This window comes from Durio zibethinus, chromosome 8 (genome assembly GCF_047325235.1).
Source record: "Durio zibethinus cultivar Kanyao isolate XHJ-2024 chromosome 8, ASM4732523v1, whole genome shotgun sequence".
Lineage (NCBI taxonomy): Eukaryota > Viridiplantae > Streptophyta > Magnoliopsida > Malvales > Malvaceae > Durio > Durio zibethinus.
This window is the reverse complement of record NC_143169.1, coordinates 5,159,154-5,303,332: the sequence shown is the minus strand read 5'-3', so window position 1 is coordinate 5,303,332 and position 144,179 is coordinate 5,159,154. Positions and strand designations below refer to the sequence as shown.

The 144,179-nt window shown below is 29.7% G+C and overlaps 4 protein-coding genes, 2 long non-coding RNA genes and 3 pseudogenes across 10 annotated transcripts; 4 read left to right on the top strand and 5 right to left on the bottom strand.

Annotated features, from left to right (window-relative positions):
• Positions 1–40,397: 40,397 nt before the first annotated feature.
• LOC111278779 (heat shock cognate 70 kDa protein-like) lies at positions 40,398–42,815 on the bottom strand. The gene has a single exon (XM_022865401.2). The coding sequence runs from the start codon at positions 42,571–42,573 to the stop codon at positions 40,609–40,611; it is 1,965 nt and encodes a 654-aa protein (XP_022721136.2). The 5' UTR covers positions 42,574–42,815; the 3' UTR covers positions 40,398–40,608.
• Positions 42,816–47,389: 4,574 nt separating this feature from the next.
• On the bottom strand, positions 47,390–52,548 carry LOC111278780 (uncharacterized). Of its 4 annotated transcripts, none has more exons than XR_016343998.1 (7): positions 52,135–52,548; positions 51,831–51,895; positions 49,132–49,306; positions 48,815–48,988; positions 48,175–48,290; positions 47,932–48,054; positions 47,390–47,616 (listed from the first exon to the last, which is right to left on the bottom strand). It is a non-coding gene; the product is annotated as an uncharacterized LOC111278780 (long non-coding RNA). The 4 variants fall into 4 exon arrangements; XR_016343999.1 differs by having other exon boundaries at positions 49,132–49,270; XR_002688790.2 differs by having other exon boundaries at positions 49,132–49,246; positions 52,135–52,547.
• A 16,502-nt stretch (positions 52,549–69,050) lies between these two features.
• LOC149517337 (uncharacterized) lies at positions 69,051–71,083 on the bottom strand. Its single transcript, XM_089765167.1, has 4 exons — positions 71,038–71,083; positions 70,563–70,946; positions 70,267–70,464; positions 69,051–70,108 (listed from the first exon to the last, which is right to left on the bottom strand). Exons 1-4 carry the CDS (start codon positions 71,081–71,083, stop codon positions 69,051–69,053), a joined length of 1,686 nt encoding a protein of 561 aa, XP_089621293.1.
• A 3,337-nt stretch (positions 71,084–74,420) lies between these two features.
• LOC111278867 (uncharacterized) lies at positions 74,421–75,855 on the bottom strand. Its single transcript, XR_002688813.2, has 3 exons — positions 75,583–75,855; positions 75,380–75,433; positions 74,421–74,743 (listed from the first exon to the last, which is right to left on the bottom strand). It is a non-coding gene; the product is annotated as an uncharacterized LOC111278867 (long non-coding RNA).
• A 724-nt stretch (positions 75,856–76,579) lies between these two features.
• LOC111278356 (uncharacterized) lies at positions 76,580–78,496 on the bottom strand. The gene has a single exon (XM_022865015.2). It carries the CDS (start codon positions 78,494–78,496, stop codon positions 76,580–76,582), a length of 1,917 nt encoding a protein of 638 aa, XP_022720750.2.
• An 11,533-nt stretch (positions 78,497–90,029) lies between these two features.
• LOC149517336 (K(+) efflux antiporter 4 pseudogene) lies at positions 90,030–92,410 on the top strand (annotated as a pseudogene).
• Positions 92,411–94,320: 1,910 nt separating this feature from the next.
• Positions 94,321–96,165, top strand: LOC149517335 (aminoaldehyde dehydrogenase 1, peroxisomal pseudogene; annotated as a pseudogene).
• A 254-nt stretch (positions 96,166–96,419) lies between these two features.
• On the top strand, positions 96,420–100,972 carry LOC149517334 (K(+) efflux antiporter 4 pseudogene; annotated as a pseudogene).
• Positions 100,973–142,167: 41,195 nt separating this feature from the next.
• LOC111278718 (uncharacterized) lies at positions 142,168–143,191 on the top strand. Of its 2 annotated transcripts, none has more exons than XM_022865342.2 (2): positions 142,168–142,483; positions 142,556–143,191. In XM_022865342.2, the coding sequence occupies exons 1-2, from the start codon at positions 142,351–142,353 to the stop codon at positions 142,837–142,839; spliced, it is 417 nt and encodes a 138-aa protein (XP_022721077.2). In that variant the 5' UTR covers positions 142,168–142,350; the 3' UTR covers positions 142,840–143,191. The 2 variants fall into 2 exon arrangements, with proteins under 2 accessions (XP_022721077.2, XP_022721078.2); XM_022865343.2 differs by having other exon boundaries at positions 142,568–143,186.
• Positions 143,192–144,179: the final 988 nt, after the last annotated feature.

The following is a 144,179-nucleotide window of genomic DNA, read 5'->3' as shown; positions in this document are numbered from 1 at the left end:
TGCTTCATGTAAGACTTTAGTGTATATATTGAAAAACAAAAGTCAGGTACTGCAGTATTTTTAAAAATTTCATGTTATGGTGAAAAAGATGACAAGGCTACCCTTGTAGTGTATTTGAACTGATAATGGTGGGGATTACACATCAAAGACTTTAAAGAGTAATGTACAAAGTATGATATCAGACATGAGATGATAGAATCTGAAACACAACATTATAATGATGTAAATAAAAAGATGAACCACACCATTATGGAAAAAGTTAGATGTATGCAGAGGATGAAAAAATTACTAAAGCCATTCTGGGGTGAAGCAGTCAACGTAGCTTGTTATTTGCTTAATAAATCAATATCAATTCTTTTAAGCTTTGACATTCCAAAAAAAGTGTGACAAGAAAAGATGTTTCATACTCTTATTTGAAAGTTTTTGAGTAAATCATTCATGTATGTACCAAAAGAACAGAGGTTAAAGCTTGATAGTAAAGTCACACAATATGTGTTTTGTAAGATATGGTGATGAGGAATTTGGCTATAGGGTATGGGATTTAGTGAAAAAAAATAAAAAGTAAAGATATGGTCTTCCATAAAAAAGAAACTATAGCAAACCTTGAGAAAAATAAAAAGACTACATGGGTTACTATTAAGTGTGATGTTTCAATATTGATAAAGGTTCCACAAGAAAGAGCTACAAATGGTGAAAATAAGCAAGAAATAAAACTTAAGGATATGAATGAGCTAGCCATAGTTAGTAATAAGTTAGATGCAATCAGTTTTGAGTAGGATGAGTAATCTTCTCTATCTGAAAGTATTAAGTAGGGTGAGCAGTCTTCTCCATTAGAGAGTATTGAGTAGTGGGAGTTACTTTTAGCATTATGTGGTGTAAAGTCCTAACCTAAGAGATTTACTAGAGAGCATAAGCTATCCATCAAGTATCTAAGTTTAAATTTTATTTTAGTTATTAGTAAAGGGGAGCTAAAGAGCTTTCAAAATGTGCAAACTACTCTGGATAGAAAGCGCTGGTTAAAAGTAATGAAAGAAGAGATGGAGTCATTGCAAAAAAATGGTACATATGATCTTGTTAAACTTTTGAAAGGAAAGAGGATGTTGAAAAATAAATGGGTGTTCAAGCTAAGAAAAAAAAGGTGACAAACTAGTGAGGTACAAAGCTTGATTAATGATGAAGAGTTTTTCTCAGAAATCGGGCATCGATTTTGATGAAATCTTCTCTTCAGTTGTGAAGATAAGTTCCATTCGAGTGGTACTAGGATTAGCAACTAGTTTGAATCTTAAACTTGAGGAATTTAATGTTAAGACTGCATTCTTGCATGGTAACTTGCAAAAAGACATTTATATGAAACGGTTTGAGGGTTTTAAAGTGAAAAGGAAAGAGTACTTAGTTTGCAAACTGAAGAAAAACTTGTATAGCTTGAAATAAGCTCCACCATAATGGTACAAAAAGTTTGATTCTTTTATAGTGAGCCATAGCTATAAAAAAATGATAGGTAGATTCTTATGTGTATGTCAAAAAATTCTCTGATGGTAACTTCATTATTCTCTTATTGTATGTTGATAATATGTTAATTATGGGACAAGATACTAGTATGGTTCACAGGTTGAAAGAACAATTGTCTAAGTCCTTTGACATAAAAGATTTAGGTCCAGCAAAGTAGATTCTCGATATGGATATTAATCGAGATAGGAGAGCTGAAAAGCTATAGTTATCGTAGGAAAAATATGTTGAATGAGTGCTTGTAGATTCAACATGCAACATGTTAAATCAATTAGTAGTCTACTTGCTAACAATTTTTATCTAAGTAAAAAATCTTATCCGATGACTAAAGAATAGCAACTAGCTATGTCTAACATTCCTTATTCTTCTATAATCAATTCTTTGATGTATCTTATGATTTGCTCATAGCCTGACAATGTTCATACAGTTGGTGTAAGGAGCAAATTTATTTCTAATTCGGGAAAGTTCACTAGGAAATAATGATATTGATTTTTAGATATTTGAAGACACTTAAAAAATGTGCTTAAGTTATAGAGTTTCATAATCAGTTCTAGAAAGGTTTACTAATGTTGACATGACAAGTAATCTTGAGGGTAAGAAATGTACTTTAGGGTATCTGTTCACTTTTATAGGAAGAACGGTGTCTTGGCAATCTAAGTTGCAAAACTGTATTGCCTTATCAATTACAGAGGCTCAGTATATTACAGCAACCAAAGTAGGTAAAGAAATACTTTGGATGAAATGTTTTCTTCTTGAATTGGGGTTGAATTAGAAAAAGTATGTGATATTTTATAATAGCCAGAGTATTTTAGATTTGAGTAAGATTGCATGTACCATGCTAGAATAAAGAATAAAGCACATTGATATTAGATATCACTGGTTACGTTCGATAATTGAGGAACAACCAATACTATTAAAGAAAGTTCTTACTAATAAGAATGTAATAGATATGTTGACTAAGACACTTTCTAAGGAAATGCTTGAGCTTTGTAATAACTTGGTCGAAATGGATTCCTTGATCAAGGTAAGTTTCAAATGAAACTGCTATAGTGATGAATCTCTTCCTAGTAGGGCTAGAGGAAAAACATTGTTAGGAATGTGGGATCCAGCTTTATTCCTTTGGACCAATCAAAGGTTCTAGGCTTTTTTTACTTTGATTTTTTAATAAAAAAAAGGAGCCCTACATGTTATATAAATGTGGGTTGTTTTGGCATGAATGAGGCATTGAAGAAGAAAAAAAAATGCTAGAAAAAATAAAGAGAAAAGGGAAAAAGGGGAATTGGTTGATCAAAAGTCGATCAGTGGTCCAATTATAATAATATTTTGTCAATAGTTTTATGATTTAGAGTTCTACGTTCTGAACAATGAAGATCAAGTTTAAAGCTCTCTAGGAACAAATCTAGGGTATATTTATTAAGTCACATATTTAGTGAGATTTTTTCAATTGTTTCTCTAGTTGTTGATTACCTCTAGTTTTAACTAGAGAAGAACCTTGTATATTTATTATTTGATAGCGAAGATTTGTCTGGTGGTTCATGATTTTTTCCCTCCACACTAGAGGATTTTTCATGTAAATCATAGTATGCTTTATTTTTCCTGTATTATTGCATTTTTGTTATTGATTATTGTCTATTACTGTAGGCTTATTGCAATATATTGCTTTTACATTGTTGTGTTTGTTACTTCAACCCCAATAGCTTATACAACAACTCCTCTTAAGCAAGCCATATTATACAAGAAAAAAATGCTACACATGCCTTTGTAGGTGGCTCATAGCTTAGAGCTTTAGGGTCATGGCTTGGCATTTTTTTTTCTTCTTCATGGCTCCATTTTCTCGTGAAAATTAGCTTTCCTCATCTCCTAAGGGCTGTTGAATTGCTTTGGCCAATTTCATACTAGATTCGGCTATTGCTTGCATGATAACACTAGGTGGAGGCATGGCGTTTTGGTTTTTGGGTTTTTCCTATACATGAAATTTAGAGAATTTAGGTGGATAATCAAGCACAATTAAATCAAGTAATTAAAATTTAATCAATTAAGTACATGATAATTTTTAAAAAATAGAATTATCACACTCTCAAACTTTAGTTTTTGTTTGTCCTCAAGCAAAATCAACTTATGCTATGAGTAAATTTCACTTCCTATCATCAATTAGAAGTTGTTTCTTCAAAAATTGTATAATGATTATAGCTTAAAGTAAATCCTAAATAAGGGCTAGTTTCATTGTGCTCAAAATTCATAACATATCACCTTATGCCATCTAGCTATGAATGTGCAACCATGAAATTAACATAACATAATCGAAATGCACATATATTCTATAAGTTTGCCTTTCACTCTTTTCTCCACTAATGTTGGCCAAACTAAATTCAAGATCTTTAGGTCTTTGCTAGTTTATAATGTTAGGCTAGGGTAGAGGTAGGATGGAAAGGAATGTTTAAGTTCAAGTACCCTAATCATGCACTACAATCTTAAGTTAATTAGAGAGTTATTCAAGACTAGTAGTGCCATCAAACTTAATCTTTTCCCACTTTCTTTATTTTGAACACTTTTATTTCCTTATTTTTTTGTTTTTTTTATTTTTTTTAATTTTTTTTCCAAATCTCAAATGTGACATAACTATCTAATTATAACATGTGTGATCCTTATGCACATAGGGCAGGGACAACAAGGATGAAAATGCAAAATAAGGTATAAGTTTATTGATGTGGGTGCTTAACAAAGAAAGGGTAATATACGGCTTAAAAGGGTGACTATGGATATACACATTAAGGTTGGCTTGAAAGGCTCAATTGATCCAATGATGGTCTAGTCATGTCTCTAATTTAGTGTAGCCTAGAATTTTGCCTTGAGAAATGATCAAACAAATTCTAGAACATAAGCACAACTTCAAAAATGAAATGCAATTCCTACAATTAACATAAATAGTTGGTAAATGACATGAAATTCAATTATCAACAAATTCAAAAATTCATCTCATGCTTTACCCAAGTTTATTCTTTTCCTAAAGCTATAATCAAGGTTAATCATGATTTTTATTATAGGATCAATAACAATCAACCAAGGGAAACATATTAAAGATTCAAAGAAATAGTCAATTAAACTTAAGTCCAAATTTTTTTTGAAAATTTCACTCAAATTTTGTCACCTCCAAACTTAAAGTGCACATTGTCCTCAATTTGTAAACATATATGAATTTAAGCACAAGAGGTCGAGAATACTCTCCTAATTAGTCGATGCTTTCATTAAAGTTCCCACAATTGACTTTTATTTTTCTTACAAGCAAAACACAAACTAAGCATTAACACTACTAAAGGAAAACAAAAAAATATAAAAAGGACAGAAGACATCTAACACTTGGGATACTTCTCAAAAAACGCTAATTTATAGTCAATAGCTTGACTTTCACATGGGTTAGGCAATCACCCAACATTTGGGTACTAGCATCTATCCACTTTTTGATTTTTTTTCTTTTAACCACATTTTAATAATACACTCAAAATGATGGTGGTTAGTGACAATAGTGAAAGTGGATAGGTGGCCTACCTTTAGTGGTGTATTGATCGTCTTCGTAGTAGGGCTAAAATAGGTGGGTACTAGCCTTAGTACCAGTGAGAGAGGTACCAGAGTATAAGGTTGGGCTTTAAGGTGAAGGATTCTTCCATAGGTGGTGTAGCATGAATGAATGAAAAGGATGAAATGATTGAAGCTTTTAGCTTAAGATTAGAGTTTGGGGAAACTTCTAGATAAGTAAGGAATTCTATGATACTAAGTTTATCCATATCATCATTGTCTTCCATTTTTAAATTTTTATTAAAACATTCCTCAATCTTGTCATCATCCAACCCTTATTCATTATAATCTTTTAACATTTCATTCAAAATGCCTCTATTTCATCCTTTTCACTAAGCTTAACAAGGGGTGTTCTTAAAGGTGGAAAGAAATCATCAAATACACAACCTTATCAATAGGCTTTTCTATCTCAATCATCTCCAAATTATCTAGTATTTGATCTTCAAAAGGCTGAGGAAATGAAACAGGTGGACTAAATGCCTTAAATTTTCCTTTAATGGGATTAGTGCTAAATTCTTCAAGATTGACAGATCCTAAAGTTGATCCATTATCCTCTATTTTCATTTCACAAAAATGTTTTTCTACTTCCACAAACTCTTTGTTTGCCACCTTAACAAATGCAAGCATATCAACCATAATAAGCTTGTCATCATTATCATCAACAACATATACTATTCTTCATTTTCTTTGATCATCCTCAAATGTGCCCTCCATTCCATCCAACCAACTGTGATCTATTGGTCTGTTAAGGCTTTTCAAAGTAGCCATTTGGGTTTAGAGGAGGTTGGTTTGGTTTTGGATGAATTTTGTGAAAAATTTCTTATGAAAGGTTTTCATTTCTTGTGGAGGTAGTGGGTGATATTGAGTAAGTGATGAAAAGTATAGTGGTGGTTGATGGTTTAGAGGAGGTGGGTCATATGTTGGAATGTGCTATGATGGTGAAAAATCAAGGAGTGGGTATTATAATAAGTAATAAGGTGGAGGAAACTCACTAGGGTATGGAGGGGTGTATGTAAGTGATGAACTAAAAAACTACCCCTGATTGCTACCCCATGAGACTTTCTAACCTATTTTCCCACTCTTAAGTGTAGGTGTTTGGGTAAAAATTTGAATGTTGATCATATACACACTTGCCACTATAATAATCCCCATCACAAACATTACCATTGACAAATGGACTTTGAAAGGAAGAGATTGGACTATAATCATATTGGGTTCTAATGGCATCTATCTTATTGGCTAGATTGGCTATTTGTGAGGATAAGGCTTTAATAGGATCAAAATCACTCTCAGCAGAAGCACTCCTAGGCTATTAACTCTCTAATGACCATTAGGGTTGGGATCTATTAACAAAGGATACCGCATAGTCCCTAAGGGGTCTAGCCTCATTAGTGTAATATTCAAACATAAAAACTAAAAGAACAAGCAAATAAAAACATATAAGAAAAATATGCAAGAATAAAACAAAAGGGAGAATAAATATTTACAAATATGTCAGAAGAAAAATGAACATATTATACCTTTCATGTCTCTATCAATATTAACCCTAGCCTAAATGCGCCAATCCCCTTCAATGGTGCCAAAAATTTGTTTCTACCCATTAGAAGTACTGTAAGTGTACTGGTCACAAAAATAATAAAATTGAAAATATTTTGGACTATCGTCTCCTCAATGATTAAGAGTCTTAAACCTAGGTTATGTACAAATTTTGACACTTTAGATATATCTTATTTAAAGAAATATTTTTTGGTGAACTAATTAACATAAATTAATCTAAATAAAATTACCAAATATATTAAATCTAAATTACTATAAATTATGAAGAGAGTAAGTACCTAAAAATTAAACCTACTAAAAAATAGAACATGCTAAAAATATGAAATTTCTAAAGATAGAAAATTTAAACAACTTCATAAAAATTAACAAGCCATGATAAATAATTTAAACACACTTAAACAAGAATTTAAACATAAAAGCCTAATCATTTAAATATAGAAAATTAAAATAAAAAAAAAATTAAACTTGGAAGTAAACTAACCTAAATTCCTACATGACTTATGTTACTAATTAGCATCTAAACATGCTTTAAATATAAATAGAAATAAAAACTATTTTACATGGTTAATCTAGACCTAAAATAGAACTAATAACCTATAGGAACCTTATGCAAAAACTAAAAACAAATGGAAATATAAATTTATGCAAAGCAAAATACTAGAATGCATGGAAACTAAGACTTATTAACTAAGATGCTAGGAAAATGCAACTCTACCTAAGGAATTTTTTGAAAATTGTTTTACTAGCTTAAAATGGATATGAAAACAAGCTAAAAAGGTATAGGAAAGCTTTGCTAAAACTTACGAGAAATGCTTAACAAAAATACACAAGTTGAAACATAAAACATAACCTAAACTATGGATCTACTGAGCTAAATGCAATCAAAACTAATCCTAGCTACATGTAACGTGACAAACTATTTTATAACCTCAAAATAGACTAAAAAATGAACAAAAAATATACAGGACACTCGACAAAAAACCACATGCAAAGTGAAGAAAAACTACTTGAAATAATGCATGAAGAATGGGATGGAAAATGCATGAAACAACAAAACCTATATTTAAGGCATTTAATCAACCATGCAATAATTACTTAAACATGATTTAATATCATAATAGAAGCATAAAACCAATATGTAAACAAAAACAAAAATTAAAAGGCAGAATATAAAAATCGAGAAGAAAAATTAAAGAGCTAGAAATATAAAATGCGAGTAAAAGAACACACAAAGATCAAGCATGTGGAACTTTATAATATTTTCATCAAATTAGTATCCAAAGCCATCTTTTCTAAGCTCCAAAGAGACCAAATATCATACAAAACTTGCTTGAAAAAAATAAAAGAAATTAAATCTGGAAAATAGCAAACTAAAATTGAGAACTTGCTTTAACAAAATAAAATAGAGCTTGGAATGTGTTTGCAACGTGAAGGAAATTTAAACAAACTAAAAGATAACTAAAAACAACAATTAAAAGAGCTTGAAAATGAGCTAAAAAGAAAAGGAAATAAAGTCTTAAAGAAATGACTCATCAGCTAGCAATGTTACTGCCACCAGACCCCAAAGATGTCCTAAATTAAGCAAAAAAAAATGAAAAGGAAAAAGCTTCTAAGGCTAGCCCTCTCTCCCTTTCTTATAGCCAAAAGCTAGGACAATTTACAACATATCCACCATCCAAAATAACCCATCCTAACCCTTCATTCAATCATCACAGCTAAGGTAATTTTTAGGTTGTTCTAAAGGCTGCCAAGCGTGACTACATGAGCTGGAATTTCTAGCTTAGCTCCATCCCATGTGATGCTTACTTGGTTGGTCCAATGAGGGTTCTTCAGGCCTTTACCTAGGCCACATGTTGGCAACTTGGTCCTTTTTCAAAATATAAAAAAAAAAAAAGCTAAAATAAAACCATAAAAGTCAAAGTTAAGTTTAGCAAGTCTATTGCCTTACCAGTGATGTTAAAACTGAAAATGGAAAGAAAAAAAAATCCTACAAGAAATTCATTTTCCTTTTTTGCCCCTTTAAAATTTCCTATTTTCCAACCTTATCCTAGGTCTTTTGTCAACCTATAAATGGTTTCTTGAATCAATAAGTTTAGGTAATGGATAACTAATTGGTTACTTTATTCTTAACTAGTACAATTATATGTACACTTGTATTTATGCATACATAATAGGTTACTATTACCTTGTGGATGCTGGATATGCAAATAGTGAAATTTTCTTGCACCGTATCAAGGAACTCAATATCATTTGAATAAATGAGGTAATAGGAACCTTTTAAATGACCATGAAAAGTATTTTAATTGAAGCATTCTTCTGCCATAAATGTTATAGATAGAGTTTTTGGATTACTCAAAATGTGTTGAGCTATTCTTAGGAGTCCTTACATTTATCTTGTCAAGACACAAATTCGAATAATAACATGTTGTCTCTTTAACAATTTGATTAGAAGTGAGATGTTTGTAGATCCAATGGAGAATGACCTTCATAAGGATGAATTAGAATTCATTCTAAATGCATCTTTAGATGCAATTAGCACTATTGAAGCTTTTGATCACTGGGTTACATGGAGAGATAACTTGGCAATGACTATGTTTAGTAAGTGTAGACCTAATAGGAGACAATAATATATCTTTCTAAAGTGAATTGGAAAACAATGAACTATTTGTGTTATCCATTCATTAGTAGTACCAATTATAGACTTCCAGCTTTGAGAAAAGCTACTTTAGTTCATTTATTGTTCATCCTTACTAATTGCCTTAGTGATGAATTAACATATAGGTAGATTGTATTCTATTGAAGATGAAGTTCCATTTGCAGAGTTGATTAGCCATGCATTAGTTAGGGTTTATATTTTCTTCATGATCAAAGTGCCTACTCTTTTTTGTTATGTCTCGTTAGATTCATTTTGTGTAAATAAAAGATACTACCTTTTTCCCCATTAAACCTATTTTGGAATGCTTGATAATATGTTCAATTTATCTATTATTACCTATAGATAATTTGCAAAACTATATTGACTTTAGTTATTACCTATGCATTTACTAAAATTCCTAAGAATATTATTTTCTAAATTTACTCTACTAATGATTATAGTTGGCATATCTTCCAAATTCCATTTTAGGTGTTTCTACCATGAGTAACAAAGGATATATGTTATTACCTAGATGCTTATCTGAACCCTTAACATTGCTTCTATAAAGTTTGATGTTGATGTAGTGTTGTGCTGTAGAAGGTTACCTAGATGACATGAGCTATTAGTGTTATTCACCTTATATAGTGGCTTCAAAAGCCTAAAAGCACCAAAACTAATCCATACAAATTGAATGATATAACTATCAATAGAGAAAATGACAAATGAAAAGGGATTAATATGGCATAACACAATATTTTTAAATTATTAAGTTTATTACTTAAATTATTCTTATGGACTTAATTAAGTTTGGTGCTTATGTGGGTGCTGTTGTTTCTCATTGGTTTATTTAGATTGTGAGATTTTAAAACAAAGAGTCCTACCAAAATTTTTTTAAATAAGAAGGTTAGATTGTGCTTGAGCTTTATGTGCAGGTAATGATTTTTTGTACCTTATTTTCCAATAATATGGGGGTAAATGGGACAAAGATAATTGCTTGGTTATGCCTTATGACTTATAAAATTTTTTGGATAGCATAGTTCATTGGAGAAATGGATGTAAACCATTTGGATAGAATAACAAATATATCGGTTTTCATGTCTTCTACAAGTCTTTCTAAGAATTATTGTTCAATTTCACATTTGGTCTTCATCATAATGTTTCAAAAGGAAAAACTAGAATGATATGATTTTTGCAAGGGATAAAAACCTGTAATAGCTAGTTTTCAATCTAGGGAATCAAGGTATGTTGGACAAATTTGGAGATCTGAAGCATTAGTGCTAAGCCTTTTTCATCTTTTATTTTTAGAGTTGATAGGTTCAGTGTTTAGATATTGAAAATTTGATGCTATGAAAACAAACCATATAGTTTTTAGTTTTCTTCTTTGCTTCTCTTTGTTATTTTATAATTTTTCATCTCATTTCCCAGTAATTATTTATTAATATTTGTGTAATTAGTTTTTTTTCTTTCTTTTTCTAATTAGAATTTATATTAAATTACTTGTAACTTCTAAACCCCATACCAGATTGTGCTAGTAATTAAAAAAAAACATATATGTATTTAAGGTTTCTTTGCTGCGTATTCTTCTTTTGATTGGTTAGTAGGCATCATATAGAAAATCATGGCAAATGTTTTTTCTTTATTTTCATCCTCTTAAGAGGGTGGGCAAAAGGGTTCAAAAACATGAATGGGTAGCCTTAGGCAAAAATTGCATTTGCATTTTACAATTCTATTAATAGGAAATTAGAAATGGATATCCAATGTCACCTTACTTCCTGTGGTTGTACTTATTAAGTGTGTGCCTTTTTTGTGAATGCTTTGACACATAGAAGATGGATGTAAGGTCATCAACTTCATATTGAAAAAGACTAATAATCTCCAAATCTTAAATTAACTTTTTCAATTTAAAATTTTAGATATTACAATTCTTGGTGAAAAGTTGGGGTATAGTTTTAACTTTGATTTTTTGCCTTGTCTATAGATGGACTTTGAAAAAGATTTTGGAAAGCAAAAAAAAATATCAACGTTTATCAACTATGGAAGAAGAGAATGCTTTTGTTGAAATACTAGAGGAATGTGTTACAAAAGGAGCAAGGTTAGATTGTGGCACTTTCAAACCAAAAATCTTGCTTAGTATAAAGAAAGATTTGGCTAAAATTTATCTAGAAAGTGGCCTTAAAGTGAAACCACATATTGAATCAAAACTAAAACTTTGGAGGGAACAACATGGAATTATGTTTAACATTTTGAATCATAATGGTTTGGATGGAATGAAGATAAAAGGGCCATGGAAGTATGTGATGGTGCTAATAAAGCAATTTTGAGTGCTTACTTAAAGATAATCATTATTCTTTGTCCTTGGTGTTGTTTTTTGTGAAGTTATATATTCTATTTAAAAAAATAAAATATATGCTATTTCATTATCCTTCACTTCAGGACTAGAATTATAGAAAAGAAACTAACGCCTTAATTCAATAATTATGTTATGTTGATGGTTTAGTTTTAAGTTCTATTTCATTAGCTTTGGATTTTAATTGTCTCTATCTCTTGTAGAGTTATAAGTGAGTGAGAAAATAGGTGAATAAAGAGTTCACCTACTTTGAAAGGTTAGGTTTTTTATTTGGAAAGGATTGTGCTACTAGAAAAGGAGCAGCAGCACCAACAGATGCTGTAAAAAAGCTTGATCTGAAGGAAATGATGAAAGTAATGGTGGAGACCAAACAATAAATTCTATGAAATAAAATTCTTATGTTGAAAAGAATGTTGAAAGCTCTAGTAAAAAATGTTCTAAAGGTAATAAAGCATTAGCTGATGGCTTGGTAGAGGCGGTTCACATCTTTGGCTCCTACTTTGCTAAGTCTAGTGAGAGACTAGATTGTGTTTCTAAGAGAATTGAACATGGAAAGCAAATTTATAATGATTAAAGAAATATTCCTGAGGAGCTTGAGAAAATGGGTTTAAGTACTGAGGACATGATTGAAGCTAGCATGCTAATAATGGAAAAACCCCAAAATGATAATCTATTTTGGGGGTTTAAAAGAGATGCTGGAGTAGCATTTGTTCAATGTCTACTTGGAAAGTGAGGATTTATAATGGTATACGTTATAAATACGAGTTTTGTTGGTATTATTTTCATCCATGATTCTATTAGCAAACTTATTATTTCTAGGATTGTCACTATTCGTGTTGCATTTGTTTTGGAAAATTGATCATGAATCTATTAGAAAACTTATATTTTTATAATTGTTACTATTAATGCTGCACTTGTTTTAGCAAATTAATTTTGATTCTATTAGGAAGTTTATTATTTCTAGTTTTTTATATGTTATTTGTAAAAAAAACTATTATTGTTGGCAACAAGTAGCTATTATAACGTATTGGTCTAGAGACTCGATCATTAGATGTAATCATTAAAAATCGAGAAAAAAATGGAGTCACCACCAATCTTTTTTTAGATGTGATTGGCCAATCGAAAATTTTATCTTTTTAATAAAATAGTAAAATAAGTTTAAAATTATTAAAAATATAATTTTGATCTACGAAAACAAAATTAGATTCGGGAGTCGATTGTATACGGTGAAAGATTAGCACCCTCATAGTGCCTATAAAAATCAGTACCAATTAACCTATGCTATCTATAGTTTTGAATAAAGTGGTTTTCATTTAAGATTTACTAATAATTCCTTTTTCTAGAAAGAAAATCAATTTAAAATATTTATATAGGAATATTGTAAAAATTTGTAGATTAAAGAAATATCTTATAATTATCTAACATCTAGGTAGAATTCGAAGATAATCATTTTTGTTTGAGACTTACTACAAAATTCCTTTAAAAGTAAAAAATAACATTCTTTGCAAATGATAATTGTTGATAACTCTCAAACATTTAGGTAGAATATCAAAAATTATGTTTCTCAAAATATTATTTTTATTTTATTTTATTGGAAACCAAATTTTCAAAAATTTCTTTATGTAGTAAAAATGGAAAATGCTATAATTAACAAAAATATCAATAATTAGAATATAAATATATGTATGCATGATGAATGCAAACACTGATTTAAAAAAGGATAAATGCAAATAATGATAAGATGCAAATTTAAAAATAGGGCCTCTAAATATAAAAAGATCACCTAAATTCTCCAACCTATAAGCAAAGTTTGGGTGCAATTATTTATATTTAAGATCCCCTTTTTATTTTTTATTATTGATTTAATTTTATTATTTTTACATTAAAGAATTATACAAAAATATTGATGAAATAAAATTTCCTAAATATCCTATCGTCTAAGTAGTATTCAAGAATATATTACTTCACGAGAAGTTTTCATATAAATTCTTAAATTTTATGAGTTTTGGGGTTTTGGGTAAATTTAAAGTTTTGCTTTAGGATTTAACTTTAGCGTTTTGTTTTAGGATTTCAAAAATTTTTGAACTTCTTTAAAAATTTCTAACATCTTGATAAATTTTCGAAGTAAACTTATTTCTTATAATTTCTCTAATAAAAATGAATATTTATTTTTATATATATTTTCCTTTTCATTGAAAATTTATTATGATTTATTTACCTTTTATTATTTTTATTTTTATTATTTAATAATTTCTAAACATCTAGGCGAAATTATTATTTTTTTAAAACACAATTTTTAATTCCCTCCAACATTTAAGTAGTTATTTTAAAACCTTTTCTTTTTATTTTCAAAATCATTTTTTAACACTATTATTGTTATTATTATTATTATTTTAAAGCATTGTGCATTTATTGGATAATTGATAAATAGCAAGCCAAAAGAACCTTATAATGAATTAACATAAAATGTATGACATGATGACCTATAAACTAGAGGACAAGGAAAACAAATGACATGGAACAAATGCAATATGTCATGAGTAATATATTAATCAAAATAACAATCCAAAATTTTATAATAAGGGATTACAATGAGATGCCAAAAGAACTTAATTTTGTTTTATATAGCCCTTTCTAAATCTAAACCGAAAATCCCTCCTAAACTAATTTTTGCAACCTTTTAACCTCATTTTAATGTTTCCACTCTCATGATTTAAAAGCTTTTATTTATTATTATTTAAAAAGACCCAAAAAACATTCGGTCCTCCTATGAATCCTTTTGAAACCGATATGACAATTACCAACTTACTGTGGCCCTACTCTTCCCTTATAACATTTTGAGTAATAAACCACAAAATAGCTAATAGAGCTCACTATTTGTTTATGCCATTTCTTCCATTACCAACTTACCAAACAGTAGCTACAAGGTCTCACACATCAAGATTCCAAGACGCAAAAACATCAAGATATGCTCAAAGTATTGATAACCCAAGGCTATTGGGAAAACAACTTAAGCCTAAATAACAGATTTCTAACAAGACAAACAACCAAAGCACCACTTATGCACATAAGGAACAATTTTTCTTTTAAATGTTAAACCCCTTTTACTATTTCGTATATATGTTTTTAAGAAACCTTTGGACCCTTGAAGGCAAGCGAGTAAATCCTTCACCAAGGTAAAAGCCAACATCAGTAAAAAAAAAAATGATCGGCCAAAGGAGAAATAAGAACCAATGTAAGCTCAGGCTTTGTAACCCTTTTTGCTATTTTCTACAACTGTAAACTATAACCAAAAGACATACTTCAAGCTTCCTAACACAGGCTCATGCAAATAAAAGCATGTAGAAAAGAGGAAAAGTTACCAAAGTTGAGAGCTTCAAGCCTCCATGACAGCAGCGCATAGAACCCTTTTTCTGTTTTTTTTTTTCAAAAAGCCGTCCCTCCTTTTGGTTTTTACGAGCTTCCCTTTTTCTTTTTTTTTTTTTCCTTATTTGCTGTCGCTGTTTCTTTTTTTCTACTGCGTACTCTTCCCTGGTGCATTTCTGCTCCTGTTTTTTGCTACTGCTATTCCCTTTTTCTGGTTGTTTTTTTTGCTTGTTTCTATTCAACTTCGTTTCTGCTCCATTTTTTTTTTCTGCCAGTTCTTTTGGTGCTGCCGAATGCTTCTCCTTTTCTCTTCAATGCCTTTTCTTTGAATTTTTTGCCACAGTTTTTTTCTTTCTTCTTCTACTTTTTTCCCTATTTTTCTGCTTGCTACCTGTTTTTTTTTCATGTTTTTCTTCTCCTTTGCTACCTTTTTCTGGTTCTTTTTTATAGAATTGTTTCCCTTCTGCCCATGAATGCCTCTTTTTGCCTTGTTTTTGCTTCTTCTTTTTTTTCAGTTTTTTTAATGCCGTTTTTTCATGCCGCCACTATCCCCGTAACTCATGCGGCTAGCAGTAGTTTTTTTTTTTCTTTTTTGTTGGTTTTTACACGTGGAGTTTCCAGCAGTTTCTTTTCGCTTTCTCGTCCCATGCATGCCAGTGCTCACATGTTCACGCCTCATGCCAAGCTTAACAAGGCCAATTGAGCCTTTTTTTTTTTTAATATTTTAGGCTTTATTTGGGTTGTAAGCTTTAGCTTTGGGCCAATTCTCATTTTTCTTTTCGTTTTCCTTTTTTGTTTTTGGACCAAGCTCTTTCTTTTTTATTTTTTAAAATAAATTTTTTTATTTTATATTTTATTTAATGACTTTTTATTTTTATGTGGCTTTTTTTTTTTTTTGTTTAATGGCCAACAATGAGTCATTAATGAGTTTTTAAAAAGGAATATTTTATCGAGCTTTTTATTGGACCATTTTAGATATTCATTCAGGTCAATGCAACAGACCTCACTATTGGGCCTATATTGGGTTTCATCTTTAAGCATTAAAAAATAAATCGTTAATGGACCTGAAAAATTAGCAAACAAGGCATAACTACAGAAATAATTCTACCTTAAATAAAATTAAATGTCTATAACAACCAAGCAAGTATTTTATAATTCAAACTTATTCAAACTTTGATATTTTTTAGACTATAAGCTAAAAGCTTTTTAAAAGTTTTTAATATAAAATAACATTTTATTTTATTTGAATTTATATTTATTTATTATTTATTTGATGTATCTATTTATTTATTATGAGTATTTTTTTTAAGTCCAAATTAGTGAAGGAATCTATCGATTAGAAAGGTATTTTGGAAACTTTTAATTAATTGATAGGTGATTTCTAAAAAAAAAAATTGAGAAATTATATCACTTATGACTACATAAAAATCAAATTAGTATATAGAGGGTGATTTTGACCAGTGAAAAATATCATCATATCCTAATCTTAATCTTGTATATAACAAACATGATAGATGGTAAAATAATATTCTATTTTGTTCTTAATCTTTGCACACCAAACATAAAATAAGATAATATAATTTAATCTAATCATATTTATAATCTTATATTATCCTATCCTATCATAATCTTGTACACCAAACATGGCTTAAAGATATAAAATAGAGATCAATAGGACAATTGAAGAATAATAGTTAGAACATTTTCTATTTCTTTCCTTTCATTCTCAAATGAAAAACTAATCTATTAAATATTTTTTGTTGCAAAAAAAAAAAAAAAAACCATGATTAGAAAAGATATTTTCACTTCCCGTCAAAAGTGTTTGGTGATTTAATTTATTTGTATAAAATATTATGAAACAAAGCTTTGTTATATTCTAAGGTTACTTGATCTAATGTCTATTATACACTATAATTGGTGGGGACTATATGTATCCAATTAAATTGGAAGGTATCAATTGACATGTTAGATTTTGATTATGAATCTAACTCAAAAGGATAAGATTGATGATTCATTTGCTGTATTCTTGCAATGTGTGGGTTTGGAAACCCAACCGGTTAGATGTATTTTAAAATCAAAATAAGGAATCACCACCAATATTTTTTGTTAAGTGTGAGTTGCCACCTAAAAAGTTTATCTTTTGAACAAAACCGTAAACTAGTTAAAATTTATTAAAAAAATAATTTTCGTCTTTGAAAATAAGGTTGAGTTTGGTAATACGATCATACATTGGGAATGATTGGCACCTACATAAGGCCCATTTTAAAAATGGTACCAATTAATCTAATGTTATCCTTTCGCCTTGATAAAAACGGTCTTAATTTTAATATTTAAAAATAATTTCTTAAATTTTACTTATCATCACAAAATTAGTTTTTTTTTCATTTTTTTCTTTAAAAAACAAATCATTTTATTTTAGATTAAAATGAAAACCTTTGCTTTCAAAACATTTTTCTAATTTCTACAATATCTAGGCAACATTTTGAAAATATTTCTCCACTTTAGCCTTTAAGATTTCCATAATAAATCTTTAAACCAAAGATAATGTTCCTTCCTAAAAGATAATTATTGAGAGTCTTTCCAATATCTAGGTAAAGTCTCACTAATTACTTTTAATTAGGACATTATCTTATTTTGTTTTTAAAAAATTTCTTTTTTTAAACCATTAATTGACATGTGAATGCAATCAAAACAAATAATGTAAATGCCAATAAAAAATATATGTAAATGTGATACAAAACAAATTGAGTGTGTAAATGCAAGTCAAAATGTATAGGAATTCAATATGGTTTAGGGTTAGGTTTAAGGTTTAGATAAAGATTTAGATTTCGGTTTAGATAAGGATTTGATTTTGAGATTTGGGGTTTGACCTTTTTAAGTTTGAGGTTTTACTTTTAGGCTTTGGGGTTAACTCTCGGTATAAGGTTTGACCTATAGTTTAAGGTTTGACTTTTAAGGTTAGGGTTTGACATAGAGTTTTGGTGTTGACTCATAGCTTAAGGGTTTGAATTTTTAGGGTTAAAGTTTTAGGGTTTTGGATTGATTTAGAGTTTTGGGTAGGTTCAAGGTTAGGCTAAGGTTTAGGGTTTGACTATTGGTTTAGGTTTTAGTCTAGGGTTTAGTTAGGATTTAGGGTTTAGCGTTTAACCTTAGTTTGGGGTTTGATTAGGGTTTATAGTTTAGCTACGATTTAGCTAAGGTTTTGGCTTTGCTAGGGTTTAGCGTGTAGACTTAGGGTTTAGGATTTGGTAGGGTTTAGGGTTTGCTAGGGTTTTATGTTTGACTTTTGGTTTAGGCTTTAAGATTTAAGGTTTGCTAGTTTTTTAGGTTTGCTAGGGATTTTGGTGTAGACTTAGGGTTTTAGATTTGGTAAAGTTTTAGGTGTAGACCTAAGGTTTTGAATTTGGTGATCTTTGATCACTTAAGTCTCTTTATAAATCCTCTATATCTAGTGGACTTTAGAAGCAAGCTTTAATAATCATGATCTTATATCCTTTTTAGAGATTATTGCTTAATTAAAAATTAATGCATATGCAAAATGTACTAAACATGCAAGCTAATGATCATGTCATTTATTAACGCCAAAAATGTGCTATGATGCATTAGAATATAATTAAACCTAATGTGCCATGATGATCAAATAACATATGCAAATTACAACTTTAATTATCTAACCTACCATTAATTAGAATTTAGAAATCAATTATCATTTAAACATCCTCACAAATGTCCTATATCTAAAAGACTTTAGTAGCAAACTTAATGACCATGATCCCATTTCTTTCTTTAGAGATTATTGCTTAATTAGTGTTAAACATGTAATACTAAACTAAATGCAAATGGTGCGTGGGAATGATATTAAACCTAATTATAAAATGATTAAATCACTAGTAATACATACTTAACATAACATAGAGTAGGGATCATTAAACAAGTAAAAGAGTGGCCTATAAGAGCAGAAAAGGTCTTGGCCTAGTCGTGGGAGAGGCTTAAGCTAAGAGCCTCCAAGACCATTCTAATGGCATTGTGTTAGCCTTTCACTAGGAGAAGCAATTCACACATCAAGCACATATCAAACACATGGAAAACTTAGAAAACTACCTTTTATTTTGAAAAACATTTATCAAACACTTGGAGAACATAAACTAAAAGAAGAAAAACAACAACAAAGTTTTATGAGCAATGAACTTCAATGTTGAAAAAACTTGAAATAACACAAAAGAGAGAAGGAAAATGAAGCGACCATAGAAGAGGGTTACCATTCTCCTTATTGTTTCCCTTAAACAAGTTTTAGCCAACCACTGATGGTGGCCATTAGCACTACAAAATATTTTGTATATACTGACGCTTGGTTATAGTGACAATCAAATTCAATCAATAAAAGAGACTTTTACTAATGGATTTTTAATATCGTTAGAATATACCATACTTATACCAACACTTTATTTAACTGTCAATATAAATAAACTTTTTTTATGGTATATGACTATCCGTCAGTATAAATATGTTATATACTGATGGTTATTAACGTAACCATCAGTATAAGCTCAAAACAAAAAAACTATTGCCTTACAAAAAATTTGAAAGGGATTATTGCAGGCATTTTTTGTCAAAAATGCCTTCAATAAACCATACAAAGAATTTTTTGTATGGATTCTTTATTGACGATTAAATTTAGTCAATAAAATAGACTTTTATTGATGGATTTTTAATACCATCAGAATATACCATACTTATACTAATACTTTATTTGACTTTCAATATAAATAAACTTTTTCTGATGGTATATGATTATCTGTCAGTATAAATAGATTATATAATGATGGTTATTAATGTAATGGTTAGTATACGATGAAAACAAAAAAACTATTGGCTTACAAAAAATTGAATGTGATTATTGAAGGTGTTTTTGGCCAAAAACATCTTCAATAATCCATTTAAAAAATTTTAGAGAGAGAATATTAAAGGCATTTTCAACCAATAATGACTTCAATAATCAATACAAAAAATTTTAAGAGGATTATTGAAAGTGTTTTTGGATAAAAACGCCTTCAATAATCCCCTCAACAAAATTTGGAAGATTATTGAAGGTGTTTTTGGCAAAAAATGCTTTCAATAATCCTCTAAAAAAATTTGTAAGTGATTAGCGAAGGCATTTTTGACGAAAAACGCCTTCAATAATCACTCATAAAAATTTATTGAAGGCGTTTTCAACAAAAAATGCCAATGCCTTCAATAATCCATACAAAAAATTTTTTAGGGGATTATTGAAGGCATTTTTGTCCATAAATGCCTTCAATAATCCATACAAAAAATTTTGTTGAGGGGATTATAGAAGGCATTTTTGGCCAAAAACACCTTGAATAATCCATGAATTATTCAAGGCGTTTTTAACTAAAAACACCTTCAATAACCCATTCAATATTTTGTAAGGAATTATTCAAGGCATTTTTTTGGCTAAAAATGCCTTCAATCATCCCATTAAAAAAATGGAAAGGGATTATTCAAGGCGTTTTTTTTGTTTTTGCCATAAACGCCTTCAATTAATATTTCAGTTTTAATATAATTTCATAAAATTTTAAAATCATTCTAGATCAAAAGTCAAATTATAACTAATTTATATATTTAGTAGTATTTATATTCATATAAATGTTCAATTTTTTCTCAGAGATTATTCAAGGTGTTTTCATCAGAAAACGCCTTAAATAATCCAAAAAAAAAAATGAAGGTGATTATTGAAGACGTTTATGGAAGTTGTAAGTTTATGCCCAAAAACATTTGTTTTATATATGTGATACTACGAAATACATTTTGAAATTTACATTACAAACATTGTAGTATTTCAATAAGTTGACCACAAATCTGAATTTATAACTAATAACGTTGCCATATAAATATACTTTTTTTCAAATAATCGTACTCAATATATGTGCATTCATATAAGTTGCCAATTGATATAAAACAAATATATACCAATAATATTAAACCAATACCCCAATCTAGAAACTTAAATTATCCATGCAACATGGCATGTTAAAAACATTATAAAAAAATGAAATGCATATATTTACACCCAACCAACAATTTCCAACCTTAAGGTTTAGCAAATGATAATATATACTCACAACACTCTTTATGGCCTTAATTAAGTTCGTTTATTGTGAAGTTTTCTTTACTCTCCCACTAAAAAAAAAATCAAGTGTAAATGTTAATAAATGAGAACATAATTTAGCTTTTTTTTTTTAGAAGATATAATGATTTGATGAAATTAATACTAACCTTGAATGGTGTGGTCATAAAATCATATAAAACTATCTCCCTCATAAAATGAAGGACATAATATCCACATTCAGTATATCTCGATTAACGAGGTACCTAAAAAACAATTTAGTGGGTTTAAGAAACATTTACCTCAACAAACTCAGCATTAAAGAATAAATTTTACATTTACCGGTAATGACATCAATTTATCTTTACTTTCTTATCAACTGCAGACATTCCCCTAAATTGAAAAGAAAAAAATTACTTAATACAAAAATAAAAATAATTATAAAAAAAATAGAATATAATATAATAACATGTAATACCTCTTTATAAAATTTTGAATATCGGGGTTAGGTATTGCTGTTGGTTGAGCAGAATTAAATAAGTATGTTGTAAAAGAATTAGTATCAATCACAATAAGCTACCAATGACAACTGTAAAATAATAAGAATGATATACTCAGATTAGACATCATCTCATATTAGGTAAGGTTGGAATAATTATTTGTATAAATATAACTTACGCAGTATTATACAGGAGCAAATAATAATCAGCCCATTTTTTCATGCATTAAGTCACGAGACGACCACAAAAAATAATAGTACCACTCTACTCACTAATGATATTCAGGTCAACGAATCTAAATCTATAGGTCATTTGTCTCGCCTTAATCTCTTTATATAGAAAGATGTACAATAACAATCAATAATACTAGTTAGTAATACACTGTAATATAGATTAATACATATTAACTTTGCATATTTAAATTTATAAGGTAACATCATATAAGCAATAATATCAGTAATTGATATTTCATCTAGGTTACAAAATTTCTTAACCTCATCCCCATCAATGTAAGAAACTGATGGATGATCAAATAACCCATTATCGGGTTTAATAATAATGAATCTTCCTTTGAATAAATGATCAAGCGAATAATTAGATAACACATCAATGGCAGCCTGAGCAAAAGTTATACTCTAAGTCCCAACATCTTACTACAATATATAATGAAGTATAAGTATTAAAACCAAATCAATAAATATAATAAACAAATAAATATTAAGTGAATAAACAAAATCATACTTCATGGCTAGTATCAGAGGTTGGGTTTCCTACTTGACTTGTAATGAAACCTTGTCCTAGTTAGATAATGCTATCTAACTTGCCTACAGGCATGCTAGGTTGCATTGCTGCCAACATCGCCTCCAAAGCTGCGAGTTATTTCTATTGCTCATTCAGGCATTGCGCTTGGTCATCAAGTCTTTGTTGTTGTTGCTTAATGATTGTTTCATATTATGCATTCATCATTCGAGGGGTTTTGGGTTGATTACTGAATAACTTTGATGACAACACAAATTCATCAACCTCACGAACTCGACCATGTCTTTCTTTCGCTCTTAATGCTAAAGACAAGGGATTTTTTCCATAATGGGTTGCTAGTTCACCGGATTTAAATTTAATAACACAATCATCCTAAAAGACAATAATAAGATGGGCCATAACAATAAATCTATGCAAGTATAGAGTCATGCATACAACCACAAATCCAATCATATGTGATATAATGAGTAGTTATACATACAATCTTTTTTAGCCATTTTTTTGGTTACTTCATCTATATATAATCCATCATTCCGCAGATATCCTTGTTTCCACACATCCTATCTAGAAACTTTGGTGCCAAAACTAGCTGATTCCTAATAAATTACCGCAATATAAGACTCAGAATCTATTAAATAAATGTTTATAAATATTTATTTATGAGTATAAAACAAGTGTGTTAATACTTACAAGCTTATACTTGACATTTGCATAATCTTTTTTTGATGTCTGATGGTGATATACTTGTTTGGCCCGAATATTATTGTGTTGTTCTTTGATTTTCTAGAAAAGAAAGAAATTACATAAAACACATATTAAGATATCGAATATATAACATAAAATCTTATAAATAATTTTTGTTATGGGTATGTGTACTGAGAAATCTTTTGATAGCTAATCTCGAACAAAAATCATCCAATCATGTTAACTTATAACATCTGCATATGACGAAGGTGGAATAGCTAACACATCACCATTATCAGTGAATGGTAAGATATATTGGGTTGTCAATCTACTTTTAAAGTCTTCGAATGCTTTCTCAGTTGATTGCAACACAAGCTTTTTACACTCAATTGAGACATCGAACCGTTTTTAAAAAATTTAACACAATTAGTATAAGCACATTGAATTTCAAGTAAATGATCATTTAATAAATTTTATGAAATAATTGAATAAACATACCACAATCGACTACTATATATGATCATTTAGATCATCAAAAACTTGTCAACAATTATGGTACGTAATAAAAATGCTACTACAAACGACCGCTCCAATATGACTAGCCAACTTGGCATTTCATCAGACACAGGCTACCCACTTTGATTGAATTCGACGTGAATTTTCATGTCAATCACATTAATTTGTTTATTTCATCCCCTTGCTTTTCTTTTTTTCACTACAGGTGTGTCATCTTCATGTTTAATAGTAGGAGAAGTATATTCTTCAGATTCTATAATACCTATGATTTTGATCATAATTATATGAAATACACCAAACTGTTTCCCTAAATTTCACATGGTATGTAATAAAATACAACAAATATCATACTATAGTTACTACACTAGTACACTTAAAACATCATCAAACCAATAACATTTTACGAGTACAAGCCATACTGTGATTCCCACTTTAAATAAGAGTTCCATGCAAAACAAAGGATGATTAAAAAAATACACAAAATTTCCACAATACCATTCAGCAAACCATAATATTTAAATCAAACTACAGAGAAATACCATACATACAATGAAAAGTGATTGGACAACTAAGGTGACGGTGGAATGAATAAAAATATATATATAGTAAGGAATGATAAAAAAAAATACCTATATCGAATAATATAAATAATACAAAAAATAAATAAAATAAGGACATATAAGTAAAAAGAGAGGCGCGTGGCATTGAGTGTTGAAGGTTGACGACGACGAAAGAGATGAAGAAACCAAAAGGCAAACTAAATGGTTTTAGGGGTTTTGGTTTGGTTACAATGCAGCTTTTAATCATTCTCTGTAATAGCAATTTAGGATTCTAAAGTTCAAAACAGGGGAATAAATTTTAAAAATGATTAGTGAAGCTGTTTTACAAAGAAAAAAAATGCCTTCAATTTTTTTAATGGAATACTCAAGGCGTTTCCTAGGCAAAAATGCCTTGAATAATAAAAAAAAAATGGATTATTGAAGGCATTTTTTTATAGAAAATGCTTTCAATAATCCCCTTCAAAAATGCCTTCAATAATCCATGAATTATTGAAGGTATTTTTTGCCAAAAACACTTTCAATAACCCTATTCAATATTTTGTTACAGATTATTCAAGGTATTTTCTAATCTCTTGATAAAAATTGAAGGGGATTATTCAAGACATTTTTTGCTAAATGAATAATTCATGGGTTATTAAAGGTATTTTTTATGATAAATGCCTTGAATACTTCACGAATTATTTAAGATATTTTTAGCTAGAAACGCCTTCAATAACCCCACTCAATATTTTGTAAGGGATTATTCAAAGCATTTTTTGGCTAAAAATGCCTTCAATAATCCCATCGTAAAAATTAAAGATAATTATTGAAGGCATTTTCTAGGCAAAAATGCTTTGAATATTCACAAAAAAATGTTGGGATTCTTGATGGCATTTTTGATAGAAAACACCTTCAATAATCCCCAATGAATCAATAATTCAAGGGTTATATAAGGATTTTTGGCCAAAAATGCCTTGAATAATCTACGAATTATCCAAGGCATTTTTACCAAGAAACGCCTTCAATAACCCAATTTAATATTTTGTAAAAGATTATTCAAGACTTTTTTGACAAAAAATGCCTTCAATAATCCCATATAAAAAAAATATAGGGGATTATTAAGGCGTTTTTTGCCAAAAACCTTCAATAATCCACTCATAAAAAATCTAAAGGGATTATTCAAGGCATTTACCTTATTTAATTTTTTATAAGGGACTATTAAAGGTATTTTTCAAGTTAAAACGCCTTGATTAATCCCTACTTTAAAATATAGGGGATTTTTGAAGGCATTTTTGACAAAAAATACCTCAAATAATTCTTCATAAAAAATTGAAGGGAATAATCCCCTATCTAGAGATTATTCAAGCATTTTCTGAGAAAAAATACCTTCAATAATCCATCGTCCTTACCATATACTCCTACGTCTTGGGAATGAAAACATTTTTTAAAAAATCTAGAGATGAAAAATGAGCATGTGGAAGAAGATCCCATAGATGAACATAATGGGGATGAAATTTTTTTTAATTGTATGTAATAGTTTAAATTGTTGTTAAGGTTTTGCAATGTAAAACATAGTTCACTAGTATTTTATTTTTGTGTTACTAGCTTCAATTACTTAATTTTGTGTGATCATGTAATATATTAAATTGTATTTTATGATTTATATAGTTTGCCACTATCAAGTTCTCTGTTATATTGTATTTAGTATATTTTGTGTATTATTAGACTTGAGATGGCAAAGCGTAGATGATTAAATATCACTAGAAGAAATCGTGCCTCTAGCTTTCAACTACAAATACAATCTAAATGTTAGCCTTGAATTGATCCTTATTTTGAAATGATAAAACATTAAGCTAAATAAGCTTGATCAAGATTTTGAAAAAGATTTATTTAGTACATGTTCTTAAGTTTTATATTTTCGTACTAAATAAATAATATGATTTTCAAAGTTTGAACAAACCTTTCTTGGTTTCATATTTCTCAAACCAAATCTATCTTTAATGATTATTTATTTGAGCTTAAATGAAAGTTCAATTATTGTTTTTAAAGTGAATTTATTCATTTTGGACTTAATACAATTTTAATAAAATTGGTTTTGAGAAATAAATTAACTTAAGAAAGCTATTTTACAAGAACAAAGTTTTTCAACATTGAAATTGTTTTATTTTTCTGTATTAATTCACAAAGTTTTAATATTTGAATTTTATATAGTTGGAAAGCTCTTTGAGTCTACTTTCTAATGGATCAAACAAAATCAAAATCCAAATTTTATAAGAAAAGATTTTGAATTTTTACTAGAAACTCTGCAATTGTCTAAAAAATTGCACAAAAGGTAGATTTAGAAATTCACTATAATTCGTACACAATTGATATGAAACTTTATACGGATAGAAAACCCTTTAAGTCTAGTCTCTAATTCTTCAAATGGTTTGTGATTTGGATTTTTATAACTCAAGATATGATCAAATTAGTGAGTAGAGTACTAAACAAGATACAACAAAGCAGCTTGATAGGATTGATCACCTAGGGTACAGGATCGATCCCCTTGCTGACCCAATTGATTGGGTACCAAAACCAATCGATCCTCTCTATTGTAACAGTAAAAAATTGAGTGAAATTCCAGAACCAATCAATCCCCTAACAATACCAATCGATCCCTTCGTCCCAAACAAGCTCTAACAGCTAGTTTCAAAGGAAGAAAACATGGTTTTTCATTTCCCAAGCATTCCTAATGGCTATTTCCTTAATTTCTCTATAATAGGGGTATTCCAACACACTAAGAAGATTGACGAAGCAAGAGAACAAGTGCTAACAAGTTATATTTTCATTTTCTTTTAGAATCAAGAGTTTTTAAACTTAAATTCAATATCCTTTGTATTTTTTATATCAAAAATATTGTTGTGTTTCATTCATCATTTTCTTTGTACTTCATTAGACAAACACTTAACCTTGAGAGGTATTTTAGTTTACAAAAATTATTTGGGTTATCTTGTAAGCAAGAGGTGAGGTATCCTCTTGATATTGTAAGAGTAGAGGTTGATATCTAAGCCTTGAGAAAAAGATAAAGATTTAGTACAAGATAGGTTTGTATCTTGTAAGAATTTTTCTTCAATTAGTGGATTGAAGCCATGGTGTGAACAACTAAGAGAGAAGACGTAGGTGCCTTGTGGAGAATTACCTAACCTCTATAAATCATTGTATTTGATTTCTCTATCCCTATCTTCTTATAATTTATTGTTTTTATATTTGATTTTAGGTTCATTAATTGTTATTATTTGCATTATATTTTCATCAAAAGTGTTTATTGTTTTAATTTCCATTCAATTATATTAAAATCATTTCTTTAGGAAGAATTTGGAGAAATCTAATCACCCCCCTCTTGGATCACCATCTCACTTAAAAATCTAACAATTGATATCAGAGCTTTGGTCTCTTTTTGTAGGTTTAACCACCTTGATTAAAGATCCTATAGCTCAATTTTGGTTCCAAGATGGTCAGAAAGTCCTTAAAGTTTCTATGGTTGATAAATTTGAATTTTATGAATGGAAAATGATGATAAATGTGTTCATTATGGCTCAAGATTTTGGAGTATGGAATGTGATGGAAAAAGATTTTGGAGTATGGAATGTAATGGAATGAAGCAAATAATAAATGATGCAAAGGCCAAGTGCATTCTTTTTGGAGCTTTAGATGATTACAATTTCAACTTGGTCTCAAAATGCTCAACCTCAAATGAGATATGGAGAAAGTTGGATGAACTATATGAAAGATAAATTTTCAACCAACATCCATCATGTCTCATGGCTATTGAGGAACTAAAGGTAACCTCTAACTCTTATGATTTAAACTCTTACACTTTTGATGAGTTACAAAATGCTTACAATGATTTAGTAATTGAGTTTGAAAATATGCATTTGAAACATAAGAAAATGATTTCAAAATTGAATGTTGAAAATGATCTTTTGATGAATGCAAAAAATGTTTTAGAAAAAGAAAATGAAAAGTTGAAAATAGATTTAAAAACCTTTCAAAGTAGAAATGAATTTTTAGAAAAAAAATTTTGTTTAAAAAAAAAATTGATGAATTGATAAATGAAAAACAAAAGCTTTTAAAGAGTTCATTAAGTTCTAAAATGATTAAATGCAATTTTTATAATTTTCATGGTCACACTGTATATACTTGTCCAATTAGAAGAAAAGTTTCATTTAGAATTAGGTAAGTATGGGTTCCTAAAGGAACAAGAAACTTGGTCACTAACTCTCAAGGATCCAAAAGCAATTTGGGCACTAAAAATCAAATGAGAATGTCTCTTATAAGTGTGCTAGAGTAAGGAGCTACAATGTGAGATTAAAGATTGAATACTCTAGACACACAATGGAGATGGGTAACCTCTAAACTTTTATTTGAAGAGAATTTGAATTTGGTTACCTATTTTTGATGAAATTTGAATGCTTGATTGATTATAAAAATTTTAGTTGACATTGATTACAAGACATATGTTGCATAATCTTGAGAAAATGTTAGCTTGAATTGAATATGCATTTTTTTTTTGCTCTTAAATATGTTTGAGATGCTTGTTGAAATCATTTGTGGTGTTAAATAGAACTTTCTAAATGGTTTGAAGAGCTTAAATGTGTGTTTAAACATATTTACACTTCTTAATAGCTTTTTTTCAAGGAAATATGAGATTAAGAGTTAACTTTTTGATTTCCTTGTTTTTAATGCCAAATGACCACTTGAACAGCTTTGTATTGTCATTTAAAACTAGTTGGAATAGTTCAAGTTGGTTAAAAATGAGCTTGACTAGTTTTGAGATTTATTAAGGTATATTTCAAGCAAAAATGAGTTTTAAACTACAAAAATCAAAATCCTAGACATATTAAGCTTTGAATGATTTATCCTATGGTATTTTGCATAAATATACTTGTTTAAATTATTTTAGCATGATGGAAATGATTTTTGTGATTTTTATGCATATTAATTTGTAATTGTTGAACATACTTATATGATCATGTTGTTTAAAATTGCTCAATTTGTTTAAAATGCTTGGATCTTGTGAATTCTTTAAACTTGATTGTGTTAGACATAATTGTTTTAACTCTTGATTTGTGATTTTAAAAATTGATGATCATCTTGTGCTTAAATAATAAATATTGATGTTTGATTGATCATCTTTTAATTTTTTTAAAATAATCTTGAAATATGCTTTAATTCTTTATCCTTATGAATTCAAGATTTATTTCTTCTCTTGTGTTGACGAATTGATGAACTTTATGTACTTAAAAGAAATATATTGATTTTTTGTTCATTTATGTTTATGGTCATGATATGTGCTTATATGATGATTGATTCAATTTGACCTTAATGCTTATAAATTGAAAATACTAAAAAAAAATTTCTTGATTTTTAAAATATTTTTAAATATACTTGCTCTTGTGCTAACTTGTTTTATTAATTTTGTGAAGCATTTTTTATCTTTGTGCTCAATTGATATCTATCTTGATTTGTGATTTTAAATATGAACTGCTTGCTTGTAAATGGTATGTATTATTGGTTCATCTATTGTTCTTGTCAAGTATATGCATATATGATAAATACGATTTTTCTTAACTTGACATGGTTGCAATATAACTTAAGTAAATGATTTTCTTATGATGCTTCTTTTTAGCCTAAGTCATTGTTGTTTATGACTTATAATTTGTGTAGACATATTTATGCTTTTGTGCTAAAATTTTTTAAATATGTTTTTGATGATAAATATGTCTTCTTTGAGTTTTTGGTTTTTAAATGGCCTAAAATTTATTTTAGCATATTCTTTAGTGATTTATTGAATATATATGAATATTGAATGTCTTTTTTGTGTTAAATATTTCTAAATGATCTACAAAGGATTCATGTTTTGCACATTACATGAGAACTTTAGCTTTAGTGCCATTCTTGTGCTATTTGATGTTTAAATTGATATATGGCCTCTAGCTTGAGTATATGTCTCCCTCGCAATTGGCAAATTATGCTTGGTGAATAAATTTTCTTTTGCCTATAATGACTTAGAATATGGAATTGTTTTCTAACAATTGGTATAATATTTATCAACTGACTCTCTTGATGGTTCTAATGAAAATCCTTTGTTAAGAAATTTTTTCTAAGTCTATGCTAAGAGAATTTGAAATGAGCGTGAATGAGCCTACATTTTTTGAATTTCAAGTATAACAAGCAAAGCATATCATCTTCATCAATCAAGCCCATGTGCATCAAGGACTTAGCTCAAATGATGTGGAATGGAGGATTCAAAGCCTCACTCAACTACAATGAGCACAACAATATAGCTTGATAAGGATGGAGGTAATTGTATTGAATATATGCTATGTGCCTATGATTTATAGTGTTTAATGCATGATTTGATAAACGCTTACTTTTATAGGTGTAAAAATGAGATATTATGTTTGAATTTGTGAACACTTTGCACAAATTAAGCACCAAGCTACTCGATAAAAAAACTTGTGTTAATATTTTTTAAAGCTTGGATTGATTAATTCACCTTTATTAATATTCATGTCTAGTTTTTGATTACTTTGATTAATAGTTCTTATTGCATGAATATTTGTTTGAATCTTTGGACATGGATATGAGTTGAATATATTGATTTTTTTATCTTTCAATTGCCTTGACTCATGGATTATGAACTTACAATTTTAAATTTTATATACATGTTCATTGATAGAGTCCATTGAGATAGCATGTAACATATTGTATCAAAAGGTTTGCATTTTTTTTTTGTATATTGCTATATGTGATTTGAAATGTTTTTGCATATACTTGTATGATTTTGATTGAAATATATGATTGAATACTTGCATATGTTTGAGTTCATTGCTATGCATTGAAATAATTTGAAATATATTTGAATAATTATACTTTTGTTATTTTTTTGCTATAGCATATGTGCTCATCATGTTTGGAAAATGCTTGAATAATCTTTGTTATGACATGATGATAATTGAACCTTATTGCTCATTAGTATTCATGCTTTATTAAATACATATGAGCTTTTAGTTTTTGTTTGGATAGGATAGCTTATGAACGATTACTATTATCATTTATGCATGTATTGAACGAATCTTTCGTATGCTTGAAGTATGTTTGTTTTATGAAAGTTGTTGAATAAAATTGCTAACAATTGGTAACAATTGGTATCAATATTGCTAAAGATTTTTGAACTTTCATAAATGCTTATTTATATACCTATCTTTGATATAGCTTATACCTTTCATGTAAAATTATGTGTACCTTAAATTGATTATTCCTTAATTTGGAAAGGAGGAGAAATCTTAGAATACAATTTTGCTTGATTTGTTTTTGGGATAACAATTAGTATGTTTTATGATAACATATCTTTGACAATTGGTATCCATAACAATTGGTATGAGCTTGTATGCAAGTGCTTGATTTATGCTTAATTACTATTGATCTTTTAGGTTCTAAGTACATCTTATGATAACATGATTTATGAGTAGATTGCATATCATTCATTATCCTTTGCTCATAAATTTCATGTAGTAAATTTGATGACTTGTGCTAAAATGCTAAAATTGGATACACTTATACTTTGGTGCTTGAATACATGTATGTGAACTTCATTGTGCATATTACACTTGATTACATGCATTCAAAATACTCTTGATATTATTAGTATCAAGCATTTTGTCCCATGCCTTGAATTGATCTCTCTTTCTTTTAAAATGCAAAAAAAGGGAGACGGTTTAGAGATATTTCTTTTTGTATGCTTATAACAATTGATATAAGAGCTTAAATATTTGGTATAAAGAGCATAAACAAAAAAGGAGGAGAAATGCTTCATGAATATATTTGTTAATGATGTCTCTTTGTGTTTATTTGCTCATTAATATACTCATGCCTTTTTGCTATGACAAAAAGGGGGAGAAATATCGTATGGATAAATTTGCTTGTGTTTGACATGCATATGTTTGATTGTACTTATTTCATATATTTAACTAACATATGTTTGTTGAGTTGTATTGGATTTGGATACATTAATTAAGGGGGAGTTTTGCCATACATTGTTTAAGTGAGAGTTTTTCAAAATGGTTTTCAAAATCTTAAATGTTTCAAAGAAAGTTTTTCGTCAAGCAAATTTATCTTTAAGTTTTGTCATATCAAAAATGGAGAGATTGTTAGCCTTGAATTGATCCTTATTTTGAAAGGACAAAACATTGAACTAAATAAGCTTGATCAAGATTTTGAAAAAGATTTATTTAGTACATGTTCTTAAGTTTTATATTTTAGTACTAAATAAATAATATGATTTTCAAAGTTTAAACAAACCTTTCTTGGTTTCATATTTCTCAAACCAAATCTATCTTTAAAGATTATTTATTTGAGCTTAAATGAAAGTTCAGTTGTTGTTTTTAAAGTGAATTTATTCATTTTGGACTTAATACAATTTTAATAATATTGGTTTTGAGAAATAAATTAACTTAAGAAAGTTGTTTTACAAGAATAAAGTTTTCCAACATTGAGCTTGTTTTATTTTTCTGTATTAATTCACAAAGTTTTAATATTTGAATTTTATATGATTGGAAAGCTCTTTGAGTCTACTTTCTAATGGATAAACAAAATCAAAATCCAAATTTTCTAAGAAAAGATTTTGAATTTTTACTAGAAACTCTGCAGTTGTCTAAAAAATTGCACAATGGGTAGATTTGAAAATTCACTATAATTTGTACACAATGAATTAAGTGATGAACTTTATATGGATAGAAAGCCCTTTAAGTCTAGTTTCTAAATCTTCAAACGGTTTGTGATTTGGATTTGTATAACTCATGATGATTAAATTAGTGAGTAGAGTACAAAATAGGATACAACAGAGCAACTTGACTGGATTGATCCCCTGAGGTACATGATCGATCCGCTTGCTGACCCAATCGATCCCTTCTACTGTATCAATCAAAAATTGAGTGAAATTCAAGAACCTATCAATCCCCTATCAATACCAATCGATCCCTTCATCCCAAACAAGCTCTAACGACTAGTTTTAAAGGAAGAAAACATGGTTTTTTATTCCCAAGCATTCTCAACGGCTATTTCCTCAATTTCTCTATAAATTGGGCATTCCAACACACTAAAAAGATTGATGAAGCAAGAGAGCAAGTGCTAACAAGTTATATTTTTGTTTTCTCTTAGAATCAAGAGTTTTTAGAGCTTAAATTTAATATCCTTTGTATTTTTTATATCAAAAATATTGTTGTGTTTCATTCATCATTTTCTTTGTACTTCATTAGGCAAACACTCAACCTTGAAAGGTATTTTAGTTTGTAAAAATTATTTGGGTTATCTTGTAAGCAAGAGGTGAGGTATCTTTTTGATATTGTAAGGGTAGAGGTTGCTATTTAAACCTTGAGAAAAAGATAGAGATTTAGTACAAGATAGGTTTGTATCTTGTAAGAATTTTTCTTAAATTAGTAGATTAAAGCCTTGGGGTGAACAATCAAGAGAAAGGATGTAGGTGCCTTGTGGAGAAAGACTGAACCTCTATAAATCATTGTGTTTGATTTCTCTATCCCTATCTTCTTACAATTTATTGTTGTTTATATTTGATTTTAGGTTCATTAATTGTTATTATTTGCATTATATTTTCATCAAAAGTACTTATTGTTTTAATTTTCATTCAATTGTATTAAAATCATTTATTTGGGAAGAATTTGGAGAAATTCAATTCACTCTCCTTTTTGGATCACCATCTCACCTAAAAAGCTAACACTGAAGAACAACATGTACCTGTAAATCTAGAAGCTTCACAACACGAGCCTTTACAAGAATCTCAAGAACCAATTTCTCAACCTACAAATAATGAAGATCAAGATGAATAAGTTGAACACAATTTAGGTATAAAAACACTATATTATGTTAGTACATTTCTTTATGTGTTATAATGTTGTACTTATTTAAATTTTTAATGAATTTAATTGTTTTCTTTATATGTAATTTTTCTATGTAGGAAATGTTCAACATAGAAAAGCTCGAGGTCCTACATGTATAATGATATTTAAGATTTGGAAGAAATGGAGCATGTTGTTATTAAGGTCAATGACGATGCTATACCTATCATTAATGAATCTTGCTCTTTAACTCGATTCATTGGTAGCATGGTGAGAATGCCTTGCTTTGCACCAATTAATTATACAAATTGGCATGAAATATTGGATGCTAAAAAGGAAGAAATGTGAAAAACATTAGAGGTATCAATACGATAATGTTTTAGTTGCTAGCTAATGCCATGACAATAATATTTTAGTTTCTAGTTAATGGTAGCAATTCATATAATATATATTGATATTTTATTTCCAATTAGCTCTTTCAAATTATAGTCAAAGTTAATATGATTATAATGAGCTTGTTGATGAAGAAATATTTCAAAAATTAAGTCTTGGGCACTAAGAAACATGGGTACGAGGTAATAGAAGAATGAATTGAAGTCTAAATTTTATGATGAACACAAGACACCGGAGGAAATGGCTACAAAGGTTGATGATTCTTGAGTAGATAAAAGTCAATTTCCATTTCTTGTTGCACATTGGTTGACGAATAAAGTGAAAGTAAATATTTACAAAATATACTATTTAGTTTGTTTGAACACTATGATAATAATTACAAAGTTATTATAATATATCTTTTCTTATTCATTTTTTTAAAAGAACAAAGTGAGACAAACAAAACAAACTGCTCAAAATTAGATAAGCCTCATTACACAAAAATAAAATCATTTCTAAGGATCATTCAGACCTTGGTACATATATCAATTTTCCTTTTCATACTCAATTAAATGAATATGAAGTTTACTTTTTATATGTTCGATTATATCATTACAATAATTAATGTTGTACCTTTATAGAAACAAGAAGCTAATGGAATTCCACCATCACATTATAAGGTGTATATTCTTTCTTATACACGTAAAGATAAAAGTGTTGTGAATGATAAGGCAACTAAAATTGTGTTATTTAATTTATTTATTACTTGCTTTAACTTATGTATAGTTTCTTTATACTAAAATATTTGTTTACAATTTTAGGAATTCATGAAACAAGGTTTGAACGAAACTAGTGCTCAGAATTCTGAAGCAAATTCATGGAAAGATGATGTTTATTCAAAAGTTAAAGGACTAAAGAGAAAAGGGCATATTCGTTGCATGGGTACAATATCTACTTCATCTAAAGAATATGGTCCTACATTTTTTGAATTGATTCAACCTAAGGAAGAGGTACAAAAGTTGAAGGTTGAAATTAAAGACTTGAAATAAACTTTAAGTACTATCTTATCGATATTTAAAAGACAATTTCCTAATGAGAATATGGATATCTTGAATACTGTTACTCACATGGTGAACAAAGAGGTATATATAACATCTATTTTAGTTTATATATCTGTAAATTATCATCTTGCTCATGAATCTTGAACCTTATTGAAATTTTTTTTGAATTATTTTTAGGTTCCTGATGCTAGCAGTGCTTCAGAAATCCCACGTGAAAACCATCGTTCTTCAAATTCAAATCATCAACCTAATGAAAATGAAAACAGTAAACTCGTCGTCACATGATATATATGTGCAAATGCTTTGCTTGATACTTGTATCTTAGATAGAATGCCAAAATCAATTTTGAATCTAAGTTTTGAATCATGTAATTGTGATCTTGAAACATTACCCATCGTCTTTGCCATAATCAAAAATATTACATTATGATTTAAAGCTTTTCTTTTTTTCTTGAAAAAGCTTTCTTGCCTTTTTTTTTTCTTTGCAAAATGCTTTTTTATGATGTAAGCATGCTTTGTAGTTGTAGACTTGAATGTTATAGTGAAAATATTTGTTTAATGAAAGTTCTGTTGACTAAAATAATCTTAGGCTGGTTTTATTAAGTTATTATTTGGAATTAAATTAAAAGAATAAGGAGATTACACATGTAAATTAGGTTATTTCTTGTTCATTCATGCATTACACTAATGAATAGGATGTTTATAAATTTATTTTTGCTAGTATATAAATGGATAATTACCTTCTGTATATATTAAATTAAAAGAATAAGGAGATTACACATGCAAATTAGGTTATTTCTTGTTCATTCATGCATTACACTAATGAATAGGATGTTTATAAATTTATTTTTGCTGGTATATAAATGGATAATTACCTTCTGTATATATGAATGAATAAAAATGTTTATAAAATTATTTTTAATGCTATATGAATGAATGATTACCTTCTTACCTTCTGTATATATATAAGATAATTTACAAGAATTCTAATTGGATTTTTTTATGTTATGCAAATGGTTCTTTATAGAAATCTATGATGTGATCATTTATTTTAGGAAGTTGTTTATTTACTCGAAGCATTATGTTTGTAGGGGGATTTGGTTTTGTTTTGGATGATATGCACTTTGTTGAAATAAGGCTTTTGTGTTTTGTAATGCTTGATTGGTATATTGAATACTGTTAATGAGTTAGGTTCATTGAACTTGTTAGTTATATGATGTAGCTACACTTGTTGATTTTTTCAAGAATTGTGATATTTTGTATGAATTAAAATATTTTGATTTTAGAAAAGGCTTGTAATACGTGCATGTATGTTTTTTTCTTATTGAGGTGGTTTTACAATTGTTTGTTCATTTACAGATTTTTTAAGATTATCTTGTTCAGAGTTTTGTTAAAGTTTTATGGTGATCAAAAGGTCTTTAGGTGTCTATGGTGCAAATTTATGATTGTGTTTTTTAGGGTGAAGTGGTGTAACTGTTTATCTATATTTATTTTATTGATGTTTGTTTTATTAGACTTGGTACAATGACTTTAGTTTTTCACTTATACTAAGTTTGTGGATTATAAATAATTTAATTATAGTTTTAATGTTATTAAATATATTTTACTTTATTATTATTTTTTGTTTATATGAAAACATATTATATTATGATCATAAATAAATTAATATTAATAAATGAAAATATAATTTTTTAAAAAATTTACTAATTTTTTAATATTTATACTAATGCACTTGATCATTAGAATATTTTAGGTGATATTAACAATCATCAAAATATAATAAAAAAATTAAAACATATAAGTTTATATTGACAATCTCTTATCGTCAGTCAAAGTAAAAAAATTAAAGCATACAATTCTATACTAACAGTCTCTAACTGTCGATATAAGTAAGAAAATTAAAAAATATAAGTCTATATTGACGAATGCAAAGCGTTGGTATAGGTAAAAAAAACTTACAAGTTTATATTGACAAGCGTTAACCATCAGTATAAGTCATAAAAATTAAAACATATAAGTCTATATTGATGGGCGCTAGCCATCGGTATAGGTGAGAAAATTAAAACATACAAATCTATACTGATGGCTTTTAACCATTAGTAAAGGCGTTAGTATAGGTAAAGTCTATACTGACGAGCATTAACTATCGGTATAGGTAAAAAAATTAAAACATACAAGTCTATACTAACGGGTGTTAATCATCGCTAAAAGATATAAAGGTGAAATACACACAAATGTTATACCAACAAATATGCATTTACTAACGATCTTGAATCGTTGGTATATCTCTATAAGCTATTTCGACGCCTTTAAAAACCATTAGTATAGGTCTATACCAATAAGGGATATACTGACAACTAAAAATTGGTCGAAATACATATTTTGACCGTTGGTATAGGGTTATGGTGCTAAACTAAAAGATTTTGAGATTTTACCGACGCTTTTTTAAGCATCACTATATGTTAGATTTCTTATAGTGTAGCTTAGGTTTATGTAGAAGAAATCAAAAGAAAAAGAAACTATCAAAGGCGTATTCAAGCACCTTTTTCTCTACAAGATTTAGAGAAGGTTCTTCAACCATTCATGAAGGCCTCTTTATCTTGTAATATTATTGTAAAATAAACAAAAGAAATACAAAAACTTAAATGAAATGTAAAGCTACATGCACGGTAATGAAGATTTCATGGAAGGAAAAATGGAAGAAAGGTTAGAAAAGCTACCTTTCAAGCTTTTTGCTATTATTTTTTTCTCTTTTTCCTAGGCATGCCACCACGCTCTTCACTACCAAAAAAACCCCCTCTTGGCCTTACATATCTTATTAAAAGATAAAGAACTCCCATGGTAGCTATTAGATCATATTTTATCCAAATATGGAGAGAAGTTTGTCTTTTTCTTATTAAATTTGTTAACCAATTACGCAATTTGGACCATTGGATGAATTTACTCCAAGATCTAAGAATTTACTCTAAGGTCTACGAATTTACTCCAAGATCTAAGGATTTATATCATTTACAGCACATTCTCTTAGCTATTTGTGGAGTTGTCCCATCATGCCTAAGAAAATTATGACTTTACCCTTTCTTGAGTTAATTAGGCCTTTTATGTTTTTCTTTCGATTTTTTCGTTCCAATGCCGATGCATTAACTTTATTATGTTAAAAAATGATAACGGGGTATTTAAACCTGAATTTGCACCCACACCGAAAATTTAATCTTGTTTTGATCAAATTTATGGAAATGCCTCTAAAAGGTGATTTTGGACTTTTGTGGGTTGTTTAAAGTCAAATTTGATTTTTGAGATTGTAAATCATTATTGTACTGATTCTAAACATTAATTAGTCCAAATCAACTAGATTCCTTAGAGTTGACTTAGGTTTGACCAAAATTTACCAAAAATTTATTGAAGGGTATTTTTGTCAAAATAACAAATTTTGCTCAGATTTTGGTTTTCTCATGAATTTTCATTTAGAGGCCTATGGTTTTGGCATGGTTTAACTTCATTGCCCAATTTTGACCAATATTGACTAATTTCAATTAAATTTTGACATGGACCTATGTTAAGGGTATTTCGATCAAGATATAAAATTTTTAAATTAGAAGTTTTTATTTAAATTTGTTAAAAATTCTATAATTTGACTCGACTTAATCAAAATGGTTCAAGATTGGCCCAATTTAATTTGTGTTTTGATAGAGAGGTATTTTGTTCAAAATTCAAATTTTAATAAAATCCAAAGGTTTTCCAATTAAATTCCTTTAAAATCCTTTATTTTGATCAATTTTGACTTATTACACATAAAATTGACTAATTTGATCAATTTTCAATAAAACTTTGACCGAAGATATTTCAATGCCTTCTGCTAAATAGTGACTTATTTGGGTTGGCAGGCCTATTTCCTCGTAAAAAAATTCTTATCTTTAAATTAAAATATATTTAATCTAATTGTTTTTAATTAATACATTATGCCAATGAAACCTTAGATTTGTGACAAATAAGAGGTTTTAAAATTTTTTAGATCAAGTTTTACTATACGTAAATTTAATTCAATTTTATATTATATTTATCCAGTTATATTTAGATTTGTTAGTTGATTTGATTATTTGATTAATAAGTAATTTTTTACATACAAATATAATACTTAATTACGATTATAATTTTTTTATATTTGTAATTTCATTCAAAAGGTAACACATTAACAAACTCTTGGACAAAACATATATATATATATATATATATATATATATATATTACTTAACTTGAGCCAATAATCTTGACGGGGAGTTAAGACTCTCTAGTTATAGTAGCTTCAACCAGAATGATGTACTTTGCTTTATTCTTAGGCTGAATAAATTTTTGCGAGGAAAATTCCATATAAATCTAATGAAATGGGAATCATTTTTTACAAATAAAAATTGAATGCTTGGTACCAATAAACAATCGGTTAAGATTGTTATTCTTGATAAAGAGATATTGGATTTAAATTTTATCGGTGATCATTTGTTGAAATCATCTCGAATCACGATCTACAATTACTTATCTTAAGTTAAGTTATCAAATACGATATATCTTATCTTGATCTAAGAAATCGAATAATTTATCTATCCTAAATTTTTCTTATAGAAAAAAAATTGAATGCCTAGTTACATAATTACTTCGATGCCCAAGTTAAGTACTAGTAAATTACTCCTTTCAAAAATCTTAAAATTATATAAAATAAAATATAAATATATAAATTATTATTAATTTATATTTTATATATAATATAATATAAATTTTAGAAATTATCCATAATACAAACAGTAAAATTACCGGATCTACTAAGAGCAAAAGCTTCAACCTGTACGCCTGGATCATTCCTCTCTCGGCTTTTGACTTTATTTGAGAAATTATGTGCTTTGCTCTCACCCAATGTGAATTCATTAGAAAATACGCAGGGGAAGCCGAGACAATAAGGTCAGAAATAATAGAACTCGAAAAAAAATTTAGGACACCTTCAACTTTTTATTACATTGTTATTTTAATAACAGTTAGCATCTACAAAGTTTTCATTTATGCATCTCTCTCAAATGCCATAAGTACATTACACAAATACCACTCAGCCAAAAAAAAAAAAAAACAGAGCAAAAAAGGCAACACCAGCAAATTTCATATGCAGAATTGCAGAACATTCTTGAAAATCCCATTGATGAGACTTAATCGACTTCCTCAATCTTGGGTCCGGCACCAGTTCCACCAGATCCAGCTTTTCCGTATCCGCCCTTGGGCATCTCAGCACCACCCACTGGCACATCTCCTCCACCACCTTGATACATCTTTGCAATGATTGGGTTGCATAGGCCCTCCAGTTCCTTCAACTTGTCCTCAAATTCATCAACTTCTGCCAACTGGTTTCTGTCAAGCCATTCAATAGTCTCATCAATTGCCTTCTCGATCTTCTGCTTGTCTGCCGGATCAAGTTTTCCAGCAAACTTTTCATCTTTCACTGTGTTCCTCATATTGTATGCGTAATTCTCGAGGGCATTCTTGGCCTCTACCTTCTTCTTCACCTCCTCATCCTCTGACTTGTATCTCTCTGCCTCTTGCACCATTCTTTCAATTTCTTCCTTACTCAATCTTCCCTTGTCATTGGTAATTGTGATCTTGTTCTTCACTCCTGCAGTCTTATCCTCGGCAGACACATTCAAGATACCATTTGCATCAATGTCGAAGCAGACATTGATCTGAGGTACACCTCTTGGAGCCGGTGGGATGCCTGTAAGCTCGAATTTGCCAAGTAAGTTGTTGTCCTTGGTTCTAGCCCTTTCACCTTCATAGACCTGAATCAAAACTCCAGGCTGATTATCTGAATAAATCGAGAAAATCTGCTCTTTCTTGGTGGGAATAGTTGTGTTCCTTGGAATCAATACTGTCATTACCCCACCCGCAGTCTCAATACCAAGGCTGAGAGGCGTGACATCAAGAAGAAGCAAATCTTGGACCTTCTCATTCCCTTCACCATTCAAAATAGCCGCCTGAACCGCAGCTCCATAAGCAACCGCCTCATCAGGATTTATACTCTTGCAAAGTTCCTTGCCGTTGAAGAAATCTTGCAAAAGTTGCTGAACTTTAGGAATCCTTGTCGACCCACCAACAAGAACAACCTCATCAACCTGACTCTTATCAATCTTGGAGTCTCGGAGGCATTTTTCAACAGGCTCCATGCACTTCCTAAATAAATCCATGTTCAACTCCTCAAACCTTGCTCTCGTAATAGTAGAATAGAAATCAATACCTTCATAGAGTGAGTCAATCTCAATGGTAGTTTGAGTGGTGGAAGAAAGAGTTCTTTTCGCCCTCTCACAAGCTGTCCTCAGCCTCCTTAAAGCCCTTGCATTGCTACTAATATCCTTCTTATGCTTCCTCTTAAATTCCTGAACAAAATGATTGACCAACCTGTTGTCAAAGTCCTCGCCTCCGAGATGAGTATCTCCAGCAGTAGCCTTAACCTCAAAAATCCCTTCCTCGATCGTCAGCAATGACACATCAAAAGTACCTCCTCCGAGATCAAAAATCAAAACGTTTTTCTCGCCGGACCTCGATCCCTTCTTGTCCAAACCATAAGCAATTGCTGCAGCCGTTGGCTCATTGATGATCCTCATAACATTAAGCCCTGAAATGGCTCCAGCGTCCTTTGTAGCCTGCCTTTGTGAGTCATTGAAATAAGCAGGCACGGTGATAACCGCATCTTTCACAGTTTGGCCCAAATAAGCCTCGGCAACCTCCTTCATCTTGATCAATACCATAGAAGAAATTTCTTCTGCCGCGAACTGTTTTTGTTCACCCTTGTATGTAACCACAATCATTGGCTTATCACCAGGGCCAGCAACGACCTTGAAAGGCCAGTGCTTCATGTCGCTTTGCACTGAAGGGTCAGAGAAACGACGACCAATGAGACGTTTGGCATCGAAAACAGTGTTTTGAGGGTTCATGGCCACTTGGTTTTTAGCTGCATCGCCAATGAGCCTCTCTGTGTCAGTGAAAGCTACGTAAGAAGGCGTGGTTCTGTTGCCTTGGTCATTGGCTATAATCTCGACGCGGTCGTTTTGCCACACCCCAACGCAGCTGTATGTCGTCCCGAGATCAATCCCAATTGCCTTGCCTTGAGCTTTGGCAGCCATTTGTTGAAGAAAAATAGGGAACCGTGCAGGAAACCTGAGAGTTTATAAAACAGTATTTGAGTGTTTATAAGATGGCTTTGATGAATTTGTTCTGGTTGGAAATTGGATGGGGGAACAGAGTAATATATATTTATAGAAGGGGATGGGAATTATGCAGAAATTTCGAGAGGAAAGTAGAAAGACGGTGAAAAGCAGAAAAGGAAAGAGGGGGAACCTGGAGAATTCTGGAGAAGAGGATGAGGTGGTTAAATTGGTTTGGTTGTCTAGACTCTAGTATGATGTGTGGGTCGGCCGCAATTCAGCAGCCAATGGAAAGATTTGGAAGGAAACATCAGCGCTCAATTGGGCCAGGCCGGCCAATGAAATGAACACTTGCTTAGTCGGCCGACAAAAAAAAAAATTATTGCAGTTGGGCTTAGATTTCTGAAAGATAACACATAAAATCTTGCCATCTTGTGCCACCGTTTGATCTCACGGGGCCAGGGATGGCATCGGGTCGGGTTCGGGACGGGTTTTGCTCGCCCCGAACCCGACCCGATTTTATGCTTTATTAAGTTCGAATCCGATTCGATCCGAATTTTTTAATACTCAAACTCGACCCGATCCGACACTATTTAAATTGTATCCGATCCGATCTGATCCGAAATTAATGAAAATATTATTTTTTAAATATAAATATTATTTTTTAAATATAAATATTTAAAAATATCATTATATAAATATATTTAATTAATTAATTAATTAATTAAAAAATAATTTTTTAATAATGTCGGGTCAGGTAGGGTCAGGTTTTAGGCATACCCGAACCCAATCCGACCCCGATTGTTACCTAATTTTATCCGACCCCGATTCGAAACCCGAAATTAAAAAAAAAAACCTAACCCTATAGGGTCGGGTCGGGCCGAAACCCGTCGAAGACGGGCTTGATTGCCGTCTCTACACGGGGCACAAAACCCATATTATTTTTGAAATAGTATAGCCCGTAGAGTTTTAAAAAGGGTTGATAGTTAGAGAATAATAAAATTCATCATCAAGTGCTTGAATTTGTATTTCATAATATAGTTCACCTCATGTTCTAAACTCCATTCATCAAGAAGCTGAAATGCCATAAACAGCTAATGAGAAAGTGCTGTGTTATAAATGCCACATTGTCACAAATCCAAAAATTATCCTCAACGAAGAGATTTGGGTTCGAGTCTTGCTAGTGGTCACTTGTTAAGGTCATCTTAAATGCACAACCTGTAGCCACCTGTTTTAGACTGTCAGATACCGTACATCTTATCCTGACCTAAAAGATTAAACAACCTATTTACCCTTGAATTTTTTCTTACAAAAAAAAAAATCATGTCTTTTTTTTATTTTTACTAGAATGGTGTTTCACTTTTACTTTGGATCTTTTTTTTAATTCATAAGAAATAATTTTAAATATAAATAATATTAATAATAAATATAAAAGTAATTATTGTAAATAATAGATTTTAAAAAATAATAATGAAAACATTATATTAATTAAGAAAAGAACAATTAATTCAAATAATTTTATTTCAATCAACTACAATTTGCAATAAATTCTATTTTTTAATGAAAAATTGAGAAGAAATTTTATATTGATTATTATATTAAAAAATACAAAATTGTATTTTTGAATACATAAAATACATTCTTAATAATGTTTGCATTCATTTTTTTTCGTTATTTAACATAATTATAAAAATAAAATGTAAAAATTTAATTATTGGAATTAAACCAAATTTGAGGCAATTTTGTGATAATAGAACCAATTATTTTAAATTGTTTGTTAAAATTAAAATGTAAATAACTTTTTTGGGACCAAACCAATTTTGAGTTGGCTTTGTAATAATGTAAACAATTATTTTTAGATTGATTGATAAAAAAATCATAGTTGATAATTTTCGTATAAAAAGTATATGATTTAGCTATAAATGAAAGCGATCATTAGCATATTATATGATTTATATTAGGCTGTATTTATCATATGAAATTACTAAAAAAAATTTTTAATTGTTTATATTAGATTGTATTTATCATATGAAACAGTTGCAAATAAATTTTAAAATTATTTATAATTTTATATACTTAATATTAGTTATATATTAATCAAATTGAATATTCATATCTAAAGTGAGATAGGGATTAAGAAAATTTGAGTTTAAAGTTTTTTAATATTAATACTTCACTTTTTTACAATATTGATAAACTATAAATTTAAATACTAAAAAGTAAAAAACAATATGAAAGTTTTAAAAATTAACAATTGTAAGTGTTAAGGGAATTGAAAAATTTTTTGAAACAATTCAAAAAAAATGTGGAGATTTAATTTGAGAAAAAAAAGGGATTGTGTTTTTTAATTTGTTTTTAGTATGTTGATCAATATGTTTTTAACTATTAATTTATTTAGAAAGTTAGGTAACTATTATTAATCAACTATCAATTATATCATTTTATTTTTTTTCTTTATTACTTCTAGACATTCAAATTTTTTTTACCCAACTTATCAATGTTTTTTTTTTTTTTCATTCTTAATAGTATTTTCCCTTTATTTTTAATAATTATTATTTAATTATGTTAGAATTATTTTTGTTGATAATAGAACATATTATTCGAAAAATATCAAAAATTGTAAAATTAATGAAAAATATTTTTTAAAAAATAATAAAAAAGCATAAATAAATTAATTTAAATAAAAAAAGTTACCACTAAAGAAGAGAAGGAAAAGGCAACAAATATTTTTTCATGTAAACTAATTAAGTCTCACAAAACCCAACAAGTAGCATAACATTAAGTCTTAAGTTGGTCAAGACAAACTCAATTAAAATACAAATAGCACAACGTTAAGTTGTAAGTTGGCTAAATTCCTGCATTAAAATTAAAGGGGGACAACTTTAATATTACTAGAACTAGACTTTGTAAAAAATTTTATTGTTTTGAATATATTTATAGTTATTTTTAATATGAAAATAATAACAAATAAAATAAAAAATAATATAAAATATTAAAATTGAAATATATATATATATAGTATTTTATATATTACGATTATTTTTTGTTAATTTTTCATACTATATTATAAGGTTTGTATTTTTTACTAATTATTTGTTTAAATGTATGATTTTTCAAGTTGTTATAAATTATAAAAATTTTTGTAAATATTTTTTTTAAAAGAAAGACAAAAAAAAAAAAGTAACATAATTTTGCAATTTTTTGTTTTTATATCTTTTATATTTATATTTATCATTATTATTTTTTTATTATGCATGATAAATTATAATAACTCAAAACCAATAAAAACATATCAAATTACAAAACTCATATAAAAAAAAATCCACATTCATTTTTTGAAAATCCAAATAAAATCCAATTCGTCATGTCCCATTCCAATTTAAGTCCAACACATCATTTTATATCAAACCCAATAATTTAGTTTACTTTTTTTTTATCAACCAATAATTATTTGATAAATGAAAAATAATTGGAAAACTCAATTGTGAACTTCCTTCAATCGAGAGTTGTTTCATTTGGGGATAATAACACACTATCAGTGTAAATGTTTAACTCTATAGTGGTATTAAGAAACACATGTTTCATTTTTATTTTTAATTAATTTTTAGTTTTTTTAAATATACTTTAAGAGATGTGTCACACTCTTAATCATGTTTGTGGAATCTAAAAACCCCATGTTAGAGTATTTGATCATTTCTTTTTTTTATTACATATATTAATGATTAATATATTTGTGCATAAGGTATTAGTAAACTCACAATATCTATCCAAAGATAGTATCAATTAATTTTATATTATTCTAAAATGACCTTGGCTAAATGATTTTTTACTATTAATTAAATTTTATTATTTAAAATATTGAAAAGTTTTAAAGTTTTCTTTAATATTTTGACAAAATTTCTAAAAAATTCTCTTACCTTAATAATATTTAAGAAATTCATTCATTCCATTGAAGAGCTTATGTTGGCTTAATTTAATATTTTTATGGAAAAATAGTTTTTTGTTTTTCATTCTACTAACCTTTTATTTTTCCCTAAATATTTTACTAAAAACAAGTAAAAAAATTTATAATATTTCCAAAAATTCTCCAACACTTTTAATAAGATTTTAAGAAAATTCCTCACTTACGAATTTTAATAAAGTCACAACTTATAATTTTCTTTTAATTTCATCATTAAAAGAATTTTCATTTATTTTCAAAATTTTATAAAATTTACATGATACAAATAAATATATAATTTTAAAAATTACATATTTAACCCATATCTTTTGTTTTTTATGTTGTCAAATTATTAAAACTTATTTCTAATCTAAAATTTTAAATTTATATGTAAAGAAAAAAATTAAATAAGCAAACTAATAAATTACAAACTAAAAATAAAAAAAAAAACTACAAAATACTAAAAAACAAAAAAAGATTGTTCCCTGGCTATCAATGAGCAACTGATTTGATGAGTTACTCTTAAAAAGAGTGTTTTCCCCCGTCAAATACTTTAATTGTATAGATAAAAAATTAAAAATTAAAAAAAAAAAAAAAACCTGCACTTCGCAATGTAAAATCCTAGGAAGCTTCCCAAGAATAGTAGTTCGTGGCGTAGCAACTTGTAAGAGGATTTTAGCAAAGGATATTGAGACCTCCCATGGAATTCAGTGACAAAAGAACTAAGTAAAACATATAATAGAGTGTAATTCATCTTCAAGAATTTTAGGTAGTGGACATCTAAGTTCTTATAGCAATTTTTAGGAGGCCTATCTCAATTAATGAAAAGACTACTCTAAGAAAGGCTCCGAAGCATGCAAAAAAATCCAATTTGTCAATCTTCCATATCAAAATTGCTGCCTTAACATCGAAGAAACCAATCACAGTAGATATAATGATGGCAGCAAGAACAGCATTTAGGGCGTACTTGAAAACAAGTGTTAAGAATTCTAAGGTTAGAAATACAACACAGGACATAACAATATTAGAGATAGCAATTTCACAGCCAGTCAAAAAATTTACTGTTGATCGAGAAAACGAACCTGCGGGTAATGAAGGAAAGACATCATCAGTTATATAAAAATAGAATTACGTGACTGTGTATGTGCATGACTATATTTTCAATATATCTTATTCATATTGACAAATAATCAAAAGATTTAATAAGATGCAAGTGAAAAATGTTTGAGAGTTTTTATATTTTCCATGCATGATTTAACATGTAGTGTAAGGGAAACAGATTTGCTAATTTTTTATACAGTACATATGATTTTTTTTTCTTTTAAGTTTCAATAGTATGAACTTTGATTGCAAAAATAAGTAGGTTGTCGTAAATAAAACATTTTCTCACTGCTTACCTGTGGCCACATAGCAAGAAGTCATTGAACCAACAACATTCATTACTCCTAGGGTCACCATTTCTTTGTTTCCATTTATTTGATGGTCTTTCATCGTAGTAAAAGTTCTTCCAATGGCTACAACTGTTAAATTAACCCACCAAAGAAGAAAAAATGGAAACATAAAAGGTCTATTTATGTGCAATATCGTAATTAATTTCCTTCGTTAGTGAAGATGGATATAAAAAAAAAAAGAAGGCTTACCATCAATGTTATCATACCAGCCGCGACACCAATCTTCAAACCTTTAAGAAGATATTCACCACTGAAATAATTTGATTCATAGATGAGGGATTGATTCTTTTCTCAATGTTCTTCACCTGCGCAGATGAAAGAAAAGTGGTGCTGCTTTCATTACTCATTACCAAAACTACTACAATTTCTGAACTATTAAATTGCAATATTACACTAAAAAATTATTAGAGGTTAAAGAAAAGATGCTTAAAATCTAAACTCCTTTTTTTCTGCATGTGTTATATAAAAAAAAAAGTGGAGAGAACAACTGATATTAATGGAGCTATTGCAGGCACCCAGAAAATTTTTCTGTTCGTTTTTCCCTATTTCTCAAAGCATGCAAATGTTATAGTTTGTAAACAAAAATAAGACAATAGAGGTTGTTGCAATGTACTTCGCAAACAGAAGGAAGGACAAAAAGATAACTCTAATGAGTATAGTCTGCTAGTTCCATTGCAAAGTAGTATTATATAAATTTAGTAACTGCAATGTTGTGAGTGATAACATTGATATAGGTTGGGAATTCTTCAGATTGTAGGTTATGACTCATAAAGAAGAGAATCGAAATGTAATTTTTTTTTGAAAAGGAGAAAGATAAAGGACTGCTTACTCTACGATGAACGTTGCCCCATATAGAGTGCATTACAGAAACAATATAGGTTTCTTTGTAAATTTTTTTATAACGGGAAGACCCTTAAGTTGTTGGAAGGCAATCATAATAGCAGCTCCACCCATAAAACCGACGATAGCAACAAGAGACAGGAAGTCAATCAAGAAGCCCAACCTAATTATTTGTTTTCAAAAACTAGTTTAGTGAATGATGGAAGCAGTCAAGGATCCACAAAAATATGAGTAGCACAAAGTTAATAGAAAAAAAATATTATGGGCAGCTATTATCAGACTTCCAAAAGTATAATACACAATTACCTGAGAATACCAAGGATTGCTTGAGTGATCCTAGCAAAAAAGGTAGCCGTAAATGCAATTTGCTGATAATCAGCTGCATTTTTTGAAGGCTAAATCTCACTTGAAAGCATAGTCCCTAGTAAAAGAGATACCACAACAGCTGGTCCAATGACAATATCTTGAATAAAGCTAGAGTCTATAATGGTTAAAAAAATAATACTCATAAAAACCTTAAGACAAATCCAACAAAAAGACTTCTTTAACAATGTAAGGTGATGATAAATAACATGGAAACTTACAAAGTCCATACCGTGGATCCAAGTTTGCTAGTTTTGCATAACCAATGTCCTTTTTCATGGTAATTAAACTGAATAATTAAATCTGACCGTATGTGAAAATCATTTGAGGTTCACAAGCCTCTCTATGTATATTTTTTTTAAGTATAACAATTGGCGACTTTACCTAAGGATTGCAGAGACTCGCTAAAGTCAGTCCAACAATGATATCGCCTTTAAATTTTCTCCAGCTATAACTCCTTCCCCACTAAAGAATGGGGAAAATGGCCTGGGCGCCTAGGATAAGCTTTTGAGATGGTGGTTGATCCTTAAAGGGACGTAGAGGATCATCAGCAAAGAATGTTTCTTTCACAGTGGCTAAGAATTCCTTGAAGAGGTTTTTGTGAAGATATTGTGTGTTGTGCACATGGTGACAAGAGAATGGCAGGCTAATGACTGTTAAATTTATAGCATTTTATAATTCCATTTTAGCTTAAAATTTGAAAAATTTTTGTGAAATTGGTACTTTTAATGTATGAAATCTTGATTTTAGGGTTTGGTACATGAGGACGTGTAAGTCATGCAATCTATGCAAGATGGTGCAACATTCGGCCAAAAGCAAAACCAAGTAATATTTGTCTGTGCATGGGAGAGTTATGGCTAAATCCAACTAGCTAAAGGATTTCCTACATACATGCGGCTATTGAAGAAGTTAGAGTAGCGTAAGGACCCTTTGATAAATTTAAAAGAGTTGAACTCCAAGATAGACACTTTAAAAGAGATAAAAGCTGGAGTTCTAATTAAAGGATGATTCATTGATTTCTATCCAAAAGAGCTTGAACTCAAGTCAACCAAATTAAGAAGATGAGTCTTGGATTTCAATCTTAGCTGAAACTCTCATTCAAGTTACAAGATGATGATGGCATGGCAAGACAAGTGTGCATTGAAAACCAATCCAAGAAGACCATTTGGCCAACACATGTGTCATTAAAGATCCCATATTCAGTCAAACATTTCCAAGACCAAGATAACTTGTAATCTTTTAGGAATTCAAATTAGAATAGGACTTTATAATCCTATCCCCTCTTGGCCAAACCTATGCCTGTAAGTAGGTGAGCCATCCTCACATGTGAAACACTAAATTCTCTCATCTTTTTTCTTTTCTTTAAGTTTTCTTTGTAATTTTCTTAGTTTGGCTAAGGTGATAGACTAACCTAAATCCTTTGTAATTCTTTTTACTTTTCGCTAAGGTGATAGATTAGCCATAATTTTGTTTTCTCAAGCAGTATTTCAATACAAGTTCTTTTATGCTTTTATTAAAGATCTCTCTTTCTCTATTTACATGCACAACATTTAATTTTTTACAAGCTTTCAGTTTTCTATTGTTTCTTGTATAATTGGCCTACCTTTATAAACTACCAAGTGACAATTGGTTAGTTGGTTTTTGGCCTATACAATTTTGGTTTACACTTTCATTTGTTTTCTTTATTTGCTTTTCAATGCAATTAACCATTCTTTTCAATTTGTTTAAATTTAAGGCTAGTAAAACATCACCTTTGCTACTTGGTTTCACACCCTAACATAATCCTCGTGGGAGCGATACTCTACTTACTCACTTTATTACTTAATGCAATTTGTGCACTTGTAAGTTATATGAAAAGCAGCAATCATAGGCTTCTAATGTCCATCTTTTTGTTTTCAACCTCCTCATCATTTGAATGAGACTTTAAAGCAATGTCACTTATTTGTAGCATAGGAAAAGTAAGCCTGATAAAAAATAAGGCATTTCTGATTTTTGTTGAACATTAAAGTTCATCGTCAATTCTTAGATTCTCCACAGAGTATACTTATTAATTAAAACCATAATGAATAAAAACTGAGAGGCAAGCAAACTGATGATGAACTAAGTATAGCAATGAAAGAGTTTTAAAACTCAATATATAATAGGGTGATGGAACTTGAATGCATGAATGATTGCAAAATTATTGGCCAATTTCTTTTTTAGTAAGACCATTTAAAAGGGGAAAATTGTGATACGGTGCATTTCTTCCTACAAAAGAATGCCATATATGTATTCATGAATAGAAATCATTAAATAACCTCTTTAGTAAACCAATTCCTTCATTTTCTAGCTCCTCGTGGAGTTGACCCAAGCAGTTTTCACACTCTAGATTTTGGGAAGCTTCATTATTGATTTAGCAATTTACATAGAAATGTTGAACTAGTTAGTAAACATAGCTCATTATTGAAGATGTCCTGAAGTTCCTAATAGAATGAGCAACAGATATATTTGTAAAAGGCAAAACAGATATATTGTTTGTCATTAAACTTCAATAGGCAATCTTGTTTGTCATCAAAGAAAACTGCAAAGCTAAATGAATAAGTTGATGGATGCAGATGCACAAATTCAAGCAAAAAGCACAGTAGATAGAAAGAAAAACATACCGCATAGGACATGCAGAAGCATATCTGTATTATAAGATATAGGAAGCTAATTGATTCGACAATACCTGTAATAGAAAACGAAAAAAAGAAAAAAAAGAAACAACTAAAAATTAAAAAAATAATCAACTAAGTTAGAAACAATTTAAGAACCCAAAATTTGTTGCTGAAATACCTTTGACAATATCGACAATAGAAAGGAAAAAAACAAACTAAAAGCTAAAAATATTCTAAAAATTCCAAATATCAAAAGTTAAAACAATTTTCCAAATATAACAGAATCAAAGCAAAAAATTATTTTTCTTACTTTCTTCATTTCTATGTTCTTTTCTTTCAATTCCCTTTGAACATCAATTGACGATGGGATACTCGACCTCTACAGCCCAGCTCGCCTCCCCTTCCCTACCATCAAAGCACCTCTTTCTCTAACTGCATTGTATGTTGGGGGAATCTTGGGAGGTGCAACTTCAAATAGAATCTCTAAAGCCTCTCGTTCCGCCGATTAACTAATAGGGGGCTCAACTCTACCATCTAAGATCGACTCTGTCGTCTTGCCCTTTCTCTTTTTTTTTTTTTTTCAAGATTGTTTGTTTTGAGAAACTTCTGGGTTTTCAATCTTGCTTCTTTTTTTTTTCAATAATGAAACCTAGAACATCCATAAGCTTCTGGAAGTTGATTTATTTCAAAATTACCTATACAATTGTTTTCAAGACATTGCTTACTTGGTTCTGTTAATGTAAATTGGGGATTGCTTTTATATATTATTATAGATACGTTAGATTATGTCATAAATGTTATAAATATGACAATAACTTTTGAAATGCTTAACTTTTAACTGCTACTTTTAAAAGATGGTTTAAATATAATTAAATAATTTATTTATTTCAAAAGGTGGTTAGTTAATATTTGCAAACCCTATCTCTCAACAATTATGCATTTAATTGAAAAAACAAGTTCATTATACGTATATGTAGAGATTTTATTTTGTCTTAAAATTTTTTCGAGATTAAATGAGCTTTGAATTTTATGTTAGTATTAGATTTAAAAATTGTTTAATTGGGCTTTAATTATAAAGGTAGATTATGAGTTCAAATCAAATCAAATGGTCTAAAAGAGTTATTTACTTATTTATTTATTTTATTTTGCTTTACTTTATTTTATTTTATATTTTTGTTAGTTAAAGAGTCTAAAGTAAAAGAAAAATGATAAAAAACTAATATTGAAGTTTGTAGAAGTGAATGTGAGAATAAGGTATCTTGATTTTATTTAGATTTAAAATTTAAAGACTAAATTTATTATAAAATTACTTGAACTTCAATTCACTTAAAAAAGACAAAAGATTTTGAAAGTGTTAAAGATTAAGTCTTAATAGATACAATCAATTAATTGTTTTACAAATTGAAAAAGGATTGAATTCCTATGTAAAGAGAGTATACATAGCAATAATACACAACTATAAGCATTGGCAAGGAAAGAGCAAATTCAAAGCAATATTAGCAAAGTTAAAGTAAATAGATATCGCGATTTTGATTATAAGATCAAATTTTGGAATTTTCTAGGTTGTTAGGAAAACCTAAGGATTTAGTTTTTGAATTTTGTTTATAGGATTGTTCTTAGTTTTAAATCTATTTAAAAAAAAAAGAAGTTTTTTCAATTTTTTGATGTTTTTGGAGTTTTTTTTTCTTTGGGGTTTTTGCAAATTTATGCAAAATTTTGGGTTTTGGTTGAAATTTTTAATAAAGGCTTGAAATTTTCAGTAAGGTTGACTGTGGTTGATGGTAGAAGGAATCATCAGTTTTTGAGTTTCTAAAAAACTTTTCAATAAAGTTGAATTTTTTTGACAATTGATCAAATTTTTCGATGATGGAATCTAGAAAAGTGGCTAGTTTGAAAGGAGTTATTAAAATTTTCATCGGGTTTTGAAAAGAGAGGTAAGAGATTTTTGGCTAAAGAGAGAAATAAGAAAAGAAAACTAAAGAAAAAAAAATGATTTCGGCTTTAAATAATAGTGATGAAATGACATTGTTTTGCTGATTAGTAGTGGTTAACCCGTAGAGCTCCTCGGATTAAACCACTCCAGATTCTACCTGATCAGAGGTTTCATTTTTCTATTTTTTTGTTATTTTTCCTTTTATTATGATATTATTGTATGATTTTTATATGATGTTATTGCTTGATTTTTTTAATATTTTTCGCATGATGATTCTATGATACTTTTATGATATTCTAACAATTCTTATGATACTTTTATAGTATTTTGTATGAAATTATTTTGCATATAAATAAAAGGGGAATTAATTATTTTTTTATAAGATATTTAATAAATTTGATGATTAAACCTTTTCAAGTGAACAATTAGTTTATCTTAGAATATTCTTATGGTAATGAAAATTTCCTTTTAGTGAAAGACTAAAGATTTTTTTTCAATATTTAAATATTAAAATTAATAAAAATTAGGACTAAAAAACTATTATAATTAAGGCTTAAACAAGACAACATAAGGTTAATTTAGTACCAATTTAGGGGTTCTAGGGATGCTAAAACCTTCTTTACATGTAATTAACTCTTAAATCTAGTTTTGAAGATATAGATCAGAACCTATTCTTTTTAAGAATCTTTAGTTCAAGCTTAGGACAACCTTAGAAAAGATAAGTTCACTTAGATGGCTAATCACACCTAGATTAAAAAAAAAAAGATTGATGGTAACTCCATAATTTTTGTGTTTAATGGTCAGATCTTAGAGTTGAATGTTATGACAATTTGGTGATTCAATTGGGGGCATTCGAGTTATGTGTTATCTTAAGTCTTATTGTGATAGTTTTTATTTTTTATTTAAGAGATTATTTGTGATTTTTTTTTCATATATACTAATCTATTTGTTTGTTTTGTATTTTTGTGTAAATTTGATTTTTCATGTGTACTCATTATTTGTTTGCTTTGTATTTTTGTATAGCACTTGATTTAAGATATTTGATTTATGAATAAAAATGGTTGGTATGTCCCTTCACACGCATTACACATGCACATTCATGCATAAGCTCTAGACTTGAGTTTTATCCTTTCTTAGTTGGAAGTGAGTACTTATACTTTCGTAAAGTGATAACCTCCATGTGAGCTAGTAATAAACTCCCATTCAAATTGAACCTTTTTCATTTGAGCTTTAATGGGTGAAGATTGGGTGATTTACTAGTCTATAATGGAGAATGATGTGAGGAACAATTTGGGAACCTTTATATTGTTAAGGCCTTTAAACCAAGCATGTAAATAGACTCTACGTATTCAAACTTAAATTAGAGTCATACCCTTCCCTTTGTATAAAAAACCTTAAAATAGGACACATGAAGGGGCATCTCTTACCTTTTACTTGTAAAATTGTATTTTTCTTTATTTTTGTATCTATTGTATTTACTAACACATTTGTTTCACTGTATGCTCATGTATTTACATCATGAGATCTACCATAAGGAGTTATTGCTACATAACAATTTTAATAAAAAGAATCTTGCTTACATCCATAAAAAACCTAGCAAAGCTCCCTATTAGCTTGAAGCTAAGATCTAAGGAAGTTTAGCTTAAAGAATGTCAATGCTTGCCAGTCGATTATGTGTCCACTCTCTTGTTTAGGATTTATCTCAATCTCAAAAGGAATGATTTAAATGATTTGGGTAACATTTGGAAAGAGTAGGATGCCACTATTAAAGAAACCTTTCAAAAGAATAATGGTGATTTGGTGTTATTTCTTGTAGTCATTAATGATGATCAGCTTATTAGAGCAATGATACAGTTTTAGGATCCTTGTATCATTGCTTTACGTTTAATAAGGTTGATATGGTGCCAATAATAGAATAATGCTAAACTTTGCTTCACTTGAACCTTCCCAATCCTGATAAAATATGTTGGAAAAAAAATAAAAAGATTGGTTACAAAAGAAGCTTGCTCATTTGATGGCAATAGATGTCCAAATTGTTGATGCTTAGGTGAAAGGAAAAAGTGAAGGTGCTAGCCTTCCTTGGTCTATTTTGTGTAACTTCATATACAAGCATTTGGATGACAAAAATGAAATGGACTTGATGGCCTTGACTCTTTATGGAATGGCGATCTTTCCAAAGGAAATATGGTACAATGATGTTGCAATTGTTGATTTCTTTGAACAATTTAATTACCAAATCAATTCAGCTCATTCCATATTGGTAGAAACTATTAGATCATTGAACCATTTGTTAACAAAATGAAAAAAGGGCATTTCATCAAATGTGTATAACTGTTGACCATTTTGATGAAAAGTCACTTTGAGTGCAATTAGGGCTAATTCCATAAACCATATCTTGCATCAAGTGCCTTTGTCAAAGAATTTTGTGAGAATGAATGGCTTGAACAAAAATCCAATGAAGCATAGGTCTCATTTTTACACACTCTTAAGAGGCGAAATGAAGAACACATTGGATGTCATACATACCAGTATTATATAGTTGTGAAGATAAGCTTTGGTTCCTATTTTAGGCCTTTTTTGGTGTAATGAGTTACTCACCAACTATGGTGTAAAGACAATTATGGTTCAAAGCAGTTTATCCCAGCTACTTCTAGACTAAGTCAGTTGGAATTCTCATATGCCAAAATTAATGCCTCAAAGAAAATAGCAAAGTTTATGCAAGCATGAAAGCAAACTCAAAGGAAAGGCAAAAAGAGTTGGTCTAATGAGATTACCTATAAATATTTCTTATGGCATATTAGGTGAGGCAAAGACATTTTACTTCCCGAAGAAAGGATCTCACATAACTCAAGCAAAGACATCACCTCTTAATTCATTAGTGGTAGTGGAAATTACTAAATGCAAACTATAAGTTGAGAAAGATGAATTGGAGCTTGAGAATAAAAGGCTTAAAAGAGAATTGAAAGATAGATTGGAGTGACAAGAAAGAAAGATTCAAGAACTTAAATAAAAAAGAGATGAATGAAAGAGTTTATTCACTAAACTCAATATAATTCATTTGTCTACCATTTTTAAGCTGGCAAAACTCTTAAAAGAAAATGGACAACTACAAGGAAAGGTGAAAGAAGGTGAAGAGCCACTATTTAAAGCATAAGAGCACATCTAAATGACGAATGTGACTAGTGTTGAGATTGGAACATAAATAAGGATTTTGAATAAAGAATGTGAGCAAGTAAAAAATGCATATTTGAGAAAATAAGATTAGTTAGAGTGCCTGTTAGACCAAATCATTATGGCTACTTATAAAACTAAATACATGGTAGAAAAGGGTCGAAGAATGAAAAACAAGCATGCTACCAGTTGAAGCACATGGTCAAAGACTATTATATTTTCTTAATGAAATACAAAACCAATATCGACAGATTAATGATTTATTTCCATAATAATTTTGGACTTTTATTAATGTAATTTTGGATTTTGTTAGTTCAAAGACTTGAAATAAACCAAGAGGGGGTGAATTGGTTAATAATAAAATTTTTAAAAATTAATACTTAATATGCACAAATTTTCCAAAACAATTTATCTAAGCAAATGAACATAATAAATAAGAGTAAACTAACAATTTTAAAAATAAGAGGTAGAGAATTAAACACCAATATTTATAGAGGTGTGATTCTTTTTTAGGCACCTACATCTTCTTCCTTAGTCGCACTTACCAATGAGTTCAATCCACTATGTGTTGAAAGTTACAACCTAGCTTTTCAAAGCTTTACATAATCAACACCACAAACTTTTAAGGGTTATCCTCCCTTTTAAGCTCACAATCTCACAATTCAAAGCTTCTGAAGTATTTTGCAAACTTAAAGAACCTCTCTAAGGTTAGGTGTTTGGTAACTTGAAGTACAAAGCAATACTGACAAGAGGATTAAGAGAAAAAGCTGATACAATAAGAGATTTTTTACATTTTTCTCTCTTTGAACTGGTTTGAATGCTTGAAGAAGATGGTTAATGGAGGCAATAAGTTCTCTTAGCTTTTCATACACTTGATTTATAGTGAAAGCCTTTATTTATATGTAAAAAGGAGTAGATAGCCGTTGCTTTGCATTTAATACTTTAAACCTATAAAATATCAGACAAGAAAATAGACATTAGGGCTTTTTAAGCATTAAGGGATCGATCCCTTGATGTAGGGGATTGATTGGGTCAATGATAAAGAAAGCCCATTTCATGTGAAAGCACTTACCCGATCGATCAAGTAGTATACCTAATCGACCCAATGCTTAGGTGATCGATCCCTTATGTGGGGGGATCGATCATTTTTATTGATTTTCAACCCATCTTAGCATTATATGTAAAAAATAGATCGATCCCTTTAAAGGGGATCGATCGATTATGTTTCAAACCCCAACCAATCGATCCTTACAAGAAGGGGATTGATTGGTTCTTAATGAATTTCCAGAAGTTTGGCTTTTGGAAGAAAAATAGATTGATCCTTTTAGCCTGAGGATCGATCGAGTAAGGGAGGGGATTGATCCCATCTATCCAAAACATTCTATAAACCCATTTTGTTTCTAGAATTTGTTTGTTTTAGATCCTAAAAGAATTTTGGCAAGATAGAAGGTTGGAAAAATATTCAATTTAAAATTAAGAGAATTTGATTCAAGTTAGCCAAAGTTTTGTTTTGTCAATTTAAAACTTTTAATCAATTTAAGGCTAACAATCTCCCTCATTTTAATATGATAAAACCAAGTGAAAATTTTGCTTAAAACCAATTTTCCATTTAAAAAATAAGCTCCCCCTGAATTTAAGCATAAAAATTTTTTAAGAGATTTTAAAACAACTAAGAACAAGGATATAACCATCAATGTCAATATCATCAAGTAGGAATTTTCATACCATCAAGATCATCAATCAAATGAAAAAATTTTCATACCATTTTCTTTCCCCTTTTTTATCATAGCAAAAAGCATAAAGTTAATCAAAGGAAGATGGCAATCAATTCAAGGCCATAACAACTCAATTTGACAACTCAAGTTCATATCAATCTCAATGTCAAATCATTAAGCAATATACCAATTTCACAAGCCAAATTTCAAAGTGATATAACAAATATCATAATGAAAATGAAATGCATATTTCATTAATATAAACATCAAATACCAAAGTTTGATAAGAAAACATAATGCAAAGTGTTTTTAAGGAAAAATTTACAACATAAAAAAAATGAAGATGTGGGAAAACATATGAGGAATGGCATTAGGATGGATCATTGAGAAGGAGGTGGAGAATGAGGGAAATGAGGAAAGTGCTATCCCATTTACTGTTATGCAGTCCATATGTGTTCAATATCAGCTCTAACTTGGCAAACTTGGGAAACTAGCTCATTTTGGGTCACTTCCATGTTTTTCAATATAGAATTCATAATCCCAACCACTGAGCGTAAACTGTTCATATAAAGCATAAGCATTTCTAAAACTCATTAGGTATCAAATGGTGGAGTAAAAAGTTCTTCTTAAGGTGTATCGAGAATATTTGAGATTTCATGCTCTTCTCTCTCTTTACACAGCCCTAATATCAATTTTTCTAACCTATAAACTTGTTGCATTTGGGTATAACCCATACTATATAGAGTAGAAACACCAAAAATGCTAAATGGATCATTGAACACAATTTTTTTATCACCTCTAGTATTAATGTTCAATTTTTTTAAAAGATTACTGATTGCAAACCCATAAACTAAGGTGTAGTCTTTATTTTGTACTTCATCATATCACTGAAAATAAAGTTCACTAGATTGGGTTTTTCCACATGTTTGATTTTGTACATTCACCAGCAATCTTGTTTCCTAATGGTTGAATATTAAGTGCCAGAATGTGCCAATACATTAATGACTATAAGGTGTAACAACCTATCGTGCATTGAAAGTCTAGTGGCTTGAGTAAAAGCAACTTTTAAATTTTCATTTCTAAATATATCTTGAGCTAGTTCTAGTATGTCACATCTAGTATTTGTGTCCTTCTCATCATTTAGCATAAAAGCTTTAGCTAACAATTGCTTATTAACTATAATTTCTTTGCCCATCATATAGGTTTTGAATCATCAAGATAATATCTATGTGTAGACCTTTCAATTTCAATACAAGTAGCATTGCTATAGAACACCTTAACTAGATTCTCAAACAAAATTTCATCTATGTACAAGTAGTTCATCCTGCCAAATTCTTCAAATACATACAAATAGGGGAACTCAATAGATTGTAAGAATTCAAGAGAGATTATCCTTCTATACTTGACCTCTCTATGAACAAAGTATGTTTTATATCTATTCTTAGTATAAGGATTGACAAAATTTTGATTGAATAAAGGCTTCATTGATCAACTAGAAGCCTCCTTTGAAGAATTATTCCTTGTTCCAACATTTTCTTTAGTCTTTGGAGCCATGAAAACAATAGGATAGTTGAAATAGGTAGGCTTATGTGAAATTGATAAAAAAATTGATGATTGTAGGTGATAAATAGTAAAGTATGTTTGAGAGAGGCAAGAAAATTAAGTGAATATAGTAGTTTCAAAAAGAGGATCAATTTTCTAAACTAAGAAGAATGAGCGAAGATTTTTGTGTGATTTAAAGATTTTTAAAGACGATTTTTGTAAGAAACCAAATAGAAATGAAGCAATTTGCAAAAGATTTTGGTTAAGAAAGATGAATTTTAAGAGAAAATATAGCAAGAATTTCTAGGGTTTGAAGAGAAGGTATTTAGGGAAAAAGAAGAAGGGATGAAAGAGCCGGAATGATCAATCAAGGAAGAAGAGAGGACCTAATTTTGAAAGGCCAAAATAGTGTGCATGGTACAAGTTTTACATGAGCCGATCGATTAGGTGTCAAAGGGGATCGATCGGGTAAAAGTTTACCATGGATGGATCGATCAAGTCCATAGAGGGATCGATCGGTTCCTCATGTTTGCCACTTAATTTGGCTACTGGATTGAAAACCAATCGATTTGATCCAAAGGGGATTGATCAGTTCCTTAATATTTTCCCTTAATTTGGCTACTAGATGGAAAACCAATCGATTCGGTTCAAGGGGGATCGATCAATTTTACCTGTAGTAATTTTTTTATATAAAAATAATTTAAAAACCATGCAACATGAACATTCAAATATGTATTATACAATCATACACAAGATTAAAAAAAAAGTCAAGATAAACATACATTTGATCAATCAAGATAGCAATATTTATCATACCATCAAGAAATTCATTTCAATGAGCATTCATCGTAGCAAGTTCACTTCTAATTACATAAAATCTATCCATGTCAAGAGGTTTTGTGAAAATATCAACTAATTGATGTAGGGTATCAACATATTCAAGCACAATATCACATTTTTGAACATGATCTCTAATATAATAATGCCTAATTCAATATGTTTGGTTCTAGAATGTTGAATTGGATTTTTGGTGAGATTGATGGCACTAGTATTATCACATTTAATGGGAATGTGATCCATGGTATTTCTAAAATCCTCCAATTATTGCTTAATCCATAAAACTTGAGCACAACAGCTATTGGCCACTACATATTCGACTTCGGTTATGGATTGAACAACACTATTTTGCTTCTTGAAGACCATGATATAAGCATATTCTTAAATAATTGACAAGTATCAGAAGTGCTCTTTCTATCAATTTTACAACCACCAAAATCCGTATCATAATAAGCATGCAAAGCAAAAGATGAACATTTTGGATACCATAATCCTATATTAAAAATGTCCTTAAGGTATCTAAAAATTCTTTTGACAGTGGATAAATGTGATTCTTTAGGTGATGATTGAAATCTAGCTCACAAACATACACTAAACATTATATCCTGTCTACTTGCAATAAGATATAACAATAAACCAATCATAGACCTATATAATTTAGAATCAATACATTTACTTTATTTATCTTTGTCAAGTTTTATTGAAGTGCCCATAGGTATTAAGCAAGGCTTTGATTCTCCCAATCCAAACCTTATGAGCAAATCCTAGATGTATTTAGCTTGATTGATGAAGTTACCATCTTTTGTTTGTTTTACTTATAATTCAAAGAAGAATGTAAGTTCTCCCATCATACTCATTTCAAATTCACCTTACATAGTCTTAACAAATTCTTGACAAAGAACTTCATTAATAGCACTAAATATGGTATCATCAACATAAACTTGCATTATGAGAATGTCTTTTCTTTTTGTTTTAATAAAAAGTGTAGTATCAACCTTCCCTATATTAAAACTATTTTCAATTAAAATTTTTGACAATCTTTCATACCAAGCTCTAGGAGCTTGTTTTAAATCATATAAAGCTTTTGTCAATTTATAAACATGATTTGAAAATTTAAGATTTTCAAAATTGAGAGGTTGATCGACATACACCTCTTCATTTACAAAACTATTTAGAAATGCACTCTTGATATCCATTTGAAAAAGCTTAAAATTTTTGAAACATACAAATGCAAGCAACATTCTAATGGCTTTTAACCTTGCAATCGGGGCATAGGTTTCATCATAATCAATTCTTTCTAGCTTTGGTTCTAACAACATTCCCATGCTCATCCATTTTATTCCTAAAAACTCATTTGGTGCCTATAGTATGATGATTACTAGACCTAGGTACAAGATTCTACACTTGACTTCTTTCAAATTAGTTCAATTCTTCTTGCATAGTCAATGTCCAATGATCATCTCCTAAGGCTTCATCTATATTTTTGGGTTCAACATGAGATAAAAAAGTGACATAATTACACACATTGTAAGAAGATCTAATTCTTACCCCTTGAGTTAGATCACCAATAATCTCACTATCTTTGACATATCTCCTTTCTCTATAGTGATTTCGTTCTTTCTCTATACGTTGTGGCTCTTCTAAAAACTCATCATCTTCTTTTTGTATGTTTTCCTCAATGTCATATGATACATCTTTGATATATTCTTAAAGTATACATACATTATCATCATCAAGAGGCATCTTTCTCAGAGGTGGAATAGTTCATCAAAGACAACATTTATAGACTCTTCAACAACTAATGTTCTTTTATTAAAGACTTTATAGGCTTTTGAATTCAAAGAATATCCTAAGAAAATGCCTTCATCACTTTTTGCATCAAAATTTTCAAGATCATCTTTTCCATTGCTCAAAACAAAATATTTGTAACTAAAAGGATGAAAATGACTTATGCTAGGCCTTTTTTCCTTTAAAAAGTTCATAGGGAGTTTTTTTTCAAAATTGGCCTAATCATAGCTCTATTTATAATATAACAAGAGGTATTTATGGCTTCCGCCCAAAAATATATGGATAAATTACTTTCACAAAGCATGGTTCTAGCCATTTGTTCTAAAGTCTTATTTTTTTTTTCTACTACCCTATTTTGTTGAGGAGTTCTAGGAGCAGAAAAATTATGGCTAATACAATTTTCACTACAAAACACATTAAAGCCAAGGTTTTCAAATTCTTTTCCATGATCACTTTTAATACTAGATATTGAGTAGCCTTTCTCATTTTGTATTTGCCTACTAAAACTGATGAATTTTTTCAAAGTTTCATTCTTTAAATGCAAAAAGAGAATCCATGTGAATCTAGTAAAGTCATCAACAATAACAAACCCATATTATTTTTTACCAAGACTTATTGTCCTAGTAGGACCAAAAAGATCAATATGAAGTAGTTAAAGAGGTCTAGTAGTTGAAATACAACTATTAGGTTTGAAAGAGATTTTTCTATCTTTTCCTTGAGCACATGCATCACAAACCTTGTCATTTTCATATTTCAATTTTGGTAAACCACAACCAAATCATTTTTAAAAAGTTTTAAAATTACATGCATGCTTACATGTCCAAATCTTTTATGTCAAATCCAATTTTTATTTTCTTTTTGAGCCATAAAACAAACATTTTTAAAGGAAAGATCATCTAGATGCACTACATAAATATTTCCTTGACAATGTCCAACAAAAACAAGTTTGTTAGTTTTGATATTAATCACTTGATAACACATGGATTCAAACACGACTTTAAGTCATTTGTCACCTAATTGACTAATACTAAGTAAGTTATGCTTAAGTCCTTTTACAAGTAAAACATTTTCAATAGTAGTAGAATAATTGTTACTAATGGAGCAAATCCCTTCAATTTGGCCTTTAGAGTTGTCATCAAATGTAACATCTCCTCCACTTTTAGCTTTTAAGTCCACAAAAAGAGTATTATGTTCGATCATGTGTTTTAAACATCCACTATTAAGGTACCATGGATTGTTCTTGCTTGAATTTGCTTTGTAGCAATGCTCATCCACCTACAAAAGCACAATTAAATTTTTATTTTAGGTATCCAAACTTTCTTGGGTCCTTGAGTGTTAGTACTAATAATTTTTGTGCATTTTGAAATCCACTTCATTTTAGTAATATCATGTTGAGATATGCTAACTTCTTTTGGAATCCACACTCTCCTAATGAGTTTACCTCTATAGGTGACTTTTTTCAAAGAACAATATTGTATAGAATGACCTAATTTATGATAATATGCACATATGCCAGATGAATCATTTGGCTTAACAAGAAAATTCTTTAAATGAGTCTCTTTGTTGCCACCATTATAGCCTAATCCATCTTTATCAAAGAATATTTTTTGTGTTTTAAGCATGTCATTCAATTTTTGATGTCCCAAATAAAATCTAGAAAATGAGTTATGTAAATTTTCATTTTTCTTAGTCAAATCATTAACATTCAACTTTAAAAGCTCAATTTTCTTTTCTAAGTCATCTTTTACTTTAATCAAGAGTTCATTTTCTAGTTTCAACTTAGAGATCATTTTCTTATATTTCATGTTCATGTTCTCAAATTCTATGGCTAATTCATCATAAGCATCTTGCAATTCATCAAATGTATATGAATTTAAAATCATATGGATTAGAAGTTACCTTGAGCTCATCAAGAGCTATGAGACATAAATTGGCTACTTTCTCCTCATTTGATTCATCATCAGAGAAATCACTATCACTCCATGTTGCAACCATTGCTTTTTTCTTTGGCTTTGTCATGTTTTGCTTCTTCCACAAAGGATAATCAAATTTAATATGACCTAGTTTGTTACATTTATAGCAAATAATCTAATATCTTTCTCTTCTACTTGATTTTCTTTTGATCATTTCCCTTTGTGGTCTTTTTCTACTTGAAGACTTGTTCATCCTTATGAACTTCTTGAATCTTTTTGTGAACATGGCCATCTTTTTATCTTCATTATCCTTTTCTTGTCCAAGATTTTCTTTATCTTCTTGAAAGGTTGATTTAAGAGCAATGCCACCTTTCTTGATTGGTTTTTGTCCTATTTTGAGCTTCATCTTATAGGTAAGGAAATAACCTATTAGTTCATTCAAAAAAAGTGTAAGAGGATCTTTGGACTCTTTAATGACTATTACTTTAGCTTTTTTGCTCTTTAGTAGACTATTAAGAATTTTTTTCACCATCTCCACATATGAGTAAGTCTTCCTAATAGCCTTTAAACTGTTAATGATGTCGATGAAGCAGTTTGACATTTCACTAATGGTTTCATTTGATTTCATCTTAAATAACTCATAATCATGAGTAAGCATATCAATTTTTGTCTCTTTCACTTGATTAGTACCTTTATAAGTGATAGCCAACTTATCTCAAATTTTTTTTACGTTTTCACATAAAGAAACTTTATTGTACTCATTAAACCATAATGCACAAAAGAGTATATGCATTGTTTTGGCATTGAGTTGAGCCATCTTTATATTATTAACATCCCATTCACTATTTTGCTTGATCACCTCTCCATCATCCACTATTTTCATTGAAATTTGAGGGCCATTTACAATGACTCTCCAAACTTCATAATTATTGGCTTGAATAAACAATCTCATCCTACTATTTTAATAGGAGTAATTGTCACCAACATAAAGAAGAGGTTTTACAATTAAATGGTTTTCACTTCTAAGAGTTGTAGCAACTATTTCATTTTCCATGATACACACTTCTTGTTGCTTACTGTATTTTTTATAGCTTGAAGATGGTTACTCTACATTGATCATCATATTTCTTTGAGCCATTTTCAGGATCACTTTTGGATTGTTAGACTTACAAAAAAAGTACTAGCTTTGATACCAATTGTTAGCTCAAAGACTTGAAATAAACCAATAGGGGGTGAATTGGTTGATAATAAAATTTTTAAAAATCAATACTTAATAAGCATAAATTATACAAAACAATTTATCTAAGCAAATGAACACAATAAATAAGAGTAAACTAACAATCTTAAAAACAAGGGATAGAGATAGAGAATTAGACACTAATATTTATAGAGGTTTAGTCCTTTTTTTAGGCATCTACGTCCTCTTTCTTAGCCTCACTTACCAAGGAGTTCAATCCATTATGTGTTAAAAGTTACAACCTAACTTTTCAAAGCTTTACACAATCAACACCACTAACTCTTAAGGATTATCCTCCCCCTTAAGCTCACAATCTCACAATACAAAGTTTCTGAAGTATTTTGCAAGCTTAAAGAACCTCTCTAAGGTTAGGTGTTTATTAACTTGAAGTATAAAGCAATATTGACAAAAGGATTAAGAGAAAAAGCTTATACAATAAGGGATTTTCTACACTTTTCTCTCTTTAAATTGGTTTGAATGCTTGAAAAAGATGGTTAGTGGAGGTAATAAGTTCTCTTAGCTTTCATTTATATATCAAAAGGGTAGATAGCCGTTGCTTGGCATTTAATACTTCAAACTTGTAAAATATCAGACAAGAAAATAGCTATTAAGGCTTTTTGGGCATCAGGGGATCGATTGGGTTAGTGATAAAGAAAGCCCATGTTGTGCGTGAAAACACTTACCCAATCAATCAAGTAGTATACTTGATCAATCCAATGCTTAGGTGATTGATTCCCTATGTAGGAGGATCAATCCCTTTTACTAATTTTCAACCCATCTTAGCATTCTGTATAAAACATAAATCCCTATAGGGAGGGGATCGATTGGTTCTTAATGAATTTTCAGATGTTTGGCTTTTAGAAGAAAAATGGATTGATCCTTTTGGCCTGGGGATTGATCAGGTAAGGGAGGGGATCGATCCCTCCCTTTAGAGGATCGATCCTTTCTATTCAAAACATGCCATAAACCTGTTTTGTTCACAGAATTTGTTTGTTTTAGTTCTTAAAAGAATTTTGGCAAGATAGAAGGCTAAAAAAATGTTCAATTTGAGATTAAAAGAATTTGATTCAAGTTAGGGAAATTTTTTTTTGTCAATTCAAAACTTTTAATCAATTCAAGGCTAACAGATTTGGTTTAAAAAAGATAACTTTTAATTTAATACAAAATTTTTTTGTTAACAATTGTTATGCGGTAAATCGTCTTGATTGCATTTATTCATTCATTCTCATACAAAACTTCTCCAGAGTTGGGATGATTTTGTAAATGTCTTTCCAAATATGCATGATAACATGCCATCCTAATTTTAAAATTGTGACAATCAAGGTTTAAGGATAGATCAATCTTCGAACAATCTAAGGCGATACAACACTCGATATTAAGCTAGACTGATGAAAGAAAAGTAAGTTCTCTATACATAAAACATGGAAAAAGCACAAAAAGAAATGAGGGGATAACTAGAACAAATAATTAAATTACCAAAAAACCTTAGCAAAGGAAAGGCAATGGTCGAAGAAATTGTTGTTTAAAATGGAAATGCTAATGATCCATTATACCATCATGATTTTGGCCTATACCAAGCTCAAGCAACTTTAGATTGCTTTTGAGTTCTTCCTACTTAAGGTTGTTTGCTGTGTTAATTCACTCCTGGTAATTGTGTTGCCTCCCTGTGTTTGGTTCTTTGTAGGGATTTTTTGTCAAAAAAATTAGGAATTGATTGGAGATATCTGATTCTGCTTTTGATTTTCCTTTCCTTCTCCGAATTCTTGATCCCCAAGTTTTTCCACAAGCAAAAGTGAATTTGATTTCCTTAAATTCGCAAATCAATTTTCCAAAATTTTTATTTCTTTATTTTTGTTTTTTCTTTTTTGGGCTGCTGACTTTTAACTTTTTGAATTTAACTAACCAAAAAATAATGAAAATAAGAATATAAATTAAATAAAAAACTAAAACACTTTGGGATCTTTTAATTCTTGGGCTAAAAAACCAATTATAAAATGGAAGGACCAAATAAAGCCATTGTTACCTAAATGAAGAGTAAATTAATAATTAGCTAATACATCTTATCATATTAAATGTGCTTAATTTTATTTAAAATGATTTATTTATTTATACAAATTAAGTAGTATAAAAATATATTTGTATATTATATGTTATTTTATAAAAAAAGGTTATAATTGAAAAAAATATTAAATGAATTTTTTCTTTTTCTTTTCACTATTTATCTAAATAATTGTTGTTAAAAATTTTTTTTATTAATTTTAATTATCCAAACAAGAGATACATGTATTTTTTTTTTAAAAATAATTTTATTTTATTTTATTTATTTATTATTTATATGTATTCAAACATAGTGTAAATGTAGATTAAGTTAAGTAAAGAAGGTTTCCAGGTGGATCAATAATGGGAGATCTAGAATTTTTTAGGTCTCTTTCTAATCCTTTCAGTCTCATTAATCTCTTTTTCAACCAAGAATTCCAAAAATCTTTCCAAAATCTAGTAGATAGATCTAAGTCCAAACTTTCGGGTCTTAACCAACTTTTCACACCACTGTTCTTTACCCAGGAAACCAAGACTGACCAGAAGCAAACCCTTCTAGCTTCCAAAAACCTAAAAGTCTAAAACAAACAAACCCAGAACTTCAAAACCATCAGCCCATAAAATTTATAGTTTTGTATGCTCTAATTGTCTGTTGTGTTGTTCTCGATTGCTTTTGCTTTTGTAATTGCTTGTTGTTCTTGTTGGTTCTTGTCTGATCTTGTGCTGGGGACTTGTTTCCGCATTTTTCGATTATTGCTTTTCAATTGTTTCTTGATGGATTCTTGCTAATGGTTTTCTCTAGGTCAATAGTGTTGCTCGTTGTCTTCCTTCTGTGTCTGATGATTAAGGTTGCTTGGGATTCTTGTTGTACGCTGGAAATTGCGCTGTATGGCTTTAGATTGTTTCTGAGTTTTTCCTGTTTTGAGGCTCTTTGTTGTTTAGATTGTTTATTCTTAAATGCATGCAGTTACTATGAAATTGAGAAGTAGAAGGGAAAAAAGCAAGCCGGATTAAATGTCCAAATTAAGATATATAATATATATATCATCTTAATTAATTAAGCCAAGTAATAAACCAATTGATGAAGCTTATCCCAACGCCAAGGGAGCTTATGGTGCTCGCTTTGAAGGTCATTGGGAGTTCAACCATTTCGATATGCCTACTCAAACCAAGATGTGCCATGAGAAGGGCAACGTGAGTGAGCAGCTCCTTACTTTGCTTAAGTTGCTTGGCATGCTCTCTCCATGCACAGCGCGATGCAGCATAAGTCAGCATGTCCACCCACACACTAGCAATCATTTTCCATTTTTCATCTTCATCCCATCGAACTTCCTGTACCAAATTTACAAATTGTCGGGAGAGCCCGCATCCATCAAAAAACACCGACTTCCTTTGACCTCCTATCGCAAGAAATAACGATCGAGATTCGTCACCAAGATTCTCACTAAGCAATAGTACTCTGGCAGCTTCAGTGATTGTTAATCCCTTTGGTAAAAAATTCATTGCTTCCTTGCAGGTTTCCCGGTGTCGTACCTGACCTATACCTCCAGCAAGCATAGATGGACGCATACAGAGGAGGTACATCATGTAATCTGATAAGCGCTTGCTAATCTGGCCATACGGACCGACATTACCAGGACGTTGAAGATAGAAAAGAATATCGGTAGCGATGTGCCAAAGAAGAATACTGTGTGTGAATTCAACTGCGTTTATGGTCCAACTAAGTTTTAAGCGATCGTCTTTCCCAGTAATCGCGCTATTTCCTCTTTCACCCAATAGTTGAGAGAGGACATCGATCTCGTACCCACTTGTTGCATATTTATTGAACCTCATTTCAATGTGATCACTGATGAATTCAGTCAAATAATTATCCGCATTCTCCCAGGTAGTACGCCTGAATTTCATCAAAGTGTCCTCAGTGTCAAAAATCCTTATTATTTTTTCAAACATAGATTTAGATGCGTTAAGCGTAGTGCAATAACTCAAAGGGCTGTGTTGTGCCAACGATTCCATTCCTACCTTCTTGCCCTTCTTAATACGAAACAACCGGTTAGATGCAATTTCCTGATACCTAAACTTGTTTCCACCTTCGTCAACCAGAGCATTGTCCACTCAGAGAGAACATGCACAACGGCAGAATAAAATTTCAGAAAGATAGCTCCAACCAGCAGCAAATAGGCTATGGCAATGTCAACTTTCGGGCAGCCCGGCTTTGAAACAAATATTGTGAAGGCAGTCAACGCTTAAACAGTAGATGAAAAGCAGATGCATTGTAGAATTACGGCCACTGGAGATAGCATTGTGGGAACCTTTGTGTAGAGCACATCGTACAAAAATCCTAGTTCAGTGGCAACCAATTTGAGATTTTCCTGATCATTGGTGGATGGCAATGCAAATATGGAACTCATTAACTCACTGTATAAGCTCAGCTTCAGGTCTGAAAACAGGGGCTTGAAAAGCTGAAAAGCTGAAAAGACAGATATGCTTGATGAAGACATCTATATTTTTCAAGAATCTGGTTGCGAACTAAATAGTCCTCGAGCTGCTCGACCTCTTCATCCATACCCAGGCCAACTTCTTCCTCAATGTTTTCTACTTTACGAGTTGCAAACAAGGAATTCTTGAACTGTTCGTAGTTTGCACACCGCAAAATCCAATTCCTTTCTCCGTACTTGATTATTCCGGCTATGAATATTGGAATTCCTATAAATGTGTGAGCAGAATTGGTCCAAAACCTGAAGTAGACATAGAAGGCCACTCCAACTTGGACGCATAGCCCGAGCAAGTGTCTCATCCACAGCGCGCTATCCTCTAAGGAGTAAGCAGTGATAGTATCAGGGCCACCAAGATGCAAGAGAAGGAATGGCGCCCAAAATGCAACCAGTGAACTGGTTATTTCCTCCTTGCTGCTCTTAAGGAGGGTACTCAACGCCACGGTTGCCACATAGTCTGCCAACAAGTACGTTAACCAAACAAGCATTGCTACATGGTATGAACGCTTGCCGCTATACTTCCGTCGATTCCCAAATATGATGAGTACAATTTGAAGAAACAGGCTTAACACAACCAACCCCCGGAGCTACCATTTGTACCAGACACTCCTCAGAGAGAGTAACGATAGTTTCTTAATCACAATATCCTTCATCTCCGTGTACAACAGAACAATGCCAACTGAAAATCCAAAACACAGTCTCAAACTGTAAACGATTTCTATTAAAAATATATATACGATACACATGATATGACTAGAACCGACTTGTTGACCATATATATATAATATTGGAAAATAAATATATGTCATACATACAATATAATGCTCTAATGAAATAAGTGGAACGCTAATAAAAATTAACAAAAAATGCCATAAATAGATATAATAATTTATTATCATATTAAGTGAAGTATATTATAGTATAATATTAAGATTATAAGTCATGTTTAGTACATAGAATGATTGATAGGATAATATAATAATTATTATATATTATGTTTGATTTGTATCTAATTGAAAGGGTTTGGATTACTAGAAGGATTATCCTCCTCTTAATATAGATTGATTCAATCTTCTCAAATTGGAGAGGATTATTTTTAATCTATGAGATTAAACTTACATATCTTATTATACCTTTAAAAATTATATTAATAATTTAAATTATATAAACTTTGAGAAAGGATAATTTTGATTAATAAGTAAATTATTTTATTTTAATCCTTAAATATATCAAACATATGATAAGATGACATTATTTAATATAATCTTATTCATAATATCATTTTATCCTGTCACATCATAATTTTGTATACCAAATATAACCTTAATATTATTACCATTGTTTATTATGTTAATGATGCATTTGGTATTTGAACTCTAAAAAAATTCAAATTTATACTTAAATTTTAAAAATATGACATTAAATACTTAAATTTTGTTTTTTAGTGATCATATTGCGCATTCAACTAGTTCCATCATAGTGAAGTGTTATGGGTTTTCAACAATAAATTAAAATCCGAAAATTATTGCATTTAATTGACAATTGTCAACACATCATGTAATTAACGGATGATGGACATGTAGATATTATATTGTAATTCATATAAATTTAGTTTACATATTATTTTGATTTGATAAGTTTAATTCAATCATTAATTCTATCAAATTTTTAATATTAAAAATTTTGACGTGACAGTTGACTTGATGAAATAAGTATTGACTTTGTTAACATGGCATTGATAATGTTGACTTTATTGAAGTCGCAACCTAAATCAATGAAGCCAATAGTCAAATTATGAAAATAGTTCTCATAGTCCCATGAAATTTGAACTTTAGTTTTTTTAATATAATTAATAAAAATCTCATCTCCAAATAAGTCAAATTTGATAATATTGATATAATTACTAATAAAAATCATATTTTTTGAATTTCTAAAAACTCATATTTCAAATTTCTAAAAAATTATTATTTTGAATATTTTTAGAACTTTTTCATTTTTTTAAACTATTAAATTTGATATTTTTAAATTAAAAAAATCATATTTTTTGTTTATTTTAAAATCAGATTAAAAAAAAAAAGATTAACATTTTGACTTTTTAGAAATTTTCTTGTTTTTTTAAAAATATTAAATTTATTTTTTCAATATTTTAATTTTTCTAATTTTTTTTGAAAGTTTATGTATTTTTCAAATTTTAACATTTTTATTTAATCTAAATATTTAATTATATTAATTTTATTTTTTTAGAAATTCTTATAAAATTTTCCATATTTTTAAATTTTTATGTTTTTTAATTAATTTTTAAATTTTTTTTTATTTTTTAATAGGAATTTATAAAATTTTAAAAAAAATTATATTTTTTATGTTATTTAAGTGAATAATAAATTGCAATAAGAAGCTTTTTGTGCTTCGCCATTCCTTTGTTTTACCTTATATTTTTATGCTCTTCCTCAAATATATTAAAACATAACAAATTCTAAAAACTCGTGCCTTCTCTATAATTTATTTATAGTTCATTTAAATACTAAAAAATATAGAAAATTTCTAAAGAACATAAAAGATTTAAAATATAGAAAATTTTAAAAGAATTCTAAAAAAATAAAAACAAAAAAGTTAAATATTTTGATTAAATTAAAATATTAAACTTTGAAAAAAAATACAAACTTTCAAAAAAGGAACTTCATTTAAAAAATTTAAAATATTGGCAAAAATAAATTTTTTCTATTTAAAACGATCATGAAAATATCTAAAAACTCAAAAATTTTAATTTTTAAAAAAATAAAAATATGCTTTTAAAAAATCTAAAAATATGATTTTTAAAAACTAAAATATTTAAAAACTATTAAATTTAATATTTTACAATATGAAAAAATTTTCTAAAAATTCAAAATTTTGATTTTTTAAAATTTAAATTTTGATTTTAAAAAAGTAAAAAGAAATTATTTTACTAGTAATTAGATCAATATTATCCAATTTAGCTTGTCCGTGGACAAGATTTTTATGAATTAAAGTTCAAATTTCGTATAAGTACATGGATCATTTGCATAATTTAATAATTGATTTTATATATTCATGTTACCACAGCAACAAAGTCAATGCTTATGTTATCAAGTCAATAGCTACATCATTAAATTAGTTGCCATGTTAGTATTTTTAATAGCAAAAATTTAATGGAGTTAGTGATTAAGCTAAGATTATCCAATCAAAATAAGTATAAGGACTAAATTTCTATGAATCATAATAAAATGGCTAAATTTTAAATTTTGGCATAATACAAGGACCTATAGCATAATTTGACCTTATAGAAATTACATTTACATTTTACTTAAGATCCAATTTTTTTTTTTATTTATAGTTAATAATAGTCATGGTTAATTTAATAAATCATTGAATATAATTTCGCTTATAATTTTCTAATAAAAGTAATGATGAGTGCAAATTAATCAATTAATTTATGCAAAATGTATGCCTTTTATTTTCATAACTTATATAACAATCAAATCAAATTCACCTTTTCAATTTTATTTTTCCAAACATAATTAAAAAAAGCTAAAATAGACAATTAAAAATAAAAAATAAAAAAACTAAAACTAAAAAAAAAAAAGCCATGTGATACGAGTTGTTTTGTCATCACTTCCTCTATTGACTTTTTTCTTACAATATTTATCTAATTAAAAAAAAAGTAAAAACACAAAAGAAAGGAAATCGCATAAGGGTATCATATGAATTTATTAAACTAATGTGTTAAATAATAACTTTATTAATATAATATAAATAAATATAAAATTAAATAAATAATAAAGTATTTATTTTTATATATACCCGAGGTGAAATCGAACATCCTAAACTTACTTTTGATCCAATCTTTATTTAAAAAAAAATAATCCGACTTCAAATTTTTTTTTTAAAAAGCACTTATTAAACTAGCGTGAATCGAAACTCTTTAAATATTAATTATTTTATCATCTATATATTAGTATTTGTTTTATAAAATTTAATCTAATTAAAAATAAAAAATAAATTCAAAACCAAAAAAAAATATATTACCAAAAAAAAAAAAACTCCAAACACTAAGCCCAAACAATAAATATAAACTCCAAACAAATATAAAAAGAAAAAAAAAAGGATGGGTTGATACTTGTGAGTAGCATGACGAAGGTGGTTGCCAAGTAGGAACCAGATGCACACCGAATCCCTGTTTGACGCTCAGTTTTGCGAGTTGCGAGTTGGAACTCAACCCTTCGACTTTACGATTGGCTGCAATTATGCATAATTAAGTAGCAACATGAGTAATTACTAAATTAGTTCTATGATAAGATAGATATCATCTTCAGATGTAAAAATAAATAAATAAATAAAAATACATATTGAATATAAAGTGTCAAACTTCTTCAAGAATTTATCCATAAATAAACTTTTTTATAATATAATTTGATTAAGAAAAATTTATATCCATACATACAAAATATTTGTATTGTTTCCATATTACTTACTTATCTATATCAACATATTTATTCAATTAATAAAATAAATAAAAATAATGATAAAGATATATTGTTATTAAATTGTTCATGAATCAGTAGGTTAAAGAAAGCCAAACCCGATGGTCATTGAAAAGTTAAAATCCTACCTAATATTTAACTTGGCCCAGCATCAAAAGTTCCAATTTTTAAAAATATATTAAAATATTTTAAAAAATATAAAAATTTATTATGTATTTTAGAATTAAAATTAAATAAAAAAATCAAATTCATTAATAAAATAAATTTTTGGACCAAACCCAAACTACAAAACTTGCGTGCAGAGAGCTCGATTTTGAATTAAGCTAAACTCGCTGGTCGGATGGTAACTCGACTAATGGACTGATCTAAACATTAAAGAGCGAGGGCACACCTGCTTCTGCTTTTGCTTTGTTCTTAGCTTCTGCTTGCTAAGGCTTGAATGGATCTACAAACCAAAAGTACATGCCAAATAGAAATTAAAAAAAAAATTGAGTGTAACGAATTTCTCAGAAAGGTAACAAAGACAAGTCTAGAATTCCATAACAATTTTGTTTCTAACCACCAGTTTGTTTTATAGAGTTGGAGGAGGATTACCGTACGATATGCAACACATGTCCTTTGTCTTGTTAATGAAAAATGGTATAGTATTAATTTTGCGAGACATGAAGCAAAGAATTTCCTTTGCCCTTTTTTCGATATCCTTCACCAACAAATACATAGCAACATTTTGTGAGTTCCTAGACTTTCATCTCCACGAATTTGTAGCTAAAGCTGATTTTTCATTTATATCTTCGACTCTAATATTCCTTTCCAAGTTTTGATTGAAACCAAGATAAAATCTTCAAAGAACATATAAACTGACTTCAATATGCTCTGCAAATACTATATATTTTTTTTAAGGTTTATAATTTTATTTCCACTAATTATTGTAGTCTTACGTTATATTTAGATAAGTATTAATTAAAAAAAAGTTTCTTTCAAATAAATAAAGGATACATGTTAGTTTAAGTAATTAGGATTCAAATTATGATAAATTCAAATATAATAAATTAGCGAATTATTATTTATAATATTTAAAATTTTGATTTTTTTATTTTAATAATTTAATTTTTAAAAAATGTTATAATCACTTGACATAAGCAAACTTATCATTAAGCATTCTATATCATTATACCTTGGGGAAAAGATAATCAAAAAAAATTTTCAAAACATCATGTGATCAAACACTTAATTTATTTTAAATTCTATCATCACTATTTTTGGTAATTATTTTCAAAAGAATTTACTTTTTTCTTAAATTATTCTCTTTGTTTTCTTCTCTTCTCTTCTTTACAAAAGGAAAAAGAAAGAAAAAGAGAAGTTCCCTGTCTAGGTGTCCTTTTGAACAAAAAAAAAAAAAGTAACAAACATAACGACAATGATATTTATATTTTGGGGAATTAGAAAAAAAGGTGGCCTATTATAAATTTTTATCATAAGAAAAGTATTTATTAGGAAAGAAATGGAAGCTTTTAAATTTATTATTACTGTTTTCACCTTAATCTAAAGAAGAAAACAAGGAAATTTTATATATATATATGATCTTAATTAATTAAGCCAAGTAATAAGCCAATTGATGAAGCTTATCCCAACGCCAAGGGGGCTTATGGTGCTCGCTTTTAAGGTCATCCGAAAGTTCAGCCATTTCGATATGCCTACTCAAACCAAGATGTGCCATGAGAAGGGCAACGTGAGTGAGCAGCTCCTTACTTTGCTTAAGTTGCTTGGCATGCTCTCTCCATGCACAGTGCGATGCAGCATAAGTCAGCATGTCCGCCCACACGCTAGCAATCATTTTCCATTTTTCTTCTTCATCCCATCGAAATTGCTTTACCAACATTACCAATTTTCGGGAGAGCACGCATCCATCAAAAAACACCGACTTCCTTTGACCTCCTATCGCAAGAAATAACGATCGAGATTCGTCATCAAGATTCTCACTAAGAAATAGTACTCTGGCAGCTTCAGTGATTGTTAAACCCCTTGGTAAAAAATTCATTGCTTCCTTGCAGGTTTCCCGGTGTCGTACCTGACCTATACCTTCAGGAAGCATAGATGGACGCATACAGAGGAGGTACATCATGTAATCAGATAAGCGCTTGCTAATCTGGCCATACGGACCGACATTACCAGGACGTTGAAGATAGAAAAGAATATCGGTAGCGATGTGCCAAAGAAGAATACTGTGTGTGAATTCAACCTCGTTTATGGTCCAACTGAGTTTTAATTCAGGGTCTGTCCCAGTAATCCCGCTATTTCCTCTTTCACCCAATAGGGAAGAGAGTACATCGATCTTGTTCCCCATTGCTGCATATTTATTGAACCTCATTTCAATGTGATCACTGATGAATTCAGTCAAATAACTATCCACATTCTCCCAGGTAGTATGCCTGAATTTCATCAAAGTGTCATCAGTGTCAAAAATCCTTATTATTTTTTTAAACATAGATTTAGATTTGTTGAGCTTAGTGCAATAACTCAAAAGGCTGTGTTGTGCCAACGATTTCATTCCTACCTTCTTGCCCTTCTTAATATGGAGCAACCAGTTAGATGCAATTGCCTGATACCTAAACTTGTTTCCACCTTTCGTCAACCAGAGCATTGTCCACTCAGAGAGAACATGCACAACGGCAGAATAAAATTCCAGAAGGATAGCTCCAACCAGCAGCAAATAGGCTATGGCAATGTCAACTTTCGGGTAGCCCGACTTAGAAACAAATATCGTGAAGGCGGTCAACGCTGAAACGGTAGATGAAAAGCAGATGCATCGTAGAATTACACCCACCGGAGATAGCATTATGGGAACCTTTGTGTAGAGGACATCGTACAAAAATCCTAGTTCAGTGGCAACCAGTTTGAGATTTTCCTGATCATTGGTGCATGGCAATGTATATATGGAACTCATTAACTCTTTGTATACCCTCAACTTGAGGTCTGAAAACAGGGGCTTGAAAAGCTGAAATGATAGATATGCTTGATGAAGATATCTATATTTTTCAAGAATCCGGTTGTGAACTAAATAGTCCTTGAGCTGCTCGACCTCTTCCTCCATTCCAAGGCCAACTTCTTCCTCAATGTTTTCTACTTTACGAGTTGCAAATAAGGAATTCTTGAACTGTTCGTAGTTTGCAGACCGCAAAATCCAATTCCTTTCTCCGTACTTGATTATTCCGGCTATGAATATTGGAATTCCTATAAATGTGTGAGCAGAATTGGTCCAAAACCTGAAGTAGACATAGAAGGCCACTCCAACTTGGACGCATAACCCGAACAAGTGTCTCATCCACTGCGCGTTGTCTTCTAAGGAGTAAGCAGTGATAGTATCAGGGCCACCAAGATGCAAGAGAAGGAATGGCGCCCAAAATGCAACCAGTGAACTGGTTATTTCCTCCTTGCTGCTCTTAAGGAGGGTACTCAACGCCACGGTTGCCACATAGTCTGCCAACAAGTACGTTAACCAAACAAGCATTGCTACATGGTATGAACGCTTGCCGCTATACTTCCGTCGATTCCCGAATATGACGAGTACAATTTGAAGAAACAGGCTGAGTGTCACGAGTCGAGACTTAAGCTCCAACTCGCGCGACTTCGGGACTCGGGCATTCACCCTTCCGGCGTCCCGAATCAGCCTGACCGCCACGGTTCACACCCTTGTGAGGTATTGTCCGCTCTGGCCCCCATGGTCTCACGGTTTTGTCTTACAAAAGGCGCCTCACAAGGTGGAGGTGGTGTGAACCCTTACCCTCCTATTATGTTCGATGTGGGATTCAGGACTCTTCCTTAGGTCCGTGACATTCTCCAGCATCCAATCTCGTGACGCCCTTGTTACGGAGGCCGGCCACCCTGCCTACCTCCCTCGAGGTGTTCGGCATGGATCGAACGATTTAGGGCTGGCTCTGATACCACTTGTCACGAGTCGATACTTAAGCTCCGAACCCGCGCGGCTCCGGGACCCGGGCATTCACCCTTCCGGCGTCCCGAATCAGTCTGACCGTCACGGTTCACACCCTTGTGAGGTATTATCCGCTCTGGCCCCCATGACCTCACGGTTTTGTCCTACAAAAGGTGACTCACAAGACGGAGGTGGTGTGAACCCTTTTATATCCCAAGGACCCTCCTATTATGTTCGATGTGTGATTCAAGACTCTTACTTAGGTCCGTGACACTGAGCACAACCAGCCCCCGAAGCTCCCATTTGTACCATATACTCCTTAGAGAGCGTGACGATAGTTTCTTAATCACAATATCCTTCATCTCCGTGTACAACAGAGCAATGCCAACTGAAAATCCAAAACACAGTCTCAAACTGTAAAGGATTTCTATTAAAAATATATATACGATACACATGATATGACAAGAACCGACTTGTTGACCACATATATATAATATTGGAAAATAAATATATGTCATACATACAATATAATGCTATAATGAAACCAGTGGAACGCTAATAAAAATTAAAAAGAAAGGTACCATAAATAGATATAATAATTTATTATCATATTAAGTGAAGTATATTACAGTGGAATATCGAGATTATAGGTCATGTTTAGTACATAGAATAATTAATAGGATAGTATGATAATCATATTATATTATGTTTGGTTTGTATCTAATTGAAAGGGATGAGATTAGAAAGAGAATTATCTTTCTCTTAATATAGAATGATTCAATCATCCTAAATTAAAGAGGATTATTTTTAATCTATGAGATTAAATTTACATATTTTATTATACCTTTAAAAATTATATTAATAATTTAAATTACATAAACTTTGAGAAAAGATAATATTGATTAATAAATAAATTATTTTATTTTAATATTTGTATATATCAAACATAAGATAAGATGATATTATTTAATCTAATTATATTCATAATATTATTTTATCCTATTATATCATAATTTTGTGTACTAAATATAACCTTAATATTATTACCATTGTTTCTTATGTTAATGATGCATTTGGTATTGGAACTCTAAAACAATTCAAATTTATACTTAAATTTTAAAAATATGCCATTAAAAACTTAAATTTTGTTTTTTATTGATCATGTTGCTCATTCAACTAGTTCCATCATAGTGAAGTGTTACGGGTTTTCAACTATAAATTAAAATATGAAAATTATAGCATTTAATTAACAATTGTCAACACATCATGTAATTGACGGATGCTGGACACCTAGATATTATATTGTAATTCATATAAATTTAATTCACATATTATTTAAATTTGATAATTTTAGTTCAATCATTAATTTTGTTAAATTTTTAATATTAAAATTTTGACATGACAATTGACTTGATGAAATATTGACTTTGTTAACATAGTATTTATAATGTTGACTTTATTTATGTTGCAACCTGAATGAATGAAACCAATAGTCAAATTATGAAAGCAGTTCCTATAGTCCCATGGAATTTGAATTTTAGTTTTTTTAATATAATTTATAAAAATCTCATCTTCAAATAAGTTGAATTTGATAATATTGATCTAATTACCAATAAAATTCATATTTTTTGAATTTCTAAAAAATCATATTTCAAAATTCTAAAAAATTATTATTTTGAATTTTTTAGAACTTTTTCATTTTTTTAAACTATTAAATTTGATATTTTTAAATTTAAAAAAATTCATATTTTTTATTTATTTTAAAATCAAATTTTTTTTTAAAAAAATATTAACATTTTGACTTTTTGGAAATTTTCTTGATTTTTTAAAAATATTAAATTTATTTTTTCAATATTTTAATTTTTCTAAAATTTCTTTTTTTTTTGAAAGTTTGTTTTTTTTTTCAAATTTTAACATTTTTATTTAATCTAAATATTTAATTTTATTAATTTTAATTTTTAGAATTTCTTATAAAGTTTTCCATAGTCTTAAATTTTTATTTTTTATTAACGTTTAATTTTTTTATTTTTTAAAAAGAGTTTATAAATTTTAAAATATTTTTATTTATTTAAGTGAATAATAAATTGCAATTAGAAGCTCTCCGTGCTTGTCATTCCTTTGTTTTACCTTATATTTTTATGCTCTTCCTCAAATATATTAAAACATAACAAATTTTAAAAAATCGTGCCTTCTCCATAATTTATTTATATTTCATTTAAATACTAATAAATATAGAAAATTTCTAAAGAGAAAAAAAGATTAAAAATATAGAAAATTTTAAAAGAATTCTAAAAAACTAAAAGCAAAAAATTAAATATTTTGACTAAACTAAAATATTAAACTTTGAAAAAAAATACAAACTTCCAAAAAAGGAACTTTATTTAAAAAAATTTAAAATATTGACAAAATTAAATTTTTACTACTTAAAAAAATCATGAAAATATCTAAAAATTCAAAATATTTAATTTTTTAAAAAATAAATATGCTTTAAAAAAATCTAAAAATACGATTTTGAAAAACTAAAATGTTTAAAAATTATTAAATTTAATATTTTACAATATGAAAAAATTTTCTAAAAATTCAAAATATTGATATTTTTAAATTTAAATTTAAATTTCAAAAAATAAAAATAAATGATTTTTACTGGTAATTAGATCAACATTATCAAATTCAACTTGTACGTATATGAGTTTTTTATGAATTATACTTAAGAGACTAAAGTTCAAATTTCGTGTAAGTACATAAACCATTTGTATAATTTAATAATTGATTTCATATATTAATATTACCACGTCAACAAATTCAATGCATATATCATTAAGTCAATGGCCACGTTATTAAATTAATTGCCATGTTAGTATTTTTAATAGCAAAAATTTAATAGAGTTAGTGATTAGACTAAGATTATCCAATTAGAAAAAGTATGAAGACTAAATTTGTATGAATCATAATACAATGACTAAATTTTAAATTTTGGCATAATACAAAGACCTATAGCATAATTTGACCTTATAGAAATTAAGTTTGCATTTTACTACAGATCCAATTTTTTTTAATTTATAGTTAATAATACTCATGATTAATTTAATAAATCAGTGAGTATAATTCGTTTATAATTTTCTAATAGAAGTAATGATGAGTGCAAATTTATCAATTAATTTTATGCATAATGTATGCCTTTTATTTTCATAATTTATATAACAAATCAAATTAAATTCACCTTTTCAAATTTATTTTTTCAAACATATTTTAAAAAATTAAAATAGACAATTAAAAAATAAACAATAAAAAAGCTAAAACTAAAAAAAGAGCCAAATAAAGATGTCACATGTACACCTCTATTTAGGGATGGTAACGAGTTAGGTAAAAGTGAGTTTATGCTAATCCCGATGCCAACTTGATGTCAGTTATTACTTTTGTATACTCGACCTAACCCGATGTATATATATATATATATATATATATATATATAACCCGTATTTGACTAGACTTCATCCAAAATCAATTCAATAATATCACATTCATGAAAATATTATTTTTCAATATAAATTACAAATTAATTATATATAACTATAATATTTAATTAAATTAAGGTATTAAATAATAATATTTTTAATATAATGCATATATAAATATAAAATTAAGTAAATAATAAAATATATTCTTATATATATCTTGGGACGATACGAGATGGGCATTATAAATCCACCTCTAACCTGATCCTAATTTTCAAAAAAGGAAAACCATCCTAGTCCAAGTTGATTTTGATTTTATAAAAATGTCCCTAATGGATTTGAGGGTAGAAATTCATCGAATACAGATTGGTTTGTTATCCTATCTCCATTAATCCAATTTGTCTTTTTTTACAAAATTTATCTTATTAAAAAAGGAAAAAACGGGAATGATCAAAGAAAAAAAAAAGCCAAATGGTAGTGCCACATAAAAACTTTTATTACCCATTTATCTTTCAAAATATGGATAAGAAATACTAAACTAGACAATTAAAAAAAGAATAAGGTAAAGGCCCAAGAAAAAAATAAGCCAAATGAAGGTGTCACATGAACACTACCATTTAAGGATCACAACAGGTTTGGTTGGGGCCAGTTTACGTTCACTTGACTTCAACTCGTTTTTAATAATTCAACTCAACTCATAATCTAACCTTAAATTGAGTTTTTTTTTTTTTTTTTTTTAATCCTTGATCTTGACCCAACATATATATGTTTAGCTCACATCTGACTTGCATTGATCTAAAATTAATTTAATAATTTTAACTAAATATAATGTTCATAAAACATTATTTTTTAATATAAATTACGTTTTAATTATGTATAACTATAGTATTTTGTTAAATTATAGTATTAAATAATAACTTTATTAATAAAATATATAATTAAATAAATAATAAAATACGTTTTTATGAAATACCTTAAACTTGTCTCTGACTCGACTTTGATTTCAAAAAGAAAAAACTCCATCCTAATCCCAATTTTTAAAAAATTACTTATTGGATCAAGGTGAATCGAAAACCATGGGATACGAGTTGTTTTGTCATCACTACCTCCATTGACTTTTTTCTTACAATATTTATCTAATTAAAAAAAAGGTAAAAACAAAAAAAAAAGAAATGACGAAAAAAGAAAAGAAAGAAAATCACATAAGGGTATCATATGAATTTATCAAACTAATGTGTTAATTAATAACTTTATTAATATAATATAAATAAATATAAAATTAAATAAATAATAAAGTATTTATTTTTATATATACCTGAGATGGGACTGAACGTCCAAAGCCTATTTCTGACTTGATCCTTATTTTAAAAAAAAATACAATCTGACTTCAAATTTATAAAAAAAAAAAAAAAAAAGCACTTATTAAGTAGGTGCAAACTAAAATTCTTCAAATACTAATTATTTTATCATCTCTATGTTAATATTTTTTTCTTATAAACTTTATCTAATTAAAAATAAAAAATAAAGTCAAAACCAAAAAAAATATTACCAAAAAAAAAAAAATCCAAACCCTTAACCCAAACAAAAAATATAAACTCCAAACAAATATATATATAAAAAGGAAGGATGAGTTGATACTTGTGAGTAGCATGACGAAGGCAGTTGCCAAGTAGGAACCAGATGCCCCAAATCCCTGTTTAATGCTCAGTTTTGTGAGTTGTGAGTTGGAACTCAACCCTTTAACTTTACAACTGGCTGTAATTATACATAATTAAGTAGTAACATGAGTAATTACTGAATTAGTTCATGATAAGGTAGATATCATCTTCAGATGTAAAAATAAATAAATAAATAAAAATACATATTGGATATACAATGTCAAACTTCTTCAAGAATTTATCCATAAATAAACTTTTTAAATAATATAATTTGATTAAGAAAAATTTATATCTGTACAAATAAAATATTTGTATTGTTTCCATAGTAATTACTTATCTATATCAATGCATTTATTCTATTAATAAAATAAATAAATAAAATAAAGATATATTATTATTAAATTACTCATGAATCAACAAGTTAAGAAAAGCCAAACCCGATGGTCATTGAAAAGTTAAAATCCTACCCAAGATTTAACTCGGCCCAGCATCCAAAAGATCCAATTTTAAAAAATATAAAAATTTATTATATATTTTAGAATTAAATTAAATAAAAAAATCAAATTCATTAATAAAATAAAATTTCGGACCAGACCCAAACTACAAAACTTGCGTGCAGAGAGCTCATTTTGAATCAAGCTAAACTCGCAGGTCGAACGGTAACCCGACTAATGGATTGGTCTAAACGTTAAAAAGCGAGGGCACACCTGCTTCTGCTTTTGCTTTGTTCTAGCTTCTGCTTGCTAAGGCTTAAATGGATTTACAAACCAAAAGTATATGCTAGATAGAAATTAAAAAAAATTAAGTATAATGAATTTCCTAGAAAGCTAACAAAGACAAGTCATAACAATTTTGTTTCTAACCACCAGTTTGTTTTATAGAGTTGGAGAAGGATTACTGTACGACGTGCAATGTATGTCCTTTGTCTTGTTAATGAAAAATGGTATAATATTAATTCTGTGATACATGAAGCAAAGAATTTCCTTCGCCCTTTTTTTGATATCCTTCACCAGTAAATACATAGCAACATTTTGTGAGTTCCAGGACTTTCATCTCCACAAATTTGTAGCTAAAGATGATTTTTCATTTATATCTTCGATTCTAATATTCCTTTCCAAGTTTTGATTGAAACCAAGATAAAATCTTCAAAGAACATATAAACCGACTTCAATATGCACTGCAAATACTATTTTTTTAATGTTTATAATTTTATTTCTACTAATTATTGTACGCTTACATTATATTTAGGTAAGTATTAATTCAAAAAAAAGTTTCTTTCAAAGAAATAAGGGATATATGTTAGTTTAAGTAATTTAAATTTAAATTCAAATTCTGATAAATTTAAATATAACAAATTAGTGAATTATTGTTTATAATATTTAAAATTTTGATTTTTTGATTTATATAATTTAATTAAAAAAATAATGTTATAATCACTTGACATAAACAAGCTTATCATCAAGCAATCTACATCGCTATACCTTGGGGAAAAGATAATCAAAACAAAAAATTTTGAAACATCATGTGATCAAAAACTTAATTTATTTTAAATTCTAGCATTTCCATTTTTGGTAATTATTTTCAAAAGAATTTACTTTTTTCTTAAATTATTCTCTTTGTTTTCTTCTCTTATTTTCTTTATAAAAGGAAAAAGAGATAAAGAGAAAACTTGCCAGTCTGGGTGTCTTTTTGAACAAAAAAAATGTAACACATATAACGACAATGATATTTATATTTGGGGGAATTAGAACAAAAGGTGGTCTATTATAAATTTTTATCGTAAGAAAAATATTTATTAGGAAGGCAATGGAAGGTTTTAAATTTATTAGAGGAAATTGTTTTTAGTTTTCACCTTAATCTAAAAAAGAGAAATAGAAACTTTTTCTTTTTTCTCCCCAAACGCACCTCCCACACCCAGCCCCTTTCCTTTCCCTGCCTTCATTAGCTCAATCCTTCAAAGTTAAGGTCTCCAAAGAAGAATAACCGTAAGAGAAGGAAAAGCTTCAAGAAATGACTTCTTTCCAAGGTATCCTCTGATTAGGTTGGGAGGTGGTTTGCTCCATTCATCACTTTTCCTTCACCAAACCTATTTTTAAGGACTTTCCTGTTAGGAATAGTGATTCAAATTCTATAAAAGATTTATTTAAAATTTATTAGATGTTATTTGATAGACAAGAAGACTTACAAAATAAAAATCTTAAGAGAAAGAAGATTTTTAATAGGTAAATTTGACTTACAGAATAAGAATTTTAAGATGAAAGAGATTCTTTATAGGTAAATTTGTGTGCTTATAATTAGATGAAGTCTTTATAAAGTTAAGTATAAGAAAAACATGTAAGAAAGTTGTGAGAATTTATGGATAGACACCCTATAAGATTACTAAAATTTTCGTCTTATAGGTGTGTATGTTTGTTTATAAGTGGACTAAAAGAGACTGAGAGAGTTCACATAGATATGATGAATAGGTACATATGGGTATGGATTTGTTTGTGTTGAAAGAGTGCATATGAGATGTGTTTGTTTTGGTTAAGAATACTCTATAAGATTAAAAAAAATTGAGAGTGTCTTATAAATATTGATTATTGAGAAATTGATAATTTGATTTGTATGTTTGTAATTATTTACAACTAGTGGATCTTATTTTTCATCTGTGAACGTAGGTCAATTAGATCGAATCACATTAAATTATTGTCTCTTGTGTGTTTAATTGATTATTTGATTTCGCTTTCGCTAACGTGATTAAATTGGGGCCTTTTAGCCTAACATTTTCTTCCTCTTTCTCTTTACTATCAAAAGTTAGTTTTTTTATTTTTTATTTAGCCTTATGTTTTGCAATGTGCTTATATGGATTTTCATTTTGTGGTTGAGATTGGATGGTTTTTGGTAGTTGTATGGAAGGTTTTGGGTGGTTAAGAGACCTAGTATGGATTTTGTGTTACCAAGAAATACGTGCTTGTTTTATAGATTAAACATTTCAGTGATCGTAGCTATTTCTTTTTACCAAAGTGAATTTTTTGTTGTTAAATGTATTGGTGGAGACCTACTCTCTAATGATCACTTGGCATCTGATTTTTCTTTAAAGCATTAAGTCTGAGTATATCCTAACACTAGGAATTTCATACATATTGTTGTTTCTTGTGTTTGTTGAAGATTAGAGGGAATATAGATTTGAAAGGGAGAAATTGACCGCAACCAAATTGAAAGCGGAATTCAGGTAAAATTCACTTCCTCCATGTTTTCCAAAGCAGTATAAAGTTTAAAAAGATATCACATAAAAAAAAAGCATAATTAGGAGCTTTCATTTTTAATTTTTTTTTTTACTCTAAAAGTAGTTTGATCCATCTTAGGTCATGTTTGATATATAAGATTATTAATAAGATAGAATAATAATTATCATATATTATATTTAATTTATATCTAAGGCGGGGATGGAAATTGTAAGGAGAATTAATATATAGAGGATTATTCAATCCTCTCTAAGTGGAAACAATTGTTTTTAATCCATGAGATTAAACTTATATGTCCAATCATATCCTTAAAAATTATATCAATAATTTAAATTGTATAAACTTTGAGTAAGGATAATTTTGACAAATAAATAAATTATTCCATCCTAATTTTTGCAAACATCAAACACAAAATAAAATAACATTATTTAATCTAATCATATTTATAATATTTTATCATACCTTATGTACTAAACATGAACTTAATTTTTAAAATGCAAAGCCAAGAACCTTGATTACTGTGTGAGGTTGCAATCAAGAGTTTGCTCACTGACCTTTTCTATTTAGATGGTGTCAAATCTATTTTCAAAAACTTAAAGGATTAGAGATCCTTAAACAGTAGCGAAAACTGCTCAGAACTATTATTAAAAATAAGCCCCTCATTGGGACCTTGCTTTGGTGGGACTTATGTAAGGTAATGTCCATTTGATTAGGAGGCATACGTGATTATACAAGAATATTTTCAAAAAGAAGTATTAACTTGTATTTTTCTCAAAATTGTTATCAATTTTCTTATTTCTTATCGAAAAGTATATGATCTATTCGAATTTATTTGAAACACAATAAAATTAGCTGGTGGTCAATCATTTGATCTTTTTTTTCATTATCACATGTAAGTGTTGCTACTTTAATTGTCTTAATATCTAACGTGGATCAAACAAATGAAGTAATATTTTTTTTGTCATAATTGCATTTTGAAAGGTCTTCATAAGGCTTTTTTTTTTTTTTCAAAATAATTGTTAGCAATTAGTTATAAAATGAGTTTCGCTTCTTAAGATTTCTACTTTGAAAGCTTTTGATTATATTTTTTATTTTATTTACAGCAATGCACGAAAAGCTTTACATTTTTTAAGTTGAAACTAGAGCTGGAAGGTATTATTTCTTTTTAACTTGCTGTCAAAAGTTTTGCAATTTTTTTTTTTTTGTTGATGACTTAGTGACATGCTAACTAAGTTCCATAATATATTATTGTTTCCTCAATATGTCTCTTAAAGAATGAAATTACTTGAAAAATAATAAACATGGTTTTCAAATTCATAAACATTTTGTTTGCTTTTAAGTTTCTTTATTCCTATCCATTGCAGTAAAATTAAATTAGTAACTCAGCCCCATTTCCTTTTTTTTCAGACAAAAGAATTGAACGTCAACTTTACTTCCCAAAATATCGTTTTTGTCTCCTGATTTTTTTTCTCATGTTGTGAGTTGTACCTTGCCAATTTCGCTAGCAAATTGAGACTTATTTTTTATCTTCAACTTTAAGAAAAAATTTCATAAGGCCTCTGTTCTTACATTATTCTAATGTAATAGGCTTTTTTTTTTTGTCTCATTGTAAAGTTTAATAGGTCTGATGCCAAATCATAAGAATTATAGCTTGCTTCCAACTTTATGTAAAGTTCATAGGAATTATACCTTGCTGCCAGCTATGTGTAAAGTTTAATAGGTCCAAAAGAATAAAGTTCTTTTTTCTCATTGCGTAGCTTGCTCTCAGCTAATTATAGGAATTTCTTGGGAACTAAAGAGTGCAAAGCATATGAAAACAACTCGCAACTGATTTTGGATTCTTGTAATTCAATTTGTACAATGTATTTTAAAGAATTGTACATAAAATTATAACGATATGTACAATTTACTACAAATATTATACATTTGTTGAGATCATAAAAAATTTGAAAAATAAAAGAATTAATTATATTATTGATAAGTTGAGATCCTTAATATTGAAATTTATAGTAAATATTAATGCAACATTGAAAGTACTCTACCTAAGAAATTTTTAAGGTTGATTCACAAAGTAGCATGCAACCATGTACATAAAACTATAACAAATGTAAATGTTCCATATATAAGTGTACATTGAAAAAATGTACATTTTACTAATAGACACATGTACATGTTAATGATATGTACATGTTTCCATAACTACATGTACATATGCGGAGAGCATAAAAAATTTGAAAAATATAAGTATATTAACTATTCTATTGATATGGTGAGACTATGATATTCTAAAACATTCTATTGTGTCAATCTTGAAAACACTTATACAAGGTATGCTAATAATATGTATATAGTGCTTATAAGATATGTACATAGTACTAATAGGATATGTACTTTTATATATAACTATATGTGTATCCCACAAAGTAATTTAAATATGATAAAAATGCATATTGTAGACACCCCATTTTGTCCGGGATTATTTGTCAATTGAGACTAATCCAAGCTCAGTTGCAGGGATTTTTATTCATTTTTATTTTAGATTTTTTTTTATTTCATATTTATCACTTTTTTATTTATTATCTGATTATTTTTAAAAAAAAAAAGAAAGAAAGAAAGATTGACATTAAGTTGGATGATGATCAGAAAGCATGATTGGTGGCTAATCTTTAGCATTGGAGGACTAAGTGGAATAGAACTGAAATTCTATAAAAAACAGCATGGTTTTATAAAACGGAAAAAAGATAGAGGAGAAATCGGGATAGGAGAGAAGAAGAATCCGAATAGGAAACGGGAAAAAGATGGAGGAGAAATCTGAATAACAGGAGGAGTCTGAATAGAAGAGAAAGAAAAGAGGGGGGAAAGCCCCCATCTCCACCAGCCCTCAAGGCCTCTCTTTGGTGGGCGATCTCCCCTTCAATGAAGTGTTTAGAGACCAAGACATCGCATTTGTCAATGGTGACGTGCCTTTGACTGCCCTCTGAGCAAACGGCAGATGTGACATAGCTTGGAACCTCGGGTTGAGCTGCTGAAATGGAGAAGCTAGCTAGACAGCCCGTGTGTGACCATGTAAAGGCGAAATCATTGAAGCAGGATCTTAAGAGGGAAAAGGAATTTTGGAGATGTCAGTCTCGGGTTCAGCGGCTTCAAGCTGGTGATAAAAAGACAAGTTCTTTCCCATGCTTCGTGTGTTCAGAGGCGAAGGCATAATCAAGTCAGGGATTGGTTTTTATGACAGTGGTATGTGGAAAGAGGATCATGAGGGTATTCGGGGTGTGATACATGACTTTTCCACCATTTTCACTTCCTGCAGTCCGTAAAATATTACAGAAGCAGTGAGTGGTATATCTTAGGTATTACACCCACAATGAATGATGATCCCGTCCGGGATCATGGTCTATCACAAAATCAAGATCCTGGGGGCATCCCGTTAGATCGAGGTGCTGGAGGCACCCTCTCGAGCCAAAACGAAGTTACCCAACGAAGGAGATCACGAATGCTTGCTGGTCAAACATTAGCGGCTAACCCCTAGGGTCCAAAGGAGACTTGCAATTTACTTCGTCCTTTGAATATCTTGTTGACGAGGATACTGAATAAATTCTGCATCTGATTTATTGCTGGAACGCAATCATGAATAGTGTTTGGTTCATCTTTTGGTTCTTTCTCTTGCATTGCTGATCACTCTTGTGCAGAAAATTACAGGAAACTAAGGAGCAGCAACAGGAAGAAAGATCCAGAGGTCAGAAACTGACAAAAAAAATTCCCCTGATCTCACTACCAATTTTGCTTGAGCGCATGAGCAGGTCTGTTGAGGAACAAAAGTTGGCACAGGCGCAAGCTGAGCCCAATCGCAGCTGTCTCGGTCTCGAGCTCAGGAGCCATGGCGATAGTCCATGAAGGAAGGCTTTGCTTCGAAAGAGAAGGTGGAAGATCACCTGTAGAACCTGTTTTGGAGAACACGTTGGAAAAGGCGCTCCACTTTGTTACGTCGAGCAACGTGTATGGCTAAGATGGTGGAATGTGCAACTGATCCTTCTTTGGCTGCTTTTCAGAAGCTGTGTCCAAGGACCTGCAAGCTGTTGAATAATCAGAATTTTATGGCTAAGGCTTCCCTTTTGGCGGTAGTGGCGAGTTTGTCACAGGAGGGAGCAATTGCACCTCAGAGCTTGGAATCCTTGCGGTAAAGCATCCACGAACGCCTTGGGAGCACAGATTGGATGATGCGAAAGGTAGCAACTGACATCACAGATGCAATTACAGACTACTCAGCTGCAGCAACAATTGGGTTTGCAACAGCAGCCCAATCAATTACACCAAAATATGCAGCCAAGGATTCACGCATCAAGCTTGGAGTTTTCAACAACAAAGCTTCGTGTTATTCGAGCAGTTGCTGTCCTTGGAGGTTTTCTTCAAAATTTTCTCTTCACGTGTTCGTATGGTATAACAATTTCGCTATATGTTTTTTGCAGTTATGTGGAGGACTGTGCTGTGGGTTTGCTGTTTGCTTTACTTCAATTCTAGGTGGCAGTTCTGGTGTCCTTCAAGGAGTACTATCCACGACTAAATCGTTGACTAAAGAGCTCTATCAGTTGACATCCATAGCATTTTTGCTTGCTTGCTGTTTGGTGATGAGCTGGGTTTATTTGTTGCTGGAATGATGATATCAACCTCTAATTTGAATCAGCATACACTTGAACAAGTTGAGCAAATTCGCAATTGCTTTGTTGCTCTATTCCTGGCCAGTATTGGGGATGTTGATTCATGTGCATTTCCTTTGGAATCACGTTGATATATTGCTAGCAGCTGTAATATTAGTGATTGTTATTAAAACCATGGTAGTTGCTGCAGTTGTTAAGGGATTTAGATACAGCAACAAAACTTCACTTCTTGTTGGGATGCCTTGGCCCATTTGGGGCTGCAGCTTTGTTTTCTGGTTTGCATCGCTACTATAACATGAGGTTCCTTTGGATGTCCTCCTGTAAACTAACTCGTCAAGGTTGTCAGGAGACTGTCCATGTTATGCCTCGCCTAGTGGTTGAAGTGACTAGGTTTGCTGTTGAGAAGGAGATGGTTGACTTTGTTGAAACATCATACATGTATCGGTGTCTTAAAGGGTCAAGAATCGATGCACTTAATTCAATCACCATCTCGTAAGCAAAGGTGGTGCAAGAAGATGTTCATTTGTTCTCGTGTTGGATACCAAGTAAGTTTAAAATGTTTCACAGGAAATTTTGATTTGTCAAGCATCTTTTAAATAACTCTTGAAGATAAAAAGATTTAAAAAAAAATATTTTTGAGGAAAAGTTGAAAGTATCAATTTTTCTCGAAAATAAAAGTTTTCAAAAACCATTTTTGGGGAAAAGTTGAATGTATCAATTTTCCTTGAAAATCAAAATTTTCAAAAAAAAAGGTTTTTGAGGAAAAGTTGAAAGTATCAATTTTCTTTGAAAATCAAAATTTTCAAAAAATATTTTGGGGGAAAAGTTGAAAGTATCAATTTTCCTTAAAAATAAATTTTCAAAAAAGAGATTTTTGAGGAAAAGTTGAAAGTATCAATTTTCCTTGGAAATCAAAGTTTCAAAAAAAAAAATTTTTGAGGAAAAGTTGGAAGTATCAATTTTCCTTAAAAATAAATTTTCAAAAATATATTTTTGGGAAAAAGTTGAAAGTATCAATTTTCCCCACACAAGAACAATCATTCTTTCCTTCCTTTCTATTTTGACTTTGATTTTGATTTTTCTTTAACTAATCCGACGACGGAGCCTCTGTAAGTGAAACAGTAGTTTTTCTTGCATACTCCTGAGGTGAGGGAATTTTCTCAATTTTCTGCTAAAAGTATTAGAGTCAATTGAGAATAATTTTCAATAATTAACTACTTGGTAAAATTTTAAAGCTTTTGGATAACACAAATTTAAGCTGGTACCATCTTTTGATGGGCGTTGTGAGGGTGCTATAACCTTCCTCACACGTATCCGAACTCTCGAACTCTATTCTGGTTAGCAGACCTGAACCTATTCTTTTAGAGACCCTTAAGCTTAGGTGTTCCCTGAAAGGACAGATTCCTTAGGTGGCCAATCGCACCTAAATAAAAAAGATTGGTGACGACTCCCTAAAGGCAATGTCTAGCGATAGATCCCCAGATCTAGACATTATGACAGCTTGGCGATTCCGCTGGGGACCTTGAGTGTCAGGCCAGCAAATAATTTGTGTTATCCAAAAGCCAAATGAAATTGAACCTTGTTGTATATATGTGTTGTTATTCATTCATGTTTTAGTTACCTTGTTAATTATGTCATTCATATGCATATGCATAACTTGAGCTCTGCACCCGAGCTCCGTCCCTCTAGGAGGGAGTAAAGTACCTATTGCTTTCGTGAGGTCTAATGCCTCCGCAGTGGCTAGAGAAATACTCCCACTCAAATTGAACCTTTTCCGCTTGTAGCCTGTAATGGGTGAGGATTAGGGTGCCTTACTAGTCTGTGATGGACAAGGATGTAAGGAGCAATTTGGGAACCTTTAGACTTTGACCTTAAACCACATATAGTGAACCTTAAGAGTGCCTAAACCTAGGATAGAGCCCTTTCTACCCAATGATAGATATACCCTGAAATTAAGACACAAAAGGGTGCTTATCTAATCATCTTGATTGTCTGACTTTGTGCATCATTTTCATTATCATATGTAACATTACGCATCAGCATCATTTTCATTTCATCTATGAAACTAATTATATTGTTTGTCTGATTTTATGCATCTGTATTACTTTCATGATCATGTTTTAACACAATCATTTGCATCCATTTCATATTAGATTTCATTCAAAAAAATGTTCATTTCATTCGTGCATCAAAGCATCATACATAAAGCATAGCATAACATTTTTAATCATAATTGTGGTGCTAGAGGTTCAAGGATAGCTCCACCAAATAACCCCACTCACCAATACAAGAGCTCAAGCTAGACTAATGGAACAAAAAAATTTCAGTCATCTTGAGAGAATAGAGAAAGCTCAGGAAAAGTTAAAAGGGGAGTTGAATAAGATTTTAGGGGCAAACTGATTTAATATGGTGGTCCAAATTTTAAGTCAAATGTTACTCATCGACAGCGAGTGGAGAGAGCCTGTTTTTCAAGAAGTGAATTTCAATTGAACAGAACATCGATCATATTCCAACAGCTACAGTTGAAGATGTGAAGCTTATGGTGGCTACTGCTCAGAGAGCTTTTTCTAGAAACAAAAGCAAAGATTAGGCTTCAGCTTCTGACGCTGTTCATGCCAAGTATTTACGGGCCATCGTTTCCAAAACAACAAAGAAAAAATTTGAATTAGCAAAGCTTAAGCAATTGATTACGGGAAACCACTTGATGAGGCAACTTAAGACATTGATGATGTTGTTGGATATTTTGAGTACTATACGTACCTTGCCAAAAGTTTAGATGTGAAGTAAAAGGTTGCCATCTCTCTTCCTATTGAGACATTTAAGAGTTATGTGCTTAAGGAACCACTTGGGGTCATTGGATTGATTACTCTATAGAAGTACCACTGTTGATGACAGCCTGAAAAGTAGCTCTTGCTTTGGCTGTAGATTATGCTGCAATATTGAAACCTTTCGAGTTGGTATCTATCACCTGTTTGGAGCTGGCTGACATGTGTAGGATGATTGGTTTTCCTTCAGGTGTCTTGAACATTTTAACTGGATCGAGCCCGAAAGTTATGATTTCTTTGGCATCTCATCTTAATGTTGACAAGATTGCCTTTACCAGAAGCAGTACAACAGGGAGCATGATAATGGAAGCAGCCACTCAAATGGTCAAGCTTGTATCTTTAGAACTTAGCAGGAAAAGCCCAATCATTTTGTTTGAGGATCAAGAATATGAAGAGTCACGATGAATCAATGGGGCGAGATAAAAATCCTTCACCTGGTTGCCCAAGGGCATGATCTTAAAGAGGATGTTAAAATTGGTTGAATGCCACTTGTCATTCTAAGAGTTCTTTTAAAGTAATGTTAGGATTTCTTTTCTGCAATATGATTTCATTTGTTATCATCTTAATAAGGGCAAGTTAATGCATTTCATTACATTTTCTCTTTCACTCGACCATTATTCCATGCCCTGTTACCTTTCATGACTTTACATTCCCATTTTCAAATTTTAGATGATGAATATTTAGACAATGGTAACAATAATTCTGGAATTTAATTTTGAGAACTCATTCACAGAGCAGATGATTTGAGCGAAAATAAAGAGGGTAAGCCATTACCAGAGATGAAAGAGATATATCTTGAAGGTGTGCAATCTTTTATACAAGTTTATGAGCTTTGTTCAATAGATGATGTTCAAGAAAGGTATTCACAATTGAGATGAAAAATGGCCATCTTTCTTTTACCATTTGAAAAATCATTTATTGTTACCCCTTTGAGCTTATCATTTTTTTTGAAGAACCCCAACCAAGGATCACCCTCTACACTGGAGGGTAAATTTTGAAAAAAAAAAAAGAAAAAAAACACCACAAAAGGTCTCAAAAATGGAAAGAGAAAGAAAAGCAAAAGAAAAATAAAAGCCACACATGACTTGGGGCAAAGTAATGAGAATCTTTTGTGTGAGAAAAGAAAAAGTAGTGAAACGATGTGGGGGCAAATGCCAAGTTGTATCAAATGATCATTTGGTTTTGAACCTTTTTAATACCTGTTTTGAGCCTATTATATCTAATTTTTTTTATGACCCTTCACCTTGGCCTATATTACAACCTTGAAAAGTCCATTTGGATCAAATGTGAATACTCAACTTGAATGATCATAGGTTGAGCAAAGATATGCTCATGATGAAGCAATGGAATCATGCTACATGAAAGATATCAACAATGGATGAAAAATGAGAAAAGAGAAAAAAAAAAGAAAAAAAAAAGGGAAAAATGAGAAAATGAAAAAATGAAAAAATGAAAAAAGAGATCCAAATTGAAAACCTGAAAGGGTGATTTTGGTACCAAAAAAAAAAGATCTAGGTCAAATGGCTCACATGAATGAAAGATCAAAGACATCTTAAGATCCCTCAAAGACTGGGGCAGAGTTCGCCAAGCTCAAGATGACTTCAACAGTAAATGGAATGAGTTTTTGAAAAAAAATCCTAGATTAATGTTGAAAATTGTCTGAATATTCATCATTTGGACATACCATTCACCTCAATGACATCCAATTTATTTCCTTTCCCATTTATTTTCTACCAAAATAGATCTCTATTGATTATCTTTACCATAATTCACCTTCTGTTCTCTTATTGTTTCACCCCTAGAATGAATTGAGAAAATGCTTGATTGGATTATATTTGTCAAGAATTGAAATGATAATGAATGAATGAATATGTGTTTAAAAGAATCTTACATTCATTTGAAAAGAAATCTAAGATGATGAAGAAATGGTAGAAACCTAAAAGAGATAATTTAGAAGGATGTATGATGTGACCAAATAGAGAATATGATGGGGCAAATCTTGAAAAGCGATACAACCAAGTGATGAGTACAAGGATGAATTGGTCGAATGGTGGGAACAATCAGTGGACAGAGTTTGTTTTGGAATGGTTGATGCTGAGACAAAGACCCAGTGATGGTGGATGAAATTTGTTTTGAAATTTGCTAGTGCTGAAAAATTCATTGAATGATGGTCAAGGGATGATCGATTGATGAAGCTTATTCCAAAGTATTGAGAAACTGAACAAGGAAAGAATGTGAGTGGAAAGGACAATTGAGAGCTACACTGGTTCGATCTTAGAAGAGCAGTGCAATTGGATCCTTGAGGAATCAAAGGGCTTGACACCCAAGAAAGAAAAAAAGAGCTTGAGAAACTTGAGTACCATACATTGAACAGGAATTAATTAGCCAACATTTGCATAGCATGCATTGAAAATCATGCACATTGCATAGCATACACTACTTTCAGAAAAGTATAGTGTATAAATTCAAGAAGCAGGGGTGTTCCAACATCCCATATGGAGAAGACAAATATGAAGATATTTTGCAAGATGGAGAAGAAACTTGTCAGGTAAGTTCCTAATCCTTGAAATAGGATGTCTTTTGGTATCAGGGTTGATTTATAAGACCTTTGGGCATGATCTCCTGAAATTCCCTCAAACACAACTTTCAACTCCTTCGGACATGATTGTCTAGGAGTATTTACTTTTCCAAGTTCGTTGCCTCTATTTAGAGGAGCAATTTACTTTCCAAAGTCGTGGTGCCTCTGTTTAGAAGAGCAATTTACATTTACTTTCCAAAATTCCGTTGCCTCTGTTTAGAGGAGCAATTTACTTTTCAAAGTCGTGGTGCCTCTGTTTAGAGGCGCAATTTACTTTTCAAAGTTTCGTTGCCTCTGTTTAGAGGAGCAATTTACTTTCCAAAGTCGTGGTGCCTCTGTTTAGAGGAGCAATTTATTTTCCCAAAGTCGTGGTGCCTCTATTTAGAGGAGCAATTTACTTTCTCAAAGTCGTGGTGCCTCTGCTTAGAGGAGCAATTTACTTTTCAAAAGTCGTGGTGCCTCTGTTTAGAGGAGCAATTTATTTTTCAAAGTCGTGGTACCTCTGTTTAGAGGAGCAATTTATTTTTCAAAGTCGTGGTGCCTCCGTTTAGAGGAGCAATTTACTTTCCAAAGTCGTGGTGCCTCTGCTTAGAGGAGCAATTTATTTTTCAAAAGTCGTGGTGCCTCTGTTTAGAGGAGCAATTTATTTTTCAAAGTCGTGGTGCCTCTGTTTAGAGGAGCAATTTACTTTCCAAAGTCGTTGAGCCTCTGTTTAGAGGAGCTTTGAAAAAAAAAAACAAAATAAAAAAAACAAAAAAAGTGCCTCTGTTTAAGGGAGCCTTGTTTATGCTTCTCGAAGTCGTTTAGCTACTGCTTAGAGGAGCTTTGATCAAAATTTAAAAAAATAAAAAATAAAAAAAATGGGCAAAAAAAAAAATCCAGTTGGGTCATGAAGGGGTGTCTACGTCTTTGCATAATTTTTGTTTCACAAAAAAATGTGCAAAGAGGGGCAGCTGTAGACACCCCATTTTGTCCGGGATTATTTATCAATTGAGACTAATCCAAGCTCAGTTGCAGGGATTTTTATTCATTTTTATTTTAGATTTTTTTTATTTCATATTTATCACTTTTTTATTTATTATCTGATTATTTTTTTAAAAAAAAAAAGAAAGAAAGAAAGATTGAGATTAAGTTGGATGATGATCAGAAAGCATGATTGGTGGCTAATCTTTAGCATTGGAGGACTAAATGGAATAGAACTGAAATTCTATAAAAAACAGCATGGTTTTATAAAACGGAAAAAAGATGGAGGAGAAATCGGGATAGGAGAGAAGAAGAATCCGAATAGGAAACGAAAAAAAGATGGAGGAGAAATTTGAATAAGAGGAGGAGTCTGAATAGGAGAGAAAGAAAAGAGGGGGGAAAGCCCCCATCTCCACCAGCCCTCAAGGCCTCTCTTTGGTGGGCGATCTCCCCTTCCATGAAGTGTTTAGAGACCAAGACATCGCATTTGTCAATGGTGACGTGCCTTTGACTGCCCTCTGAGCAAACGGCAGATGTGACATAGCTTGGAACCTCGAGTTGAGCTGCTGAAACAGAGAAGCTAGCTAGACAGCCCGTGTGTGACCATGTAAAGGCGAAATCATTGAAGCAGGATCTTAAGAGGGAAAAGGAATTCTGGAGATGTCAGTCTCGGGTTCAGCGGCTTCAAGCTGGTGATAAAAAGACAAGTTCTTTCCCATGCTTCGTGTGTTCAGAGGCGAAGGCATAATCAAGTCAGGGATTGGTTTTTATGACAGTGGTATGTGGAAAGAGGATCATGAGGGTATTCGGGGTGTGATACATGACTTTTCCACCAGTTTCACTTCCTGCAGTCCGTAAAATATTACAGAAGCAGTGAGTGGTATATCTCAGGTATTACACCCACAATGAATGATGATCCCGTTCGGGATCATGGTCTATCACAAAATCAAGATCCTGGGGGCATCCCGTTAGATCGAGGTGCTGGAGGCACCCTCTCGAGCCAAAACGAAGTTACCCAACGAAGGAGATCACGAATGCTTGCTGGTCAAACATTAGCGGCTAACCCCTAGGGTCCAAAAGAGACTTGCAATTTACTTCGTCCTTTGAATATCTTGTTGACGAGGATACTGAATAAATTCTGCATCTGATTTATTGCTGGAACGCAATCGTGAATAGTGTTTGGTTCATCTTTTGGTTCTTTCTCTTGCATTGCTGATCACTCTTGTGCAGAAAATTACAGGAAACTAAGGAGCAGCAACAGGAAGAAAGATCCAAAGGTCAGAAACTGACAAAAAAAATTCCCTTGATCCCACTACCAATTTTGCTTGAGCGCATGAGCAGGTCTGTTAAGCAACAAAAGTTGGCACAGGCGCAAGCTGAGCCCAATCGCAGCTGTCTCGGTCTCGAGCTCAGGAGCCGTGGCGATAGTCCATGAAGGAAGGCTTTGCTTCGAAAGAGGAGGTGGAAGATCACCTGTAGAACCTGTTTTGGAGAACACGTTGGAAAAGGCGCTTCACTTTGTTACGTCGAGCAACGTGTATGGCTAAGATGGAGGAATGTGCAACTGATCCTCCTTTGGCTGCTTTTCAGAAGCTGTGTCCAAGGACCTACAAGCTGTTGAATAATCAGAATTTTATGGCTAAGGCTTCCCTTTTGGCGGTAGTGGCGAGTTTGTCACAGGAGGGAGCAATTGCACCTCAGAGCTTGGAATCCTTGCGGCAAAGCATCCACGAATGCCTTGGGAGCACAGATTGGATGATGCGAAAGGCAGCAACTGACATCACAAATGCAATTACAGACTACTCAGCTGCAGCAACAATTGGGTTTGCAACAGTAGCCCAATCAATTACACCAAAATATGCAGCCAAGGATTCACGCATCAAGCTTGGAGTTTTCAACAACAAAGCTTCGTGTTATTCGAGCAGTTGCTGTCCTTGGAGGTTTTCTTCAAAATTTTCTCTTCACGTGTTCGTGTGGTATAACAATTTCGCTATATGATTTTTGCAGTTATGTGGAGGACTGTGCTGTGGGTTTGCTGTTTGCTTTACTTCAATTCTAGGTGGCAGTTCTGGTGTCCTTCAAGGAGTACTATCCACGACTAAATCGTTGACTAAGGAGCTCTATCAGTTGACATCCATAGCATTTTTGCTTGCTTGCTGTTTGGTGATGAGCTGGGTTCATTTGTTGCTGGAATGATGATATCAACCTCTAGTTTGAATCAGCATACACTTGAACAAGTTGAGCAAATTCGCAATTGCTTTGTTGCTCTATTCCTGGCCAGTATTGGGGATGTTGATTCATGTGCATTTCCTTTGGAATCACGTTGATATATTGCTAGCAGCTGTAATATTAGTGATTGTTATTAAAACCATGGTAGTTGCTGCAGTTGTTAAGGGATTTAGATACAGCAACAAAACTTCACTTCTTGTTGGGATGCCTTGGCCCATTTGGGGCTGCAGCTTTGTTTTCTGGTTTGCATCGCTACTATAACATGAGGTTCCTTTGGATGTCCTCCTGTAAACTAACTCGTCAAGGTTGTCAGGAGACTGTCCATGTTATGCCTCGCCTAGTGGTTGAAGTGACTAGGTTTGCTGTTGAGAAGGAGATGGTTGACTTTGTTGAAACATCATACATGTATCGGTGTCTTAAAGGGTCAAGAATCGATGCACTTAATTCAATCACCATCTCGTAAGCAAAGGTGGTGCAAGAAGATGTTCATTTGTTCTCGTGTTGGATACCAAGTAAGTTTAAAATGTTTCACAGGAAATTTTGATTTGTCAAGCATCTTTTAAATAACTCTTGAAGATAAAAAGATTTTAAAAAAAATATTTTTGAGAAAAAGTTGAAAGTATAAATTTTTCTCGAAAATAAAAGTTTTCAAAAAACATTTTTGGGGAAAAGTTGAAAATATCAATTTTCCTTGAAAATCAAAATTTTCAAAAAAAAAAGGTTTTTGAGGAAAAGTTGAAAGTATCAATTTTCCTTGAAAATCAAAATTTTCAAAAAATATTTTGGGGGAAAAGTTGAAAGTATCAATTTTCCTTAAAAATAAATTTTCAAAAAAGAGATTTTTGAGGAAAAGTTGAAAGTATCAATTTTCCTTGGAAATCAAAGTTTCAAAAAAAAAAAATTTTGAGGAAAAGTTGGAAGTATCAATTTTCCTTAAAAATAAATTTTCAAAAATATATTTTTGGGAAAAAGTTGAAAGTATCAATTTTCCCCACACAAGAACAATCATTCTTTCCTTCCTTTCTATTTTGACTTTGATTTTGATTTTTCTTTAACTAATCCGACGACGGAGCCTCTGTAAGTGAAACAGTAGTTTTTCTTGCATACTCCTGAGGTGAGGGAATTTTCTCAATTTTCTGCTAAAAGTATTAGAGTCAATTGAGAATAATTTTCAATAATTAACTACTTGGTAAAATTTTAAAGCTTTTGGATAACACAAATTTAAGCTGGTACCATCTTTTGATGGGTGTTGTGAGGGTGCTATAACCTTCCTCACACGTAACCGAACTCTCGAACTCTTTCTAGTTAGCAGACCTGAACCTATTCTTTTAGGGACCCTTAAGCTTAGGTGTTCCCTGAAAGGACAGATTCCTTAGGTGGTCAATCACACCTAGATAAAAAAGATTGGTGGCGACTCCCTAAAGGCAATGTCTAGCGATAGATCCCCGGATCTAGACGTTATGACACATATAAAAATACATTTATATATGTTAGTTTAATGAATTTTACATAATTTATGATTATAATAATTAATTAATTATAATATAACTCCAAATTGATCAAATTTGTCTTCTTATAGGATATGTACATAATACTTAAAATAAGATATGTACATATTACATATAAAATATGTACATAGTATTTATATGATATGTACATCTATGTATAACTATATGTACATATTGTTAGAATGACGAAATTTTAATTGATCAAATGTGTCTTTGTATAAAATATGTATATAATACTTATATGATACGTTCGTAGTGCTTATAGTATATTTACATATAGGTATAACTATATTTACACTTTGTAAGGAAGGTAAAAAAGAAACATTTTTCTTTTTTGCCTTCTTTAGGTGGGTATTTGAAACAATCTTTGCTTTGATTTTTTTTATTCCCATAAATTACAGGAACATTTGCTTACTTGCTTTGTGCTTATTTTATCTTCTTCTTTTAAGGTGTATAAGTCATATTGCTATTAACATTTTTATCATGTTATTGCTGATTGTTGATTAACACTATTATCATGTTTACAGTTTTAGTGGTTGTTGTAATGATGGATGCGAAAGATCTTATTTGTTTTTGGTAAGTTGGATCCGTTTGATTGGTTTGTGAGAATTTAAGGATATTGGTGATAGATGAGAGAATCTTTCGAGATTTTTTGATTTGCGTGAAGATTTTCTTGAAGCTTTTCTCTATTTGGTTATTCTTCTTTAAAAACCTTAACTTTGGAGGATTAAGTTGAGGAAGGCAAGTAAAGAAAAAATGATTTTATTTCTTTTTTGTAAATTAGGGTTAAAATAATAAAAACAATTTTCTCTTTAATAAATTTAAAGCTGTTTATTTCTTTCTTAATAAATATTTTTTCTTATGGTAGTAATCGATAAAAATTTATAACAAACCACCCTTTTTACTAATTCCCCCTTTATATTTCTGTTCAATCTCACATATTTCATTAAGAAAAAAAAGATTGCCAAATTAATTTTTATAATATGACATGACTGCCCTGTCACAAATTTCTTAAGTTTACTTCACATATTTAATCATGATATTGGACAAAAAAAAATCTTTTAGTGTTAGGATAACTTGCTGGTTTTAAATGCTAATAATATGCTTGTGGCTTGTTCATCTAGCAAGAAAAGCATAACTATTGTAAATTGTCTACAAATCAATGAATAGATACCAAGCTTTTTCGTTGGGCTACAGAAAAAGAAAAAAAAACCTATAAAATAACATGATACTTGTGAAACTTAACCACTAAATTAAGGATCAGTTTGTTTTGAAAAAATAATGAATATTTAAAAATTTATTTGTATTTTCTAATATTTCGAAGATAAAAAATGAGTTAGTCACAAAAAAATTTAAAATAAAATAAACAAAACCATTTCAAAAAGAAAATTATCTTCCACTTTTTATAAAAAATAAAAATAAAAGATGTTATTTTTATTTTCAAAAGTTTTATGTTTATTTTATTTTTTAAAGTTTAAAAACATAAAACATGTTTGGTAAGTAAATTTTATTACATTAGACAAAGATAGGCAATTGTAAGTTCGAATTGGGTTTTTTTAGGTTCAAATGTACTTTAAATTTGACTTGTTTTGGGTTTAAACAATTTTGAATTTGAATTGATTCATATACAAACTCTTACAAATTTGAGAACTTTCATATTTGGATAATCTAAAATTTAGATCATTTTAAGTTCAGTTTCTTTTGGGTTTTATCCATTTCTATTTTGGTCTATCTTGGATTAATTAAGCTAAAATCTTTTCCAATTTAAATATAGCAAGAAAAACATTTATGTTTTTTTTTTTATGTTTTTTTCTCATAATATCTTTCCCTAACCTTTCATTCTCCCCAACAACCAACCTTATCTATCTCTTTCCCACCCCATTTCTATTTTCTTTTCTTTTAACCATTTGCCACATGTTTTTCTCTATCTTTTTCTTTTATTCCTCTTATCTATCTTTAAAATAATGTGCTTTTATTTTGTATGGATGCATGTAATTGTCATCGCTGTTAAATTTACAATATAGCAAATGTCATATAATAACTTTTCATCATTTTCTAATTTATACATCTAATCTAATATATTTATATTTTGTACATAATATCTTGCAAGGGAAAAGAAAAAATAGAAGACTGAAAACACTATTTTTCCAAAATCGATAGATCACACTTTAGTTTGTGGCTAAACACATGGAAATTATTGTTGATGGAAACCAAACTTAGTAAATCTATGTCTAAGTTTGACATTCCACCAAGCACCCATTCCATCTTTTGCTTACAAAAAATGAATGTCTTTTTACTAATCATGTAATGATTTCTAGGACTAAAAAACAAACCTCATTTCTTGTAAGTAAACTATTTTCTATGAAGTAGTTTAACCATTGTATATGTAAATTACATGCTTCTGATAAAATATGTAAATTACTTACAGATGTAAATTAAATAATTCTGCAGTTTAGTCACTACTTTTTGTCTACAAATTACCAAAGCTCTTAGCAAGCAAAGGTGAGGAGCTAGATTTTCTTATCGCTGCTATGTTCATTTAAAGAAACTACTCAGGTATCGAAATGTGGGCATCATGCCTTAAACTCTCTCCTTTGTAGCTTTCTTTCTAACTCCTAAGATGTTAATGGTGTATGTAGCACAAGTGCTAAGCATATTGTTTGGGAAAGGCTAACAAAGGTATACAAGGATGATACTTCCAACCTAAGGCCACATGATAGCTAGGTTTAAGTTCTCAACCCATGACACTAAGCGTAGAATTTCTTACCCTTAACAAATTTCTTATCAAGGTTAGTAGGTTGCTTTCTACTTTTGCCAATGAAATTGAAACCGGTATCATTTGGGATTATATTTACAAGCTTAAATTCTAACATTGTTTTATTTGTTTAGTTGTTCACATTTAAATTTCATCTTTTAGTTTGTGTAAAGTTAGTTTGTTAGCTCCTGATATGATAAGCAAATCATGAAAATCTATCCTAAGGATGTGTTAACATTTAGCATTATTGGATTTTTTTTATTCCTTTACTATCGTAATGATTTTTCCTAAGGTTCAGTAAGCCTTTCAGACCTAGAAAGGGAACTTGCTATGTCATCAATTTAATAAATCATGGTTCTATCCTTTTTTTTATAAGTAGGTTATAGAATATAGAACATTTGATGTCATTTATGTTTGATAGATGCTACTTTATGTAATTAATGTTTAAAAGCAATACTTGATTTTCATTATTATAAATATTGGTTTTCATGTAGTTATAAACTAAGGCACGATCTACACATTTCTTGTGCCTTTTCTTTCATTTAAAAGTACAAAAAACTCTATTCATTTTGTTGTCCAACATTACAGGAATTTTGAATTTGTTGGCACCGCTTTTTTTAGGTACTTAATGAATATTTTGAAAAAAAAAAGAAATGTTTCTTTCAAAATTTAATCTCCTGCATTTTACATAGCCTATAAGGTAACATGTAATTTGATATTATAACTGAGAAGTTGAGTTTTTGTTCCAGTACAGAGTAATAAAATTATTACTCAATCAAAACCTTTCACTCATTAAAGTTTCAAGTTGACTTTATGCTATATGTTTGATCTAGAATTTGGAGTATCTCACGTATCTTATATGTACATATGTGTGTACATATATATATATATTCTAAATATCTTGTATGTTCATACTTCATATAAGATTATTGGCTTGGTGATGGTCTGATAGATTATTATTCTTGTCTTTCTTTGAGAGAATGGTTAGGGCGTTATATAGTCTATTCTTCAGGTGCCCTAGACTCAATAGATATTAGTCTATTTATGTGTATTTAGGAATCCTTTCCAAATTTTTACTAGTTTTCAAATTTTCATTTGTTGTTGTTATAATGTTCTCAAAGTATGAATCCACATACCTATCGCTTTTATATTCATTTCAAAGATGCCTTTAAGATACCTTGTGTTTGGCCTACCTTTTTACTCTTTTCTATTTTATTTTCTTAGCATTAATTGATTTTAGGTGGATGACTTCATATCACTTTGTATATTTTTGCAGTCTGCTCGGTACAACATTTCTTGCAACTGTAAAATTGCTTGTTACAACTAGTCTAACACAACAAATTAAATTAGTGTATAATTTTTGTGGGATAAATAGTTCCCATCATGGATTGTGGAGAACATCTAAGATATCTTATCCTTTGTTTTTATGGTTAGATGTAAACTATACAGATATGAATTACACACACACATACCATGTAAATATAATAATGAAATTAATGCTTGAAAACTTTTCGTTTGAAGGTGCTCGACATGATGTCTTCATACTTATTTTTTTATTTCCCAAATATGATACATAAATCTCATCTTTTTTCTTTTGTTTATTATTGCTAGAGCATATGAATTTGTTTAATGCATTTGATACAGCAAAGAAGATAGGGTTACTCTTGATCTAAACCAAATTGTCTACTGCAGTGAGTATACTAAGTTTGAATGATGATAAGCTATTTGTTTCATACATTTGTTGCCCTCTTGCGTATTTCATTGTTTAGGATTAAGCAAATATGGTTATGCTGTCTTAGCTATTTGAGAAATGAACAAACAACATTTATAAACATTTATAAAGTACTCTTCTAAATTTATTTTATATATCTAAGTGGTTATTTTAGTCCTTGAAGGTGGTATGCTTCTCAATAATAATATGGTTCACTTTTTTATCTCGAACCAAAGTTGATTTTGTCATTTTCACAGCATCTATATGCTTAAACAAGTTTAAACATGTCTTGCAAGGTTTCTTTTATGCTAATGTCCTTTTGTGCAAGTTATCCAGCTACCAACCATAGAATATGATGTCAAGTACCCCAGGTAAACTGGATTTCAATATCATGTTTATACATTTGGGCGGATCATAAGGACTGATATTATGATCTGCTTGGAAAACCTATACAATTGATAATGTGCTGATAAATTTTCTTTCTTGGTTGTGGATCAATTTTCTAGATCTTATGCATCAACAAACGGTATATTGTGTAGAATTTTCATGTATCTAACAATTGATAAATCAACCCATAAAAACTTTTCTGTAGTTAGTTGTTTCAAAACCAATCATATGGTTTCTATTTGATAAATTTTCTTAGCATCTACGAGTTACATAATCTGGGTTGATTGTCACAAAAGTAAAGCTTATCTCTTATTCCAAGTTTCATAAACAATGGAACATGATATGAATTTGAATAATTATCTTTAATGTGATTATGCTATTTCTTACCCTTCTTTGCTTTTCTTTTAGCTGAGAATACTAAAACCTCATTTTTTTGAAAGGGTATAATATTTAGGCTTATGTTCCATTTAGTTGATATTTTTTGTTTATTTTCTTTCTTTTTCCAAGTCAAATATGAGTTTGATGTTTATATTATATTAATTCAATGATTTTAATTCTTTTTAACGTTAATGAATTTAATGAAAGTTAATTTAATAACATGTTAATATCATTTTTGTTATCACGTGACATGTAAATTTGACGTTGTTTAGGTGATCAAAACATGTCTTTAGCCTTATCATTATCATTGAATAGGTTTTAGGAAATCAATCCCATTAGTTCTTCCAGGTAATAATAGCGGAGTAGATATCCATTATTTTTTAAGTGTAATTTTGAATCTAAATTTGTTAAATTTTCATGATATTTGAATTTATTTAACTATTGTTTAAATTTAATGTCACTATCTGAATATACACCAATTAAATAAGCACCATTTATTAAATATTTTATCCACTAAAATATAAGTTTACTTAAAACTTTTTGTCAAAATATAAAATAAATAAAAATTAAATTTAGAATTCAAGTTTTCTTTTAATTAACAACAAATAAATGTTATTTGCTAAGGGTCGAACCCTTTTACAAGTATAAAATTTTATATATAATTTACATATGTAAAAAGATAATATATTTAGATATATGATATTATCTATTAAAAAACTTAAATGGATTCGAATATCGGATAACGAAGAATTATTATCTGAAACCTATTCGAATCTATTTATTATCCATTTATAAGTATTCTAATTCAACATAATCAAATTGGATAGTGTTGGATATCCATTTATTTACTATTTATTATCATCCCCAGACTTATTCTAATAATTGGTTGCTTTGGCTTAGTAACATAATACGAAAATAACACATAATAAATCATATGGGTTTGATCTAATCATATTTCATGTCTTAACATTATCCATACATTTAATGGACCTTACTTCTTACGACCAGGATTCAAATCTTGATAACTTCAATTATAAAAAAAAAAGAAGGCAATTATTGTGTTATAAATGTGTTAAACACCTTGTAGACATCAAAAATTGGTACAAAATATTTTAATAAATTAAATTTAATATTTAGTTGGTTAAATTTATAAGAACAATTAAAGCTATTCTTATTTTATAATTATTGACCATATCAAATTTGTCCTAAAAAATAATTTCAGGGGTAATTTGAGAACAAATATTTAATTTGACAACTTCATTCTATCTTTCAAAGATATCCTTTTTCATTACCAAATGCCTACATCACCCGATTCAAGTCAGCAATTTCACTAATAATTTTAACATCAATTTAACAAATTTTTTTCCTAGTCTGACATTGTGGAGCAACTGTTGATGCTCCATTTGCTAGATGGTGGCTACAATAAAAACAACAACAAAAAAAACCAAAAAACTTTGCTAAAAACAAAATTTTAAAATATGAAGTTTTTAAACAAATTATAAACAACAAAAGGAAAAATTGAGATCAAAACCTACAAAAACTTAACCATGTTGAATAACTCATTTTTATCCTATTCCTTAGGAACAAACTTGTTTGTTGAGATATTTTAATGAGTGTTGCACGTAGCAATTTTGTAGGTGATCAATTGCTATTTTTATGTGATTAACCATTGGTTATATGCCTATTTAAAGGCCTTGAATGAATAATTGTAGTGTACCTCTTCCAAACTTTATTTCTTTTTTTATATTGTTTCTAACAATTTGCAACAGTAGTATTAGAGCTAGGCTAGAGATTTTGAGAGAGCCTAAAAAGAAATTTTGTGATATAGTACAGTAGCAGTTAAAAATGATGGCAATAAAAAATTTTGTGCAACTTGCAATTCCACATTTTGATGGTCACTATGATCACTGTAGGATATTGATGGAAAATTTTCTTAAGTCCAAAAAGTATTGGCATGTATTTGAATTTGGAGTTGAACTAGGGGAGGGAACTGTGTTGTCCACAACACAGAAAGTGGAATTGGAGACATTAAGCTTAAAGATCTCAAGGTTAAAAATCATCTTTTCTAAGCAAATGATCAGACAATCTTGGAAACTATTTTTTGCAAAGACACCACCAAGTAGATTTAGAATTCCATGAAAAAAAGTACCAGGGATCAACAAAGTAAAAAAGAAAGCAACTTCAAACACTTTGATCAGAGTTCGAAACACTTTAGATGAAAGTAAGAGAGTTAGTGACAAACTATTTTTCATGGAAAATGGCAATTGTTAACAAGATGTTGATCTATAGTGATAAGACACAAGATGTTACCATCATTGAGAAAATACTTCAATCTTTGACACCAAAACTCAATTTTGTTGTATGTGCCACATAAGAATCTAATGACGTTAATGAACTATCCCTTGATGAATTACAGAGTTCCTTGTTGGTCCATGAATATAAACTCAATTAATAAGATAAGGATGAGTTAGGTCCAAAGGCTTTAACTGACAATCATTCTTCTGTATTAAACAAAGCAACCAAAGGATGAAGTAGAAGCACATGAGGGATAAGAACTTGAATCGCAACAGCCATAAAGAGAACCAATCTCAGGATTCTAAAAAAAGAGAAAGGGGATGAGACTAATCTAACTCAACCACTTATAGACCAAGAGACAAATTTAACATGGAATGCTACTGATGTCATAAGTATAGTCATTAGAAGTTTGCATGTTAAACTAATCTATCTAAAAGCAATGGGAAAGATTCAAATTTATAGAAAATGAGGAAGAAATATCCTTGTTAATGGCTTGTTATACTAGAAAAGAAACTAACAAGAATCTGTGGTATTTAGACACTAGCTACAGCAATCATATGTATGGAGATTAGTTAGTTTTATCCATTCTAGATGAATCATTTTTAGATAATGTGAAGTTTAGAGATAATTCTAAGGTCTCGTTCATGGGTAAAGGTTAGTAACCATTCAAACCAGGGGCAATGCTACTAATTCAATTTTAAATATCTTTTTTATTCTAGAATTGAAGACCAACTTGCTGAGCATTGGTCAATTGCAAGAGAAAAAATATGAGATAGTCATTAAAGATGGGGTTTGCAAAATTCAATATGCCCAATTGGGCTTAGTTGCTCAAGTTACAATGACTTCAAATGTTTCCTCTACATCTCAAGAGCATTAATCAGTCATGTTTCTCAGCAAAATTAAATATGTGGTTTGTTTATGGCATTTTCATTATGGTCATCTGAATTCTGGTGGTTTAAGGATGCTTAATAGAAAAATATGGTAATCAATTTATCAAGTTTTACAAGCCCTCCAAATATTTGTGAAGAATGCGTTGTTAGCAAACAACACCAATACCCATTTCCATAGGGAAAATCACAAAAAGCAAGGAATTTGTAAAGCTTTAAAACATTTGTAAAGAAAGAAATAAAAAATTCAATTAAAATGTTGTATAGAGATCATGGAGGGGAGTACAACTGGCAAGAATTTGTAAGTTTTTGTAAAAAGCATGGCATAAAATGACAACTAACAGCAGCTACACATCTCAATAAAATGGTGTCTACGAAAGAAAGAATCATACCAAACTGTACATGTTTAGAAGTATGCTGGCAATAAGTAAAGTTATAAAGAGTTTTTGGCCTGAGACAATCAATTGAAGTATTCATATTCTAAATAGAAGTCCAACTAATAAAATTAGAATTTTTTTAGAATTTTTAAAATTTTTAAAATTTTTTAGATTTTTTTCTAAAATTTTATTTAAAGATAGCGTGACATTGATGATGTAGTGTTGACTAGACTTTTTTTACACGTGTCAGTATCGTATTGAATGATTATACTACTTTAGCAAAGTTAACTAACAACTTTAATCTCAAGTACCAACGTAATAATAAATTTGTACGTTTAGGTAACAATCTGACAAAAATTATAAAGTTCGAGGGCCAAATATATATTTAACCCTAAAATTATTTTTTTCTAATATATAAATGTTATTATATTTTTCAATAATTATTTAATTAGCATGATTTATTTGTAAAAAATCTTAATGACTTGCTAAAATTATTGAAAAAAATCAAATTAATATATATTTTAAGTCAAATTAATATATTGATGTTACTTATAATAAATTTTTATACGTTATAATACGATTAAAACAAATTATATATTTTAATTATCATAGGTATACTCATATACATATGATTTAGAATAAATTATATAATCTCTTATAATTAATTATATATGCATTTTATATGATGTGATTTAGATTTTAGAAAAAAGTATATAAAATAAGTTATTAAGATGAGTATATATATTACATTATAATAATACCTTATAATTTGATATAGAAATGTAAATTGTATAATCTCTTATTATTATAAATGTTCTTTATTAGAAATGTTATGTTTAATTTCAAATGTATAAATCTTTTATCATGTGATTTAGAATAAGTATTTAAAATATATTATCCAGATGTGTATTTATAGTAATAATTTATAATTTATGTTTTAATAATATCGTATCATATAATATAAAATAAATTATATAATTTTTATCATTATGCATATTCTTTACAATACATGTTATTTTTAATTTCAAACATATAATCTCTTATTTTAACTCTTATGATTTAAAATTATCGTGTATTATGATTCATATTATTAAGATGATCATATAGTTTTTTTATCATCATAAATATTATTTATTATTAGTATAATCTGTTATTGTATATCCATGTAATTTGGATTTGCGTTGTTTGATCAATGACCATAATTTTAGATGTTATTTGTTATTAACAATTAAGTATATATTGTCCTTCTCAATTCTTTTTTTTTTTTTAAGAAAAACCCTTTTTTTTTAATTTTATTATAAGAAGATACAAAAAACAATATATATTTAATATGTTAAGATTTATATATGTAGTGTAAACATTATTAATATAAAAAATACACGCATATTAAAAACTATAAACAATTTGATACCCATTTAATATGCATTTAATATATATATATATAATTTAATACATACATTACTAATATAACAATCATAAATGTATACATAACTATATTAGTTTTTAGTACTAAATCCAAAATAATGAATTATTAAAGATTAAAAAAATTAAATAATGATGTATCGTATTAATATTATTATTTATATTGTATTTATATTATTAATATAAAAACAATTTTATAGTAACTATTAAATGAATATCATAATTAAATATTTAAAATAATTTTTATATGATATTAAATAACTAATTAAGTATTATAATTAAAAGATTAAAAATTGAAATAATCTTTATATGTTTATATTAAATTAAAATAAATATAAAAATGTATTAAATATATTAAATATGTTATACGTATACTTACGTACTACGATTAAATTAAACATATTTTTCATATCGTATCACATGTTAAACATGTGTCTATAAAATATTTTATTTAAATGTGACTTTTGTGTCATACAAATTTTTAGATGTGTTAACATATATAAGACATTAAGGTCATGTTAAATACATAAGATTATGATAGGATAAGATAGAATAATATTATAATTAGGATTAGATTAAATAATGTTATCATATCTTATGTTTGATGTGTGCAAAGATTAAGATAGGATAATTTATTTGTTGATCAAAATTATCTCTAAAAGTTTATACAATTTAAATTATTGATGTAATTTTTAATGGTAGAACAAGATATACAAGTTTAATCGTATGGATAAAAATAATATTTTACTTTTTCAAATGATAAAGTTATCTTATTGGTATAAGATACCTAATTCTTTTAATATTCAAATCCTTTTATTTAAGTACGTAACAAACATATGAGAGAATTATTAGTATCTTATTTTTCAACTAATCCTACGTGTTAAATGTAACCGAATTATGTTATATCAAAATTTATATCAACAAAAATAAACACAAAATATTTTTTAAAATATGTAATAATTTTTTAAATATCGTATTTAAAATTTTTAAATTTATAAATGTGGATAGTGCTTAATTCCACACGAATACTTAACAATGAATCATACTGGACACCACCCGCCGGATAGTGTGGTATCATGTGCCATCCAATCCACTTCACAACTCTAAGAGGACACAATGGAGCGTATGAGTATGGATGAAGTGAACTCTATGCCCCAAGGGTTTGAAGATTTATCTACTTTCATAGCTGAAACAAACGAGGATATGATGATAAACAAAGAAGGGTATAGCTTACCTTGGTGAAAGAAATGGAGATACTATGATGAGATTGAACAAGAATATATGTGTAAGGTAAATGAGAAAGGGAAGAAGATTTCAAAGAAGAGCAGAAAAATGGTGAATGAAACTAGAGACTCAACGGGGATGCAAATGAATCGATTTCGGATGGCGATTTTCGGAATAGATTCAGGGTTATATGCAAAGGAGATGAGGCAAACAGTGCGATAAACGAAGCTGAGGAGACATGGAAAGTGGGTAAGCAACCCAGATTGTCGGCATTTGGAGATGAGGAAACGATTGTAAAAGAATTAGCGAGGATAGAAAGGGAAGCGAGATGAATTCAGGCAGCATTGAAGAATTGGGTAATCTCTATATCCCTTAAGATTCTCTTTTTGGTGTATTAGTAGTGACTTGAGATTAAGAATAAAAAAAAAAGTAGCTTTGGATGGAGCTTTTGTCCAGCGGAGGGGAGGTTTGGGGGATTGTTGGCTATATAGGAAACAAGTTGTCTTGACAATAGCTTAGTGGTGGTGAAGGACAGATTTATTGTAGTTAAGAGAAGGTGGATGGGTCATAATTTTGACAGCTATATTGCAAATGTGTATGCTCCAAGAGGACAAGATGAAAAGAAGAGATCATGGACAGAATTGTTAGAGCAAAAAGAGGAATTAGGTGGTAGCAGGCGTGTGGCAGGGGACTGTAACACAGTCAGATATGAGGATTGAAAGGAGGGATTGTCTCCCGGGGAGTTTGGGTGGACCTTTCGTTGAATGACAAAAAATTTACATGGGTCTAAAAGGCGCAGAATTGATCATTTGTTGATGTCTTCAGCATGGTTGCTATGTTTTAAAGATTTCAGCCAAAGAGGGATGAGAAGATCAATGTCTGACCACTGCCCCATTTTGCTAACAGCGGATAGGGTGGATTGGCGACCAAAACCTTTTAGGTTCTTTGATAGTTGGTTATCTAACAAAAATTTTTAGAATGTGGTGTCGGAAAAATGAAGGTCATATAATGTCACTGGGAATCCTGAATTTAGGCTAGAAGGTTGTCAATGTTGACTGAAGCTGAAGGGTGGTCCTACCCGAGGAGAACTGGTAGGGGTGCAACAAAGACAAATCGCAGAATTGGAGTGCACTGGTCTTGACCAAGTGTCAACGTGCTTAAATTCAATGTGGATGGGCTGGTTGTGGGGGTGTCCTAAGGGATATGAAGGAAATATTAGAGGATTGTTCTATGGTCCATTACGGGAACAGGATTCAAATAGAGCAGAGATGTTGGCCATAAAGACAGCTCTTGAGGGATGCAAATAATATGGCGAATTCCCTGGATAGCACTTCACTTTTTCATGCTTGGCTGTAATGAATATTTCTGACTGTGCTGCTTTTGGGGTGATTGTGTCGTGTTGGGTATTCTGGTATATGTAGAACAAGGACCCTGTTTTATCTAGGGATGTCGTACCTATTTATTGATGGTTTTGCATTACTGAAATCATTGCCTGAGCAAAAAAACAAAAACTACAAATTTGGTTGAGTTAAACCCTAGGTTACAAAAACTGAAAGATTAAACAAGTAGTGACAAGTAAAATAGTTTTGAGTTAGTTTTGGGAATCCCTTGTTCTTGAGAAGTTGTATTTATGCTTGACTTGAAACACAATAGCAACACCTTCCACTTTCCTTAATCTGATGATCATAGGGTAGAAAACTACTTCTTTCCTGTAACTGCTACTTGCATGTAACTACCCTGTTTTTATAACTACTTGCCTGTTGCTTGAAATGTAAATTACAGACTCAAATTTCACAGGCTTGACAATGTCACATTCAGGTTGAGCACTCTTCCACTTTTGTAAAAATGCTGATCTTGGGATAATTAACCATCCACATGATCTCTTAAATTTCCATACTTGGCTCATATTGAAATTATATCTCAACAGATTTGACTTCAAACATGTCCTTAATCTGAAATCAATTGACAAGTTTTTCTTGGAAGTGTTAATTTAAAACAGAAATCATATTCTTGATTTTTTATTATTTTTTTCACGAAAATTTAAACCTTTAAAAAGATAAGCCTTATCTGTTAAAACTTTTTAACTACGAAAGGTCTTTTCCTTGTCACGTTATTGTTTCAGTTAAGACTGCACTAGTCCATCTAAACCCTTCCTTGTCACTTCAGACTCTCTTTAGACGAAATTTCAACTTTGTTATTATCTTTAATAAAACTTTTGGATACTTCTCCAATAAACTGAACCCTGTCAAAAGTATACATATTGATTGAAACCGTGTTAAAAAAACAAGTTAGTAGAAGTTCTGATGACTTGACATATTAATTAACGTAGACTCCTAACTTTATCATAGCTCTGATGACTAAAGGGTTTTTGCTTCTGCACAAGAATTCCTAGTAGAAGTTCTCATGTAACAAATACAATGAAAAGGAAAATTCATGGTAGAAAAAGTTCACACTCAACAATACAATAAAAATGATAAAAGTAAAATATATCAAATAAATAAGGTAAATTTAATCTCATAATTTACAGATGAATGAATAGTGTACATCTTTTTCATCAAAAGAAGCAAGCAGAGCAATATAACCTTATCATTAATAAACAAAAAATATATATTTCTCACTTTGCTATTTTGCCCTTGCGTGAAAATTCTATGCATAAGAACAAGACTTAATGAGATAAAGAAAGAAAGCAATTCAAAGATAACTATGTATAAATAATAGACAAAAGAAAGAAGTATAACTAACTATAAAGGATAATCTTAAGAACGATTCTTGAACAAAATGTTAAATATATTATTTGAATTTTAAAAATGTAATTTAATAAACGAAAATTTTTGAATAAATTGAAAAACCAATTTTGGAAAATTTCAAATCGTCAATTGTGGAGCATTAAAGTTGAAAACCATGGCAACAAATCAGATTTGCAAAAATTTGTCTTGAAAACAAAGAAAAATTTAAACAAATTTTCAATAAAAATAAAATCAAGCAAGAAAAGAGAAGAGGATTGGATCTATCGACCTTTCCAATCAACGAAAATTCCTTAATTTGGATTTAAATTCAAATTTGTTAATATCGTATCGGATAACATTTTAATTTTTTGAAAAAGTAAATATTTATGTCAGAATCAATAATTTTGGTATATTCAAAATTTTCGATTTAGTACAAATATATTTATATATATATTTGGATTTTTACATAATAATACTATTAACAATATGCAATATCTTTAAATATCAAATAAATAAGTTTAAATTATAAGAAATAATATCATCAATTTATCATAATATTTTTAAACACTCAATCTGATCACATGAAATTTAAATAGATATTTTTATGTAAGACAATATTAAGATAAAAATAAAGAGATAAAAATAAAATGAACATATTAAAATAAAAACAAAGAGATGAAGTAGAAAATAACCTTGGCTTTAGAAGTCTTAAATCTTAGAAAGGGATCATAATTGCTTTTTTGGAAGAGACTAAAATAGATATAAGCCTTTGGTTTAAAAAAACAAGGTGTAAAAGTAAAGTAGCTCTAAAGAATAAAGAGATGCAGCTTAAGCTTCAATTTTTAAGGGTTTTATTTTATTCTTTAATTTTTATTATATTAAAAATAGTAAAAAGAAAAGTCACAAAATTTTAATTCATGTTTCACAATAACGTACCAGTAAAAATATACTAAAATCAATAAAAATAATTGATATTATCTAGTACTAAGTCTTATATAAAAAATACATTTAAATATATCGTATTTTGTTATAACTAACGTTAACGTGTGCTAGCTGCTATGGTCAGTGCCAAAGCGAGATTAACAACATTGTTTGAATCACTATATAAACAACTTCGAGCAAACACAAATGATCAACAATCACTAATAGAGTGCACGCAAACAATTTCCACCAAAAAACACAACAGCAACATAAACAGAGATAAGGGTTTTGAGGGTATTGGTTCTTTAATTTTTGGGAATTCTTTTGATGTTTGGAGTTCGGTAGAGTGAGAAGAACTTTTAGGTTGTTTAGTTGGTGGTTTGGGATGCATTTAGTTAGTGACAGAAACAAGCTTTGGGTTTAGATTCGCAAATTTTGGTGAGCATTTTGAAAGATCCAACTTGAAAACTAGGTTTGAGGGGGTAAAAAAGAAAGAATTTGGTGGTTTTCAACACCTTTACGGTAACCAGTGACAGCGGTCTCCGACAACGAACGACGATAGCATGATGATGCAATGCCAAACTCTGGAGAGGAAGAATTTTCTGGTGATGTATTCTTTAGCTAGAGAGAAGTAAGGGTGATATGTATCAGATCGGTTTGGGTTTTCAATTTTCTTATCCGATCCGACCTATTCGGGTTTTTTATTTTCTGATCCATATTTGATCAGAAATATCCAAATGAAACCGATTTGTATAAATTTGGTTTAGTTCGGATAAATTATTTAGATTTTTTACTTTAAACTATTTTACCCAAACCATCGACATTGGCATCCTTTTCAGTTAAGATAACCCTATTCTTGGAATTGGTGTAGATAAATATTCCAGAAACCGTGACTCTGTGATGCGTAAGATGAGACTTGAGGGGCCGAGGGGACAAGACAATTTGAAGTTTAAACTAAAAAATTACAGCTTCGAGAGCAAATGTTGAGCAACGCTAGATTTGAACACTAGTAATAGGGTTAAAAAGGTGGTAAATTGTGAGAGGTAGAGAACGGCATGAAGAGAGACAGAGAGTAAGAGAGGACGAGTAGTGTTAATTTTAAGATTTTAAAGTCAAATGTGGTGAAATGTCGACAAATTAAAAAGCAAAAATGTCAAAAATGAATTATTGTTATTTTTTTTAATTTTGAAACGATAACAAGTAGGCATTGGATAATGAAGTATAAGAGGGTTGGATAGTGGGCTTAAAGCATTTAAAATTAAATGGTATATTTGGATTTGGACTTCATATATCAAATAATTTAAAACTTAATTTTTTGAGCTTTTTAATTCGAATTGATTCAAAATTTTTCGAATATGATCAAAATAAACCAAATCTATCTGAATGAATACGATTTTGAAGATGTCATCTATCTAAATCCAAATTGAATATTTTAAAATATAAATTGAACCAATCGAAATCTCTAGTTGGAATTGATTTTTTTATTTTTTTAATTTTTTTCTGGACCCTAGAGAGAAAAGTAGAGAAACTAAAAATAGAGAGAAATATTGATGAAAAATGAAATAAAAGATTTGAAATGGCATTTATAAACGGTGTTGTTTTGGTCATTAATAGGAATTGGGCTAACTATAACCCAAACTTCAACCCGTGTGCTAACTAAAGATTCAACCTGGTCACATTAAAAAGTTTTTTTTTTTTTATGTTTTCTATTTAGGTTATTTTCATTATTTATTCCAATCATTTACTTTATTTTTATTTTGATGTAGATTTATTCTTTTAAAATTAGGGATATATTTTAAATTGTTTGAAAACATAAAAAATAAAACTAAAAAAATTAGATTAATTAAAAAATAAATACTAATTTGTAAAAATATATTTTTTGTATAATTATTCAAAAATATAAATGTTAGCTTTTTAGGTGAGATGGTGACCCAAGAGGAGGGTGAATTAGATTTCTCCAAATTCTTCCCAAACAAATGATTTCAATATAATTGAATGAAAATTAAAACAATAAGCACTTTTGATAAAAACATAATGCAAATAATAACAATTAATGAACCTAAAATCAAATATAAACAATAATAAATTATAAGGAGATAGGGATAGAAAAATTAAACACAATGATTTATAAATGTTCGATCTTTCTCTACAAGGCACCTATATTATCTCTTATTGGTTATCCACGGTAAGACTTCAATCCACTATTAAAGAAAAACTTTTAAAAGATACAAACCTATCTTGTACTAAATCTATATCTTTTTTTCAAGACTTAGATAGCAACCTCTACCCTTACAATATCAAATGATACCTCTCCTCTTGCTTACAAGATAACCAAAATAATTTTTGCATACTAAAATACCTCTCAAGGTTGAGTGTTTGCCTAATGAAGTATAAAGAAAATGATGAATGAAACACAATAATATTTTGGATACTAGAAATACAAAGGATATTGAATTTAAGCTCTAAAACTCTTGATTCTAAAAGAAAATGAAAATATAACTTGTTAGCACTTGCTCTCTTGCTTCATCGACCTTTTTGGTGTGTTGGAATGCCCAATTTATAGAGAAATTGAGGAAATAGCCATTGGGAATGCTTGCGAAATGAAAAAGCATATTTTCTTCCTTTGAAACTAGCCGTTGGAGCTTGTTTGGGACGAAAGAATCGATTGGTATTGATAGGGGATCAATTGGTTCTTGAATTTCATTCAATTTTTGACCATTACAGCAGAAGGGATCGATTGGTTTTGGTACCCAATTGATTGGGTCAGCTAAAGGATCGATCCTATAACCCAGAGGATCAATCCAGTCAAGCTGCTTTGTTGTATCCTATTTTGCACTCTACTCACTAATTGATCAGATCTTGAGTTATACAATTTCAAATTACAAACCGTTTGAAGATTTAGAAACTAGACATAAAGGGCTTTCTATCCATATAAAATTCTTCACCTAATTCATTGTGTGCAAATTATAGTGAATTTTCAAATCTATCCCTTATGCAGTTTTTAGACAATTAAAGAGTGTCTAATAAAAATTCAAAATCTTTTCTTAAAAAATTTGGATTTTGATTTTGTTTGATCCATTAGAAAGTACACTCAAAGAGCTTTCCAACCATATAAAATTCAAATATTAAAGCTTGGTGAATTAATACAGAAAAATGAAACAAGTTTAATATTGGAAAACTTTGTTCTTGTAAAATAACTTTCTTAAGTTAATCTATTTCTCAAAACCAATATTATTAAAATTGTATTAAGTCCAAAATGAATAAATTCACTTTAAAAACAACAATTGGACTTTCATTTAAGCTCAAATAAATAATTTTTAAAGATAGATTTAGTTTGAGAAATATGAAACCAAGAAAGGTTTGTTTAAACATTGAAAATCATATTATTTATTTAGTACCAAAATATAAAACTTAAGAACATGTACTAAATAAATCTTTTTCAAAATCTTGATCAAACTTATTTAGCTTAATGTTTTGTCATTTCAAAATAAGGTTCAATTCAAGGCTAACGATCTCCCTCTTTTTGATATGACAAAACTTAAAGATAAATTTGCTTGATAAAAAAAAAAAAAAACTTTCTTTAAGACATGTAAGATTTTGAAAAACATTTTGAAAAATATTTTGAAAAACTCCCCCTTAAACAATGCATGGCAAAACTCCCTTTTAATTTATGCATCCTAATCCAACATAACTCAATAAACATATGTTAGTCAAATGTATCAAATAAGCACAATCAAACATATGCATATCGGCACAAGCAAATTTGTTCATATGATATATCTCTCGCTTTTTGTCATAGCAAAAAGGCATGAGCATATTAATGAGTAAATAAACACAAAGTGGCAATATTAACAAATATATTCATAAAACATTTCTCCTCTTTTTTGTTTATGCTCTTTATACCAAATGTTTAAGCTCCTATATCAATTTCTATAAGCATACAAGAAGAAATATCTCTAAACTCTCTCCCCTTTTTTGTCATTTCAAAAAAAAGAGAGATTAATTCAAGGTATAGGACAAAATGCTTGATACCAATAATATCAAAAGTATTTTGAATACATGTAATCAAGTATAATATGCACAATGAAGTTCACATACATGTATTCAAGCACAAAAGTATAAGTGTATCCAATTTTAGCATTTTAGCATAAGTCATCAAATTTACTACATGAAATTTATGAGTAAAGGATAATGAATGATATGCAATCTACTCATAAATCATGTTAGGAAAAGATGTGCTTAAAACCTAAAACATCAATAACAATTAAGCAATAATTCAAGCACATGCATACAAGCTCATACCAATTGTTAAGAATACCAATTGTTAAAGATGTGTTATCACAAAACATACCAATTGTTATCATAAAACAAATCAAGCAAAATTGTATTATAAGATTTCTCCTCATTTTCAAAATAAGGATTAATCAATATAAGGCACACACAATTTTGCATGAGTGGTACAAGCTATATCAAGGATAGGCATATAAATAAGCATTTATGAAAGTTAAAAAAAAAAATCTTTAGCAATTTTGATATCAATTGTTACCAATTGTTAGCAATTTTATTTAACAACTTTCATAGAACAAACATACTTTAAACATATGAAAGATTCATTCAAAACATGCATAAATGATAATAGTAATCTTTTATAAGCTATTCTATCCAAACAAGAACCAAAAGCTCATATGTATTTAATAAAGCATGAATAATAAATGAGCGATAAGGTTCAATTATCAGCATGTCATAACAAAGATTACTCAAGTATTTTCCAAACATGATGAACACATAAGCTATAGCTGATAGTGAAGGCACAACTCTATTTCCTTATTCTTTTTTTTTTGGTAGCGCAGAGCCCCGTACTAAGCGATAGGTGGACAAAAGGGACTTCGCAAAGCTTTCATGGGATACCTCACCCATTGGGCCTCGGCAAGTTAGGTTGCCATACACCAGAATCTAATCCACCATAGGATACCTCACCCAAATGAACCGACATACCGAATCCCTGAAAGAGACCATTAGACCCCATAATCCAACAATCTCCCCTCCAACAGCACCTGGGGGACTCGAACCTGCAACCTCACTCTAATACCAGTTTTCAGGATCAAGTGCTTACCACTACACCAAAAGCTATAGCAAAGAAATAATGAAAGCATAATTATTCAAATATATACCTATTTATTTCAATGCGTTAATATAAACATATGCAAGTATCTAAATATATATTTCAATCAAAATCATAGAATCATATGCAAAAATATTTCAAATCACATACACTAATATACCAAAAAAAATGTAAATCTTTAGACATAATTTGGTATATGCTATCTCAATAGACTCAATCAATGAATATGTATATAAAATTTTAAAATTGTAAGTTCATAATCCATAAGTCAAGGCAATTGAAAGATAAAAAAATCAATATATTCAACTCCTATCCATGTCCAAAGATGTAAACAAATATTCATGCAATAAAAACTATTAATCAATGCAATCAAAGAACTAGGCATGAATATTAATCAAAGTGAATTAATCAATCCAAGCTTTTAACAAAGTTAAGACAAATTCTATCAAGTAGCTTGATGATTAAGTTGTGCAAAGTGTTCACAAATTCAAATATAATATCTCATGTTTACACATATCAAAGCAAGCATTTATGAAATCATGCATTAAACATTATAAATCATAGGCATATAGCATAGATTCAATACAATTACCTCTATCCTTATCAAGCTATGTTGTGCTCATTGTAGTTGAGTGAGATTTTAAATCCTTTATTTCACATCATTTGAGCTAGTCTTTTATGTACTTGGGCTTGATTGATGAGGATGACATGCTTTGCTTGCTATACTTGAAATTTTAAAAATGTAGGTTCATTTATGCTCATTTCAAGTTCTCCTAGCATATACTTAGAAAAATTTCTTGACAGAGGATTTTCATTAGAAGCATTAAGAAAATCAATTGATAAAAATTATACCAATTGTTAGAAAACAATTCCAAATTCTAAGTCATTATAGGCAAAGGAAAATTTATTCACTAAACACAAGTTGTCAATTGCAAGAGAGATATATACTTAAGCTAGAGGCCATATATCAATTTAAACATCAAGTAGTACAAGAATGGCACTAAAGCTAAAGTTCTCATATAATGAGCAAAACATGAATCCTTTCTAGATCATTTGAAAATATTGAACACAAAGAAGGCATATTCAATATTTATATATATTCAATAAATCACTGAAGAATATGCCAAAATAAATCTTAGGTCATATAAAAACTAAAAACTCAAGGAAGACATATCTATTATCAAAAAAAAATTCAAGAAAATTTTGGCACAAAAGCATAAATATGCATAAATTATAGGCCATAATCTTAAGTTAAAAATTAAGCATCATAAGAAATTCATTTACTTAAGTCATGTTGTAACCATTTCAAGTCAAGAAAAGCCACATTTATCATATATACACACACTTGACAAGAACAATAGATGAACCAATAACATATATCATTTACAAACAAGTAGCTCATCATATTCGAAATTACAAATCAAAAGATATATCAATTGAGCACAAGATCCAAAATATTTCATAAAATTAATAAAATATTTAAGCACAAAAATAAGCATATTTCACAAATTAAAAAATAGACAATTTAAGCACTTTCAAATCATAAGTATTAAGGTCAAGTTGAACCAATCATCATATGAGCACATACCTTAACCAAAAACATAGATGAACAAAGAATCAATATATATATCACTTAAGCACAAGATGTTCATCAATTCACAAATCAAGAGTTATAACAATTTAGAATTTAACAATCAAGTTTTAAAAAATATTTCACACTATCTAAGCATTGAGAACAAATTAAGTAATTTTAATCAACATGATCATATAAGCATGTTCAACAATTACAAGTTAATATGCATAACAATCACAAAAATCATTTCCATCATGCTAAAATCATTTAAACAAGTATATTTATACAAAATACCATAGGTTAAATCATTCAAAGTTTAATATATCTAGGATTTTGATTTTTGCACTATAAAACTCATTTTTGCTTAAAATATACCTTAACAAATCTCAAAACTAGTCAAGCTCATTTTTAACCAACTTGAACCATTCCAACAAGTTTCATATGATGAAACAAAATTGTTCAAGTGGTCACTTGGCATTAGAAACAAGAAAATAAAAAAGTCAACTCTTAATCCCCATATTTCCTTGAAAAAGACTGTTAAGATGGACAAATATGTTTAAACACAAATTTAAGTTCTTAAACCATTTAGAAAAGTTTTATATAACAATTTGAAATTGTCTAAATGGTTTTTATGCCCATGGATGTTCAAAAACAAGATTTGATCTTTTAGGTTCAGTAATCCTTTGAAACTTGCATGTAACATCATGAAAAATTAAAACTAAGGCAAGTTATCAAGTTTTCTTTATTTGAGCAAGTTTAAATTATTGAATTCAAGATGTTCAAATTCATTGTACAATTAAAATCTTTCTAAAACAAAATTTCATATTTTAAGGCTTGACTCTAGCAAAAATTATTTTCAAAGCAAACATAAAGTCTCAAAATTATTAAGCTTTGAATACTCCCCCTAAGTTTGTGCATAACTATGAAAATAATTAAGCACATAAATAATTACGGCAAACATCAATAAAAAATTCATCAACACAATTATGCTCAAGCAATTTAACACCACAATCAATTTCAACAAGCATCTCAAACATATTTAAGTGTAAAATAAATACATATTCAATTCAAGCTCACATTTTCTCAATATTATACAACATATATCTTGCAATAAAATGTCAACCAAATTTTGCATAATCAATCAAGCATTCACAAATTTCATCAAGAATAGGTAACCAAATTCAAATACTCTTCAAATAAAAGTTTAGAGGTTATCCATCTCCATTGTGTGTCTAGAGTATTCAATCTTCAATCTCACATTGTAGCTTTTTCCTCTAGCATACCTACAAGAGACATTCTCATTTGATCTTTGGTACTCAAATTGCTTTGGGTCCTTGAAAGTTAGTGACCAAGTCTCTTATTCCTTTAGGAACCCATATTTGCCTAATTCTAAATGAAGCTTTTTTTCTAATAGGACAAGTATGTATAATGTGACCATGAAAATTATAAAAATTGCATTTAATCATTTTAGAACTTAATGAACTCTTTAAAAGCTTTTGTTTTTCATTTATCAATTAATCAAATTTCTTTTTCAAAACAAAATTTTCTTTTCTAAAAATTCATTTCTACTTTGAGAGGTTTTTAAATCTATTTTCAACTTTTCATTTTTTTTTTCTAAAACATTTTCAATATTCAATTTTGAAATCATTTTCTTATGTTTCAAATGCATATTTTCAAACTCAATTACTAAATCATTATAAGCATCTTGTAACTCATCAAAAGTATAAGAGTTTGAATCATAAAAGTTAAAGGTTACCTTTGGTTTCTCAATAGCCATGAGACATGATAGATGTTGGTTGAAAATTTGTCTTTCATTTAGTTCATCGAACTTTCTCCATATCTCATTTGAGGTTGAGCATTTTGAGACCAAGTTGAAGTTGTAATCATCTAAAGCTCCATAAAAAACGCATTTGGCCTTTGCATCATCTATTATTTGCTTCATATATTTTGCGTCTTTAGAATGAGTATTAAGCCCTCTTTCCATCACATTCCATACTCTAAAATCTTGAGCCATAATGAACACCTTTATCCTCATTTTTCATTTACAAAATTTAAATTTATCAACCATAGGAGCTTTAAGGACTTCCTCACCATCTTGGAACCAAAATTGAGCTATAAGATCTTTACTCAAGGTGGTTAAACCTATAAAAAGAGACCAAAGCTCTGATACCAATTGTTAGCTTTTTAGGTGAGATGGTGATCCAAAAGGGGGTGAATTAGATTTCTCTAAATTTTTTCCAAACAAATGATTTCAATATAATTGAATGAAAATTAAAACAATAAGAACTTGTGATGAAAATATAATATAAACAGTATCAATTAATGAACCTAAAATCAAATATAAACAATAATAAATTGTAAGGAGATAGGGATAAAGAAATCAAACACAATGATTTATAAAGGTTCGATCATTCTCTACAAGGCACCTACATTCTCTCTTCTTAGCGGTCCACACCAAAGCTTCAATCCACTATTAAAAAAAAACTCATACAAGATACAATCCTATCTTGTACTAAATCTATATTTTTTTTCAAGGCTTAGATAACAACCTCTACCCTTACAATATTAAGAGGATACTTCACATCTTACTTACAAGATAACCAAAATAATTTTTGCAATCTAAAATACCTCTCAAGGTTGAGTATTTGCCTAATAAAGTACAAAAAAAATGATGAATGAAACACAACAATATTTTGGATACTAGAAATACAAAGGATATTGAATTTAAGCTCTAAAAACTCTTGATTCTAAGAAAAAATGAAAATATAACTTGTTAGCACTTGTTCTCTTACTTCATCAACCTTCTTGGTGTGTTGGAATGCCTAATTTATAGAGAAACTGAGGAAATAGCCATTGAGAATGCTTGGGAAGTGAAAAACCATGTTTTTTTTCCTTTGAAACTAGTCATTGGAGCTTGTTTAAGACGAAGGGATCGATTGGTATTGATAGGGGATCGATTGGTTCTTGAATTTCACTCAATTTTTGATCGTTACAATAGAGAGGATTGATTGGTTTTGGTACCTAATCAATTGGGTCAGCTAGAGGATCGATCTTGAAACCCAGAGGATCAATCTGATCAAGCTACTCTGTTGTATCCTATTTTACATTCTACTCATTAATTTGACCATATCTTGAGTTATAAAAATCCAAATTACAAAACATTTGAAGATTTAGAAATTAGACTTAAAGGGCTTTCTATCCATATAAAATTCATCATCTAATTCATTGTTTGCCAATTATAGTGAATTTTCAAATCTACCCTTTATGCATTTTTTAGACAATTGTAGAGTGCTAGTAAAAATTCAAAATCTTTTCTTAGAAAATTTGGATTTTGATTTTGTTTGATCCATTAGAAAGTACACTCAAAGAGCTTTCCAACTATATAAAATTCAAATATTAAAGCTTTGTGAATTAATACAAAAAAATAAAACAAGTTCAATGTTGGAAAACTTTGTTATTGTAAAACAACTTTCTTAAGTTAATCTATTTCTCAAAACCAATTTTATTAAAATTGTATTAAGTCCAAAATGAATAAATTTACTTTAAAAACAACTATTGGACTTTCATTTAAGCTCAAATAAATAATCTTTAAAGATAGATTTGGTTTGAGAAATATGAAACCAAGAAAGGTTTGTTTAGACTTTAAAAATCATATTATTTATTTAGTACCAAAATACAAAACTTAAGAATATATACTAAATAAATCTTTTTCAAAATTTTGATCAAGCCTAGTTAGCTTAATGTTTTATCATTTCAAATAAGGATCAATTCAAGGCTAGCAGTAAATATAATATCTTAAAAACAAATTCGATGATGAAATTTAAAAGGTGAAGAATGGTAGATTTTTTAGACATTTCTATGTGAAATATTTTTCTAAGAGTATCCCAAATGGTGAAAATTTTAGAAAATTTTCAATAAAAATTAATTGATACTTATTTTCAAAAAGATAATAAATAAAATGTAATCTTTATAAAAAAATTTGGAAATAAATGAAAATTATTCTAAGGATAAAATTCTAAGGAATTACAAAAGATTTAATTTTTAGGTGAAAAATTTTTCTAAAAATATCTCAAATGGTAGAAATTTTAGAAAAAACCCAATAGAAGTAATTGACATTTATTTTCAAAAAAATAATAAATAAAATTTAATTTTATAAAATTTTGAAAGGAAATTATTTCAATGATGAAATTCTAAATGTCAAGAATAGCTGACTTCTTAAAAATTTCTAGGTAAGAAATTTTTTTTTAAAAGTATCCCAAATGATGAAAATTTTAAATAACAATTTCAATAATAATTGACATTTATTTTCAAGTAAAAACATGAAAATAAAATATAACTTTCATAAAAAATCACAAGAATTAATCTGATGATGAAATTTTTAGAAATCACAAATGATTGATTTTTCTAAAAACTTTTTAGGTGAAGAAATATTTCTAAATCAAAACCAAATGATGAAAATTTTAGAAATGTTTTTAATAAAATAAGAAGCATAAAGAATAAAAATTTTAAAAATAGAAATAAAAAACAAATTCTTTCAAAAATATATTTAATAAATCCAACAATAAAGTCTTTTCAAAACAACGAATAGGATTCTTAAATATTCTTGAGGTGATGAGAGTTTTTTAATAACTTTTCTAGAATGACAGCAAACAACCTAAATTTATTTCTAATACTTTAAAGAATGAATTTTAAGAAAACAAAATGAATAAAATGTTATTGTTAACCATGACAACTTTACGATAATGTAAGATTAATTTGTATCAGTTCATTAGAGCAATGTGTGGATTTTGATTTATTTCTCACATGTAATCATACTCTCGAACCTAGTTCTATATAGTAGACTAGATCTTTTTTTTTTTTTAAGGAACTATATAAACTTAGGAATTTTTTAAGAATGATAAGCTCACCTAGGTGACCAATCAGACCTAATAAAATGATTGGTGGTGACTCCATGTTTTGTGTCTACCGATCGATTTCTTAGACTTGCATCTTATTATAGTTTGGCAACTCCATTGTGAACATTGATAGTCAAGCTAGTAATTAATTTTACAATATCCTAAGTTTTGTCTAAATGGTCTTAGATTCTTTTGAATGTATATTAGTTATTGTTTTGTTGTTTTTCATCTATTTATTTATTTGATGTGAGGCATTTTAAGAATCTATTTCTTCACACACACTACATATGCTTGCATACACATAAATCTTACACCCATACTTTATTCTTTTTAGGAAGGAGTAATGTATATTCACCTCGTAAAATGATAATTTCTGCAATGATTAGCAAAATACTCCCATTTAGATGGAAACTTTTTCCATTTATAGCCTATATGGGCTAAGATTAAGATGCCTTACTAATTCACTATGGATGACACTGAGGAAATATTTTGGAACTTGTTAGCTTAATGAAACATTCCAACCCACATATTAAAAAACGTAAAAGGCTAACTTTAGATAGTGCCACGCACACCTATCATTTAGAGAGTAACCCAAGGTTAGGACACATGAAAGGCATGTTTTTCTCCATCCTTTTAGGTATTCTCTATCATTATAAGCCATAAAATGGTTTGAAAAAATTCAAAAAATTAAAAACAATAAAAAATGTTTTAGGATCAATCTTTTTGCATTTTACATTTATTTAGGGATTGTATACATACTCAAGCATCTTTGCATTTTGCTTCACTTTATATTGATTTGTTCATTTCATCACTACATTAACATTTCATCATAAACACATACATTCCCACTTATAAAAGGAAAATGACATGTGTTCCGAATTTATGCCAAACAAACTAAAAAAGGTACCAAAATAGGAAGTCTCAGGGAATCCATCCACAATCCCTATAATACTTAACTGCAAGCCAGAAACATGAAAAATGAACAGTTAGCATGAATAGAACAGATGGAAAGAATATAACAAGAATTACATGAATTGTTGATCAAATCTCAAAACGAAAAATAAAGCAAATGACTAAGATGATGGAGATGATGATACACTTGGTTAAAAGGAAAGAAGTTGCCCAAGACCTTATCATAAGAGAAAATCTCAACTCCAAAAAAATCATTTCAAAGAAAATCTTTCATACCTGTCAAGGTTCACTACACTTAAAAACCAAACATCCCAAGAGGCATATCCACAAATTGCACATCAATGGAAGGATAATTTTATACTTTATGAACATGTGCACAAGTCAACAACAAAACCAGGGTAAGTTTGGTTTGAATTTGGGATTTGGTTATAGTGATCCTATTTTAGTGTCAAACCTTGATGAATAAATAAAGCAAGAAAAGCCAAAGAAAGATGTGTCTGATGATGGGGCACCACACTAGTATAAATTATTAAAGGAAAAACTAAGAGTAGTAGAAAGAATTGACATCTTTGGAAAACACTAATGCAAATTAACTTAGCTTGGCTTTAGATTTGGTATTCCCTTTGAAATTTAAAGTTCCTAAAATTAAAAAAAAAAATGATGGAACAAAATGTCCCTCTGGTCATATCATCATATTTTGTCAAAAAATGGCTAGCCATACCTGTAAAAAAGTTGTTAATCCATTACTTTCAAGATAGTTTAAAAAGGTCAGCAACAAGGTGGTATAATCAGCTAGATTAAAGTTATATTCACTTTTATAAAGATTCGGCTAAAGCTTTCTTAGCCCAATAGAAACATATGATTGACTTGGCACTAGACAGACTATCCTTGTAGAATATGGAGAAAAAAACCACTAGAAGCATTAATAAATACACTTAGAGGTGGACAAATCTAGCTATTCGAGTGCAACAACCTCTTATTAAAAAAGAAAAAATAGTGTTGTTGATTAGCGCTCTAAGAGAATCTTACTATGACAAGCTTAATGATAATGCTACAAAAAAATTTATACATAGGTGATATCTCAAGATATGATTGAGAGTTATATCAAAAGTGAAAAAATTAAGGAATATGATTTCTCAATTCCAAGAAAGGAATGGCATTTAAAAAGAAAAAATGAGAAGCACAAGCCAAGACTTATGGTAATCAATTAATTGAAGGTTTTGTTTTATACCATCCTTCTCCAATTCATCAACCTCATTACCCTTTTTTCAAACAACATTGCCAAAAATCAATATCCATACCTTCCAATGGCACAACCAGCATTTTCAACAAACTTTAGACATTGGCTCTTATTAAAACACGTATTTTCACACTTGTAGCTTGACACATTGGGTAGTCAAACAACTCAAATACCAATTAAAGATGTTGGCGGACTAACCAGAAAAAACCTAAGTTCTACCCAATTTCTATAACCTACACTTAGCTATTGTCTATATTCATTGAAAGTTGAATTCTTGCTCTGACTCTCTCAAAACCATTACAACATTTTTACCCAAAATGGTGTGATGAGAACAGACATTGTGATTATCATTTTGGGGTTAAAGGCTATTTCACAAAAAATTGTATGGCATTAAAGCATAAAGTTCAAGCACTCATCTAAGTTGGGTATATAAATTTTGACAAGAAATGACTTCCAAGTGTTATTGAAAAGCCACCACCCAATCATAACAAAGCAAAAAAGAATGTCATTACAAATAAAAAGGTTTATTAGATTAAAAAGAGCATTGAAGTAGTCAAAACACCAATAGAGGTTACATTTCATGCAACGGTCAAGGCAAAGATTACTTTGAAGATTGAAGAGCCAAAAGTTGAAGTAAGCCCTTTTTGCAAGTTTCATGGAAAGGTTGTTAGACATTTCATTAAGCATCGCATGGAGCATCGCATGGAGTTTTGCAATAATGTGCAATATATGATGAACTTTGGCAAATTTAAATTTTTTGAAGGAAAAAAGGGCATGATTCCAACAACATCTCACATGGAAAATACTAGAAAGGCCTTGCAATGCTTTTCCAAATCTTTAAAATTTGACAATACTACCTTGGCAGAAGAAAGGTAAAATATACCCAAGGCCATAGAAACTGAATTTGCATTAAATTTAGGAAAGCTTTTCACAAAGTCTTTTATTCAAATTATGAGAAAAGAAAAGGCTAAAGGTAGTAAAAAATCTTAATTCTTCAGATTCGAGATGAAGAGTTGACATATCATTGAGCTTCATGTTCTTTTTGAATCTTTTCTAAGATAATGCAATGAACATATCCTTATATGCTTCTGCCTAAAAGTATTAGGAACCTTTTATGTATGGGCATTTAAATATTCTTTATCATTTAAATAAATGACAAGTATAATGCATCTTATCACATTTCCTTTCATTTGCATCCCTTTTTTTTTATTTTTATCATTCTTATTGCACCTATTTTTAAATGCCAAGATAATGAATGTGAAGATCATCATGATGTGATTTTGACAAGCCCAACTTTTAAAGACAAAAAAAAATCAAATGAAAATCCATTAGTCATCACACATGGATGTTTTTCAAGGCTTGTTGATTAAAAAAATAAAAAAAAAGGCTTAATAGTTACATCATGCATTTGAGTAAAATCAATTGTTCTTAAAAATAACTTTTTAGTGATCATCCACAAGTTTTTAATTCTCAATAAATGCTTTTTAATAAAAATGTTCATGAATGAAATGAGAATGACCATCTTTCAATTATCTTTCTCAAGAAGAAAATTATCCAGTTGTCACCCGTTTGAGCTAGTAAAGATCTTTTTTTTATAAACCTAACCAAAGATTGCCTTCCACATATGAGGTAAATTTTGAAAAGAGAATTCATTTAAAAAAAAAAGTAAAGGCGAATGATGAAATTCCAAAGGAGAAAAAAAAGAATTTTCTTGATATTGAAAGGTAACTTTTCTTTTGAATTTCTCTCTAAAAAATAAATAAAAATGAAACGTAAAAAGCAAAATACAACCATTGATGCTCTACATGATGAAAATGATCCTTTGGTTTACAATCTTTAAACATATATTTTGAGCCAAGTTATACACTTTTTCATAGCCCTCAGCCTAATTTTACATGTTTCAAAAGTCCAATCTATTCAAATGTAAATATTTGAATTGGAGAGTCTTAAATTGGATCTCAACATTCTTATGGTGTTCTTAAAAGCCAAAAGATTGTGATTCCTTCTCTAGCTTTTTTTTTCATGTCAATTTGAAACTCATATGCATGATAAAATTATCAAATAAAAATGAAGAAAGCCAACAAAAAAGACTCAAAAGGACGATCAAATTTTAAAAAATGGCATCCAAATTGAAGACTCGAAAAGGTGACACAAGTGAAAATGCATATCACATGAGATGGGGCAAGTCTCCAATGGATCATTAAAGAGTCTCACAAGACAAGAGGCAAAGATTGATCCAAAATATTCTAGACACCATCATTGAAAGGAAATCATAGATTAATTAATCTATGATACTTTGAATTTACATTATGTGGGTATTTTTGTTGCCATACTTATTTTACTGCATTGATTGACTTTCAAATTATTGCTTATCTATGAATAAAGGCATACATTTTCTCATCATTTCAATCTTACCTATGATTTGCTTGTCCATTTTTGGAGAGAAATTCAAAATGCATTATTTTGGTTCTAAATTTGAATAATGATAACTGATATAAGAGATCTTACATTACCTTAAGAAAGATTTGAGAATAATTAGAAGCGAGATATGAGCAATGAAAATGGACCATTAGAAATCATTTTGACTAAAAAAGACATTGTTACTAGCAAGCTAAAAATGGCAAACTCGTATAAAGAAAAAGAATGAAAGCATGAAGAAGATTTTTTCGTTCATATCAAAATAAAGTAATGAAAAAAAAAAGATAAACTTCATGAATCAAGATGAAACCATAAATTGGAGTACATGTTATGATTTTTGAATAAGTTGCATATGTATCTTTATAGGGGCATTTGCATAATTAAAATGGAAGTTTGAATTTACATCTTGAATGGTGACATTTTGCATTTGCATCATTATAATAGGTCTTTGCATTTACACCTTGAAAGTGAGCATTTGCATTTGCATCATTTAGTAGGAATTTGCATTGGACATTTGTGTTTGCATCTTGGTAAAAGTCATCTAAATTTGAATAATGACAATTGATCATTGGCATCATTAAAATAGGGGTTTGTATTTTACATTCGACCAATTGCATTTGCATTGTTTAATGAGCATCTACATCATGAATGGCACTAATTCCAACCAAATCCTTTTTTACTTTGGTTTTATCTAGTTCACTTTAAAAAAATTTTTAAAAAATCACTTGTAAAATCACAACTTGTTTCAGACCTTTGATTTTATTTAGGATATTTTATTTCAAGGTTTCATTTCACCCAAGTCATTTTAAAAAGTTACAAAATTGAAAAAGAAAAGCAAGCAAGTCATTTGAAAAATTCATTTTTAGACTTGTAGTTCAATCTCAGTCATTTTTATTTTTAGACTTTGCTTTAGTCTAAGTCACTTTCATCTTTTAAACTTGTGGTTCAGTTCCAACCATTTTCATTTTTTTGACTTGTGGTTCACTATCTCGACCTTATCAATTTTCAACTTATAGTTTAGTCTTGGTAATTTCATTTTTAGACTTTTTGTTCAATATCGATCATATCATTTTTAGACTTGTGGTTTAGTCCTAATCATTTCTTTCTTATACTTGTGGTTCAATCTCAGTTATTTTTATTTTTAAACTTTGGTCCAATTCAAGTCATTTTTAATTTTCGACTTGTGGTTCAATCTTGGTCATTTCCTTTTTCGACTTATGGTTTAATTCTGGTCATTTCATTTTTTAACTAGTGGTTCAGTGGCAATCATTTCATTTCCTAACCCAATCAATTCATTTTTAAACTTATGGTTCAATCCTAGTTATTTTCATTTTTAGACATTAGTATAGTCTAAGTCATTTTCATTTTCGATTGGTGATTTTTTATTTTTTGACTTGTGGTTCAATCTCAATCATATCATTCAAGACTTGTGGTTAGGTCCTAATCATTTCATTTTTAGACTTGTGGTTCAGTCTTGGTCATTTCATTTTTATACTTATGGTTTAGTCTTGATAATTTTATTTTTCAACTTGTAGTTTAGTCTCAGTTATTTTAATTTTTAGACTCGTATTTCAATCTTAGTCATTTTCATTTTTAATCTTGTGATTAAATTTCAATCATATCATTTTTATACTTGTGATTCAGTCTTAGTTATTTAATTTTTAGACTTGTGGTTCAATTCCAATCATATTCTTTTTTAGACTTTAGTGCAGTTTAAATGATCTTCATTTTTCGACTTGGGGTTTAGTCCCAATCATTTCACTTTTTGACTTGAGGTTTAATCTTGTCATTTTACAACTTGTGGTTAAGTTGCAATCATTTTGTTTTTTAAGTTGTGATTCAATCTAAGTCATTGCACTTTTTAACTAATCAAGGTCATTTTCCTTTCAAACTTTGGTTCAATCCAAGTTATTTATTTTTAAGTTTTAAATTCTTTTAACTTATTACAAAAAATTGCAAAAAAAGAAGTGACGAAAATACATTTGAGCTATTTGTTTTGGACAAAATTATTGTTTATATCTTTGCATAATTTTTGTTTGACAGGAAAAGCATAAAGAATAATAGTTATAAACATCTAATTTTGTTCAAATGCACTTTAGTTAAATTCATTGATTGGCTCAATAAATCCTTAATTTGTTTAAAATTTAAATTTCATTCATTTTTAGAATTTAAATTTTGATCACTTTCGATTTTGTTATGAAATTTGATTTTGGACCTTTTTAATTTATCTATTAATTGGGTTTTATTATTATTTGTGTTTACAAATTGTATGATTAAACCTTGAACCCAAATAAGAATAGCCCAAATTCCATTTTTCGTTTTCATTTCTTTTTATTTTCTTTCCATCTCTTTCTTTTCTCATTAATTTTGAAAATCCAAAAAAATGAAACAAAATAGGAAACTATAAAAATAAATAATTAAAATGACAACTTTTGGAAGATTGAAAATCAGATCCATTTCTTTTTGAAAAATCTGAAAATTTTCAAAGAAATTGAAAACAAATCATGGCAATTTCAGAAAAATTGAAAATCATGGCCAAAAATAAAATCGTCAGAAATTTATGTTGAAAACAAAGGAAAGTTAAAGTAAATAATTAAAATAATTAAAATAAAATTTTTTGGAAGATTAAAAATCATATCTTTTTTTTTTTTGTGAAAAATATGGAAAATTTTAGAGAAATTGAAAACAAATCATGGAAATTTCAAAGAGCTTGAAAATCATGGTAAAAAATCAAATCAACAAAAATTTATATTGAAAACAAAGGAAAGTTAGTACAAAATTTCAATCAGAATTAGATTCAAGCACAAAAAGCGAAAAATATTAGATCTAGCGATCTTTCATACAATGAAAACCCTGTAATTTTTTAATTTGAATCACTATGTAAACAACCTCAAACAAAAACAAATGACAGACAATCACCAACAGAGAGCACAAAAACAATTTCCATAATAAAACATAGTCATAAAATACACAGATATAGGGGTTTTAAGGGTTTTAATTCTTTGATTCTTGGGAATTCTTTTAGTGTTTGGGGTTGGATAGAGTGAGAGGAAGTTTTGTGGTGGCTTTTGGGTTGTTAGTGTTATATGCAGAATTTTTAAATCGTTTTTACTGTTAGAAATATGAGTTGATTGGGCCGACTATTCGGCCGAAATTATGTAATCAAGTCAACCTATAAAAGGTAGTATAGTCATTAACATAGTAATATTAGTACAAAAGTGTGAGTGGGGGAATGAAAAAGATCAATATGGAATTTAAAAAAATTCTATTATTCTCTTTTTCTCTTTTTGTTGCACCCATTTCTCATTCCTATCCACTTTTTTATTCTTGAATCGTAGCAATAGCAATCTCTCTTTGTAGGAATTGATTTACGGTGATTGGCTAACTTGAAGTTAATGCATTAGTGGTATTAGAGCCTCTTTCTTGGCCAATGACAGTTATGATAGATAGCTGAAGTTCATGGCAGAACATGAAATGACTAGAGCCGAAGGGAAAACCCCGCTTATTAGGGAATGTACTCTAACAGTGACAGGAAGCATCAGCAGTCAGCTTCAACAACAACCTACTCTGTGTTGGTAGCTACACGAAGGTTGAACCAGGTAAATATACCCAAGATGTATAAGTTTGAATGTTCGAGATTCAATGGCGAGGACTTCAAGGGATGGAATATGAAGTTAGAGCAAAACTTCTTAGCTGAAATAGTTGCTAATAAGCAGAAGGTGAGAGTTACAATGTTAAGCTTGGAAGGCAAAGCACTTCAATGGCACCAGCACTATACCAAGTCACAAGAAGGATTTGATAGATTAAATTAGAATTTTTTTTAAGCAGTATATGGGAGTGGTTCAATTCAAAAGAATTTGAAGATCCAATGGTAGACCTGGTGGAGTTTAAACATTTGGGGATTGTTGAGCAGTACTATGAAGATTTCATAGGTATTTTGAACCTCCTGCAATTACCTGATAATTTTGCTCTGAGTGTATTCATTAATAACCTTAAACATGATATCTTTAAATACTTGAGACTTTTAGACCATCAAATCTTACCCAAGTTTTACACTTCGCAAAACAAATAGAATCCATCATGTTTCCATTAACCAAGAAAACTGCATTTAATTCGAAATCCACCTAACCAGTACCTCATACTTCCTCATCCAATACATACAGCAAACCACCCTTATTGCCACCTTTGCTACCTATCCCTAAGACTTCCCATAATCCAAATATGTTAAACCCGAACCCAATCTAACATTATCCATTCACCAACTTTCCAACTAATACTTCATCCTCACAAACCAACTAACCTGTTAGAGAGGATTCAAAAATCATGGGAGCAAGATCCTAAGCTTCAGAATATCATTTTCGAATTGCATACCTCATTTGGGTCCAAGTCCAAGTATGTATGGCATGGGGAAATGCTTAAGAGGAAGGGTAAACTAGTAGTTAGGAAGGAACCAGAATTAAGGAGAGAGTTGATGATATACTTTCATAGCAACCCCACTCGGGGTCATTCTGGTGTACAAGCAACTCCGAACAGAATTGCCAGTGTCTTGTATTGGAAGAGGCAACAAAAGGAAGTTAGAAGATTTGTCAGGGAATGCTCCACATGTCAACAACAGAAATATGACTCAGCTGCTAGTCCTAGCCTATTGCAACCACTTCCTTTTCTTGATCGAATATGGATTGACATCTCTATGGATTTTACAGAAAGACTCCCTAAATCCTATGGTAAGGATGTGATTATGGTCATTCTTGATACCCTGAGTAAATATTGTCATTTTATTGCTCTTAAACACCTTTATATTACATTGACAACAGCTTAAGCATTTATGGATCAAGTTTATAAGCACCATGGCATGCCAATTAGTATTGTCTCCAACAGAGATAAAGCATTCCGTAGTAATTTAAACATTTATGGATCAAGTTTATAAGCTCCGTGGAATGCCAATTAGTATTGTCTCTAACCAGGATAAAATATTTCTTAATAATTTCTGGTAAGAATTATTTAAGAGACATGGCACCGCTCTCAAGCTATCCATTACATATTCCTTAAACCGATGGGCAAACTGAGGTAGTTAATCATCGTCTGCAAACTTATTTACGATGTATGACTAGTGAGAAACCAAAGGATTGGAGTCTCTGGTTAGCTTTGGCAAAAAAGTGGTATAATACAGCCTACTACTGTTACCCATGCAACACCCTGTGAGATAGTCTATCGGCAGCTTGCACCAATGCACCTACCTTACCTCGCTAGTGACTCTGTTATAGGGGCTATCGATGTAGACACCCTCGGGTTTTAAAATTTTTTTGGTTTTGAAGTCCCAAAGTTTTCTTTATCGATTAATTAAGACTTCAGTATTGTCTAATTGGACTTGATTTTAGATTTGAATCTTAAACCCAAATAAATGTTTTTTAATCTATTTATTTATCTAGTCTATTAGTTTGTTTGATTCATTTCCACAAAAAAAAAAGGAGATTTGTTTGGCCGAGACTTTAACAAAAGAGAATTGGCAAAGGATTAAAAGTGTTGAAATTGGTTGGAGTTGTAATTGTTAAGAACTTGTTGATCAGAAACTCTTTCACAATTGGGGTGTTTGTCCTATAAATTTAGCACAATAGTTTCACAAAAGGTGGGGACGATTAGAAAGAAAAAAAAATACATGATGAAGGGGCAGTGAAAAGGTTCGATTACAAGCAAAAAGCTAAAAAAGTCAACTTAACCTTCATCAATCTCTTATTAGCTTAACCAAGTCCAGCGACAATATACAAAAAAGATCACAACACAGCCCTTCAATAGTCAAGCAATTCAGCCACCACAATACAGAGAACTACTAGAAATATAGAAGTAACTAGACACCAAAAAAATAATAAAAAAGGCTTTCTGGTAGTAGCTTCAAGGAAAACATTCTGGGGATCGAACAAAAGATAGGGAATGCAAAGTTTTATATGCTTTTGGGAAGTCTGGTTAGAGAGTTAGGAAATAGAAGTAGAAGAATAAAGAAGGTCTTGTTTTAGTTTTAAGGAACAGCATGAAACAGGGAGTATGAAAAGAAACAAAGACAAGAAGAAGAAATAAAGAGGGCAGCTTGCATAGACCTTCAAATTTGGACCAAACTTGATGGAATCCATTTATCTCAACTTGGTCGTACTTCTTTCGGTCATTAACTATGCAAAGCTCATTCTATCTTTGGGCTAGTTGGTAAAATTATCTCAATTCCTTTATTAGTTATTTAGTTATTTACTTGATTTTTTATTTTGATTATTTTATGATTAAGTTATATATTTGTTGTAATATTTAAAGTATTTGTTTAATTAATTTGTAAAAATAAAACGATTAGGAATAAATAAAATTTTTCTCCAATAATAAAATTCTAAAAAAGTTATGACTGTATAATTTTCTTGAAAGTTTCTAGGTGAGAAACCTTTTTTTCTAAATTCGATCAAAGCTTTAGAAGATTTAAAAATTTGTTTCAATATAAGAATTTTAATTTTTTTTCAAAATTTTAAAATTGGGAATAAATTGTGGTGATTTAATTTCCTTGCATGATTGATTATTAGATAAATTACGATTACATTTAGTAAATTTTATATCTGATTATTATATTTGATTATTTTATTTTATTGGATTATGTGTTTTACTATGTATTAAATTTCATAAAATATTTAATAAATCTGACGACAAAATCTTTTCAAGAAAATGGATGTGTTACTTGAATACTCTTAAAGTGAATAATATTTTAGGGGGTCAAGCAAAGTGTTGGAAAAAACCTAAAAATATATCCAATATTAATATATTTAAATTAATAAAAATAATAAATAATAAATAATTACGAATAAGTTAGGACCTTGTTAATTAAGGCTAAAGATAATTTAAGATTAATTGGTAGCAATTTATGGTCATTTTAGATGTGCTATAACTTTTCTTACATGTAACTGAACTCCCAAATCTAATTCTGTTTAAATTAACAAAACATATTCTTTTTAAAGACTCTTAGTCAAGTTTAGAACCTCCTTAGAATGGATAGATTCACTTAGTTAGCTAATTACATCTAGTTAAAAAGATTGGTGGCGACTCCATATGTTGTGTCTAATGGGTTAGTTTTAGGACATACATGTTATGACAGTTTGGCAACTCCATTAGGGAATTAAATAGTTGAGCCAGTTTTTAATTTTAGATTTTTTTTAAGTTGATGGTCTTGATTTAATTATTTTTTATTTTTTTTAATTATTTATGTGTAAAACTCTCTGTAATCCTCTATTTTTTATGATTCATATCATGTTTGATTTATATCTAAAGAGAGGGATAGGAATTGCAAGAAGAATTAATATCTTTTTGGCATAAGATTATTCAATGTGGAGAAGATTATTTTTAATCTATAGGATTAAACTTACATGTTCAATTATACCCTCAAAAATTACTTCAATAATTTAAATTGTATAAACTTTGAGAAAGGATAATTTTGACAAATAAATAAATTATCCTATCCTAATCTTTGCATGCATCAAATACAAAATAAGATGACATTATTTAATCTAATCATATTCATAATATCATCTTATCCCATCCTATTATAATCTTGTATATTAAACATGACTTTAATATCTTCAACATAGCTAAATTACAATAGCTAAGTTACAAATGTAATAATTTTAGAACAACACTTAAAATTCTTTAAGTTAGGTTCATAAAAATTTTTATTAAAAATAGTTAAAATCGAAAATATATAACAATAGATTGGTATCTTTGTCTTTGCTTAGTGCTTTGAATAATTTGAATAAGTTTTGATACTTTAGTCCAACAGATATTTTTTATTAAATTTTTTAACTAAATTTTCACCATTTGATAAATATTATTCAAATTTTGAGTATAGAGAATTTCCATTTATTTTTAATGACAATCAAATTTCATTGTATAACAAGTATATATTATTAATCCATGCATTAAACTTCAGAAAACTATTTCATCTTCAATTGTTAATTAAATTAAATAATTTTTAACGAGAAACCTACTCGAAGTTTATCTATAATTTAATAGTCTAAAGGAGAATTAAGAGTGGAATCTAGTGACGAAATAAAGTGCAAACACACTACACGTGAAAAATCTGCAACTTTTGGGCAATGGTAGAAAAAAGTAGGCATCCTATTCGTTTGCAACTTTTGCTTAACAAGCAACAAGTTACTTTACCCTACTAAACTAAGCGTAAATTAATACTTTAGAAAAATAAACTGAGCTCTTATGCTTTATTCTTGTATCACAGGAAAGATACGTTCTTTTCTACTGTCCCCCTAGGATTTGCTTTCACAACTATTCTCAGCTTTTTTCACTTCAGACCAGCAATGTGATGTTTACTTTATTTTGCCAGATGCTATAATTTTACTCCCTTAGAGACAAGCACAAATCTCATTATGAATCATAAATAAATAAATAAATAAACTGCTCTATCTTTGACAAGAATTCTGTTGTTTTCTTTAATGTCCTTTTTTTTCTTTTACAAAAGAACCCGCAAGCTAAAGATAAAAAAGGTAGTTACTGAGATTTGAATTTAAAATATTTAAAATATGATAAATGTTATTTTTTGAAAATAATTATGTAAATTAATTGAGTTAATCTCTAGATTTACGCAATATTGTTCTCTTGCAATATGTCCCAATTGTTTATGGACGTCTAACTTTTAGCTAAATCAAGGTTTAACTATATTTCTAATTTTGTTATAGGAGCAAAAGATCTAAAGGTAGAGTGAAAGACACTGCAATGACTTGGCAAGCAGACAGAGAGAGACACAACACATGAAAACTGGTCTGAGCAAATTGGACATTTGCTGGCACATTCAAAGGTCTTTTGCTCCCTTTTAACGCTACTTTACACTGTCTTTTTACCATTATCTTCATATATACTATTGCTATTCCCAGCACAAATGGGCCACTCAACTCTTCGGACACTATTCACCATATCCTTACAAGCCTTCCTGCATTTCACATTTTATATCCCATCTATTTCCCGTAATCCATACCCGAACAGTTTGTTCCCACCGGCCACCACTCCAAAACACCCTCTCTTCTTCTCTTGAACTTTTCCAAACTATCACCAGAAGGCATGATGCTGAAGTTTTTTGCATTTTTCTTATTTGCAACTGCCCTGTCATGCTGGAAGCTTGAAGGTTTTCCTACATTAGAAACTCAAGATTTCAATCTCTCGGAACCTGTTCTTCAAGGACAAGAGATTCATGGTATGAATTTCATTAATGTTTTGTAGTCTGTTACTTTAAATCATTTGATAAGTAATTGTTTCCTGAAACCAGTTGCAATTTCAGTTTTGACACATTCAAACAGGACAGTTGGCTTGGGAGCAAAAGATGACAAACAAGACTATCAGAAGAAGCATCAAAATTTTCTGTCGAAGAAATCAAAGGGTGGAAGGAGTGGGGGTGGGCGTGGGGGTGCCGATATCGGCCACCGTCCCCGTCCAGCAAAAAATGCAGCCTTCTCGCTAGTCAGCCAGCCTTTCTTTCTATCAACTGCTGTAATGCATATAAGCTTGACTGTTATCTTGGCATTTCCGTCTTTACTTATCAAGCTCTTTTAGGCCATTTGGTAGCTTATTCAAGGCTGTAACAATCGGCAACAGCCCCACAAAAAAGAAAGAAGAAAGATGGATTGAACTTGTCCTTTTTTGGAGTTGTATGTCTTTGTCTGACAGTGGTAGATATTTTTTATGGGTGTGACCTCTTTTTGTAGCGATAAATCATGTACTTCTAGCTTCCTACAGGGGATATTTGTAAACCGTGAATGGATTGGCGTCTGCGAAGTTTGTTGTTTGAGACTGTTGATTTTAGTCTTTTACTACAACATAGTTGTTTTAGTAATGAATGACTGTTTGAACTCTGTCCTTATCCTCTATATTTAATCCAGGCAGTTTCTACTGATTTTTTGCATCATAGAAATCAATTTTTTTCTTTGTTATTTATACTTGAGAACATGAATTTAAACATGATGCTTGTTTTATGAAATCTAATCAAATCCAATGGATGCATTGTCTGAACTTGAAATTTTCAGGTTTGAAGCTCAACTCGAATTTGATCGAATTTTATTTTTTATATTTATATACGGATCGTAATTTAATTGAGCTACTCAAGTTAAGTTTGATAGATTCGATTAGATTTGATAAAATTAAAAATATTAAAATTAAATAATATATTTTTATTATTTATTTATATATATTAAAAAATAAAATCTTAATTAGACTCGTTAATCTCTCGAGTCAAATATTAAATTTTTTGAATCTTACTTAATTCATTACTTAAATAATTCAAACTCGAGCTTAGTTCAACAATAAACAATTCGAGCTTTTCAATTCAAGTTCGAATTGCCCAAAAATAGCTTGAGTCGTTTACACCCTACTACTGACTTCTGCCACAAAACTTGATTGAACATTATGCACATTGTAACAGACAGACCGAATCCAAAAGTCTAAGATCGAGTATCATTCTCATTTTGTACTTTTTTTGGTCAATGAGACCTCATTCGTATGATTTAATCACAGAACTGTAACTGCGATCTATATATCTAGTCCACTAACTATATAACTTTTGTACCGAACCTAACAATTACAGGCTACAAAGGAATACAATTTCTTGAGTCATCAATTTTTCTCCACCATTTATATGTTAGGTATAGACACTAAATTTTGTCCAAAATATTTTAGCATGATTAATTCAAGCTTATTTATAAACCTTTAAGAGTCTATAAAATGCATTAATATTTAGGTCTAATAAAAAGGAGAACCATATGATTATTGTCAAACTCTTTCACATGGGATTTATATGGATAATTCATTTTCACGTGGATGCAGGAAAAATAAAAACGAGTAAACTCTAAAGTTAACTCTGGTCAAAATTATACAAAACTTAATCAAAATAAATAGGA

Excerpts from the sequence above, each read along its gene's own strand:
- LOC149517337 (XM_089765167.1), bottom strand. The coding sequence starts at position 71,083 with ATGGTAGCTCCGGGGGTTGGTTGTGTTAAGCCTGTTTCTTCAAATT. Across the intron at positions 70,465-70,562 it reads TGAGGAAGAAGTTGGCCTGG|CTTTTCAGCTTTTCAAGCCC; the intron begins GTATGGATGAAG and ends CTGTCTTTTCAG. Across the intron at positions 70,109-70,266 it reads AGTGGCCGTAATTCTACAAT|TGGACAATGCTCTGGTTGAC; the intron begins GCATCTGCTTTT and ends GTTCTCTCTGAG.
- LOC111278356 (XM_022865015.2), bottom strand. The coding sequence starts at position 78,496 with ATGCTTGTTTGGTTAACGTACTTGTTGGCAGACTATGTGGCAACCGTG.
- LOC111278718 (XM_022865342.2), top strand. The coding sequence starts at position 142,351 with ATGATGCTGAAGTTTTTTGCATTTTTCTTATTTGCAACTGCCCTGTCA. Across the intron at positions 142,484-142,555 it reads TCAAGGACAAGAGATTCATG|TTGCAATTTCAGTTTTGACA; the intron begins GTATGAATTTCA and ends TCCTGAAACCAG.
- LOC111278779 (XM_022865401.2), bottom strand. The coding sequence starts at position 42,573 with ATGGCTGCCAAAGCTCAAGGCAAGGCAATTGGGATTGATCTCGGGACG.